Genomic DNA, 144,179 nt, shown 5'->3' with positions numbered 1-144,179 from the left:
TGAATGTTGGATGCAATTGTGAATCAAATATTCGATTGATACACTACTATCTTTTAACATTCTGTTTCATTTTGAAAACTACCATGTAATTAAAGGCAAACAATGTCGTGATTCTAGGAGTTGTATCATTGGCAATTTGTATAAAGTAGAGTTGCGGACTGTGAAAGTCAACACTGTTAAGAGACATTAATTTTGCAAGAGAATACTCTAACTTTGAGTCTGTAACAACACAGTTGTAATATTTCTTTTATTAATGATAAATTGATCTTCTGAGCATATAGTGATTCTTTGATCCCACCACAGCTCTGATTAGGGAGTTGGGTCCACTCTCCTGACGAGGTGCTGTTGGATTAGATTTGTGTTAGGTTTATTTTTGTAATTTTATTATTGTTGTGAATTGTTATTAGTGCGTTGATGTGATTCCTTATTGCTGTTACTCGTATTTGTTGTTACAATTATTACTTGTTGTTACTCTTACTTGCTGTTACAGTATTTCTTGTAGTTACACATTGATGAATTTATAGTTAATGTTCACTGTTGGGTAGGGAAACTATGGCCTACACATACAGTGCACGATATCCTTGAAACAAATGATAGAACCTCAAGTTGACAATTAAATGTGGTTTGGGTGAATTGCATGATTCATACTTGGACACCAACACCTGTCATGGGAAGATGGTTCTCTCCTCAAAACTCCTCTATTTTTTATGATATTGTTAACTCTAAAGCTCAAATATCTAAGAGATACTGTATGGTTTCCTTTTCATGAAAAAGTTGTATCCACATGGTTTCTTTATCCCTAATTTACTCTGGAACATAAACATTTCTAATTCTTCAAATTTATATTTTATGTATATTTCTAATAATATAAAATAATTTAACTTGCCTAAAAAATACATATATCTATAAACAATTTTAGAAATAACAAAATGTAATATACATAAAACTTTTATTCAGTGTAATATTGAATCATAAATATTTTATTTTAATATAAAATTGGAAATCAATCCTCCTAAATGCTTATTAACTTTTAGCGACCATATAAATATTATACACTTAAGCATAAAAAATTCTATAGAATAGAAATACTAATCACATTATTTACCATATTTTCAATTTTAAAAATATGTTTTTATCAAACAAAACCAACTTAAAAAAACTCGAATACTTTTATTATCACTTGAAACATTTTACACTTTTACACATTAATTTTTATACTTTTTAAATCATTTACAATAAGTCTTATATGACCAACAAATTTAGCCATAATCAATTTAACAAACATACGGCATTCACTTTTTCATAGTTAAATATTTTTTAACTATATAAATGTTTTTATGTTCAAAAAATATTATGCATTATAATCATCTATGATCATTATGTTTCTAGAATTATTATTAATTTTAAAATATACATATACAGATTATTAACACCAACATAATCATATTGAAATACACAATCCCTTTGTGCCTTATGAATTTAAATTAATCTTCTTTAAATCTTGTTCACTCAAAATGAAAAAATCATCTAAATTTATACTACACTGATGTCCATAAACAAATTTCAAATATACAAAATCAGTTTGAAAATAAAGTTTTTAACACCTAATCATAAAACAAATTAGACATATATAAAGAGATAAATGTTCAATATTTTTAGGTTTTTTATAACTCTGTAAATTATATATACGATAACTTCATTTATATTAAAATATACAAAAATTATATACTAAAATTTTATATTTGCAAATAAATATTTCAATTAATATAAATAAAGTTTATATATTTTTTTAAGAATAACATCGATTAAATATCCTATAAATTGACGAAAAAATCAAATAAAAATATAATTTACATCTTATTTATAATAATAATAATAACAACAATAAAATATTATAATATAAAATAATAATAAGTATTTTAATTATTAATACAAAATATAAATTAATAACCAAACTTTCTTTTACTAAATTTTCTTCATTTTTAGTTTATCATGGAAATGGAAGTCAACAACTTCTTTCTATTACTTGACATTCTTGTGTCTAAACTTCTTGATGGCTCTCTCTCCTATCAAGTCTAAAAAAACAAATCTCATACTAATAGACACCTTCATGGTCTCATCACCACCTATTCAGAAAGTTGTTATCCTTAAGACCTTAGTGACTCGAGCCATTTGAATTTATAATCCCAAACATTTTGAAAAGAAACATCTCTTCCTGACCAAATTCCTCCAAACCAATGGCTACTCCTCTTCTCAAATCAAAAAATCATTTAACTTAGACTTCCATCCTAAACCCAAAACTAATCCTTCATCTCCCCCCTTAACAAAAATAACTCTCCCTTACATTCAAGGTTTTATAAACCATATTGCCAAAACCGCATGAAAAAAGAATATTCAAACCTATTTCAAACACCACACCACCCTAAGACAACTCTTTAGGTATGCTAAAGAGAAATAAACCCCCTACCTAGCCTTAGAATTTATGAAATCCCTTGTTCTTATGGAAAATCATACATATGATAAACAAGAAGATCCTTTAAGGCTTGCATCAAAGAGCATATGACTGGTAATATCCATAATCGGCTATCCAAATTAGTTATTGTTGAGCACTCTCATAGTACCAAACACATAATCTGCTTTGATATGGCTAGAATTCTTGCATCTATTCCTTTCCACATGTTTTCATTGCTACAACACCCTCCAAAATTTTGGCCTACACCTAAATTTAAGAGCCTACCTTGATCTTGTGTACTTTTGTTGCAAACATTGAGACTCATTGCATGTGTTTCCCCTAAGTGTTTTTCTCCCATTTGCAAGAAAATCAAAGTGTCATCTTTTCGCATGTTAAGTGTCGCACGATGTATATAAGCTTTTTTTGGTGGTTTCAAGGGGTTATCTTTGTATAAATGATTTTTTCTTACTATGTAAACATTTGTCACACTCATTTCCAAAGTTTTAAGCACTGTCGCACAAGTCTTATCACGGTCGTCACAAAGTGTATCTTTGGTGTCGCACTTATCGTCACAAAGTTGTCACACTAAGTGAAGTTTGTTGTTCATGTGTTCTGGATGATCTATGTTGTGTCGTTAAGTGTTCAAAGTGTGTGATCACATTCAAGTATTATCACTGTTCACATCAACTTCATCAATCCCATACTTAGCCAATTTTGGAAAATCACCCGACCAAGCAACCTAGTCTCATTCAACCCTCCGGAAGTGCACATTGCACAGTCTCAGTCCTTATGCTACAACCCTGCCTCTTGGCATTGCACATGTGGAGTTACTATGCTCCAAGACTGTGCACTATGAAATCACAATTCTCAATATCGGCCTCTGACCCAAAAAAATGCATAATTTCTCCCTCTTTCCGAGTTAGTACTGCGCATTACACAATCACAAGGCTCAAGCCCCAACCCTAATTTGCTGAACTGCACAAGTGCAAAATAATTCTTCCTCCTCTACCTTCGAGAACTACGTAGTGGGAAAAATCAGTGCTCAAGCCCTCAGCGTGGCTCCCTAAGATCCCCAACTATGCAATCTATTTTCTCAATCCATCCCGAACTCTGCATTGCATAGTCTCAAGGCTCAAGCCTGACCCTTGATTTCATGAGCTATGTAATTGAGCAGTCAATGAGCCTCTCCCTTTGCCTGCCACCAGGTTCCAACTCAGTTAGTGGATTTTGATGCATCATGTTAGACTAGGGGTTTATCGGACTGATGTTGTCTTTTCATTAGTGAATTGCAGATGCAAGTGCTCTATCACACCATGACAAGACGATGAAGAAAGAGATTGAGAAGGGAACATGCGAGAAGACACCTTTGTATCTGAATATGTATTTGGATCAATGAGAAGAAAGCAAAGGGACACCACTTTGCTATCACTATTCAAGATTCGATATCACTGAAGACTCCTCATCTTTAAGCCATATGGGGGTGGACAGAATAACATTATAAAGAAGACACATAACAAGAAGCAACAAGAATGACTTGACATTTCTATGTGATCATGTAGTCCATGTCATAAGTTTCATGTCATGAGTTACCATATGCGACATCACTTTTATGGATTATGTAAATTCATATTCAAAATATAGTGTAAAGTGGAAGTCCAAAGGACACATACAAAATATGAAGAGTCATGTAAAGTCAAAAAGTCATAGGAATTCAAACAATAATGAGGGCAATCAAAGAGTCACAAGGGAGGTGAAGCATCACCCCACTGGTCATATATACACCCTCATTGTATGAGAAAATGAATTTTCACCTTGGCTCCTCCCGCAAGACATCGGAGAGACAAGCTAGTTCTTTTGGGGAGCAAGTAGTGGCTCCAATGCTCCACTATTGGAGCTAGTGGTGTTCGTTGTATACATGTGTCTTGGAAATTTTACTTAATATATGAAGCTTGATGGCCAACACATTCTTCATGCATGGATTATGAATGTTTGTAAGACTATTCTGTGAATTTTTATGATTCATGTTTGTTTTCACCTATACTAAAGTAGTTGAACTATTTTGGTTATTTTAGTGCTTATCATATTTAAAATGTGTTGTAGTGGTTGCAGTGCCCATCGCATATTTGTGGACTATTCTGTTGGATTTTAGACAAATATCTCTGGTTTTTGTGTGTTTCTACCAGAGTGGTATTATTACTTCTGTCTTAGAGGCTCACTTTCCTTTCCCTATGCAATAGAAGTTTGTTGAAAAACTTACAACTGAACTCTCACGAGGCACACTTACCTACTTTTCGAAGGCACACATGCATTCCTCTCTCTTGTTGATAGTTAGAGCCAAGGAAAATATTTAAGAAAACGGTACTTGGGCTGTATTCTGGATGGGGCTCCTATCGCAAATGGTGTGAGGTCTAATTGGGACCACATATCGAGGAGACCCCTTAAATTTTGGTAGGTCCAACACTGTCAATAGTTTCGGCACTAGAAGGAGGGAAACCATATTTTTACGGTTGATAACCTCACTCACCCTCATCATACTTCTTTTGTTCAAGGAAACAATATTTCCAGCACATCCCCTGCTCATATTCCTGAATTTGACGAATCGTCTTAGCCCAGTCTTGAACAAAATTGTGAAACATCTTACGAGCACATCTGAACCATCTGACCTATAGCCCATAAGTTTGAAAAGGCTTTTGGATTGATCCCTGGAGTACACAATCTTCCTTATTTTCAGAAGAAGAACGCAACCACTCCTACTGGGATAGTGGTTTCGGTAGTCAAAGATCTGGTTCTCCCCACCCTTGAAGAGCTAGCAGAGAATATAGAAATTGCAGAGAAACCATAGTAGCATCCATATTTTAATGGAGGTGATGCAGAAAATGTTGTACTCTCAACTGACACTTTCTTTGGTGTAGAATTCCATAACTATTTTGTTTTGACACCCTTTTTCCTCCATTTTCCCTTTTTCATCATCACTAACAACTTAATAAAGGCAGTATATCATATATTTTGATAAGTTAACAACTCTTACATGTCTTATTTTTCATATTCTTTAGTGTTCCTTATTGTTATATTAAATATTGCATTATTTATGGAATTAACATGATTCTGCAACTATTTTATAAATCTGCAGCTACCTCCATGGTTCACAGGGTTCTGGTGTGCCAATAAAGAAACTAAGCACATGGGTAGTTGAGGATTGATCCCCTCATGGATCTCCTCCTATTCACTCAAGCCAATTCATCGAAGTAATCACACATCAGTGCGGTCAAAGATACAGGTCAAACATGTAGCAACAAAAGTCTTATTGCATCACATTTTCTTGATTTTCTTTCCAAATAGAAAATCGATGAAATAACAATTTTCTTGTCTAGTTTCATATTTGAATTAGGATTAAACAACAAACCTATAGGCGTAGAAGTCTCAAACTGTTGAGCACACTTTTTATATAAATATGTACCCTCTGTAAACGATACTAGGGAGGAAGTAATAGTTAATTGCTGAAGAATTGTGAAACAAACCTTTTTTCTCATATTAATTTGAAGTTACCTTTATGTGATTCGATGCGTATGTGAGTGTAAATTACAGCTACTGGATGCAGAGGGCCCCCACAAAAAGTAAAGGTTTTTAGTTTATTTTCATTTTGTTGCTTTATGATTGTTTTCATTCAATTTTTTTTCGTTATTACTGCATTCTGGTTTAGTTACTTCATTGTTTTCATTATTTTGTATAACTCAATTATCTTGTTTATCATTTCGTATTTTGTTTATGCTTACAGTCGTTCAATATTTTAGTTCTTCAATGATTTTCACTTCATTACAATTAGTATTTTCATGATTTTTAGAATTAAAATTTGTATCACTCTGCAGTTTGTAATTAGATATTTCTTTCATGCTCTTTAGTATATTTTGTAAACAAGCTTTTGAATTTCAATCCTCTATTTCATAGCATCAAGTTGTTTATATAGATTCATAATTTTAGGATGAAAAACTTAAGACATTTTAGATTGATACTCAATTAGATATGATTTGGTAGATTAATCTAATAGTAGCTTAACTCCCATTTATTCTAACATTAGCTTAACTTCCATATATTAATTTGTAGAAATATAAATCTAATAAAAATCTAGATAACAATGAAAATCTCAAAACAAGCATAACCATCATCTTACTAAATGAAAGAATAGGCTTCTATCATTTATAGTGTGCCTGCACTTCACAAGTTTACCAACTCTAGTCGATAATTTATGCTTGCAATTTAAGAACATTAAATTGACCAAACATTTTGGCATTGTTGACGGGGAAGTGTAAATAGAAGCCTTAAAAAAAATCATCAAATAAAAACATGGCATGCATAGGGAAAGAAACTCTAGAGGTAGGTTTGTAGGTCAAGGAAGAAGTTCAATTCCTACATCATCACTCAATCCACCATGACCTCGTAGTGCAACACCACCCACAGAAACTCGAATTCCATCAATAACAGGGAAATATAGTCTTCCTAAAGTCTTAAGGTCTGAATCCAATCTAAAGGTTCACCAACTTCATCAATAGAGATTGTGATAGAAGTAGATCCTACATATCCAAAAATTGGAATAATTTTTCTATCTTCAATTGGAGAACAAATTCTAACTCAAGAGTTGGAAGTTCCTTCCAAAGAAGAAGAGGAAGAAGCTTACTTCAAACCATTAATAGAGGAACCAGAAGAACTAGAAGAACAACTAGATAATTCTATTATAGAACTAGATATCTCTTCTAAGGAATCCATCATGGCTAGAGAAGGAGAAGGATAAGTACATAATGTCAATGGTGAACAACATAGGATTGGAGGATGAGGAGGAGGAAACAAAGGAGGTGGAAGAGGAAGTGGAAGAGGTAAAGGAAGAGGAGATCTAGAACCTTTTGGATTCCCTATCCTTGATGAAGATACAACATTAACAATGAAGAACATCTCACCCTCTATTCTCCTCAATCTTCATGGAATAAGAAGTGAAGACCCATATACATTTCTCTTTGAATTTGAAGTATTATGTAGATCATATGATTCTCTGCATGATGCTAAAAAACTAATTGTTCCCAACCACCTTAAAGGATGCAACATTAAAGTGGTTTATAAGTTTAGAAAAAAAATCTATAAGGACATGGGAACAAATGAAAGATGCATTCTTAAATAAATACAAGGATTGTTGTATGCCCCACAACATCAAAGATGTAGTCTTCAAAATGGTACAAAAAGAAGATGAGAATATTGAAGACTTTGTTGAAAGATTTGTTTATAATATTAAAAGGGAAAAAATGAATAATCTGGATGAGGAAACTTGGAAATATCTCTTACTCAAATCCATTAAAGATGAGTGGATTGATCTTCTCAATATAATGGGAAAAGGAGATATTTCTCAGTTATCATTTGCAAATATTTGTGATCTATGTGTACATATTTCAAGAGGTAAATCAAGAACAGGAAAAAGTTCAAGGGATCCGCTTTGATCAAGAGTAAATAAATTTGCAACCAGGACAGTTAGTAGGGTAGAAATAGGTAGTTTGCTTGATAACTTTAAAACATATATTTTAGGGGGTCTCAGTGAACAAATCGACACCCTTAAAATACAAAACAAGCAGAAAGCCAAAAATGTTGCATTATCCATCTTTTGTCCTAGGTGTAGAAAGAAGCATGCTTTGAGAGAATTTCCTTTAGATTTAAAAAGCATAAAAACCTGTGTTATATGTTTAGAAAATCAAGATACAAAAGAATGTCCCTCTATACCAGGTCTTCATGCCGTGTTTAGTGAAGAAGGAATGCCAAATTAGGTAGACCCCCTTTACTATATTTCCAAAATACCATGGAAAAATCCTCAAACAAATCAAACTCAAGGTTTTAATCCTCAACAATTTGCACAGTCTTCACAAAATAATTGGAATCCACTTATGCCATCGTAGCCTTGGGCTCAAACACCACAATCTTGGAATCAAGGATGGTAAAATCCTTATGGAATATATTCTATATATCAACAATATCTGCCACCTTATCCAAATTTTCCACCACAATACTTCGCTCAAACTAACCAATTACCTCAAGATCAAGCTCAAAATGCAAATCCACAACTTTCTTTGCCATTTTCACAAAGACCAAATCCATTACTCATTCAACCACTCCCAAATCCAAACAATAAAACATCACAACCTGCTTACAACTTAGAAGGACAAAATCCTCAAACTTATATGATAACTCCATTAGATCTAAATAATGTTCAATTAAGGTCTGGTAGAGTATTAGAAAGGAAGAAACCATATGTTGTTATTCAGGAAACAGAAAATAACTATCAAAAAGACAATAATGACTCTGAAGAAGAGATTTACCTTCCTCATAAAGAAAATATTGGAACATAAAAAAATCCCACACATTCTAATTCTACTCCTATTATAGAACAACCTTCAGTATCTATCACAATACCACCTTTTCCTGAAAGGTTGAAAATCGACAAAGGAGTTGAAAAACAAATCATATTGCCTGATTATGATATGTTAGATGAATTGAAAAATGTCTGTATAAAAGTTCCTTTATTACAAGCAATAAAACACATACTAATTTTTGCAAAAGCAATTAAGGAATTGAGTACTAAATGATCAGGAAGAAAAAGAAATCAACTAGTTGGGAAAATTGCAAATATTATGATGGGGAAGAAAAAAATTTAGAAATATTTAGATCCAAGAAGCCCCATTGTAAAAACAAACATCAATGGAACTGAAATACCAAACACTCTGATTGATCTAGGAGCATCCATAAACATAATGAGCAAACAAACTATGGATAAATTGAAGCTTCCTAATCTTCAATACACATTGTTACGATTAGCAGATAGGTCTATAATTAAACCCGATGGTGTGTTAGAAGATATATATGTATCCTTAGATCCTTCAGAATATCCTGTTGATTTCATGATCCTAACACCCAAGAATAATTTAGGAGGACATCCATTAATTTTAGGAAGGCCATGGTTAGCTACAACCGATGCTTTTAATAGTTGTAGATCAGGAGACATGTTTATCTCAGATGGAAGATCGACAAAGAAATTTGCATTGTACCCACCTACAAAAAAAATGATAGAAGTAGAAAATGAAGAATGGATAGATGAAGATAATGATATACAACCAATTTTCACTATTGCACAAATAAATAAGGAAGATCAAATTTTAAATTCAATAGAAAATAATGAACCATCTTTATATTGTGACGATAATCAAAATTTTCAAGAAAAATGTAACATCGAATATCTATCATCTAGACAAATGTCTTTAAATTCTATGGAAAAAATTAGAAATTCTTCAATAGAATTTTTTCCAGGAAAAACTTTGAACATCAACGAAAACCTGGAAGAATTACAGAAAAAGAAACTGGTAGAAATATTGCAAAAACACTCTTCTGCATATGCATGGGAATACACTGATATGAAGGGAATTTATCCTAAAACCTGCATGCATCACATCTATATTGAAGAAAATGCTAGACCAGTTTGACAACCATAAAGAAGAATGAATCCAAACTTGAAAGAAATTGTTAAAATTACAGAAACTGTTATATGTAAATTTCATCTATCGAATATCAGGCAGTCAATGGGTTTCACCCCTAGTAATTGTTCCGAATAAAAATTGAAAATGGAGAGTGTGCATTGATTACAAGGAATTGAATAAAGCAACTTTGAAATATCACTTTCCACTTCCTTTCATTGATCAATTTTTAGATACATTAGCAGGGAAAAAATATTTCTCATTTTTGGATGATTTTAGTGGGTATAATCAGATTCATGTAGCACCTAAGGATCAAGACAAAACCACATTCACCTGTCCATGGGGGACTTATTCTTACCGAGTACTTCCTTTTGGATTATGCAATACTCCAACAACATTCCAAAGAGCAGTACTAGGAATTTTCCCTGATCTTATTCATGATTGTGTGGAAGTATATATGGATGATTTTACATTTTATGGAGATTATTTTGAAGAAGCACTTGAAAATTTAGAAAAAAATTTCATAAGATGCAAAGAAGAAAATATTTCATTAAGTCATGAAATTTTTTTATGATGTTTAATGAAGGAATTATTTTAGGTCACCATATTTCAAGAAATGGAATTAAGGTAGACTCATCTTATCTAAGGTAGAAGTTATTTCCAAATTATCAATCCCAAGTTGTCAACGAGATGTTATGAGTTTTCTTGGTTTTACTAGATATTATAGAATATTCATAGAAGACTTCCCAAAGATTGCATCTCCACTCTTTAAATTACTCACCAAAGACTATGAATTTAGTTGGAACTCTGATTGTCAAAAGGCTTTTGAAACTTTGAAAAAGAAGATCTCTGAAGCACCCATCTTAAAAGGACCTAATTGGGAATTTCCTTTTCATATCCACTGATGCTTCAGATACATATCGAAGAGTTGTGTTAGGACAAAAGGACCTCACTCCTTATGCCATTTATTATACGAGTAAAAAGTTAACTCCTACAGAGCTAAATTATAGTGTAACAAAAAAGGAGGTTTTAGTTGTCATTCATGCCATTAATAAATTTAGACATTACATTACTAGCTATGAAAATTTCATTCATATAGACCATTCTACCATTAGATATTTAATAAATAAACCAATTACTAAGGGTAGAGTAACAAGATGGATATTAATGTTACAAGAATTCAATATCACCATTCTGGACTAACCTGGAAAACAAAACACAATTGTTGCCTTTTTATCTAGAATTCAAAATGATAACAAAGATACACCTATAGAGGATAAGTTTCCTGATGAATATATTTGTGCAGTGTCTACTAAATCACCTTGGTTTATAGATATTTCCAATTATTTAGTTTCAGGAAAGTTACCCTCCTATTTGTTTCTTAGATAAAAGAGAAGAATAATCCAAACAAGTGCATCTTATTCATGGATAAATGAAGAATTATATAAGACAAAACTAAATCTCATAATCCGAAGGTGTGTAATGTTGGAAATAATACTGAGAGGGGGGGTGAATCAGTATTATCAGATTAATAAAACCTTTTGAATTTCCTACTCAGAAACATATACGCGACTTCTGTTAAGTGAACCAGCGTGTACACGCGACTGTGTCTAAAGCAACTAGCGTATATGCAGATATCTTATGATTCAGTTAATCTTATCTTCAGTAAATGCATCAGAACATTATTAAGCAATTTAGGAGTAAACAGGTGCAGTATAACAGAACAGAATCATCACACAAGAGCCACACACATGAACACCATGATATAAGGTGGAAACCCAATGTGGGTGAAAACCACCTGCTGCAATTCGTCTCTTTCTTTCTTTAATGAGAAACTTCTTTTACAATATACTGGTGCAGTCCTTTACCAGTATGCAGGCTACAACCTGCAGAGGGCTACAACCCTCTCTTTCGTTTTCCAACTACTTTTGGAAGGGAGCTACAACCCCCTCAGCTCTTGTACTAGCTGATCCATTTACTAGTACGTAGGTGATGACCCTACAACCTTCAGGGACCACGTTTCATCAATTTTCAGACTGGATCCAAGAGTACAAAGCAAACATTACCGCAATACAATCATCAACTTATACTTGCATCATAATTCATTAAACAACCCAATACCGAATCACTGAAACCCTGTCATCAAGAACACAGAACCCAAACCAGAATCTAGAACTCTGCAACAACCACCAGAATCAGCAACAACCTGAAATATCAACCCTTATCATGCATACGCTACTTCACTGTACCAAAACCGCGTGTATACGCGCTTTCTCCAAAGGCAACCCGCGTGCAGATCTAGAAATGATTACTTCTGCCTTTGCTGTCAGATCCGACCCTTACCAAGCGTCCCGAACAGATAACCAACAATACCAGATCCTCTCACTGCGTCAGCCACACACAATCCATGCTCCTTTGCCTAGTGATCTTCTCCTTATATAGCTTTAGGCCTTGTTCAATACCAAGAGCCAAAACCATAGAAACACAATACCATCAACTTCAATACTAGGGATCGACACGCCCGTCGAGACACAATGGTCCGAAACCATAGGCACAACTTCCAAGGACTAACCGCCATGGACCAAAGGTACGTTTCCACATACACGCGCTTTTGCTGAAGCCAACCTGCGTGTACACGCTGATTCTCCTTGCTGAACCTGCGTATATCTCTTTCTTGTCCTGCTGTACTGAGATCTGTCTTCTAGTTAAGTTGTCATCACCTGTACCAGTCTCTGAGCACCTGTACCAACCTTCTGAGTGAGTTGCCATCAAGGACAACACTTGAATCATAATGCCAACAATCTCCCCCTTTGGACTTGATGGCAACCACCACACCAAGTCACTCTCCCCCTTTGACATCAAGGGCAAAGGTTGGACCAAGATATTCTCTTCCTTGGTATACCTTCTGCTGACCATACTGCTGTCCATACTCCCCCTGAGTATATGCTGAAATCTCCAAATGTGCTCCCCCTTTGTGTATGCCAAAGTGTACCAATCTATCCATCCTGCTCTTGCTGAAATGTGCTGTTCATGCTCCCCTTGACTGTAGGCAAGATCTGTAAAAGATGTTCTACAAGAAGAACAAAGACTTATACATCATAGAAGACCTTCCTATCACCAAAAGACTCAACATACATTCATCACCCAACCTAGTGGGGATATCCCAATATTGACTCATTCACCTAACCATGTGAAGATACATGATAATACATGAACATTTCATCATTCATCCCAGGCATAGTGGGGAAACCAACATAGGCCGTTACATGACCTTGACATCATAAAAGAGATACATGACATAGTGATGAAATATCTAGACCAAGACTTATGAAAGCCACCAACAGCATCATGATCTGTACCATCAGCCTGCAATACCATTCCTAAACAGTAAGATGTATCATTTAGCTTCATAGACTTTATCAACACCTTCTAACCATAATGCTAACAATGCATTATTCGAAGAATATTCTCCCCCTGAGTGTAAGCCAACCATGTCTGAACCATTTCCTGAGTCTGTTCTGCTCCCCCTGAGCCTGAGCCAACCATGACTGAACCTGGGTCTGTTCTGCTGCCCTTTCTTCATATACGCGACTTTGCAGCCTGTAACTCGCGTATATACGCGACTTGTCTTCAGTCTATCAGCGTATGCAGGATGGAATACTGAATTTCATCACTTTCAGATTCCCCTGTGTCTGTTATGTCAGCTGTCTGAGTTATCCCACACCTTTCTGTCTCTGTCTTCTTCAATTCCTGCAACTGTGATGATGTATGGTCCCCTTGTCTTGAATTTTGAAATCTGCTTCTGCATTCCCTTGCTTTATGCCCATAGTTGTTGCATGTATAGCACCTTATATTTTTCATGTTCCTTCTATCACACTCAAATGCTTTGTGTCCATATGCATTACAGGCAAAGCAATACCCTCTGAAATACCTGGGATGAGATGATCTTTCTTGAACCATTCTACTTCTGCATCTGGCTGCAACATGTCCAAGATTATGACATACATAACATTTAACTTTATTCAGCGGAGGAAATAATCGTCTATCACGTTCATAGTTAGGAGTAAAGGATCTTCCTTGAGGAATTTCTTTTCTTGGTTGTTCCTTGAGCATTTCAGATTTCTCATTAGAGTTTCTTGTCTCACCTTGTGAACTAGATTCACCTTCAACATATTCATGAAAACCAAGACCAGTCTTGATAGCAGGAGATCTTTGACTATTAATAATATCATCCAAGACTTTAGAACTATCTTGAAATCGTAAAAGCTTATCCTTTTCTTCTAGTTTACCTTTCAAGATATTTACCTCAACTTGATGTTGTTCTTCCTTTTTCAGATACTGCTTCCTTAGGTCTTCTTCAACTTTTCTCCCTTCTTCTACTTGTCGCTTTAGTTTGATCACTTCATGTTCTTGATCTTCAAGATCTTCTTTTAGAGAGAGGATCTTTGATTCAAGTCTCTGAATAGTTGTGCTTTGATCTTTTGCTATATCCTGCAATTTCTCCCTTACCCTGGTTTCCGTTTCCAATAGTTCTTTTAATTTGGCAGCTTCTTCAGTTTCTGCATTCTTCTCTTCATGTGCCATGAGACTTTTAATATCCTCGCTATCATTGGATGAAGCATTCTTCTTCTTGTGCGCCATGAGACTTCTAATATCTTCACTATCATTAAATGAACTTTTAATATGGGAATAATAGCTTCTACCATCTTGTTCATATATCCTTTCTTTGTTATGAGGACATCTAGCAGCATAGTGACCAACTCTACCACATAGAAAACATTTGAAAGGCAGCTTATCTTTGAACCGTCCAGTTCCACGTTCAAGATTCTTGACAAAATTTACCTCATCTTCTTCCTCTGACACTTCGAATGCGGCCTCTGGTGGTACCTCTAGTCGCATTTCAAAAGCAGTTAGGATCCCGTGAAGCTGTGACATAGTAAGTTTTCGCACATTCTCCTTTTCTTCTACGGCAGATACTTTAGAATCAAATTTAGTAGACAGAGATCTCAAAACCTTTTGAACTAAGACAACTTCCTCAAATTCTTCACCCAGATCCCTCATACAATTCACAATCTCATCCATACGCAGAAAATAATTAGCTACGCTTTCATTACTTCGCATCTTAAGAGTTTCATACCGGATTCTGAGAGTTTGAAGCTTCGCTATTTTTACCAGATCATCTCCTTCGTAGCTTGTAACGATTTTGTCCCATATTTCCTTAGCTGATTTGAGATGCATGATCTTCATAAATTCTGATTGAGTCAAAGTACCCAATAGGACATTAACTACTTTGGCATTGAGCTCATATTGCTTTTTCTCTGCTGGATCTGTAGGAGTTGCTGATGGGAATTTGTATCCTCCTTCTATGAGTCCCCAAACTTCTGCTCCAAGAGACTGTAAATATGCAGTGGTTCTTATCTTCCAGTGAGTAAAATTGTTCCCGTCAAAGACTGGTGGCCTGATGTGTGCCTCTCTTTCTGGATTAGCCATTTTGATGGATCTTTTCCTTCAAGCGATCAAGCTTCCTCTGAAGGACCCGCTCTGATACCAATTGTTGGAAATAATACTGAGAGGGGGGGTGAATCAGTATTATCAGATTAATAAAACCTTTTGAATTTCCTACTCAGAAACATATACGCGACTTCTGTTAAGTGAACCAGCGTGTACACGCGACTGTGTCTAAAGCAACTAGCGTATATGCAGATATCTTATGATTCAGTTAATCTTATCTTCAGTAAATGCATCAGAACATTATTAAGCAATTTAGGAGTAAACAGGTGCAGTATAACAGAACAGAATCATCACACAAGAGCCACACACATGAACACCATGATATAAGGTGGAAACCCAATGTGGGTGAAAACCACCTGCTGCAATTCGTCTCTTTCTTTCTTTAATGAGAAACTTCTTTTACAATATACTGGTGCAGTCCTTTACCAGTATGCAGGCTACAACCTGCAGAGGGCTACAACCCTCTCTTTCGTTTTCCAACTACTTTTGGAAGGGAGCTACAACCCCCTCAGCTCTTGTACTAACTGATCCATTTACTAGTACGTAGGTGCTGACCCTACAACCTTCAGGGACCACGTTTCATCAATTTTCAGACTGGATCCAAGAGTACAAAGCAAACATTACCGCAATACAATCATCAACTTATACTTGCATCATAATTCATTAAACAACCCAATACCGAATCACTGAAACCCTGTCATCAAGAACACAGAACCCAAACCAGAATCTAGAACTCTGCAACAACCACCAGAATCAGCAACAACCTGAAATATCAACCCTTATCATGCATACGCTACTTCACTGTACCAAAACCGCGTGTATACGCGCTTTCTCCAAAGGCAACCCGCGTGCAGATCTAGAAATGATTACTTCTGCCTTTGCTGTCAGATCCGACCCTTACCAAGCGTCCCGAACAGATAACCAACAATACCAGATCCTCTCACTGCGTCAGCCACACACAATCCATGCTCCTTTGCCTAGTGATCTTCTCCTTATATAGCTTTAGGCCTTGTTCAATACCAAGAGCCAAAACCATAGAAACACAATACCATCAACTTCAATACTAGGGATCGACACGCCCGTCGAGACACAATGGTCCGAAACCATAGGCACAACTTCCAAGGACTAACCGCCATGGACCAAAGGTACGTTTCCACATACACGCGCTTTTGCTGAAGCCAACCTGCGTGTACACGCTGATTCTCCTTGCTGAACCTGCGTATATCTCTTTCTTGTCCTGCTGTACTGAGATCTGTCTTCTAGTTAAGTTGTCATCACCTGTACCAGTCTCTGAGCACCTGTACCAACCTTCTGAGTGAGTTGCCATCAAGGACAACACTTGAATCATAATGCCAACATGTAAGAGAAGATGAAATACTTGAAATACTTGAAGCATGCCATGATGAAGCATGTGGGGGTCATTTTTCTGACAAAAGAACTGCTTATAAATTCCTTCTCTTAAGATATTATTGGCCATCCCTTTTTAAGGATGCCAAGGAATTTGTTAAGAGGTGTGATAACTGTCAAAGAATGCGAAACCTATTCCTTCAGACGAAATACCACTACAGCCTCAGGTACTCATCGAACCTTTTAAAAAATGGGCTTTGGATTTTGGTTGACCAATTAATCCATATTAAAAAAAAAAAGATATATTCAAGTATGCACTGATTATGTTACTAAATGGATAGAAGGTAAAGCACTTTCTTTTACTACTAAAAATATTGTAGTTTCATTTCTTTTTGAGGATATTTTTACTCATTTTGGTGTCCCAAGAGAAATTGTAACAGATCAAGAAAAGAAATTTACATCCAGGGTAGTGCAAAATATAGTGGAAGAATATAAAATCAAGCATCGGAAATATACTCCATACCATCCATAAGAAAATGGACAAGTAGAGTCTACCAATAGAGTGACTGAAGAAATTCTCACCAAGACAGTTCACTTGCATAGAAGGGACTGGGCAGAAAAGCTTCTAGAAGCTTTATGGGCCTACCATACCACATGGAGAAACACTACAAGACATACTCCCTATGAACTTGTTTATGGGAAGTAGTTCCTATTTCCAATTGAGTTCTAGATTCAGACCTATAAGACAGCAATCAAGTTGGGACTTGACTTATCAGAAACACAAAAGCAAAGAATGGGACAACTCAATGAGCTTGATGAAATAAGGAAAGATGTTATCTAGAAGACTAGTCTAGTCCAGCAACAGATATCCATATGGCATGATAAATACATCAAAGAAAGAAAATTTCTGCTAGGAGACTGGGCATTACTCTTTGATTCAAAGTTCAAAAATTTCTAAGGAAAGTTTCAAACTCACTAGCTTGGGCCTTATGAGATTGAAAATGTTTTTAATAATGGAGCAGTCAAAATTAGGACTATTGACGAAGAAAAATTTCCTCTCTTAGTGAATAGACATTGACTCAGGATCTATCATAAGCCAATGACAAAGGAGGAATTTGTAAATATTTTCCAGGACAACTCTGATTTGAAGTTGATTAAGAATTCTTCTTCTTCTTCTCCACCTTAAAATTTTCTTTTTCTATAAAATAAATAAATAATAATAATAATAATAATAAATATGTATAAACATGAAAACCAACAATTGTTGACATGTTTATGCAGAGAATTCAAGGTGAAAACCAAGAATTTTTGGCATCTTAAATTTTCTTTGTATTCCATTTTCTAGATTCCCGTTTTATTTTATCCCTTTCTTTTAAAAACAATAGTTATGGAATCATTGATTTTATGCAGCTCTGATGACTTTTGGTAGCCAATTTGACATACACCTCTGATCATACAATTCAAGGAATGATTGACTCCCACCACTGCAAAGTACTTGGAGACAGCGTAAAAGGAAACCAAAGGTTAGAAAGAAAATAAATCAAAGGTATGCACTTCTTTAATTTAATAATAGGGATCAAAACATTACATATATGAATTGTAAGACATAGTACTACCGAAAAATCAAAATCATTATTGCAAAGAGTTGGTTGTGTCATGTCAAATCTTGCATAATCTGCCATTCACTCCTAGTCATCATAATTCATATCCTGGTTCATTGAATCGACTGCGCAAAACATAAGCATGAATGATCTTAACATTTAGATTCTGCCTCATTTCCCTTATACCCTCACTACATATGCTCTCATTATACCATTACTCACACTCTCGGCCTTTCTTCTCTAAAAACCCTACCAAGACATCCTACCCTATCAAACAAAATAGTTTTTAAACAAATAATCTTGGCCATGGGAGTGATAGTCAGAACAGAGCCAACATTTTTTTTTGGAGGAGTATCCATAGACAAAAGAATTATTGCAAAAAGTGCAGTGGCTTGAATTTGTAGAGAAATTCGATGGCTTCCATAAAGAAGTGACCAAATCCTTCGCCAGGGCTTTTGATGGAGTCAAAGTGAAAATAGGGGACATCAAATTCATAGTGAAAAGGTAATTGATAGCCGAAGCCACTAGACTGCCACCGATTGGAGAGAAATGGTTCAAGAATAGAGGTATTGAAACAAAAGACTAGAACGTTTTCCTGAAGAAGCCAAGCATGGACACCACCATTTTCAAGAAGGGCATCCCAAGCATGGCATTGAAAAGTAAGTGGAGGAACCTACTTCTAAAAATCCAAAAATTTGTTACCTACGAAGGAAGGCTTGGGTGTATGTTTTTATATCATATTCGACTGCTAATGAATTTTCTTGAAGAAAATGAGATAAAGCTTTCGTATTTCTTGCTGAATAGTCTTAGAAAGATGTCAGGAAATGTTCAGAGGAGAATTCAGTTAATAGATAATACAATGTATCACCATGGTTTAGTCAAAATACTTTTTGAATTTCATCTCCAAAACATAGGTGATAATTGGGAGAGATTTTTAGTAAGAAATCACTTTCAGGAAGAAACTCATGGGCAACCAAATAGCAGTAAACCTAAGAGGGGAAGGAAAAGGAAAAATTATAAGACACAAGAACAAGAACCACAACAACCACAAAAACTATCATAAGATGACATCCCTCTTACAGAAGTCTTAAATAAAATAAAATAAAAAGAAATGTTAGAAGAAATAAAGCCAAAAAATAAATAAATATTTCACCACAAGAAGAGAAGCCTAAAACAGAAAGAAATAAAACATAGAAGACCCCTGTCATAGGTTTAAGGAGTACCAGACTCAACTCAACAAAAGGACTACCCTCAAAGAGCACAAAGCATGTCAATATATGTTGGAGAGGTAAATCCCCTCTGCTGACAGAGGCGATCCCCACTAGCCCAAAATGGGTCTAACAACAATCAAACAATGCTATCACGCAAGTTCCTAATTACAAATTAAAGGTGGATTATGAGAGCCTACTTGGACTCCAACGCTAGTGTTGTAGAAGAGTTGACACTCTCGTTCCTTTGTTCTGGCCGGTCACAATCCCCACGATCTCTGTGAATGGACACCTGCACATACAAAGAACAACACAAATACAAGCATAAAATCCAATAGATGCAATTATATATCAGTCAGAAAAGATATAACTCAAATATCATTACAATGAACAACAAGAGTGGAACCATAATGATAGTCATCTATTATTGATAATCAACAAAGGAGAATACAACCATAGTTCTAACGTCAAATCCTCCTTTGGCTAGGTGATCAGCTACATATGTCTTGCAAAGCTTGTCGGGATTGGGAACAAGCCTCTCTCTCTTTGATTATGAATGCAAAGAATACTCTTACAGCAATCTCTCAGACTTCTGACAGTATAATTCTCCCTATGCTCAAAAACTCGCTTGTCAAATGCAACAGAACAAGCTTTTATAGATGGAGGAGGAGGACGAGATACAATGAATCAAGACATCCATGGGATTGGCATTATCCTCAAAAATCTATTATGGATAGAGGAAAGGGAGATACGATGAATCTCGACATCCATGAGATTGGCATTATCCTTAAAAGCTTCATGAGTTGAAAGGAAAAAACCTTCGGGCGTGCATTTGTTAAAAATCTTTCCCAAACTCGGTTGGCGTGGGTATAACTCTGAGACAGAGCACCAACTAGCGTGCCCTCTTTGGAGGATTTCCCCCATTGGCGCGGGTAATACACTATGGATCCGCGCTAATGGAAAAAGGGGACTTTTTAAGGATATTCTGCAGGAGATGTCTTCAAGGCATATGAAGTCCATACTTAGGGGAACATAATGCAAGTGTTTTCAAGTTATGTCACTTCTCACAGGTCTCGGAATGAGTCCTCCAAAGTGCGGGAAAGGGGTAATAGGGACAGTGACAAATGGTGACAAATTACTGTGTAACAATATAGAAGTAGAAGAAAACTTAGAGGCAGAAGAAGAAGATTTAGGAAATCCTTCAAGGGTTTCATCTCCAAAGGTTTCATCACCAAGAATTTTATCTCCGAAGGTTTCATCACCAACTATCACATTTCCTCCTCAGAGTCCAAGATGAAGAACACCAAAGATTAACCCAATGCAGCAAGAGATTTACGATTATATTGAGTCCCTGGAGAAAAGGGACACAACAAGAACATCAATTTCAACTCAAGAGGAAGAATAAAGTCATTTTAATGAGGCACAAGAACCTCCATTAGTCAATATACTGAAACAATAATTCTTTGAATTGGAGACATTAAACAGGTACATTAAAAATGAAAATCAAGCCTTGAAAGCACAGAATGAAATCCAAATAGATAAGAGTGACAACCTCCTTTTACATATAACTCTATGGTTTAATAATAAAAATAAACTGAAGAAGAAAAACAAGGATTTACAAAGACAGGTTATAAACTTGACATACAATATCCTCATGAGAAAACCAAGGATGGCAATTACTAGAAAGAAAGTGAAAAAGATGAAGTTAGATGTACTGGCAGAAGTGTCCAATAAAATGCATTAGTTCAAGATAGAAATTTTGTAGTTTGTATGAGGACATACAAAATCTTTAGTGTGGGGGAATGTAGAGTTCCATAATTGGTTTGTTTCAACACCCTTTTTCCTCCATTTTTCCCTTTTTCATCATCACTATCAACTCAATAAAGGTAGTAAATCATAGATTTTGATAAGGTAACAACTCTCACATGTCTTATTTTTCATATTCGTTAATGTTCCTTATTGTTATATTAAGTATTGCATTAGCTACGGAATTAACATGATTCTGCAGTTATTTTATAAATCTGCAGCGACCTCCATGGTTCACGGGGTTCTGATGTGCCAATAAAGAAACTAAGCACATGAGTAGTTGAGGATTGATCCCGTCATGGATCTCCCCCTATTCACTCGAGCCAATTCACTAAAGGAATCACACATTGGCGCGGTCAAAGATACAGGTCAAATATGTAGTAGCAAAAGTCCGAGTGCATCACATTTTCTCGATTTGCCTTCCAAATAACAAATCAACAACATAACGCTTTTCTTGTATAGTTTCATATTTGAATTAGGATTGAAAAATAGACCTGTAGGCATAGAAGTATCAAAATGTTGAGCATGCATTTTATATAAGTATTTACCCTTTGGAAATGATACCAGGGAGGAAGTAATAGTTAATTGCCGAAGAATTGTGAAACAGACCTTTGTTCTTTTAGTAATTTGAAGTTACCTTTCTATGATTCGATGCATATGTGAGTGTGAATTAGATCTACTAGATGCGGAGGGCCTTTGTAGATAGTCAAGGTTTTTAGTTTATTTTCATTTTGTTTCTTTATGATTGTTTTCGTTCAATTGTTTTTGGTTATTATTGCATTCTAGTTTAGTTACTTCATTGTTTTCATTATTTTGTATAACTCAGTTATCTTGTTTATCATTGCGTATTTCTTTTATGCTTACAATCATTCAATAGTTTAGTTCTTCGATGCTTTTTGCTTCATTACAATTAATATTTTCATGCTTTTAAGAATTATAATTTATATCACTTTGCAGTTTGTAATTAGAGATTTCTTTCGTGCTCTTTAAAATCAGAATTGTATTTATTTTGTAGACAAGATTTTGAATTTCAATACTATTTTTCATAGCAGCAAGTTGTTTATACAGATTCATAATTTTAGGATGAATAACTTAAGACATTTTAGAATGATACTTGTTTATATATGATTTGGTAGATTAATCTAACAGTAGCTTAAATCCCATTTATTCTAACAATAGCTTAACGTCCATATATTAATTTGTAGAAATATAACTGTAATAAAAATCTATATAACAATGAAAACCTAAAAAAAAACATAACCATCACCTTACTAAACAAAAGAATATTCTTCTAGCATATATAGTGCACCTACACTTCACAAGTTTACTAACTCTGGTCGATAATTTATGCTTGCAATTTAAGAACATTAAATTTCCCAAACACACGGGTTAGGTGGTGATGAAGAAGAGGAAGAAGATCCATCAGATTCATATGAAGAGGAGGAGCAAAAAGATGAAGATATGGTTGTCTAAGATTTGGATTGGGTGACTTAGGGCCCACTTGCTCTACTGGGTGTGTGGGTGTTTCACACAAGATGCCTAGGCACCCTCACAAAGCAGTGAAAGCGGAGGACCACTTGGAAAACTTCTACATGCATCTGCAAATGCTTAAGGTATGTTACGATGAAGTTGCATGTAGAATTTTCCCTTGTACCTTATACGGCAGATCAGTTGTATGGTATCACATTCTCCCTTCGAACTCAATCCAGAATTGGAAGGGGTTTAAAAAGTTGTTCCTTGAAAAAATTGTCGATGACAAAACCCCTTCCATGTTATTGAAAGAGCTGGGCAATATGAAGATGGAAGAAAGAGAAGGTTAAAGATTTTAATCAGAGGTTAAATCATATATTGAACATATTTCCTACAGATACAAATCCTAATGACTTCATGACTATTGATTATTATACTTCTACCTTGCCAACAAGCATCATGCAGTTCATGAAGAGAATTGTGAAAGCAACTCTTGCAGAAAATTATGAAGAAGCTATTGCAGTTGAAAAGGACTTGCATGAAATTGGAGTCATCGTGGATGATGAATCATTAAAGGACTCCAAAGACACAGGAAAAATGTCACAAGCCTCCTTAAGTAAGGCCAAGGATAAAGAACCGACCAATCTTGAAACCTTGCCTCATACCATCAAGTTTTTATCCAACGAGTTGGCAGAGTTGAAGCAAAGGTCGGGCAAGACCACCATAAGAAGCAAGCCCCCTTAATTCAACCTCCTTAAAAGGGATTCCAACTCCGGCAGCAACAATAATCATCCAGCCAAGTCCGCGCAAATCTCGAACGTCATGTTGAATGTTGAGAGCATGGCAAATTATCAATATTTTTCATTTCATAAAGAATGTCACTTAGAAAAGACATGCCCATAATGGAATCACAACATGAATGCTCTAGTTGCGCATTTCATCAACACAATACTTTTAGATGTGAAGACTGAGCCTACGGAAGAAAAGAAAGAAATTGTTGCAATCGAAGAAACTGCAGGTGTTGGGAACGCAGTGAATACTCTCAGTTGTGTATAAACAATTGAAAATAAAATTTCATGGAAGAGGCACTAAGTGAGCACCCGAATCAAAAGAAAAATGGTCGATATAGCTTGAGAAGCCAAGGTCTGGTTTTTGAACTAGAGTTGACAAGGCAGAAACTGAAAGAACATTTATTAAGTAAGATGACGCAGATTGCCGACTGAATAGCAACTGAATAGAAATTGAACAACAGTCAGCAATTGAACAGCATCGCAATTGAACAGCAATCCGCAATTGAATAGTAGTGGGATTGAACAATACTTCCGGAATTGAACAATAGTTCGCCCACATTGACTTTCTCTACGACGTTGATCTCCTCTGGCTAGATCCAATGGTCACCATTCACCCGATCAACAAACACTAAATCCTTATCTATAGTGGTTTGGGTCCATTCTTGGGATTAATGCTCGATCAACTCACGATCCGATATCTGTGGGATAACAGAGGTCCTCAAGTCCTATGACTTGCGGTACTTCAAATTACACATACGTTAAACACTAGCCTAACCCTTGTTGTTGATGGTGACATCAATTGTTGACTTTGCGATCGACGGATAAGATTGCGTACGAGACTTCAATTCGATCAAGTCTCTTAATGATCTTCCACCCCCACTATTGATACTAATAACTGTGATTAGTGCTAAAACACCCTATTAACAAATAAACACAATGATTAACAATTTAAAGTGCGGAACAAGGAAAATACCCGGATGCACTTCAGAACACAGATTCACAGAGTAAACGAGAGTTTCCACCAGGATCAACACACAGATGCACACTAAAACAAATTCATTCAATATAATAATGGTTACAGAGTCTTGGCCCTCTCGGCTCAATCACAACGAATTAACAGACCTCTGTTTCAATCTAAAAACCCTCACTATCACTCAACTCTCACCTCTCGCTCAATCCTCAATCATCTCAGCTAATCCTTCTACATTACATTTTCTTCTTTTTATGAGTTGAATCCTACTCTAACTGTATGAACAACTCAATCTCTATTTTAAACAATCTAACAATCAAATCTCTATTTTCAAGCTCCATTACACACCTACGCTAACAACTTATCCTTCAATCTAAAATAATAAAATTTCCTAACTATTACAATAATGAATTACAAATCATTTTTGAGAGATCCAACCCTCTCGACTAAAACTGACTTTTGACCACTCAGGTCAGGGAAATTCAACTCTTTTAGCCACAAAATTTGAACAAACCTTTACATTGTTGGCTAAGTCAGGATGCTCCTGCACCATAAGATCACACTGCCTGTTAACTCGACATAGAATACTCAGAGAAAGTCTTGAAACACTTCTACAATGAAGGGTACTTTCGCCAATAGTAAAAACAATTCCATCACTGTGAAAGTGTCAAATCAAGTTACTCCTCTAGACACTTCGATGATTCCCACTACACTTTATTATAATATAGTCGAAGACATGAATAAAATTCATGCTAACATTTCACTCTTCGAGCTTATCAGGATCAGTAGCCCAGGGGAACTGCTTTTCCGCACTCTCGAACAACCTTCCTCAAGTAACTATGTTGGAAATAATACTAAGAGGGGGGTGAATCAGTATTATCAAGTCAATTATTTTTCATTTCATAATCAGATTTGCATACGCTACTTCAGTTAATAAAAACGACATATATACGCAACTACATTTAAGGAAATTCGCGTATAACTTGTAGACTTGTAATTTAATTTATTCTTCAGATGTTGATCATTAATTTGAATGTCAGAACCATATAAACAGTAACTAGGAACAGTAAAACAGAGTAGACAGTCACACACAAGAACACAAGATATAAGGTGGAAACCCAATGTGGGTGAAAACCACCTACTGCAATTCGTCTCTATCTTCTTTCAATTAGAAACTTCTTTTTACAATGTTTTTGTACTGGTGCAGTCTTATACCAGTACACAGGTTGCTACCTGCAGAAGGCTACAACCTTCTCTCATTCCCCAGCTTCTCCTGGAAGGGAGCTACAACCCCCTTAGCTCTTGTACTAGCTAAGGTACTAGTACATAGGTGCTGACCTACAGAAGGCTACAACCTTCTCTTTTCTTCCAGGGACCACGTTTGATAAATTTTCATACTAGATCCACGAATAACATCAATCAAACATCAAGTATACCTACATCAACCAATCTCCTTTGCAGCAAACAAAACTGAATCAAGTAGTCACTTCTCTAAATGTTGTAACCAGAATACAGTAACAGTAACTAGAACCAATCCTGAACCCAGAACACTGCAACAATAAACAAAAGTAGCTAAAACATATTTCATGAGACGTACACTACTTCAATATGCAGAACCTACATGCATACGCTGATGTATTAAGGCCAACCTGCGTATACGCTGTTTTGAATTAATGAACCGGCATGGATACGTGCCTTTGTTGAGCCGAACCTGCGTACATATCTATAAAAGATAATTTACCCTTTTCACTTATTCAAAAATCAGTTATACCCAGATTATTAGATTTATAGATCAATTCATGCACCAAATATAACAGATCAAAATCACACAAAGATACTACTATTCAAGCCTTAAGATCTTGACCCAACAATAGAACTTATCCTTCTCCTTGCACTTAGGTTCCTCCTTGATTCAGATCCAGCTATGCACCATAACCCAATGATCAGTATCCTATATCTTATTCTTTGGAAGATATTCAATGCTTAGGTGAATACCTTTTCCTAATGATCTTCTTCCCCTTTTATAGTCTTAGGCATTACTCAATACCATGGTCCAAAACCATAGAGAATCAATACCATGGACCCAATACCTGGGTTCAACACTTCGGATGAGATACCATGGTCCAAAACCATAGGTCCAAATACCAAGGACTAAATACCATGGACCAAAAGATAAGTTTTCCCTCATGTACGTGCTTTTCCTTGCATGAAAGTGTGTGCATACGTATAAATGCCTTTTGATAATCTATCCCACGTGTATACGCAACTTGGTTAAGAGGAACCTGCGTATTTCTTTTTTTCTTTCATTCTGAGAGCCTAAACTATGATTTGTCATTTCAGTGAGTTGCCATCAAGGACAACACCTATGTCATAGCGCCAAACTTGTATCATAATGCCAACAATCTCCCCCTTTGGACTTGATGACAACCCCAAGTCACTCAAAGTCATTCTCCCCCTTTGTCATCAAGGGAAAAGGGTTATGCTCCCCTTGAGTACATGCTGACATCTCTACTCTGCTGTGCTGTCCATGCTCCCCCTGGCTGTAGGCAGGGTCTGCAAAAGGATGTTCTATAATAAGACACATGATTTTATACATCATAAATGACCTTCCTATCACCAAAGACTCATACATACATCCATCTCCCAACCAAGTGGGGATACACCAAAAGTTTACACATGATAAAACAAGAATATTACATCATCCATCCCAGGCATAGTGGGGAAACCAACATAGGTCGTTACATGACCTTGATAATAAAAGAAATACATGACATAGAGACTAAATATCTAAGACAAGACTATGATAGTCATCAGCAACTAGCAGCATTTGTCAATCATCATTCAGATCGGAAACCATGATCTCCCTCTACACCTGTTCCACCTGAAACAAAAACAGCTATGAATTTGAACCAAGATCTTCTAAGATAATGCCAACAATGCATTATTAGAAGTATATGCTCCTCTTGAACCTATGCAATATGGTCTCTGTTAGACCCATATCAGACTCTTTTCATCCTGAGTCTGTCCCCGCTGTTTTTCTTCAAACCAACATATACGCGATTGTATCCACAGAAACGTGCGTATGTACGCTGATATGCTTCATGAAACTTGCGTACAACCACTGTTTTCTGAAACAAATAATTTCAACAGCAAGATGATGCATCAACTACTCCCAGCTTCTGTCTAAGGTATTCAAATGTTTCCCTAGGCAGTGGTTTGGTGAGTATATCAGCAACTTGTTCTTTGGAGGGGACATACTCCAATTTGACCTTTTGTTCAAGCACTTGTTCCTGGAGAAAATGATATTTGATAGGTATGTGCTTGGTCTTCGAATGCATGACTGGATTCTTTGAAATACTGATTGCACTTGTATTATCACAAAAGATGGATATAGGTGGAGTATAAGTGATTTGAATGTCTTGCAATGTTTGCATCATCCAAAGAAGTTGTGTGCAGCAAGATGCAGCAGCCACATATTCTGCTTCAGCTGTAGGTAATGCAATTGAACTTTGTTTCTTGATGAACCAAGATACTAATCTAGAACCCATAAAGAATGTACCACCACTAGTGATTTTTCTATCATCCATGCTTCCTGCCCAATCTGCATCTGTATATGCATGAAGTGTGAGATCTGTATCTCTAGGATACCATAAGCCATAGTTTTGAGTTCCTTGAAGATACTTAAAAATTATCTTAACTGCTTGAAGATGAGTTTCCTTTGGATTTGCCTAAAATCTTCCAACTATTCCACCTACATGCATGATGTCTGGTTAGGTACCTATTAGATAGAGCAGACTACCAATCATGGATCTATAGGTTGGTTGATGTACCACTGCTGATTCATCATTTGCACTGAGGTTGCATCATGTTACCATCGGGGCACATACTGGTTTCGAATCCTCCATCCCATATTTATTCAAGATTTGCTTGAGGTACTTGGTTTGTGATAGAAAAATACTGTCTTTGTTTTGTTGGACTTGTAAACCAAGAAAATATGTGAGCTCACCAAGCAGGGACATTTCAAATTCTTTTTGCATCACCAAGGCAAAGTTTTGACTCATGTCTTCTTCATTGCTACCAAAGATGATATCATCAACATACACAACAAGTATTAGCAACTTATCATTGTCAATTTTTATATATAGATTGCTATTTGTGGATCCTTTTGTAAAACCTTGTTGATGGAGGTACTTATCCAAATGATAATACCAAGCCCTTGGAGCCTGTTTAAGGCCATAGAGAGCCTTTTTAAGTCTGCATACAAGTTTTGGATCATTTCCAAGGATAAACCCATCTGGTTGCTCAATATACACTTCTTCTTCCAAGTCTCCATTCAGAAAGGTAGATTTCACATCCATTTGATATACTTTGAACTTCTGAAAGCTAGAAAGAGCAAGAAACACTCTTATCACTTCAAGTCTGGCAACTGGTGCAAAATTTTCTTCAAAGTCTATACCTTCTTGTTGAACATACCCTTTGCAAACAAGTCTGGCCTTGTTTCTAATAACATCTCCATTCTCATTCAGCTTGTTTTTGAATATCCATTTTGTCCCTATGACATTCTTATCATTTGGTCTAGGAACCAACTCCCCAAGTGTTATTCTTTTCAATCTGCTCAAGTTCTTCATTCATGGCCTTGACCCAACATTCATCTATGCATGCTTCACTTACATTTTGTGGTTCAATGGAGGAGAGTAATGCTAGATAGCTTGAAGCTTCTGAAATAGTTCTTCTTGTTTGTACACCTACCTCTTTCTGTCCCAAAATTTGAGTCTCTGGATGATTTTTCTGGACGTACCTGGATGGAGTCTTTTCTTCTACCCTTATCTATTCTTCCAGTTCCTCATAGGTTTCTTCTTCATCATTAGTATGATTTGATGTTGAATGATGGTCCTCGTCATCTTTGAAATCTTCGAATTTTACCTGCCTTGGAATGTTTCCTTCTTCATCAACCACTACATCAATACTTTCAACAATTTTTCTAAGTATTTTATTGTAACACTTATATCCTTTTCTTTGGGGAGAGTAACCAAGGAGAATGCCTTCATCTGCTCTAGGTTCAAACTTGCCAAGGTTTTCATCAGTCCTTTTGATGTAACATTTGCTTCCAAAAATTTTGAAGTATTTTACCGTAGAAGTCTTACCATACCAGAGTTCATGAGGAGTTTGAGTGTTGTTCACCCGAACGTTTGTCTTGTTGAGAATAGTAATAGCAGCAAATGCAACTTCACCCCAGAAGGTTGCAGGGGTTCCAGAATCATCAAGCATAGCACGAGCCATTTGTTGAACCGTTCTGTTCATCCTTTCTACTATGCCATTTTGCTGAGGAGTCCTTGGAGTAGAGAATTCCCTTCTTATTCCATGTTATTCACAAAAAATCAAAAAATTCATCCGAGGTAAATTCCCCTCCTCGATCAAATATGAGGCATTTGTTTTTTTGATCTGATTCATTTTCAACCAAGGCTTTGAATGCTTTGAATTTTTCGAAAGCTTCATCTTTATGCTTCAGAAATCCTATCCAACACATCCTAGAAAAGTCGTCAATGAACAATATGAAGTATTCTTCTCCTCGAGGTGACCTTTTCCTGGATGGACCACATACATCTGTATGGACAAGTTCAAGTGGCTTACTTGTTGATCCTTCCTTCTCAGTGAAATTAGTTCTGGTTTGCTTACCAAACTGACATGATTTACATATTGTATTGTCTGGAATTCTAATGTCAGGGATATCACGAACTGCCTAATATTTGCATGCTTTCCTTATCTGAGAGAAGCTTAGAGGCCCCAATCTTTTGTGCCATAGCTAGTGTTCATCATTCTTGCTTAGATAGCATTGTTTATGTCCTCCCTTGAGTATGTATAAATTATTTGGAGTTCTTATGCCTTTGATCACTGTTTCTCCTGTATCAAGCTCACGAACAATACATCCATTTGATCGAAATATTACCTCATTTCCTTGATCACAAATTTGACTGGCACTCAATAGATTATGTTTTAAGCCATTAACATACATAACATTTCCATATTTGACTTTTTCTTTCAAAATAACAGAACCTTTAACTTTTATGAATGCAAGGGTGTCATTTCCAAATGAGACCTTCCTTTCCTTTTCGAAGGCACTATATGGCTGAAGTTTTTCTTTATTGCCTGTCATATGTTTCGAGCATCCACTGTCGATGTACCACCGATTTTCCTGTCCTTCCACATATAAGGCTATGCCACATCTTTCTGGTTGTGGTTCTTTCTTTTTGTATGTTTTGGGACTCAATGAAGCTTGCTCCTTCTAAGTTGTTTGCCGAAACCTACTCCTGCATTCAGAATCTTCATGACCGAAGTTGTTACAAATAGAACATGCTATTTCATTTTCAAGAGAAAAAAAGTTATTGTAGGTTCTTTTCATGATTCCTGTCACACTACTTTGATTTCGTGCTTCTCTGGTCATGATGGTCTTGTAGGCAACACATTGAGCTGCTTTGTGTCCAAAATTATGACAAGAGAAACATTGGCCATTGAAGAAATTCCTGTGATTATCAAACCTTCCATCCAAGTGATTGTAGTTTCCATGGACATTCATTCTTGAGGCAAATTGAGAATGATTTACCTGCGGTTGGTTGTAGCTTTTGTTCATCCTTGAAGTAGATTGTCCCTGATGTACATGGTGATCTCTGTTCATCCTTGAAGTAAATGTACCCTGATTTACCTGGTGATCTGCTTTATGCCTTTGCTATTGATTGTCAACCTGTTCACTTCTCCTTGCTGCATCAAGATAACTTTTGGAGGTGGATGGATTCTATGCTTGAGATGCTTATTCAATATATCCAAGACCTATCTTGATTAGTGGAGAACACTGCACTTTGATAATCTCATCTAAAGTTTCAGATCCTTTAGAAAATCTAAGATTAAGAGCTTTTGTTTTCTCAATATATTTTCTAAGTCCCACAATTTCACATTCTAACTTTTCATTGTGTTTTTCCCTTTTAGCAAGTTGGAATGTCAGAGTATCTATGGTCATACTCTTTTCTTCTGAACAGATTTTAAGTTTAGAAATTTCTTCATAGAGATCATTTTCATCTATAGCATCCAAGAAATCATCATCTTCAAAAGCCATCAAAAGTCTATAATCATTACATTGTTCATCTTCATCACTAATTGAAAATCCATCACCATCTTCATGTGTATAATAGCTCTTCTTACTTACATTTTGTTTTCTGTTCCATCTAACTGGTTCCTTACCTTTATCAAGCTTATCTTTATGAGGACACTTAGCTGCATAGTGATCGACTCTTCCATAAGCAAAGCATTTGAAAGGTAGCTTACCTCTGAATGTTCTAGAACCTCATTGAAGGTTCTTGACAAAGTTTGATTCTTCCTCTCCTTCTAACATATGTCCGGACTCATTGCAATCTCCTTTTCCTGAAGCTTTGAGTGCGGCTTCTCTCCTGTCTGATGGTCCCCCTTTTCTCATTTTGAAAGCAGTTAGGATTTCGTGTAGCTGTGACATGGTAATACTCTGTAGATCCTATTTTTATTCTATGGTAGAGACTTTTGATTCAAACTTAGAAGACAAGAATCTTAGAACCTTTTCAACCAAAGTAACTTCTTTTATCTCTTCACCCAAATTTTTCGTATGATTAAAAATCTCATATATATGTAAGAAATAATTAGCCACACTTTCATCATTGTACATTCTGAGATTTTCATATTGAATTCTGAGAGTTTGTAGTTTTGCACGTTTTACCTGATCGTCTCCTTCATAGCTCAGAACGATCTTGTCCCATATTTCTTTTGTGGTTTTGAGCTACATAACCTTGACAAATTCTGATTGAGATAAACTCCCTAATAGAGTATTGACAGCCTTTGCATTTGTTTCATACTACTTCTTACTAGCCGTATCTGTAGGAGTTGTTGATGGAAATGTGTATCCTTCTTCCACGATATCCCAAACTTCTCTACCAAGAGATTGAAGATAGGCTGTGATTCTTAACTTCCAATAGACAAAGTTGCTCCCATCAAAGATTGGTGGCCTGATCGATGCTTCTTTTTCGTAGTTGCTCATGATGATAGATCTTCCTTCAAGCGATCAAGCTTCTTCTGAAGGACCTGCTATGATACTAATTGTTGGAAATAATACTGAGAGGGGTGCTAAATCAGTATTATCAAGTCAATTATTTTTCATTTCATAATCAGATTTTCATACGCTACTTCAGTTAGTGAAAACGGTGTATATACGCAACTACAGTTAAGGAAATTCGCGTATAACTTGCAAACTTGTAATTTAATTTATTCTTTAGATGTTGATCATTAATATGTGTGTCAAAACCATATAAAAAATAACCTGGAATAGTAAAACAGATCAAACAGTCAAACAAAAGAACACAAGATATAACTTGGAAACCCAATGTGGGTGAAAACCACCTACTGCAATTCGTCTCTATCTTCTTTCAATTAGAAACTTCTTTTTACAATGTTTCTGTACTGGTGCAGTCTTATACCAGTGCGTAGTATGCTACCTGCATAAGGCTACAACCTTCTCTCGTTCTCCAGCTTCTCTTAGAAGGGAGCTACAACCCCCTTAGCTCTTGTACTATCTGAGGTACTAGTACGTAGGTACTGACCTACAGAAGGCTACAACCTTCTCTTTTCTTCCAGGGACCACGTTTCATAAATTTTCAGACTGGATCCATGAATAACATCAATCAAACATCAAGTATATCTGCATCAACCAATCTCCTTTGCACCAAACAAAACTGAATCAAGTAATCACTTCTCTGCATGCTGTAACCAGAATACAGTAATAGTAACCAGGACCAATCCTGAACCCAGAACACTGCAACAATAAATAGAAGTAGCTAAAACATATTTCATGAGACGTACGCTACTTCAATATTCAGAACTTGCATGCATACGCTGATGTATTAAAGCGAACCTGGGTATATGTTGTTTTGAATTAATGAACCCGTGTGTATACGTGCCTTTGCTGAGCCAAACCTGCGTACAGATCTATAAAAGATAATTTAACCTTTTCACTTATTCAAACATCGGTTATACCCAGATTATGAGATTTATAGATCAGGTCATGCGCCAAATAGAATAGATCAAAATCACACAAAGATACTACTATTCAAGCCTTAAGATCTTGACCCAACAATGGAACTTATCCTTCTCCTTGCGCTCAGGTTCCTCCTTGATTCAGATCCAGCTATGCACCATAACCCAATGATCAGTATCCTAGATCTTATTCTTTGGAAGATATTCAATGCTTGAGTGAATACCTTTTCCTAATGATCTCCTTCCCCTTTTATAGTCTTAGGCCTTACTCAATACCATGGTCCAAAACCATAGAGAACCAATACCAAATACCTGGGTTCAACACTTCGGACGAGATACCATGGTCCAAAACCATAGGTCCAAATACCAAGGACTAAATACCATGGACCCAAAAATAAGATTTCCCTCATGTATGCGCTTTTCCTTGCATGAAAATGCGTGCATACGTATACGCACCTTTTAATCATCTTTTTGACATGTATAGCGACTTGGTTAAGAGGAACCTGCGTATCTCTTTTTTTCTTTCATTCTAAGAGCCTGAACTGTGATTTGTCGTTTCAGTGAGTTGCCATCAATGACAACATCTGTGTCATAGCGTCAAACCTATATCATAATGCCAACAAACAATTCTTCTTCGTAGAAGGGATTTGGTAAGTCTTCTAGTACCCTAGAGTTAGTACTTAATGCATTAACATTAGAAGCTAACACACTCTACCCTCCGTTTTTGTTAACATTTGAAATTTTTAATTACAATGTACACAATTTCTTAGTTGATTCTAGTGCATCGGTAAATGTAATGCCACTATATGTAGCTAATAAAATCAATAAAAAATGGGATAAAACAAATGCATAGATCATTTAGCTGGATAAGACTCTTGCATATGTGATTGGTGAACTCATAAATGTTCTTACTCGTCTATCATTTGGCCAATGAGTTAACCAATGTATAAATATAGTAATTTTGTACATTCCAGAAGCATATGGTATATTGTTGAGTAGAGATTGGTCAAGAAAATTACAAGGGTAATTTTTCTACTGACTGGTCACATTTATGGTTTCTGTACAAGGGTAGAAATAACCAAATCTGAGTAGACTCAGAGCCTTACATGAAGCATATTGTCACACCCTTTGAGGGGAAAAATGAACCAGTTGCTTTTGCAAATCTAATCTTTAGTAATTACTTCTTAGAAACTGAATTAGGGTGCTACCTTTCTTAGCCTTCCCTGATCCCACAAGGCAAATAGTTAAAGCTCCTTCCTAGTCCAAATGGTGAAAATGACCTTTGTACAGTATATAGTAGTAGTAGTAGGACAATTGTAGGGTGTAGCTCATGTACATATGATGTTTGAACTTTATTTTTTGATAGTTCCAAGACATAAGAGGGCTATAGAGCTGGTCGTATTTTAGTAGACCCACGATAGAGAAAACACCTGATCTCAAGCTGCTTGAAATTTTAGTGCACTAATAACAAATTGGAATATGAAGCAATCATCCTAGGCTTACAAAAGGCCATTGACCTCAATGTCGGGGTTCTTAAAGTAGTAGGTGACTCAGATATTTTCATGTCATAGGTACGTAATACTATACATGTGTGTTGCCTAATTTGAAAAGTTATCAACAAGAGGTATGACATTTAATTTCTCAATTCTAAGATTTTAACATTATATATTTTTCTAGAATGCGTAACATAATTGTGGATGCATTAGAAAATGTTGTTGCTAGGTTGTTATCGTTTAGCCATAGTTTTTTCTATTAAAATTCTTTACAAACAATCCATCCTTGATAATATCACTGATTTATGTATTTTTAATAATGATTATAAGATACTGCATTTGATGGTCAATGCTGATGTACTCAAAGATGCAACTATTGATGAAGACGAGCACAAAAAAGTGTTGCAAGATGCAGCTCATGCAAACAAGGAGAACACCATTCCGAAGGGCATGGTATCATTAGAAAAGTTGTATGACTTGTGGAATCACTTTAGAGGGTCAATTAATGTAAAAACCCATAATTCAACATTGTTGCATGAACAGATTAATCTTGGAACGAAGAAAGATCTTAAGTTTTTCAATCTCGTACTTGTTGTACACCACAAGAGTGGAAATCCTTCATTCTCTTATTCAAGCATTACTGAGATGTGTTCGCGAGGACATATGACGAGCTCAAAACTTACGACACATGAATAATCTAGCAACGCCATCCCAATCAAGGAAGGGGCCAAGACTTTTCAGCAAAAGTTGTGGAAGTTAGATCCAACAGTTGAGCCCCTATTTAAGAAAGAGTTAAGGAAATTGGTGGGTGCTCAGATCCTATATAAAGTGCGACATTCAACATGGGTGTCAAATATGGTTCCAATAAGAAAGAAGTCCATGGAAATACACTTGTGCGTAGATTTTCAAAATCTTAATCGTACCTCCAACAAAGACAACTACCCTATGTTGTCTATGGAACATATATTGTAGATAGTATCAGGGTTAGAAATGTTCTCTTTTATTAATAGTTATTTTGTATACAATCAGGTTTTGGTCTCAGAGCCTGAAAAACCAAAGAGTAATTTTCAGACAAAGTGGGGCACATTCGCATTTGGAAGGTTGCCATTTGGTCTAGTTAATGTCGGTGTAACCTTTCAATGTGCAATGGACATCACATTTTGCAAACTGATTAGACATAGCATCGTGGTGTCTCTTAATGATTTCGTGTGCTTTCAAAGAAGATATCTGACCACCCACGCCACTAGGAGAAAATCTTTGAGCGATGTCGAAAGTACAAGATATATATTAACCCCAAGAAGAGTATTTTTGCAATGTCTGAGGGAAACCTTTTGGGACATGTTATTGTAAAAAGTGGGACTAAAGTGGACCCTAAAAGGGTCAGATCTATTATGCATATTCACTTCCCAGTGAACAAGAAAATCATGCAGTCCTTCCTAGGGAAAATCAACTTTCTCTGCAAATTCATCTTTGATTACGCTCAAATTGTCAAACCTATGCAGGAGATGGTAAAAAAGGATGCAATATACTAGTGGGAAAAAATGGAAAAGGATGTGTTTTCCTGTATCAAGAAAGAGATCGTAGAAGAACCAACCTTATATAACCCATATTTCAACAAAAAAATTGTTCTCTACACCTTTTCTTCTGACACTTCTATTGCCATCGTATTTATGTTGAAAGATGATCAAAACAATGAGAAACCAATATATTTTATGAGTGCCATCCTACAAGGAAATTAGGTTAATTATCCCTCCATGGATAAACATGCATATGAAGTTATAAGGAGGTAAAGAAATTTTGACCCTATCTCTTGAAGAATCATTGCATTATCTTTGTTCCACACCCAACAATTAGATCATGTTTTTCCAACAAGAGATGGGTGAGAGAAGAGCAAATTGGATGACTGGTCTATAAGAGTATGACTTAGAATTCAAAATAGTTCACACCATCAAGGGCCATGGTCTGTGTATGCTAGCAGCAGAAGCATTGGATGCAAAAGAACATGATCCATCCTGTTGGAAGCAAGAAATCGAGATATATAATGTTGAGTAATCCCCCCTCAAATTCTACCTCTAACTCTTAGTACGCGGATGTGTGCCAGTATCGCAAGCATGACACTTTTCCCTCTCACTTATCCACATGACAAAAGAGGGAAGTCAAATTAAAAGCATTATCTTATCAGTTGGTGCATGGGGTGCTTTTCAGAAAACACCATAATGGAGTATTTCTCAGATGCATGGAAGCACATGATTCAGATAAAGTGTTGTGTGATCTCTATGATGGACCAGTCGGGCGACACTTTGCGAGTGACACAATATCACACACAATTATGTGGGAAAATTTTTAATGGCCCACATTATTCAAAGATTCTCACGTATATGCCTGCAAGTGTTCGGTCTGTCAGAAACGTGTCACCCGAGGAAAGAAGTTTGTTGACTTGATGGGGCCTGACCCAAGTTTAGAGTGTTTAGCTAAAGAAATCCCAAAACTACCGGCCCTTTCAGAAACACTCCACGGAGCGCGGACTAAAGTCTCACCCGAGGTAGTATGGGAGGGTGCTGGAACTAGGTTTCCGCACCCTTGGCATGTCTTGATGAGGTCTGGAAAGCTTCGCGAACTGATCCTACGCGCTGCGCTACTTCCACGCAACCGTCTGTCTAGTGCAACTATCTTCGCACAACTAAGATAATGAGAGCGAATGTTATTTACCCCTTTTTGTGCTATGTATTATTATAAATCTTGAATTAAAGTAAGTAATCCCAATACTTTCATTTATTTAACATAAACAAACATGCACGCAATCATAAACCATAAACAGATGCATAGACCATAGTATAGGAATAGATACAAAATATTTCACAACCAACTTATCTTTATTAATGCTTTTTCCAGCTACAATCCTCTTCTTACCCTGCGTACATAGCTACAGGGGTCTGTGCACACAACTATGGACTCTACTAGCCCTCTGCGCACACAGCTGCAGAGCCTCTACTACTACTACGACTCACGACTCAGACTTACAAACTTAGATTAATTTCAAACATCCATACACTTCCGATCTCTACCAAAAGTTTCCTTCTAAACTTAGAGCATTGCTCTATTTATACATTCCCATGGTCCGCAGGAAACACATTCTAGATTAATTTACAATAATTTAGGGCATACTACCCTTTGACTTGACTCATTACAACTCACGCTCTGTGAACTTCATGGAGCCTTTACATACCAATACCCAAAATTGTGGGCTTTAAACCCCAAAACCGTTATGCGACGGATTCGCTTCAGAATAGGCCCCCAACAAAAACATCGTGACTCGTCCCAAGTCACTTGGTTGGTGTGGTGATCTTTGTGTGAAATTCATCCAGCAATATCTGCACTTTGCTTACATCCACAACGCATTCATCCGCTGTCTGTTGTACCCGCTATGTGCATATCTCTGATGTTTCCTCATCAGGTGCAATTCGTTGCCTAAGTGCATATACGCCCTGCATGTGTGCTATATTTCCCTTGATTTTGGCGGTGATCGTGAATGCTTCCTCGAGCCAAGGCTAAATGCGTTCTTTAAGAATGGCTTATTTTTGACGTGCGGCATCCACCTGGGCTTTTAGAGCCTAGGCCTCCCTCATCTTGGCCAGCTGCTGAGTAAGGGTGACTGTCTGCGCAGTCCCTCAAATATTGTCGTAAGCCTGCTACAACTCCCACGCTTCTGTCTCTAATCGTTGGAGCATTGGGTCTTCCTGCAGTGAAGTGAGGGTGACGAGTGACTGATCTAGAAAGCCAGTACAATCCTATATGGCACGCTCTATGGCTTCCAACCCTACTTGAATGGAAAGGTGTCGCTGCTCCCAGACCTCCGGCGGTGTAGTGGGCTGTGCCTTGAACCTCAGCTCTGTGATCTACAAGTTGAGGTCTAATTGGATCCTCGTTGCTTCCTCCTTCGCCTCGCAGAATCCACTGGCCAATTTGTGGATCCATATACCTACTGGTAAGTCTGCTGCAATCTCAAGCTTAGGGGTGTGGCGACATGCTTCCTCGACAAATTGCTCCAACTACCGAGTCTGTGCTAATACTTCATCACGTTGGAGGCTCAACTGCTCGATGTTGATGCGTTGTTCACTGAGCATTTGTACTACGCATCCTTCCCTAGCGCGGAGCTCTGTCGTTGCTCCATCCTGTAGCTAATATAAGATTTCTCGTGGGATGGCAGTCGAGTTTAATCTAAGCTCGTTTAGATGGCCTACCATGGCTCTATCCTCCACATTATCTATTTTCAGTTCTCCTTCTAGCAGCACGACAGTATTAGCCATTTTGGCTCGCAGCAACTGCTCGATTGTTTTTGTACCCATAGGCTTGTAGGTAGCTACCATTCTGGGTTGTGGGGGTCATACCTGAAGTTCTTGCAGTTGTGTCCTGAGTGCCCCCAACACAGTCTGTTGCTCTGTCATTGCCTCCTAGAGCTCCTCCCTAGTGGCTTTGCAAACTGTATCACCGATGTTGCATAGGTCACCCTCAGTCAGTGTGATAGGCTCCCCAGCTAACTTGGATGCCTTGGTCTTCTTCCTTGGCCCTGTTCATTCTGTCACGCGCGACCATTTTAAGGGTGTAGAGGTGGTGCTTGGGTCCACACATACCGTCATATCATCTGTTCCCGACCCTGTGGTCACGTTCAGACCTCTTTCTTCTTCCATCATAGCAGCCCCTCTGGCTGCTACCTTTTTTGCAGCGGCCTTTGCTACCTCTCAGGATACCCATACTTCCTCAACATGTTGTTTGTTCTGCTTTTGTTGTGCTAGAAACCTAGCAGCAACCTTCTGTCTTTGAATCATCGTCTCATCCTGCACCATTGCATCTAGTGTGCGTCATTCTGGTGGCCAGGTGTCGAGCATTGCGTAAATAGCGTCAGCCATTGCGATGAATGGGAGTGTGGTCCACTTCTGCTCTGGATCCTTCTGTGCCCGGATATACACATGATACATATCCACTTTAAAGTCTGTAAAACTCTTCACATTTTCATAGACCAAGGCGAATAGTCATGTTTGTTTGTTGATCTGTAGTTTTATGCTTGCTTCCATCAGTATCCAAAAAATCTTGGCTTCTCAGATTCTTGTGGCATCCTTTGTTGCCCATAGCGACGCATATTTTGCTGCTTTTGGCCAATCCTAGTCAAGGGGAGGGAATTGACTATCCTCAGGAAACTCACCTGTAACTAATAGGATGGATAAGAACAACCACGTGTAGTGGAAGGTCTTACCCTATTCTTAGGCCTCCTTGCAGTTTGTCAGGAATTCGTCGCAGAGGAACTGCACCCAATTGAACTGTACCCATTCTGAGCATTGTTCGGCTAGTGCGATGACCGTCGCTGGTACCTCATTACCCCGACATTTCCTCATCACTTTCCCTACCAACAGATGGGTAGCAACGCGGACCCCGTTGTCCTGGATACTAGTAATAACATACCCTCTCTGCTTTTCCTCCAACTTATATTTCTTTTCCATGGCCTTCGCAATCATCAGGTTGCCACCAGTGCCAACTATTTCTGCGGGGTCCCTTCCTACATACGTAAGCTATGAGATCCTATGAATGAGCTCTGTTGTGATGGGGATGGGCTCTTCCATCCATAAGTACCCATCACATACTAGGTATAGAAGTTGCCTAATGACAAATATCGTGATTGGGGCCCAATGAAAATGTGGAATTGATAGGAGGTGGAGTAGCCCGACCTCCTCCACCCCATGCAGCCAGGTCTACGGTTGCAGTGTTTTAAGAGCCCCCTCTATTCTTTGTTCCATCAACTCACTAGTTTCCAAATGGGGAACTTCTCTCTATCCGCAAGGTCCCAGTCTTCAAACTTCATACTAGGAATGCGGCCTATAGCCATTCCTTCAAATAGAACCCCCACAGGGAGGGATGGGGTGTTAAGTGTGATTTTAATGACATACAAATCTTTTGGTACCTTTACCCTCCCTTTCCATGGAGGGACATACTTAGGCCGTTTTGCGGCAGAACTTATTGGCTAGATGTTTTCTTCCATCTCTTCCTCTGGTTCCATCTCTTCGACAAAGGTCAGGTGATCCTCTTCCTCATCATCACTCTCAATATCAACTATTTTTCCCTTTTCTTCCATCGACAGTTTTCCAAACCACAGACTTCATAGCAACATATGGACCGGTCCTGCTACCTATGGGTCCTTCTTGGACCTCGGCGTCTGGGGCGATTTATTGATTTCGAGTGCATCCCCTACTAGTGGCGTAGGACTCTGCACGGCTCCCTTGTTTGTGGACATGGTTCAGATCAGGGACTCCTGTATATCCTTCAGCAATGCTTCAAACCACGGACTTGCTCTTATGATTTTCTCATTCATCATATTCATGCCCGCTTGATAACGCAACAACTTTATTTACAAAATGCCACGGTTGTTTGGTGGAGGGCTATCTGTGATTTATAGGCTAGTTTAATTTCAGATTCAACCATCCCCCCATATTTTGGTTCATTTGTTTGGTGGAGATCTATCTGTGATTTATAGGCCCGTTGAATTTCAGATTCGACCGTCCCCCCATATTCTAGCTCATTAATGCTAGAAGGTAGACAAATCATTTCAAATCTAGTTGTGACTTTATGTCTTAGATGCCCACCTCCCACTTCTTTTCGCCTTAACTTGGACGTCTTGTCATGAATAGTGACGCCAACGGTCACTTCCACGTTTATCCATGCGGTAGCATAGCCCCTTCTGCATGACCATAACCCTTGTGACATACCGATCTTGCGTGAACCCCTATTGTCGTGTAGCTCCTCAATATATTGTTTTATAGTCCCACACTCTCTCTCAATTGTCTGGAGCACTGAGACTGTCTCCTCTTCGGCTAGTTAGGTGGTTGCACCCCCTTAGTGCACCACTATCGCGTCTTGGTGAGCAACCCACAACACGGTCTCTATCGTCGCTACTATGTGCACTGTTGGATGTGGCACGCTCTCCCGATTCCCCCCGAAAGTGAGGCACTGCTTTAACCATGGCCTTCAATCACTTACCTTGTGGTCATATCCCTCTACTTCATCCTTAAGTTTGTGCGTATCTGGCTGCGACTCATGAGGTTTTTCATTCAGAAAATCCTCCTTTAGTTCCTTTTCCAGCTATTTAATCTCCACATCCAACATCATATTCTTCATTTGAAGTAGGATCTTGTTCCTTTCTAGTTCACGAAGTTGCACATTCCCTTGCCAAATAGCTTCCTGAATCTCTTCATACTCCTTTTAGCAAGGTCTCATGAGTTCTTCAGTCCAGAATTCGTATGTTGTTCTCTTCACTAATATCGCTACATCCATAGCCCTCTACGACAGTTCTTCAATGGCTCAGTTCCTAACCCATTCTGCAGCCTCGGATTGGACTTCATGATCAGGTTCTTAGATAGCACTGTATATGCCCATCTGACCACTGGGGTGCGCATGTTCCCTTTTCTACATTATATCTGTGGGTCCTTATTCATGTTCCCCCCCTCATACTTGGTAGTGAGATCTTGTTTTTCCTCCAATGCGTCCTGTTTGGGCTGCTATTATAATATTGTTGTGTGCTGGAACAATCCATTCTATATATGTTTGGTTTTCTTACAAACTATTCTACCTTTTCCCACCCCTCCACCTTAGTTTGGATCTATCGAATTGTAAGCACAACCATCTTCTACATTCATGCCAATTTCCGATATTCTTCTGACGTATATGCCCACATCGATCGGGTGTCGCGCGCCACATCCATTCGAGCGAACCGCACTATTTCCATTTGGATACGGTACTTTCAGCTTTGTCTAAGGGTCCATCCATTCTTGGTACCCCATCATCTATTGGCATTTCCCTTACTTCGGTTGTTACGCACCGTAGTGATTGAATCATCATGTTACAATTCAGCGTCATGACTTCGTGCAACCAGTTCTGCCAGCGTTCTATTTCTTCATTTGAATCTGACGTACAGGAACTGTCACATTCCCATGAAATTTTCCCATCTTCAGTCGAGTTCACCCGATCCTAGTCTTGTGTCGTCATCTGGTAAATGCAATATAGCTCATCGTCACTATCATCTTGGCACACAGGTTCAGTGTAGCGCACCCCTTCGACCAGATCGAGCGGAACTACTACGCGTAGGGAATTTTTCTCGAAGACCATTTTCCCCTTCTTCAGGTTGATGACTCCATTCATATCCGTGGCCTAGTTTATTCTTAATAGCGTGGGATGAGGGTTACTATCATCCACAATCTCTATTACCTCAAAGTCAGTCTGCGTGCTCGCACCTTCAATATCCACTGTTACCCCTTGCAATCTTCCCATGGGTAGAATCTTTTGCTGGTTCACCATCCGTAATTGAATAGGAGACCACTATAATGCAAGCTTGCCCATCCGTTCCCATGTCTGTTTTGGTAACACATTCACGTCTGAACCCAAGTCTAAGATCACCTGATCCATTTCGTACTCGCCAATCTGCGCCGTCAGTCTCATTTCCCTCCCGGTGCATAGTGCATGCCTGCCTAATTTTTGGATTATGCGTGGTTCACTTGGTCTTGCACATCGAGAGATCAGCTCTTGTAGTCCTTTAACTGCCTTATTGTCACGTAGTAGCTTCATTCATGTCTCTAAAAAGGTAGTAAGCATAGAAGGATCCATTACTATCTCCGATTGATCCTTACTACCTGAAGTAGAGGCCTCCGTGAAGCTCTTCTTAGCTTCCATAAAGGTTTCCCTTGCGCACTCCAAGCCAGACTCAGGTTCTTTCATAGGAGCCTTGTGATCCCATGTATCTTCCTTAGGCTACTTCCTCTTATCTTCCCTTGTGCTCGCACCACTTCTGAGCATCATATTCACGTTGGGGTCTTCTTCACGCGGTTTTGATCTCATCATTTGGATATTTTGAGTCGGGGTAGGTTGTAGCACCCCTTTCTCTCGCATTTTTGCGATCAACGTCGAGAAATATACCATTTCATGATCAAACTAAACACAATATGGATAGGATATTCTCATTGGGTTGGTACCATCGCAAGCGTAGTGCCCTGGTCCTCCATAATTATAATAGATTAGTTGTCCACACCCTCATTCGGGTCCCATTCCTCCTCGTCCTCGTCTGCATCCTTGGAATCCACTGCGTGCCACTGCTGCGGCTGGATCCTAACCTCACGCCTCAATCTGCATCCTGTAGGTCGGCGTTCAATCCATCAATAATTCATAGCTCTGTTAGTTTCTCTCATCATGGCCTACTGATCTACAGAAATTACAAATTAGTTGTTGCGGAGTCTACGTATACTTCTGCAACAGGTGATAGTTGTCTGTATTATGCTTCCCTCCCACCTGACAGATCGCACACCAGAGCGCAGGTGCCGTGCTTGGCCCCACCTGAACCTCTAGTCTCAATAGCATCGATCCTTCTCCCATCAAATAGTTTGCAAATATAGGACAGTGATCCTTATCGTGACCATGGCCTTTACATTTTATGCACCACACTTCTTCGCATGCTTCCAGCCGGGGTGTCCTATCCTGCTTCAAACTCTACATCTCCAAGAATAGGTTTTGTAGCTACGCATGGATTTGTTGGACTCCCAACCCTGGATCCTATATCAGTGTCTCATGCAACCTCATTTCCATTTCCAATGCTTCCGCCTGGATTGAGAGCTTCTGTTGCGACAGTGCCATCCTCAAGTGTGGTGTCAAAGATGCCACAAACCACACATGGTATTGTGCATCTGTCAGTGTCATATTAGTCTCACAGATCGTACTTTTTAGCCTCTAATCCAGATCCTAGGGGGTTTCACTGGGAAGCATTGTGATGTCCTTAAATCTGATGATCAACTGTGTTTCAGATTTTGACTGGCTAAACTCTCTATTAAATGCGATCTGGATCTCCACTATTCCTGCATTTGGGTGATCGTTTGAGTGCTTGATATACCAAGTCAATGCGCAGTCCTATAGTGTGCTTAAGAATGTGGCCTTTTTAATGTTATCATCCATAACCCCGTGTGCTTCCCATACTCCTCTTACTACAAACCAAAACTGATATGGAACTTCATTCCCTACTCCTCTGAATACAGGCAGCTTGATCGCACTCGCCATGCTAAACTACTAGTTTGGTGGAGGTGGTGTGGGCGAAGATGGAGGTGAATGAGGTGACCTGCGGGGAAGCATTCGTGGGGATGGTAACTGTGGAATTTATTGCCTTTTCAAACTGACCGCGCTCCTTAGAGAAACCCACGCGTGCTCTTCCTTGCTCTCTCATGGAGGCGAAATTAAAGGACTGTTTCCTAACCCTTTGATACCTTCGTAGAATTTTCCTCTCCGTGTCATTCCACTCATTAATGTATTCGCATCACCCGTTTTTCACACAATAGCATCTTAATCCAGGCATTCAAATATTTGATGTACTTACCTCGTGGTCCCTTGAGAAAACATATTTCTACTTCGTTGTAGCCGCCAATTGTTTCTATCACAAATTCAGTGATAAACACTTCTATTATTCAATCCAGCTAATGGTCTATGGCTCGTACGATCTTATCTTTCGAAGCCTTTAGCCTGCGCACCAACTCTGGGGTTCACACTATGGGTTGATCAAGCTTGCACCTTCCCTGGTTGTCTGCTAGCCTCGCGATCCAATCATACAGTTCTGAAGAGAAATATGCAAAGAAGATCTCGTGGATTTCCATATATATGTAGCAATCTAGCCACCTCTTCTCATATATCTACAGGGTTTTGTTTTCCTGAAGCACGAACTTGTGAAGCTTTTGATCCAACCAATCTTCAATTTCCTTCTTCGTAGGGTTCCAGCATTCCGACATCAAACATCCTTTAGGTAGATCCTGGTCCCAACAATGGAACCATTTGTTGGCTTGATGGGGCCTAACCCAGGTTCAGAGTGTTTAGCCAAACAAATCTCGAAACTACCAACCCTTTCGGCAATAGTCCGCGGAGCGCAGACTGAAGTCTCACCCAAGGTAGTACGGGAGTGTGTTGGAACTAGGTTTTCACACCCTTGGGATGTATTAATGAGGTTTGGAAAGCTTTGCGAACCAATCCTACATGCTGCGCTTGTCAGGCGGAAAGAGTCGATTGTGCGGACACAACCAACCTCCCTAGGAGCCTAAGACTCTCTAGTGACAAACAAGACAAACAAGAGCAATCCTTCTCTAAACATGCATTTACTATATGGGAAATCAAGTGTTTAGATCCTACCTGTAATCCAACGCTGTTGTAGCAGTCCAGCTCCACTGATCCGGATGAGCTCCTCCTTCACTTTGAAACCTGCATACACTAACAATCAAACGATTAAATAGCACTTGATAATCTCATAGAATAAAACATATTTAACACATAGACCAAGGAGTACATGAAACAACTCATAAATAACAAGTTATTGAGAAGAATGGACTCATTTGCATTAATAGGTAACAAAAGGAACAAATACAACCTGAGCCTTGGTGTTGTGCAAGTCCCTCCCAGGGTCCATCAAGAGTTCTCCTTTACTTTGACAAAGCTCACCCACTTCCAAATAGAACAAGCAAAGATGGCAATCTCTCCTCACAAGCTTCTAAATGGGAGTCCTAATTCCTGCAGCATTTACCCTTAGAAATGTATAGCTTCCAACCTCCCCTCCTTCTGGCCCAATGCCTGTACTTATAGTGCTCAAGAGGAAGTTAATCAGGTCCACCATCAATGGGATAATCCCCTCTTTGGATGGGATAGCTCCCTTATTGATGGGATAAGTTCCTCTTTGGTAGGAGTGCATGAACCATCTGGAGGCGCTCAATACACGTCGAACAACCTTCTAGAATGATCTAGAAATAACCACAAGTGACTTTTTAAAGATGAAACTTGCACATTTTAACCTTTTCAGGAGGACGCACCTGCACCTTTACATACAGAGCGTCCAAAGACGCAGTTTTTGTGAACATTGGGTGCGTCCCCGCAGGTAAGGTTGAGAGAACCTGCGTCCCCAGAGATAAATACATTTAGAAAGACTTTCTCTCTTTTTGGAGTTTGACATGGAAAGTAGAGGCATAAGACTTGCCTAAGAGGGTAGCATGACTGTTGATAGAGCCATCCTAACTGTGAATAGTCATGGTGACATTTTTTAGTGTAACAGATTGCCCCCTAAAGTGCGAAGCCTGAAATAGATTAGGGTTTTGTATTATCTAGGAAGGGTGAAGCGCTTTATCATTTCAAGGATTATCTCGTGGAGAGCCTGGTCAGAACCTGCAATTTTCAACACAAAATACATGTATAAGATTATATCATCGCTGAGGTAGGCATTCCCATACTCAGATTAAAACTTTAACTAACAGACTAACTACTCTGATACAGGAATGATCTTGCAGTACATCATAATCATAGACTTTTGTAGACACAGTATGGGCACAGCCATCTGTTTATGATTAGTCTACTTAGATAATGAATACAAAACTCCTCGCAGCCTGGATGGTGGAAACTAGATCCAGGGTCTTCATTTCTACTTCTCAAATTGGTACGATTCTAGCCATGCGAATAAATGAGTTGATGTCGAACATGGTAGAAACCACTTGATTACCAGTCGATGATGTAAATTGTTAACAAGCGTGAGAGAGACCACCAGTAATGTCAATGGTTCTCAAAGTACCCAGTACAATCCATGAGATGTAAATGGATGATGTAGAGCATTGGGAAGGTATGTTTTAATAAATAATTTAGTGATGTTTTAAGCAATAGTTGTAATCTTTTATTTATTATAAAGTAGGGAAAATGCAACGAGAACGAGTCTAAAATGATCCAATCACTAACAGTTGTCTTCTCTACGCAGGGAAAGGTAAAAGCAGGAAGGCGCAATGCAAAACGAGGATTTGATGAGAAGATAACGGCTGTCCCGCCAATTCTAAATAAGGTTCAGACCAGGTCGAGTAAATCAAGGAAGATCAGTCCGGAACGAGATGAAGGACTGCCAGTTCGGAAATACAGGCCGAGTAAAGGAAAGCGTTAACAATTTAGCGGATCCCTCAGGATCTTCGATCCTGAGGGATCGCTACGATCAATCGTTTTGTCGACCGATGAACTCCGCCGTTAATTGTATAAAAGGAGGGTAGCATTGGAAACTAGAGATTACTTTTGGGTATCTTTAACTTTCTGTCATGAATTTTATTGTCAGTTGAACTCAGACTATTGAGTCTCTCTGAGACCTAGTTTTGTACTCTCATTGATGCGTTAATATAATATCTTGGTGTTAATTTCTCCGTGCGTCTGAAGTAGTTTACGGCAGTGCGCCATTGGAAGCTTTGGGCCCGGCTCCAACGGACACTGGCTGATTGTACCATTACAATTCTGCTTTGTGTGGTTTGTTTCTCCTAATCTGTTATGGTTGCATGTTGTTTCATATTTATTCATCTGTAGCTTTCCTGTTATAAATCTCTGTAACAAGTTCATATCATACTTTCAGGATTCTTCGCATACTGTTGATCTGAGTTGTTTGCATCAATTACAAAATTCATAAGTAGAATATTTCAGCTACAGGTGATTGGGGTTAATGGATTGTTGGTGACTATTGCAGATCGTGTACATATGATTGACGTTTCCTGTCTTTAATGATTTGCTGTTCCATTTGATATATATATGATTGACGTTTCCTGTCTTTAATAATTTGCTGTTCCATTTGATTAAGCTGCAAACCTGTATAAGTGATTGCTTTCCTTTTTGTATGTAAGTGTGTGCCAAGGATTGGAAGTGTTGACCTCGCAAGACTTAGTTTCTTTACTGCCGTTCCATTTACTGCCGTTCCTTTTATTGTTGTTCCATTTCTGAAGTTGTTGTTTCATTCTGTTTTATTGCTGTTCCTTTCGCTTGCGTTTATTGAAGTGGCATGAGAGGAGGTTCAAGACTGTTGTGAGATACAGCAGACGCTATAATGCTCCCAGATCATGATCCATACTCCTTCATCAGTTTCTAGGGGGATAGGTTACTAATTCCATACCCTCGACCGACGAAGTTGCTGCGTGTGTGATTTCTTTATGCAAAAGTAATTTAGCATTAGCATCCGTTTACTCTTGTATTCTTTAGATCTATACTACGAAGCAGTATCCTGACAAATAGCCTCAAATTAAGATGTCCTTTACAATAACAAAACGCTCCCGGATTGACTTGTAATGTGAGATAACTAGAGGTGAAAAAGACCCTTGTTACAGCTCCACATTTTGGCGCCGTTGCCGGGGAAGGGGCATAGCCATTTGTTTTTTTAACAGGGTAGTGTGTGAACCTGTTAGGGGAGAACTGGATTTTAAAAACGGAAGGTAAGAACCTGCGTGCGGAGCATGTAAAAGCCCTGCTCCACCGTCCGCTTTCCTAGCAGAATTGATTTAGTAATTTAATTGGAGTGCATGACTAAGCAGAAAAAGCCAGAAAAGAATCAAAAGCCTCCATCCAAAACCGAAAAAGCCAAGGGGTCGGCGACCCTTGGACGAAAGACCTTTATAGACGAAATTTACAAGAAAGCCGGATCTCCGCCATCAGTAGGTTATAGGAAAGTAAACTCTAAACAACCTGTTAGTTCCCTTCAGGCCTCAGAATCACCATCTGAAGCCTTTGCGGAGGTGCACAGTCAGACAGAGGAGCAGGACTTTCAAGAATTTGACAATTTGACTCCTGGACCAGTGCACGAAGGAAATTTTAGCAACCTTTGCGAAGGAGAAGGAGAAACAGGGAAAATCGAGGAACCTAGATCTCCTATTGAACCAAACCAGCCTTTAAATAGTCCAGATAAAGGAAGCGCTGCAAAAATCCTCGTTGAGGGAATTCATTCACCTCAGACAGTAGGGGCCATCATTATCCCTGATAAAGGGAGTGCTGTAAAAACAGTTCCTGCTAAGATTACCCCTCCGCAACCAAGGAATACTCTATTGGAAATTCCTGAAGATTACTGGCATATATTTGATTCCATGGCGCAGAATCAGCCAAATACCCAAACCTCTACTTTGCAATATCCCATAGTAGATTCCGCTGCGAATGCACCAATGAAGGCAATTCCGCTTCAACATATCCCGACGTTTCATGGACTCACATCAGAAGACCCTGATGCGTTTCTATTCGAATTTGATGTGTTATGCAGGGGATACGATTACACCACTGATCCCCAGAAGCTAAAACTGTTTCCCTCTACTTTGAAGGGAGCAGCTCTGAGATGGTTCATGGGTTTAGGTGGTGGAGTCATAAACAATTGGGAAGAAATGAAAGCGGCCTTCTTAAAAAAATATCAGGATTATTGTAGATCAAGAGAACTAAAGGATGAAATCTTTCAAATGTCAGCCAGACCAAATGAAACTTTAGAAGAATATGTAGAACGTTTCCAATATAACTTGCAGAGATCTCCATATGCATCGTTACCTCTGCCCGATAACGTGTTGAAAACTGCATTGATTAGAGGTATGAAGGAGCAATGGATTGAAACGTTGAATATTATGGGAAAAGGGGACATTTATCAGGAAAATTTTGCTGACATCATTGATCTGTGTATCAGGAGCTCAAGAGGCAGCACAAGGATAAAACCAGCAGAATATGATCGCTTTACTATAGACAATCGAACATCAACAGAAGGAGTATCACGAGTGGAACTTGGAAATCTGTTAGAGAATTTTAAAACTGATATCATGGGGACATTAACTACACAGCTTGATATTGTGCAGGCTAAACAGAAGCAAGCAGAGGCGGAACAGAATCTGGCAATTTTCTGCCCGCGGTGCAGGAAGAAACATAGCCAGAAAGAATGCCCGCTCGATACAGTTCAAATATGTGCTATTTGTACCAAGGACCATCCGACTGAAAGCTATCCCTCGCTCCCTGGTTTGAAGGCGGTGTACAAAGAAGCAGAAGAGGAACCAGAATCAGCATACTTTATTAACCAGCGTCGTCAATGGCAACCTAGGCAACCTGGTATGTTTCAAGATCCCTCCTCTTCTTTTCAATCTCCGCAATTTAATGCTCAGCAACAGAATATGTGGCAAAATCAGTCTCAGCACCCGTTTTCAAATTGGCCGCCTCAAATGTTTCCTACTCCGAACCCTTGGATGAACCAAGCTGGTTGGCCAAACTTTCCTTATCCTCCGCCATATTGGCCAAATAGTTCATATCCTCCGCAGTGGACCCCTTCCACTTTGCAAAGTTCACCCTGGCAGAGCAACTGGCCAAGATCGACATATCAAACACCAGGATCAATTCCGCTCCCTCAACCAACTCTGCCAGCCTTGCAACAAAATCCCCAGCCCAACCTAAGACCGCAGCTCCCAGCCCAACCCAACCCTAACCCAAATAATCGACCAGTTCAATCTCTTCAAATTATAGAATCTTCCGAGATTGAATCTGCTCTGCAGGAGTGCAATGATCTTCAGTTGAGATCTGGGCGAATAATAGAAACTGAGGGACATAGAACCGCTTATATTGAGAACCAGTTACCGATAGAACAACCGTCACAACAAGAAGAAGTAAGTAAAGACCAGGTTCATCAGCAAGTAATTACATCTTCTCCACCTTTCCCAGAACGACTGGCCATTCCGAGACAAATGCAATATCCGGATTTTGATATTCTGGGAGAACTTCAAAACTTGTATATAAGAATTCCATTCCTTCAGGCTATACAGGATATCCCCATATATGCAAAAACCATAAAAGACCTATGTAGCAGAAAAACAAAAAGAAATATAACCCCTAACCCTAGAGTCCAAGTAGTCGGCACCTTATCCGACCTCTTATCAGGGAAAGAAACACCAATTAAATATGAGGATCCTGGAAACCCAATTGTCATTGTTCAAGTCCGTGGGCAGACCCTGACCAACGTTTTAGTAGATCTAGGGGCTGCGATTAATATCCTGACAACATCAACCTGCCAGAAGCTTGGAATCACATCGGTAGAGCCTACTTCCACTTTACTAGAGCTAGCTGACCGATCAGTAATAAGACCAGAAGGCACCTTGTATGATGTCATGGTTTCAGTGGACTCTTGGGAATACCCGACCGATTTTCTGGTGATTAATCCAAAAACCCGACTAGATGGACATCCGCTAATTCTAGGTAGACCATGGCTCGCTACTGCTGACGCCTACATTGGATGCCGGCAGGGAAACATGACCATAACCAGAGGACCGGATATCAAAAATTTAATCTTGTACCCGCCAGCCCAGCCAAGCATCACACCTCATATATCGCTGACCAATCTGCGCCCTGCCTCATATATTACTGATAATATTAGACCACCATTAACAGTTTAGGAAGCGCTATATTTTAAAGATCAAACAGAAGATGATGCCATCAATAAATTCATTAATCAAACATAATCCACATCGTATACACAATGCTTTATGATAAAAGCGGCATTTGATAACGAATTAGAGGAAGATCCTATAAAAGATGACAATGACCCAAATATACCTGTAACCTCTGTTGCTAACAGCAAAGTAATACAAATTGAACCGGGCAAAACTTTAAACATTAACGCTAATCTGACACCTGAGCAAGAGACCAAACTCATCCAGCTCCTACGAAAGTATCAGGAGGCATTCGCTTGGGACTATCCCGATATGAAGGGGATTGATCCCCAGCTATGTACACATCGTATCTATATCGAGAAAGATGCAAGACCGGTTCGCCAACCACAGAGAAGACTCAATCCCCATTTAAAAGATGTTGTAAAAGATGAGCTGCAGAAATTATTAGACGTTAATTTTATTTATCCTATTTCTGACAGCAAATGGGTCTCCCCACTTGTGGTAGTACCTAAAAAGAACGGGAAATGGAGGATCTGTGTCGATTACAGAGAATTAAACAAAGCTACACAAAAAGATCACTTCCCTCTCCCTTTCATAGATCAGGTATTGGACACCTTAGCAGGCAAGAAATTTTTTTCTTTCTTGGATGGCTTCAGCGGATATAACCAGATTCAGATTGCCCCTGAAGACCAGGACAAGACTACCTTTACTTGCCCCTGGGGAACGTTCGCCTACCGAGTCTTACCCTTTGGATTATGTAATGCTCCGGCCACATTCCAACGGGCTGTTCTTAGCATCTTCGCAGATTTAATTAATGATGGATTGGAAGTCTATATGGATGATTTCACACCATATGGAGATGACTTTGATCCAGCCCTGGACACTCTCGAAAAAGTCCTAGAGCGTTGCATCGCTACCAGGCTTTGCTTGAGTCACGAAAAATGTTACATGATGATGACAGAAGGACTCATTCTGGGACATTACATCTCAGCAGCTGGCATTCAGGTAGACCCGGCTAAAATTCAAATACTCATGCTTATCCCAACCCCCACTAATCAAACAGAGGTACGCAGTTTTCTTGGTTTTTCTGGGTATTATAGACGATTTATACAACATTACTCACGTATTGCCGCACCTCTACATGCATTAACTGGAAATGTTGATTTTTTGTGGACAGAAAAATGTGATCGAGCCTTCACAGAATTAAAGAAGTTGTTATCTACAGCTCCAGTTCTCAGAGGACCTAATTGGAACTTACCATTCCAAATTTCAACCGACGCCTCAGACACAACAATCGGTGCAGTGTTGGGCCAAGAAGAAGAGAAAAGACCATACGCTATCTATTACATCAGAAAAAATTTGGCTCCGGCTGAATTAAATTACACTGTCACCGAAAAAGAATTTTTAGCCGTGATACATGCTATTAATAAATTTAGACACTATATTACAGGCTATCCCGTTATTTTGTATACAGACCATTCTGCTATTAGGTATTTAGCAAATAAGCCTGTTACAAATGGAAGAATAACCAGGTGGTTGATCTTGTTGCAGGAATTCGACATTACAATCAGAGACCGACCAGGGAAGGAGAACCCTGTAGCTGATTTTCTTTCACGAATACCAAAATCAGTTGAAACAGCAGCAGTTGAGGACCAATTCCCAGATGAACACTTATTTGCAGTCGCTGTTCAAACTCCCTGGTACGCTGATGTGGCTAATTATCTTGCAGTAGGTAAGCTTCCAAAACATTTAACTCCCAATGAACGGAAACAGATCGTCGCGAAAAGCAATCGATTTTCGTGGGTTGGGGGCTATCTGTTTCACACAGGCGCAGATATGGAAATCAGAAGATGTATTCGAGAAGACGAAATCTTTGATATCTTGAAAGCCTGCCATGACGGGCCATGTGGAGGACATTTCGCTGAACGAAGGACAACACACAAAGTATTACAAACGGGATATTACTGGCCTACAATCTTCAAAGATGCCAAAAAATTTGTCCAGGCCTGTGATAGTTGTCAGCGTGTAGGACGACCTAGCCCAGCAGACGAAATGCCTTTGCGGCCTCAATTGGTGATCGAACCTTTCGAACGCTGGGCTCTGGACTTTGTCGGACCCATCAACCCCCCATCAAACCAAAAAACCTACATTTTGGTGGCAACTGAATATGTTACCAAATGGGTTGAGGCGGAGGCATTACCCAGAGCTACAGAGGAGTCGGTAATTCAGTTCTTGTTCCATTTGTTTGTACGTTATGGTCTTCCAAGGGAAGTGGTTATAGATGGAGGACCACAATTTGTGGGACATAAATTAGCTACAACACTCAATAACCATCACATCCATCACAAAATTACTACCCCATACCATCCGCAGGCAAATGGGCAAGTCGAAAACAGTGATAAGATAATAGAGTCAATTTTGACAAAAACTGTTGCCTCACACCGCCGCGATTGGGCCGCCCGACTACCGGAGGCACTGTGGGCTTATCAAACCACACGGAGAAGTACCACTGGCTATTCACCATATCACTTAGTGTTTGGAAAGCAACCCATTTTTCCTATCGAATTTGAGATCCAAACCCTGCGAACTGCCCAAGAAGTCGGATTGGATTTAAGTGAAGCACAGAAAAATCGATTACAGCAAATTAATGAGTTGGACGAAACAAGGCTCGCTGCATTACAGAATACAACACTCATCCAGCAGCAGCGAGCCAAATGGCATGATGTGCTCATCAAAAACAAGATATTTCACGAAGGAGACTGGGCTCTGTTATATGATTCTAGATTTCAGGATTTCCCGGGGAAGCTTCAGACTCGATGGTTGGGACCATACGAGATTCAAAAAGTCCATGACAATGGGACCCTTACTTTGATTACAATTGATGGATCTGGATATACATTTAAGGTAAACGGCCACCGAGTTCGTCTGTATCGCAAACCGCTCACTCAGGAATCATTTTGCTAGCAGTTACGCCAAGATACTAACATCAAGATTATGGGAGAGGAAGCAAAAACTTCCTCCCCTATAGATTGGTAAGAAGTTCATTCTTTATTACCACATTTTGTATATAAAATTGTAAATTTTGTATATATGTTTCAAGTGTGTGTTTTGCTGTTCCTTTTCAAAAGGAACAGCACTTGTGTGTTTTGCTGTTCCTTTTCAAAAGGAACAGCACTTGTGTGTTTTGCTGTTCCTTTTCAAAAGGAACAGCACTTGTGTGTTTTGCTGTTCCTTTTCAAAAGGAACAACACTTGTGTGTTTTTCTGTTCCTTTTCAAAAGGAACAGCACTTGTGTGTTTTGTTGTTCCTTTCCAAAAGGAACAACACTTTTGAATTTTTGCTGTTCCTTTTCAAAAGGAACGGCACCCTTGAGTTTTGCTGTTCCTTTCCAAAAGGAACAGCACTTTTTGAATTTTTGCTGTTCCTTTTCAAAAGGAACGGCACCCTTGAGTTTTGCTGTTCCTTTCCAAAAGGAACAGCACTTTTTGAATTTTTGCTGTTCCTTTTCAAAAGGAACGGCACCCTTGAGTTTTGCTGTTCCTTTCCAAAAGGAACAACACTTTTTGAATTTTTGCTGTTCCTTTCCAAAAGGAACAACACTTTTGAATTTTTGCTGTTCCTTTTTAAAAGGAACAGCACTTTTGAATTATTTTTTTTATCCTTTTTTTTAGAAGGAGCAACATTTGTGTGTTTTTTCAATTCTTTTTTTAGCAAGCAGCATTTGAGTGCTTTTGTTATCTTAGGACATTGCATCAAAAAGAACCCTCCCACCCTCCCTTGTAAGAAAGAAATAGTATGCCCTCGTCCTTTCTATAAGAAGAAAACATTGTCCCGAGGCCATAAGTAGCAGCTATATATTTATGCAACAAATATAAAAGGCATGATATATCAAGATCAGCACATCATAAATCGCTATCTATAACAGCCCTAGTATTGATGCAACAAAGGAGGGAACCATACACTCATCATTCTTTCAGCCATAAGTCTCACCTCCTCTGCCCTGTTGGAAAACTTCATCATGTTACGTTCCTACAATTTTCTTTATTACTACTTGGAAATAAGAATAGAAAATTTATATCTTCCTATTGGGATAACAAGACTTCTTCCGCCATTCCCACTCTTAAGGAGGGCTGAACCACCCTTATGTGTAACTATACAAGAGCAAAAGTCCATCTCAAAAGAAAAAAGCAACAGCAGAACCAAAAGAAATTATTTGTCAAATGCAGGATAGGGGGTTTCATTAAAGAACTAGCCTACTATGATCATAAGATTGGAAGCGAAGTGGCATTCCCATCATGGCCACCACACTAGGGATATGGTCCAACAGGTTCATTATATAAACAAACCTTGGAACAGAGGGTCTCATCACGAGCCAGCCTGCCCACGTTTCGCGCCTCTCTGGTGAATGGCGTCATGGTTATCTGGTTACCAAGCCAGCATGATGGCCTGCATGTTGACAAGAATTGCTCTTCAAAACTACACAAAGGACTATGGTTCCGGGGTGAAATAAACAACTCTGCCACGGTTATAAACACCGGTCGGCAGCAGAGCTCTGTTAATGGTATCGGAGTCAAAACATATACACCAATTTGGATCTTATTAAATATTTCTTTCTATCCTCATAATAATTATATCTTACACCTTAATGGATACGTCACATGAACATTTATCATTACCAATTATGGCAAAGGTATTGACTATGACTATCTCAGACTTTCCATGAGTGCTAGACGTCCTATCCTTATGTTCTGCATCACATCACGAAGGCTTATGTTAAACGCGATCTATCCGTCGCATCGATCTCGGTATTTCTCTGTCTAATCTGAAACATGGCAAAACTTTATAAGCTGTTCCATTATGACTCGGTGATGGGATGACCGCCTTCTTCTATTTGACGGCTGAGGCAGCCTATCATTTCGCGCGGGGGGGAGGTGACTTCATTACTCCGCCGGCCACGTGTTAACACATCATTCGGAAATGATATGATACGGAGGTACGATATGCGTTAACGGCATGACAATGCTATTTTTCGAAAAAGTTGTTATTTATGATCAATTATTCATGCATGCTCTGTGTCTTTTCTTTTTGCCGCAATTACGTTCTTTGCATTGCTGTTCCATCTAGACCCTGAAACAGAACCATGGGGGGAAAATCTATCAGAAGCGAGCCGAGCGAGCTCATAGTCTCCGAAGCCGCTTGGAAGATCTTAGAAAAAGCAGGGTGGTTAACTTATTTTGGCTGCCTGCGCAAATCAAACGAAATAGTGGCCATGGAATTCCTGCAGAATTTGCAGGAAGAACACTCAGTGGTAGGTGGGAAGCAGATAGCAGTCACGAAGGAAATAATCGCGGAAGTAACCGGATTACCAGACTTAGGTCCAATATGGACGACAAAGAAAGAAAGACTGCAAAAGATCGTAGAACTCTTCCAAGATGAAGGGCAGGAGCTGACAGTGAAGGGAAAAGGAGTGCTGCCGGCAACACTGGGAGAACCTTGGAGCGAACTGGAAAAGGTAGTACAGAGCTACATCACCTGCAAAGGACGAAAAGATGTGGTAAGGCCGCGTCACCTTAAGCTCTTAGCTGTGTTAAAAGGAAAATGTGTTGTGAATCTCCCTGCATTGTTAAATTCATTGTTGCATGATACCTCTCGGAGCCTGAAAAAGGCACACCATGAAGACGCAGTGGTTAGCCACCACGGGCTGATCTGCCTGATAGTGACATACAGTCTCGCTCGGCAGCAGACTAGCTGGTGGGAACTTATTACAGCAATTGAAGGGGAAGTAGCATCACCATCCCCAAAGACGAAGCACCCCGCTAGCACCTCCGAAACACCTAAAAAACCCAGAGAATCGCCAAAACCTAAGCAACCCTCGGGCACAACCGAGCAAGCAAAGAAACGCATAAAGCTAGGGAAACAAAAATGCACCCCTGAAGCAACTAGACATGCAGAAAAACATAAGGAATTGGCCGCAGAAAGACGTGCTACCTTAAAGCGAAGGTATTCCTCTGGCACAGAAGAACAGGTTGAAAAACGCAGAAAGGTGGAGGTGGAAGAACAGGTGGTCAGCACACCCGAACAGCCCAGGAGGCCTAGAAAGTCAGTTCGGTTGGCAAAGATAAGAGGTAGGCTGGAAAAAATCCAGCCAAACATAGGCCAGCCGATTGAAATAATAGAGGACCCTCCAGCGCCAGAACAAATACCTGGGGAAAACCTGGAACAAACAGAGAATGAAGTAGGAGCTGAAGAAGGAGATAGGGATGACGACTCTGCGGCCGAGACCAGCTATCCAGAGGCAGCTACCGAGCAGCCAATTTGGGAGAAGGAGATGGAACAATTGGGGGGTAGCCATCCACAAAACCCTGTGGAGGAAGAAGAGCTGGCCACCATCTTGGCCAGCCTTAGAGGTTATCCTTCACCCTCCAGTCCGGCAGAGCCTCCCGAAGGACCTTCTGAGGAAGAGACGTGTGACGAATTGCATGATGGGATGGCAGGGGAAGAAAACCCCCCTATCATTGACAAAGAAAATCTGAATACCAATCAGGAACAAGCCGTTCCCAAAACACCAGAAGGAAATCCACCCGCTGATGGCGGGGGGGATGAAAATGTTTGTCGGGAACAGGACGTTCCCCGAATGATAGAAGAAACCCTCGATGAAAGAGGAGCAGAACTGAGGGCCGCCCATGTGCCCACAGCCGAGGCAAAAGAAATTAAGAAGTTGAGAAGAAAGCAGCAGAAATTGCTGAATATTATAGCCCAGCTTCGGCAGAAAATTCGAAGTCTGAAAGCCAGTTTGAGAATAAAGAGGACTGTAAGAAGAAGAAGAAGGACAAATACAGTTGGGTCCTCTCAGAGAGGAAGACAGAGCACCTATAGGCATCTAGTAGGTCGATACTCTGCTAGCAAACCTGCAGCTGTTCCAATTAATACTGAGGAACAAAATGCTGTTCCATCTGGAACAGAGCACCAGAATGTCGTTCCTATTGACATAGAGGAGCAGGCTGATATTCCAAATAGCCCATTAGAACCAACTGCCATTCCAATTAAAACTGAGCCACAAGACGACATCCCAGTTACAGAGGGACCACCGTACCCCTTTATACATGTCAAGAAGGGAGGGGAAAATAGAGCAGTTCACACTGAGACACCACCTTCAGGGAGAATTAAGTGACGAAATGTAAAGGTTCAGGCGAAACTTCCTGCTTCCAGGGAATCATGGGAAAGGGATCCAAAAACCAAGGCCTTGCGCCGCGAGATACGACAGGCCCAACAGGAGGCTGAACAGCTACGGGAACAAATGATCCCTCGAGAGAAATATGAGGAGCTGCAGCAGGAAGTTGAGCAGAGGATTCCTCGAGAAAAATACGAAGAATTGCAGCAGAGGGCTGAGCAGTTAGAGGAACAAAGGATCCCTCTGGAAAAACATGAAGAACTGCAACAGCAGCTGCGAAACATGAGTGAATCGGAGAGTCAGGCTTTTGAAGGATGGCAGAAGGAACAGGAAAAGGTTGCTAAGGTAACACGTCGACTAGATGTTGTTATTAAACAATTGGACACTGTATGTTCGTTGTATGATGATGTTTTGACTTGCAGGGCCCCCGCGAAGAATTATGCTTTATTCCTCCTTGAAAGATACTTAAGATTGAAAATAAAAGCTGTCAGGGCAGGTGCCCCCATTCAGATTAACACTGTTAATGATTTTATTGATTGTTGCAAACATTATGGGGTTAAGGTCCAACGATTATTATGCGAATTTTATTTGCACAATATGGTGCTTGAGCAGGAAACTGATCTAAACCCTGGCCCCTTTGTGGGGGATATACAGCTGAAAGCCTTTGTTTCATTCGGGGTCAACCAGTTAAAATGGCTCAGGGCTTACAATGCCTTTCAGAGGCAGGAGCACAGCCTAGATCTATGGGTCAGGGCTGAGCCTCAAGATCCAGTTCGCCTATGGCAATCACACAAAAGCCTTATGAGAAACCCTGGCGTTATAAAACTACTAGGACCCATGCATGAGGAGTTGATCCGAAATAGCTTAGAATACTTCCTGGTTATTAAAGATTCTGCCTTGGAGGCTGCCAAATTCCGTTATCGGATTTCCACCCCAAGCATCCAGCTCAGGGAGCCCTTCAGATATGAGAACTTTGAGATGGCTGCTGAACGATTGCCTTTTTATGGCCAGTGCATTCTGCAAGCTGGACCATCATGGTTAGGATATCGGTTCCGTAGCCCAATTATCTGGCACCCTGCACCGGGGTACCAGGCCTTGTATGATATGCCTGCAGATCAGTTGCATTATTTCTTTGATAATCTGGTTGCCTATCATGGTTGCAGACCCCCTCATGAAGTACCCTCTCCAGCCTATTCTCTTACTGCTCTCCATGTTAATTATAACGTTTTCATGAGGCCATGAAACAGAGTAAGTCGGGGGGTGTGTAGAGCATTGGGAAGGTATGTTTTAATAAATTATTTAGTGATGTTTTAAGCAATAGTTGTAATCTTTTCTTTATTATAAAGTAGGGAAAATGCAACGAGAACGAGTCTAAAATGATCCAATCACTAACAATTGTCTTCTCTACGCAGGGAAAGGTAAAAGCAGGAAGGCGCAATGCAAAACGAGGATTTGATGAGAAGATAACGGCTGTCCCGCCAATTCTAAATAAGGTTCAGACCAGGTCGAGTAAATCAAGGAAGATCAGTCCGGAACGAGATGAAGGACTGCCAGTTCGGAAATACAGGCCGAGTAAAGGAAAGCGTTAACAATTTAGCGGATCCCTCAGGATATTCGATCCTGAGGGATCGCTACGATCAATCGTTTTGTCGACCGATGAACTCCGCCGTTAATTGTATAAAAGGAGGGTAGCATTGGAAACTAGAGATTACTTTTGGGTATCTTTAACTTTCTGTCATGAATTTTATTGTCAGTTGAACTCAGACTATTGAGTCTCTCTGAGACCTAGTTTTGTACTCTCATTGATGCGTTAATATAATATCTTGGTGTTAATTTCTCCGTGCGTCTGAAGTAGTTTACGGCAGTGCGCCATTGGAAGCTTTGGGCCCGGCTCCAACGGACACTGGCTGATTGTACCATTACAATTCTGCTTTGTGTGGTTTGTTTCTCCTAATCTGTTATGGTTGCATGTTGTTTCATATTTATTCATCTGTAGCTTTCCTGTTATAAATCTCTGTAACAAGTTCATATCATACTTTCAGGATTCTTCGCATACTGTTGATCTGAGTTGTTTGCATCAATTACAGAATTCATAAGTAGAATATTTCAGCTACAGGTGATTGGGGTTAATGGATTGTTGGTGACTATTGCAGATCGTGTACATATGATTGACGTTTCCTGTCTTTAATGATTTGCTGTTCCATTTGATATATATATGATTGACGTTTCCTGTCTTTAATAATTTGCTGTTCCATTTGATTAAGCTGCAAACCTGTATAAGTGATTGCTTTCCTTTTTGTATGTAAGTGTGTGCCAAGGATTGGAAGTGTTGACCTCGCGAGACTTAGTTTCTTTACTGCCGTTCCATTTACTGCCGTTCCTTTTATTGTTGTTCCATTTCTGAAGTTGCTGTTTCATTCTGTTTTATTGTTGTTCCTTTCGCTTGCGTTTATTGAAGTGGCATGAGAGGAGGTTCAAGACTGTTGTGAGATACAGCAGACGCTATAATGCTCCCAGATCATGATCCATACTCCTTCATCAGTTTCTAGGGGGATAGGTTACTAATTCCATACCCTCGACCGATGAAGTTGCTGCGTGTGTGATTTCTTTATGCAAAAGTAATTTAGCATTAGCATCCGTTTACTCTTGTATTCTTTAGATCTATACTACGAAGCATTATCTTGACAAATAGCCTCAAATTAAGATGTCCTTTACAATAACAAAACGCTCCCGGATTGACTTGTAATGTGAGATAACTAGAGGTGAAAAAGACCCTTGTTACAGCTCCACAGATGAGTTGATGTCGAACATTTCACGGAATCCTTTGATCGAAAGTCAATGATGTAAACTGACGTCAAAGGCGAGAAACCTGCCATTGATGCATGCAGACTTCAAGGTACTGACGATTTCTAAGTCATCTCTCTAGATAATGTGCTGATGTCGATAGAAAGCGACTCGTTGCAGGCAAGCCTGCAACACGAAATCATTGTTCAAGTTGAAGAAATGTTGCTGTAAGGACTGACTCAGGGATGGTCAAACGGATGACAAGTATTTTGCAGATGAAAGTTTTGCTTGCAGACCTCTTGAACACATAATGACACGACAGATGGTTTGGTGATAAACGACTCAAAGTTAATTCCCGGAACCCGACTGAAGACTTTCAAAGTGGTTTGATCAACTGTGAGGTAAAGGATTTCCCAACCCAGGTGAATGAAAAGTGTCGTGTTCAAGAGTGGTAATAAAGTTTCTTCTGAGACAAAAGGTAACAAATAGGCTCATTCTTCTCTCTTTTCCCCCACCATTTTTGGCAAGTACCTCTTTATTTTTAACAAGCTTGAGGAGGATAACATATGCTTGATTATAAGCTCATCCTTCGGATGAGTCCAACCTAGTTTTGATTCGAACCCTAGGAAGGAGTGGTTCGTTCCCGTTTGTAATTGAACAGGTCCTTTACTGTGAAATGTTTAACGAGTCCAGTATAGGAGAAACTCGGCGTTTTTCAATTTTAGAGAGTCTGAAAAACTTAAGAAGACTCCAAGTTGAACTTTTTCGTAGATTTGTGTCCCTCAAGCCAGAAAAAGTATAAAATAATACTTGGGGGAACCGCTTGATCTTGCGACCAAGGAGTACTTTCATAATTAGTGTCACTGACCTGAAAAGTAAAAAGCGATCAAAGACACGTCGTTTTATTTCCGTATCGAGTTTGAAACGACAAAAACCCGGCAATCTTTTCCTGATTCTACGGTCAGAAAAGAGCTATAAGGGAACCGTCTTTTAATTCCGTTTTAACGAGTGTAAAAGAAACGCTCGGCAATCTTTTCATTTTTTAGGAGTCAGAAAAGGGCTTAAAAGATGACTCTGATATTTTGGTTCGTGAAAAATGACAATTTTCCCTCTAAGTCCCTTTGTCCTGCACAAAAACAACACATTACTCATACCTGTTTAAGATAGGCAAAAATACATCGAAAAACATCCTTCCATGGTGAAAAATGAACAAATTCATCCAAAAAACCTATAAAAAGACTTTTTACAATATCATTTTTACCATTTTACTGTTGAGGTTGAAAAAAGGGCTTTTGGCAAGAAACTTCCCGTGGTTGCTGCGGAAAATCCGACCGTCAGAATCGAACGCCGTCTCTTCCAGGTATTTTACAACATCCTACTCTTCAATTTCATCCGATTAAAATTGATTTTTAGGTTTTAGTTTTGTTTTTTGGGGGGGTTTAGGTTTCAAAATGCACCCCTCGGTGGATGCAGGTGCCCTTCGGGTGACCTGCGTCCCCCGACTTTTTCCTATACAGGAAAATGGTCGGGGGACACAGCCCACCTTCAGGCCAGCTGCGTCCGGACGCCCTGTGTTGTAAACGCGAGGTGCGTCTTCCGTGAAAGGCGGATTTTAAAACCCCAATCTCCACAAATAACCATTCAAATTTCCCCAAATCAGTTCTAATCATTGTTTCTTGGTGTGTAGGGCACTCACCATGTTGGATTGGAGAGAAAGAGAGCACGAGGACGTTGATTTAGCTGCAATCGAACATCAACCTTCCATTGATGCCCTAAAAGAATGCGGGCTATATAAATACTGGGCCATACCTGGCATGAGGGCTCAGGTGAGATTCTTAGAATGGCTGGTTGAGAGATGGAACGTTCAAGAGCAATGCTTTTACATAGGAGGGCACCAGCTCGAGATAGAGCCCTCTGATGTATACTTTCTCACTGGCTTGCCAAATAGAGGCGAGCAACTCAATCTAGCCGGGACTAGGCCGGGTGGCCAATCCCTTGTTAGTCTCCGGGAAGATTGGTGCACACCTGGTGCACACCATTCGAAAGGCGTGGAGATCAAACACATCTCTCTGCGTGAGCTCAAAGTTATAGCATTCACGGTTACCAGAATTTGCAGCGCAGCCGCTTTACGCATTGCTTCCGGGTCCCAAATGCGGATGGCAATTGACTGTTACCAAGGCACCATTTTCAACTGGTGTGATGCTGTGTCGGCTAATGTGAAGAGCCAACTAACTAAGGCAAAGAACGGACGACTGAAAACTTTTGGATATGGGCCTTTAGTCGTGAGCTTTGCCTTAGAGAGAGTTCCGATGCTGATCCCTCAGCAACTCACTGTTGATATCTTGGGTCCTCGGGAGCCAAAGCTGGTACGATGGGTTGCGGTGATGGCCCGACATCCTGACGAGGGCGCGGCGGTTGTTCGATTTTCTGATAGTTATTTTCACTGGTTGGAGGACCAGGTTTTCTCGATCCAGGACTTTCCGTATGCCGGAGTAGATTTTCGAGGTGATTCGGACATGGTTCTTCCACAGGGAGAACAATGGGATGACAGAGGTACTTTATTTTTCACAAGTTTTCAAATTATGTATTTTTTTTGTTTTTTTTGTTTTTTATATATATCGTCTCAAAACTGACAGTAAAAATTTTCAAAATGTAGATGTTGGTCCACAGCGCCCAGCCAACCTCCGGCCTTTTGAAAGGAGACATCCAGTTGCACCGGTACCGGCCCCACAGGACGCGGCTGCAGAGGTACTAGCTGAGTTGGAGCATGATCTAGAGCGTCTGACGGCGGATATGCCTGAGACTACTATGGATGATATTCCTATCAGGCTTCAGCGCTATGTAGTCGCAGTCCATGGACCATTTAGGAGATTTTTGCGTAAGGTAGCCCGTGCAGTGGTGTCGTATAGGAAGCACCACCAGTGATTGGCTAGTCACTTTGTAGACACATGCGACATTTTTGACTTTTTGTACTTTATCATTTTTGCCGATCATAAGGTGTTTTTCAACCTATGATCGAAGACGATGTATATTTTTTGACACACTCCTATCTATATATATCACTATTACCGGCTTATCTTGTTTAACATATGTGATGAAATGTTTTTAAATTTACTTGCATGATTATCGTAAATGTTTGTCCAACATTCGAGAAGCAATTGCATCTGCTAATGTATTTAAAGACCTTGGAATATGCTGATATTCAATGTAATCAAATTCACGTTCCAAGAGACGCACTCTCAAAAACAACCTTAATAACACAGGATTTCTAATGGCATAAACTCTATTAAGCTGTAATACAACAAGTTCAGAATCTAACCTCACTATCAAACGTCGAATTCCAAATGAAATAGATTCGGATAATAATTCAACCACTGCACTGTATTCTGCAATGTTGTTCGTTGTTTGACCGAGGCTTACCCCATGCATAGAAACTAACTCGTCAGAGGGTGAATAGATAACCCAAGCTGCGGAAGAGATATTCCGTGTACTACGACAAGCACCATCAGCAAATCCAATGTATGTTTGGAGAGGCGTCGACATCTGCAATATCAAGAGTAAAACCAAGATAAGCCAGAATAACGACGAAAAACACACTTGCTAAGCTAAGCACACTGACTAACTAACAAGCATACTAGCTAGAAAGAAAATCTAACCTAACTAAAAATTCTCCATACCCACCATTTAAGCATAATACCTCTTTAGGTAAAGTCCATTTCTGGGTTTACCCAAAGAGTCCCCATCAAAATCAACCAGCTCATAAGCCCCTTTTTCTAGCTTTCGCTTTACAATGTAGGGTCCATGCCACATAGGAACGAATTTTCCAGCACCTAGCTTATCGTTAGCTTGATCATATAATAGGACTAGGTCTCCCTCCGAAAAACTTCGAGGGGTCACATTTCTATCATACTGAGCTTTCATTCGCTTCGCGTGAGTCTCGATTGCCAATGTAGCGTCACGTCGAGTCTCATCTAATTTAGCTAAGTATAATAAACGTTTCTCCTCTTCGGAAGTAGCTGGGAGTAATTCGACAGCCATTTGAAGTGATGGGATTTCGCATTCAATGGGTAACACAGCTTCCAAGCCATAAACTAGCTGGAAAGGAGTGAACCCTGTTGAAGTTTTCACTGAGGTTCGGTATGCCCATAGCGCAAAAAATAACATGTTGTGCCAATTCGACCGATGAATACCAATGGTTCGTCGGATCATGATAACCAGAACTTTGTTGATAGACTCAACCAAACCGTTGGCTTGCGGATAATAAGGAGTAGAGCTATCGTGGCGCAAACCAAGCTGGCTTGTAAGCTCAGTCATCATGATGTTTCGAAAATGGCTCCCATGGTCAGTAATGATTGCTTGTGGGACACCAAACCTAGTTATAATATGATTGAATACGAAAACTGCAGCTGTTTTGCCGCTTGCGTCGAATGTAGGCATCGCCTCGGCCCATTTAGTGAAATAATCAACCGCGAGGATGATATACGCATGCCCCCGGCCGAGTGAGGGTTACAAGTAATAAAGTCGATACCCCATTTGGCGAATGGACCAACGGCAATTATAGGGTGGAGAGGAGCAGGTGGTGCGCGCATCTTTCGATCAAACACTTGGCAGTTGTGGCACTTCCGGACTGCAATGATACAATCTTTAAACATAGATGGCCAGAAGTAACCAGCGCGCAACACCTTCTGAGCTGTGGCATACCCAGACATATGACCGCCACATGCTCCAGAGTGACAATCATTCAAAACCCTCTCAGCCTCTTCGTGAGTTAAACAACGTCGAAAAACTAAGTCTGCCCCCCGGCGATAAAGTGTATCTCCAATAATTTTGTATTGCTGGGATTGAAACCGAATTTTTTGACGTTCCGCCTTTGAAGCTTCAGGCCGAAAGGTTTGGGTTTGGAGATAGATGATTATATCCCCGTACCACGGATCTAAAGTACTGATAAGAAACAAAGATTCGTCCGCAATGGACTCCTCTGCCACAGTCTCTGTGTCAGTACGCGGGAAATCACACATCAATTCCGCAAAAACTAAGGATTTCTTAGACTTGGACTTCTCGAACTCCAAGTCGAACTCTTGCAGGATAACGATCCATTTAGAGTACTTGCCCCCTAGCAGTTGTTTTGTCAAAATGTAAATCATAGGGTTGCAATCCGAAATAACTGTAGTTTTACGGAGAAGAATGTAGTGACGAAAACGCTGGACAGCTTGAACGGCTGCCAGGGCCAATTTCTCCACATGCGAATATTTTAGCTCAGTGGGATTTAAGGTCCTACTGAGATAATATATCACATGTTCCGCTCCGAATTCATCTTCTTGAACTAACACCATTCCAATGGTGGAATGCGAAGCTGCGAGGTATAAGAAGTAGTCCTGGTTGTAGTTGGGAGGATGCAACAACGGTGCATGGGTCAACGCGTGTTTAAGTGCATCAAAAGATTGTTGGGCAATCTCGTCCCAAAAGAATTGAGCATTCTGTTTCAACAACCGTGTAAAACCTTTAGTGACCTCGGCGTAGTTTGGGATGAATCGGCGTAAAAAGTTCGCTTTCCCTTGCAAACTTTGGAGTTGGCGCAAACTCGAAGGAGGCAATTTGATGATAGCTTCGACCTTCGAGGGATCGACGCGAATGCCGGCTTTTGAAACAACAAATCCCAGCAATCGACCTGTTTCTATACAGAAAACACACTTGTGGGGATTCAACCGAATTCGATAATGCCTACACCTCATAAAGATTGCTCGTAAGTGGACAAGGTGATCAGCTCGATGTAAAGAATGAGCAGGCAAATCATCGAGGTACGGTTGCACAATGTGCTTGATGTCATGAAATGCGTAAGACATCACCCGTTGAAAAGTGGCCCCGGCATTCTTAAGCCCAAAAGGTAATTTGCAATAAGCAAATGTCCCCCATGGACAAATGAATGCCGTTTTTGGTTGGTCGGCAGGTAGAATATTGATTTGATTATAGCCTGAAAAACCATCCATAAAGGAAAACATTTCACTTCCGGCACAATCATCAATAATTTGATCGATATAAGGCGTAGGATAGTTGTCTTTTGGACAAGCTCGATTGATATCCCTATAGTCGATACAGATTCTTATTGTTCCTTGTTTCTTGTTGACCGGAACAATATTCGATACCCAATCCGTTAACGGGATCGGATAAATGAAACCTGCTTTCAACAGCTTTTCGACTTCTGCTTTAATCGCAGCCGCTTTTCGAGGGTGAATCTGACGCAACCGTTGCCGGACGGGTTTAGCATCCGGGTAGGTCTTTGTTTCATGAACAACAATGGCAGGATCGATTCCTGGCATTTCCTCGTAAGACCAGGCAAACACATCGCGGAATTCTTGGAATAGGGCCTTGTAAGTTTGGATTTCATCTTCTGTACATGCGGCACCTATATGAATGTTCTCCTCAATTCCGGGCTTCACTGAAATATCAATGGGAATAGTACGAGAAATATTCCCTAAATTCAACTCTGAATCAGAATGTTTCGTTGGATCCTGAGCGTCTTTGACATATTCAGCGGTAAAGATAGATGAAAAATCATTTTCAAAAGCATCATCCTTAGGTAAAAACGAAGATCTGTGATGGAGATCTTCCCATGGTAGATCGTCTACACTTAGGATTTCGCGAAGTTGTTCGTCAGATGACACGACTTCGGGAAACGCTATCCGTTCTAAGGTTGAGGTGAAAAGTGATTCTTCACTGACCACATTCATTTGGTCGATTTCGGTTGAACGCGAGTCGGTAAAAGACATGACAGCTTCATAAGCAATTTCATATGGACTCAAAGGCATAGCATCACCGAATGAGTCTATCTCAGATTCAGATGGGACAATCCAAGGATCATCATAAATAATGTTTTCTGATGTAATCATATGAATTGTTGCAAATGAAGGATCTACGCTGAGTGGAGGGAGAGGAAAAGTTCCCAGTAAACCGGAATCCTTAACTAAACCTACACCAACGTCCCTATAAGGGATTGTCGTCTTACCGACATGCTGGATACTCTCTGAAGAGGCTGGGTCGGATGAAAAGTATGTCAGCTGATCAATAGTCACGATCTTACCGTTATGTGGAAACTTAATTACTCTGAAGACCGATGAAACGACCGCTGTCATAGCATATGACCAACTTCGACCCAAAAGAAGGTTGTAGTCTAGAGGGGCATCAACCACCTCCACATCCAGACTAACGGTTTTACCTTCTACCCCTATAGGCAATTCCTGTAGAATACCAAATGGACGGAACCCACGGCCATCAAAGGCCTTAAGGATGGTGGGGGATTGGTTCAACGAAGGAGAACCAAGAGATCTCCAACATTGAATCGACATAATACACGTAGAGGCTCCCTCATCAATCACAGTCCAATGAATAGGCCTGTTTTTTACTATCACTGGAATTTGGAAAGCCATTTGATGGGGGAGACGTGGTGTACTATTTTCTAGATCGAAGATTATCAGGTTCGGGTCCTGAACATCAACAGCTCTGATAGCCGACAAAAGTAATTTTCGTTGTGCTGGGCATGATTGCAGCACTTCTAATGCCGACATTGCTGAGGGTGAAACAGCTAAGTCCTCAACAATGTTGTAATTCTAGGCTGCTCTCGCATGTGGATTGAAAGCAGACCTTCGAAGTACACCCTTGGCGGGCGGTTTAATTACTAAGTCCGGGTTAGGTTTTTCGATCTGTAGTGGATCGGAACCAGGAGCTGAGGTTGATGGGTTAGAGTGAGAAGATTCTGCTTCTTTACCATCAACAGGATTCTTACTACCATAATCTTGCGATCGAGTCGCAATCCTCACATGAGACATCATCAAAATGGGTTCTTCACTGGCATTTGAGGAAGAACCTATCATCTTATTCTCCTGCTCCGGAAATGGATTTTTTAACACAGCAGGAGTGGGAGAACCTTTGACTATTTTCACAACCTCGGCCCGATGAGGGAAATCTCTCGTAAAATGATCCTCTTCACAAATAAGACAAGGATATCGAGGTTTGCGCTTTTCGTCATTGGTTTCCGACTTTTCCGTTTTCTCCTTCGGAGCCTTGTCTGCTTTAGCCTTCTTCTTTCCTTTCTTCTTTCCGCCGTTTTTTGATTTGGCCGTAGATGACTCTACAGCGTGAATATCGGCGGTAAGTTCAGGAGAAGACTCTCCTGTCGGGGAATCGGGCAAAGTGATAATAGGAGTAGTTGAAGCCTTGGAAGACTTCTTCTTGCTCTTTGTATTCACGATACCAATCATACCATCAGCGGCATGAGATCCCGAAGGAGCAGCAGCGATTTGATTCGACTTTGGAAGATCCGGAATCTTCTCGTGTAACGTACCCGACTGAGTATAAACTAAGTCAAGGTATTGCGCCTGAGCAATGACTTGCTCCTCAGTAACTACTCCGGCCTTAGCTACATCTTCAGTAATCTTCGGTAATAATGATTTAACAAACCATTCAGCTAAGATTTGGTCCGGGATAAAAACTTTCACTAGCCTTCTTCGACGTCTCCACTCATGAATGTGATCAGAAATATACGTGGACGTTGATTGTTTTAGTGAAGTTAATAACTCCGTGCCGTTATCGTATCTGACCGGCAACTGAAAGTGAGTTAAGAACGAGGTAGCTAACTGGCTAAAATTGTAAAAAGAGGCCCGTGGTAACTCAATGTACCACTTGGCCGCGAGACCAATGAGTGTACGCTGGAAAAGACATAAGCGGATCGAATCATCCGAGATAGAATTTGAAGCACACCAGAGGTGGTAAGTCATCACGTGATTGGACGGATCCTCTCCAGACTTACCTTCGAACTTGGGTATATCGCTGGGCAACTTATTTGGCATTGGCGGCCAGAACGGAAGATATTGAATTGGATCGTTCGTTAGGCGCGTCAAGTCTGGTAAATCCAAAGTTGCAATAAACGGTAACTGCCGGTTAGGATCTCTAAAACTCTCGGTCACAATACCGGCCCCAGGAGGAGTATATCCAGGATAACTAGGAACAGGAGTCGCATTTGGGATATTATATCCTCCTGGAAAACCAGGATTAACCGGACCGTACTGGGGTTGTTGAGGTTGTTGATAAGTGTACCCAGGATACGGTTGATACTGGTAAACCGGTTGTTGGACAGCTTGCCCAGGTTGGTACTGTCCCTGGTATGGTTGGTGAACAAATTGAGGTTGAGTAGTGACAACCGTACTTATACCAGGCTGACCTACAGGCATCTGGACCGTGGTTTGAATCGTAGATCCAGACAACGGTAAAGATGTCTGAGGAGTGGTTACAGAGACAGTAGAAACCTGAGCCGTCGATACTCCAGAAGTAAGTATGGTAGATGTGGCGGTAGTTGCAGCAGCCGTTTGAGATGGAGTACTAGGTGCAATTGGCGGCTGAGTAACTACCGAAGTTACAGAAGTTTGAACATTTGACTGGACAGGTTGCGGTTGCTGGGGTGGACCAGAAACTACGGGTTGTCCAGCTTGAGGTACCAACTGTATACTTGGCTGCAACACCTGTTGACCCTGTGACGGATCCCACACTAACATTCCAGGGTATTGACCCATAACAGGTTGAGGATACTGAGATCCATAACCAGATTGAGGATAGGGTTGATAATTGTAAGGTGCAGTTCCCATACCTTGACCATATGATTGACCTTGAGGTGGTTGATAACCTTGACCTGAGTATTGACCTTGAGTTTGATAACCTTGAGGTAAATACGGATACTGGGGTTGACCTTGACCTTGAGGTTGGTACCCTTGAGGTTGATACCCTTGGGGTTGCCATCCTTGAGGTTGCCATCCTTGAGGTTGATATTGATACTGAGGTTGACCTTGGGGTACATATTGAGACTGGGGTTGACCTTGAGGTATGTATTGCCCCATAGGTGCATACTGACCTTGAGGTTGCCCCCCAGACACAAATGATGTACCTTGAGGTTGCCCCCCAGGCATTAACTGAGGCTGCCCCCCAGGCGGTAATTGGCCACCTTGAGGTTGGGAAACGGGAACTGAACCTGACATCATGTAAATGTCTCCTACACCCAATGGTACATTACCACTGTTTCCAACTAATAACCCATGATCAACGGGTTGAGGAGATGCCCCCGCAAAGGTACCAGAAAGAGATTGATACCCAGTTGGAACAGAAGGACCGCCATGTAAGAAAGATTCAGGACCTTGAGAAAACACGAACGACGGACCAGCCATATTTACAGGAGTGTGAATACCTCCAGGTGGAAAAGGAGTACGAGGTGTAGAAAAACCTAGCCCAAAGTTGTCTAAATAATTGGTTAACGAAAGGTACCAAGTAGTACTTCTAGGAGGACTGTAAAAGATAGATTCACGCTCCCTTAGATCAATAGTAAGTTGATCTTCAGGATTAGAGACGCCTATTTCTTCCTCTGGAGCAAGTTCTTCGATAGCAATCAAACCAGTAGGAAGATTTTCGGTGATAATTCTTTCTATTCTCGGTGAATCAGGAACACTAGAAGTCAGAGTAACAGGTTCAGAAATTTCTGGTTCTTCGCCCGTATCACTAGCAGACGAAAAACTACCAACAAGCTCAGAAACTGTAACAGCTTCGGGATTATAACCTGTCTCTAAGCCTTGGTAATCTGAATGGACTACCAAGGAAGATTCCCCTTCTTCAGGTGAACCTACTCTACTGCCACTAGGAGGAGTTACAAGGACCTTTAAACCTTCTAGATTACCTGGGTCGTCTCGAGGAGGTGATCCCCTAAGCCTACGGGATCTTCTCAACAATTCGGCCACAGAAACAACTTCAGGAGACTGGCCCCGAAGTCTACGGGACTGTCTCGGTAATTCCGCCACAGCTAAAAATCTTTTAACTACTACACACGAAATCAAAATAAAATTTCAAATCAAACCACCTAAAGTCTCTAAAGAACCAAACAAATGTGAATCACACGCCTAAAGAATCTAGAGCGTCAAACCAAACACAAACAGTAGCCTTCCAGACCGAAAGCGCTAGTTGGTGATGAAGCCCAACATCGCTGGATTCAGTACAGAAGTGGCGGGTGGAACAGTTACCCCGGCAACCTGCTTAATGAATAGACTGGACCAAGTTCCTCCACTTTAACCGTCTCGAGTGAAGTGAACCCCCTAGAAAATCCAAGTGAGTCTAGCCGACGTCTGCTCCAGGTACAGTGGGACCTTCCCTCCACCGTCACCTCGGTAGAATCCTAAAGATAATGGTCACTAAGGTTACCAACTACAACAAATGCACCTGGGGGAACAGTCTAAACTCCGACAACACGCAAGGGCAGAGTAGCAAGCTCAATCCCCTTGCCGGCTCCTTGACAATAATCCAAGGTTTACCGACAAGTGACCCCTGGCTCCTCGACAATGGTTAATTCGAGGTTTACCGTTTGTAATACGTGCGTGTCTGGCGTCGTTCCCAATGAGGGGGGATTGATCCCCTCACTGGTTCGGACACGAGCTCGTGCTTCTCCTTTAAGAGGAGCTTTCCCAGAGTACAAGTGAGACAATTGGATTTATTCTATCACAAGATAAGCTACTTGTTTGGTTTTGTTGTCTTGGAGAGTTAATTACTCACCTACTCCAAGACACTAGCCTGATCTAAATTGGTGTTTCAGAGCCCTAGTAAATAAAAATTACTACGTCGATTTTACTTTAAGCGTTAATTTTATGGTTTTTCTTAAAGACAAAAGGTAGCGGAAGTGAAACCAATGGTGTGTAGACTCGACTCAAACCACTACAAAGATGCACCTAAGATGATTTACGCTACTTTTCCTTTTTTCAATGAAATTCTTAACTAAGAGAGTTGAGAGAATGCAAATTTTAGAGAAAACAACTTTCTTAATAAAGACAATCAAAGAAACAATTCTCTTTATCTTTTGAAGCATACAAACATGACCACTCTTTACGTGCACGAAAAACTCTTTTTCTTTCAAAACTTTTCAAAGCTACTTGAAACAAAACTTTTCAAAGGAGATGTTTTTTGTATTTTCTCTTTTTAATTAAGCATATAAACCTATCTTAACAAAAAACAATCTCAAAAGCTATAAAATCTATGAAAACTTGGCTCACAAGCAAATCAAAAGGGAAATTAATCTAAGCAATCCTAACAAGGCAAAAGCTCACAAAGATGATTCTAGGTTGTTTTACTTGACCAAAATCAAATCAAGGACCAGCTAATGCAGAATCAAAATCCTAGTCAAAACAAAACTCAAATCTTTTTGTTCTTTTTGTAAAATGGAATTCAAGACTTAAACAACAAGCACTTCGAAATTTGCCCAAAAAGATAACTCAATGGTAAGTTGCTCTCACAGGTAGACTTTAGGACAGGTCTGACTTCTTAGAATGCTGACAAAACCAGAGAGATCTAAGGCTCGACAACTTCTACCGCCAAAGTCACTACAAGACCTACTAAAAAATCAGACCCTAGGGCTTAAACTTCGATGAAATCCACTAAAACACTCAATGCTATCAAAACAAGTTCAGGAGAAGATCTTTGACAAGGGACTAATGAATCTGGGCAGTAAAAACTAAGAAAAAACAAAATCTAAGAGCAAAAATGCAAAAAATGGAATTTTCTCAAATTTTAGCAGGGGACACAGGCGACCCGTTAGCACAGGTGCGGGCCCGTCTGTGCACACAGCGACAGTGCGTCCAGGGACGCACTGTGCAACACTCAGAGGGTGCGTCCTACTGAAAAACTCAAGAAAAACCAAAATGAATCTAATCCTAAGCTAACCCACCCAAAGACAAAGTCACAGAGCCAAAACCAGAAAAATAAACCAATTTTCTCAGAGCAAAGTTCACACAAAGGAAAAGACTTTTCACATCAATGGAGTCCCCAGTGGAGTCGCCAATTTGTCAGGCGGAAAGAGTCGATTGTGCGGACACAACCAACCTCCCTAGGAGCCTAAGACTCTCTAGTGACAAACAAGACAAACAAGAGAAATCCTTCTCTAAACATGCATTTACTATACGGGAAATCAAGTGTTTAGATCCTACCTGTAATCCAACACTGTTGTAGCAGTCCAGCTCCACTGATCCAGATGAGCTCCTCCTTCACTTTGAAACCTGCGTACACTAACAATCAAACGATTAAATAGCACTTGATAATCTCATAGAATAAAACATATTTAACACATAGACCAAGGAGTACATGAAACAACTCATAAATAACAAGTTATTGAGAAGAATGGACTCATTTGCATTAATAGGTAACAAAAGGAACAAATACAACCTGAGCCTTGGTGTTGTGCAAGTCCCTCCCAGGGTCCATCAAGAGTTCTCCTTTACTTTGACAAAGCTCACCCACTTCCAAATAGAACAAGCAAAGATGGCAATCTCTCCTCACAAACTTCTAAATGGGAGTCCTAATTCCTGCAGCATTTACCCTTAGAAATGTATAGCTTCCAACCTCCCCTCCTTCTGGCCCAATGCCTGTACTTATAGTGCTCAAGAGGAAGTTAATCAGGTCCACCATCAATGGGATAATCCCCTCTTTGGATGGGATAGCTCCCTTATTGATGGGATAAGTTCCTCTTTGGTAGGAGTGCATGAACCATCTGGAGGCGCTCAATACACGTCGAACAACCTTCTAGAATGCTCTAGAAATAACCACAAGTGACTTTTTAAAGATGAAACTTGCGCATTTTAACCTTTTCAGGAGGACGCACCTGCACCTTTACATACAGAGCGTCCAAAGACGCAGTTTTTGTGAACATTGGGTGCGTCCCCGCAGGTAAGGTTGAGAGAACCTGCGTCCCCAGAGATAAATACATTTAGAAAGACTTTCTCTCTTTTTGGAGTTTGACATGGAAAGTAGAGGCATAAGACTTGCCTAAGAGGGTAGCATGACTGTTGATAGAGCCATCCTAACTGTGAATAGTCATGGTGACATTTTTTAGTGTAACAGCGCTACTTCCGCGCAGCCGTCTGTCTAGTGCAACTATCTTCGTGGAGCTAATATAATGAGAGTGAATGTTCTTTACCCCTTTCTATGCTAGGTATTATTATAGATCTTGAATTAAATTAAATAAGCCCAATGCTTTCAATTATTTAACATAAACAAACATGCACGCAATCATAAACCATAAACAGATGCATAAACCAGAGTATAGGAACAGATACGCAATATTTCACAACCAACTTATCTTTATTAATGCTTTTTCTAGTTACAATCCACTTCTTGCCCTGCGCACATAGCTACAGGGGTCCGCACACACAGCTGTGGACTCTACTAGGCCTCTGCGCACACAGCTGTAGAGCCTCTACTACTACTACGACTCATGACTCAGACTTACAAACTTATATTACTTTCAGAAACCCATACACTTCCGATCTCTACCAAAAGCTGCCTTCTACACTTAGAGCCTTGCTCTATTTATAAATTCCCATGGTCTACGGACCATGGGTAGGCCGACACATTCTAGATTAATTTACAATATTTTAGGGTGGACTACCCTTTGACTTGACTCATTACAACTCACACTCCGTGCACTTCGCAGAGCCTTTACAATACCAATACCCAAAATTGTGGGCTTTAAACCTCAAAACCGTTACGTGGGGGATCTGCTACCCAACAAAGTTAGCCATCCCATTGCAGCCTATCGCTGTGGAAGAACCATTTCAACAATGGGGCCTAGGTGTTATTAGTGAGATTTTTCCACACTCATCAAAGAAACACCACTATATTCTCACTGCCATAGATTACTTCATGTGGTGGGCAGAAGAAGTTCAACTCAAGCAAGTGAATGATCTGGAAGCGATCAACTTCCTCAAACAGAACATTATTTCTAAGGTTGGCATTTTGAATTCACTTGTGTTTGAAAATGAAACATATTTTTCATTGTTAATATTATATGATTTTTCATTAGAAAATAACATTATATTGAACCACTCTGCTAATTATTATCCACAAGGAAATGGTCTTGCTGATTCCACTAATAGGAACCTCGTCTGCATTATCAAGAAGACCGTTTTCTCTGAACAAAGGAACTAACACTCTGATTTGGTGAATGCCTTATGGGTTGACCGAGTCATGCAAAAACCTTCTATGAATACGTCTCCTTGCTTCCTGGTGTATGGAAAAGAATCCATCCTACCCCCAAATATCTATTTTCCTTCCCTTCAACTTTCACAAGAATCGCAGGGCAATTCTTGCCGATCAGTTCAGAGTAGGATAGACACCCTCTGCAAGCTACAGGAAGAAAGAAAAAAAGAAAAATAAAAAATTGTCTTCATTAGAGTCGTATCAAGAGGTGGTTCGACAAGAAGTATGTAGGGAAAAATGAATTCAATGTGGGTGACCTAGTATTAAAGTGGGACAAAGCCCACGAGGACAAAGGAAAACACACTAAGTTCCAATGCATGTGGATCAGACCATTCACTATCCATGAAAATCTTGGCCAACACACATATCATCTTCAATCTCTAGATAGGAAGATTGTTTCTCTTCTTGTGAATGGTCAAGATTTAAAACAATATTTTGAATAATGATTTGGGGTTGTGCCCTACCCTATGTACATAGGTTCTTTTCTTCTTTGTTTTTTTGTTTGGTCTTACACTTTTTTCCTTCATGTAAATAAGCATCATGTGTGTACATGTTTTATGGTTTCTTTGTGTGTGGCTGAGTTGAAAAGAGTCTTGTGATGCTTCAACATTTGGCTAACCTTTGGTCCTCCTTATTTTTGTTGGTTAAATATTTTTGTCAATGATGTTCTATTGGAAAATATGATTTGTCCGTAAGGAGAGTTTTGTGTCGAACCATGATACTTGTTTCCATTATGGAAACCTTATGCCTGCACTCGGTTCCTTATGTTTCAATGTTTTCACACTTATCCAATCATTAAAGGAGGAGAAGGGGAAAAATCCAAAGAATAAACCTAAATTAGAGGTATCTGTATGCTTCTTTGAAGGAATAACCTCTCCTTCTCTCAATAAGTTGGTATCCCTCTTTTTCCCATAAAATGAATAAGTGCCTATGCACATTCCTATATAAATATATAAATAAAAGTGAAAGAAGAGAAAGGATTCTTGTATAGAGAGGTGAAGAAATCAACTCCATTGGGGTATTATCTAGGCTTTCTGGCAAAATAGAAATGTTTGTGTTCCTATAGTAACTCTGCTGGAGTACTATCAAGGCCTCCTAGCAGTGGAGCAACACCAGAGATGAAAAATTATACCTTCAAAATCTAAAGCTCGCAAACTATAATACCCTTTCCGATTCAAAACATTGTGATATGGCTGATATTATGTTTGTGTTCTACTAAGATGGCACGGAGGGGACCATATTTATTCACGGGGTAAGTGGGGAAGCCAAAGTGATATACATGATGAATTACTACTCCTTGAAGAACTAAGACCCTACACAAAAGAATCAACCAAGACAGAGAAGTTGGAAGTATACTAGTGTGTCGCCAAGTGTTGTCGTTGCTACAACAACCTCCAAAATTTTGGCCTACACCCACATTTCGGAGCCTACCTTAATCTTGCATAATATTGTCACAAACATTGAGACTCATTGCATGTGTTTTCTCTAAGTGTTTTGCTCCCATTTGCAAGAAAGTCAAAGTGTCGTATTTTCACATGTTAAGTGTCTCATAATGTATATAGGTTTTTTTTGGTGGTTTCAAGGGGTTATACTTGTGTAAATTAGTTTTTCTTACTATGTAAACGTTCGTCACACTCCAAAAATTTTAAGCACCGTCACACAAGTGTCATCGCAAAGTGTATCTTTGGTGTCACACTTGTTGTCCCAAATTTGTCACACTAAGAGAAGTTTGTTGTTCATGTGTTCTAGATGATCTATGTTGTTTCATTAATTGTTCTAAGTGGGTGATCATGGTCAAGTCTTATCATTGTTCACATCAGCTTCATCGATCCAACACTTAGAAAAATTCAAGAAAAACTCCTAACCAATAAACGTAGTCTCATCTGACCCTCCTAAACTATGAATTGTGCAGTATCAACCCTCAAGTTGCAACTTTACCTCTTGGCACTATGCGTGCAACTACTACTTCCTAGGACTATGCACTGTGCAGTCACAATGATCAAGCTCAACCTCTAACCCAAAAAGTTGTACAACTTCTCCCTCCTGCCCAGTTAGTACTACGCATTACACAATAACAAGGCTCGTGTTCCAGACCTGAGCTGCTGAACTGTGCAATTGCACAATCATCTATCCTCCTCTGCCTTATGGAATTGCACAGTGGGAAAAATCAATGCTCAAGCCCTCAGCCTAGCTCCATGAACTCCCCAAATATGCAATTTTCTTGCTCAATCCAACCTGAAATGTGCATTGTGCAGTCTCAAGGCTCAAGACTGACCCATGACTGCCTAATCTATGGAATTGCGTAGTCAGTGAGCCTCTCCCCCAGCTTACCACCTAGTTCTGACTCTATTAGTGGATTTTCATGCATCATGTTAGACTATGGGTTTATCGGACTGATGTCAGATTGTCATGAGTGAATTGCATATGCATGTACTCTATCATACCATGACAAGATGATGAAGAAGGAAATGGAGAAGGGGAACATGACAGAAGACACCTCTGTAGTTGAATATGCGAGCATATCAATAAGAAGAAATCAAAGGGACACTAGTTTGCGACCACTGTTCAAGTTTCGATATCACTGAAGACTCCTCATCTTTAAGCCATATGAAGGTGGAAAAAAGGACATTCTAAAGAAGACACATAACAAGAAGCAAGAAGAATGAATTGACATTGTCATGTCATCATGCAATCCATGTCATTAGTGTCATGTCATGTCATGTCATGAGTAACCATATGCCACATCACTTTTGTGGATTATGTAAATTTCTATTCAAAATGTATTGTAAAGTGTACATCCAAAGGAAATGTACAAAATATGAAGAGTCAATTAAATTCAAAAAGTCATAGGAAGTAAAACCGTCATGAGGGAAGTCAAAAGGTCACAAGGGAGGTGAAGCATCACCCCATTGGTTATATATACACCCTAATTGTATGAGAAAAGGACTTTTCACCTTGGCTCCTCTCGCAAGTCATCAAAGAGACAAGCTAGCTATTTTGGGGAGAAAGTACTGGCTCCAACGCTCCACTATTAGAGCTAGTGGTGTTCAGTGTATACATATGCCTTGGGACTTTACTTAATATATTGAGCCTGATGGCCAGCATGTTCTTCATGCATGGATTATGAATGTTTGTAAGATTGTTATGTGAATGTTTATGATTCATGTTTGTTTTCACCTCTACTAAAGTAGTTGAACTATTTTAGTTATTTTAGTGTTTATCATATTGAAAATGTTTTATAGTGGTTTCAATGCCTGTCACATATTTGTGGACTATTCCATTGTATGTTATATGGATATCTCTTGTTTTTGTGTGATTCTACCAAAGTGGTACTATTACCTCTCTCTTAGATGTTCACTTTATTTTCCCTTCATAGTAGAAGAACCTTGATACACCTACGACCGAACACTCACCAGGCACGCTTACTTTCTTTTCAAAGGCACACATGCATTCCTCTCTCTCACTGACAGTTAGAGGCAAGGAGAATCTTTAAGAAAACGGTAACCATGTCATATTTTGGATGGGTCTCCTATCACAAATGGTGTGAGTTATAATTAGGACCACAGATCGGGGAGGCCCCTTGAATGTTGGCAAATCCAGCACTTTCAACACCACACTACCCGTCTCATTAATCGAAAATAACCATAACAATTTTAACCGATAAGATGTATTTAAGCTTAGTCAGTCGTGGCAACTAACTATCCATTGTCTCTCTCATAAAACTTCCTCTTACTCTTCTCCCATCTAACCTATTCCTTTTTCTTCCTACCCTTTTGCTTTTAAAGGGTTCCCTTATTTTCTTCCCTTCTCCCTTTCTTTACCTTGTTGTTTGACCTCTTCCTTTTATTTTTCACTTTTGAATTTTGACCTTGAATAATAATTTATTAATTAATATTTCAATGATCTTATAATTGGAAAATAAAATTATCAATTCCTTTATTCTTACTTTATAATAATAATATCACTAACTACATTTAGAACCATAATAACATTAATTATTAATAATAATAACTAATATTAATATAATAATTCTATTTATACTAAAACATTCATCATCATCATCATCAAATTTATTTTAATAATAATAATTATTATTATTATTTACAATAATATTTATTAATAATAATACTTTTCCTAATAATAATAACAACAACTACTATTGTTTTTTGGAATAATAACATTATTAGTTATTATTTTTTGAATAATAAAAATCTTTCTCAAATAATATTCCCATACTTATTCAATTTAATTTAATGTTTTCCCTAACATTTATCTTCTGACACTCTCCTTATAAATTGGTTAGGTCTCTCTTCCTTTTCATCTATGTTTTTTACTTCTTCTCCCTGACAATGAGTGAAATTTTCACCCGAAATATTGAATGTGTCGATTTCTTATTAGACAATCTCCAAAATATACTTCTACACTTTCTAACCAAAGTGCTACTTACTCATCATAAAGATGCTCATTTTGAATGTTTTGAACCAAACCTTTATCCAGGCCTCATACAATCGAGAAAATAAAAAATAAAAAACCATTTTATGTGCCAATTGATGAGTCCTATCAAGAGGTACATTTTAAATATCAATATGTCATCCTCCATCCTTAAAACTGTCCTTCTCTTACATTAATTCATATTTTTTGTTATATTATGCTTAGTAGGAGCAAAATGTGTTTTTCATAGTATGTGGCCTAGTGTGGTTTAATTGTAGGAAAATGAAGCATTTTTTAGGCTATTACTATGTAGGGGCTTAATGGAGACAACTAGTAGAGAATATAGGGGGTTTTTCCACCTCCTTAACATCCTAAACTCGGCTTGGGATCACCATATCCTCTCTCACTAGTTTGAGCTCATTGGTAGCAGAGTGACTCCTAGTCCAAGTGAAGATCAAGAGGGACAAGATCCACCATTTTCGAGATCAAGGAGGGAACCATTCCTACTTTCAAGAGAGCTTCTTCAGATACCCTTTTTTATAAATAAACTAGAAGGAGATCTCATTAGGATTCAAAGCTTTTGTTCAGCTAGATGTAGCTATTGAGCGTCAATCTTGACATTTTTGTTTTCAATTTTTATGTGATGTATTAGACCTGCACATTTTGATAATGAGAAGTTGGATTTTAAGCTACATCTGAGTTAGTTTTAGAGGGCTAAGACCCTTGAGTTTGGGCCCAAACTAGAGGATTTTTTACCTCTTCTTGTACTTATGTTTCTTCTTGATTCCAAGTAGTTCATAGTATCCTGCATTTCAATAGAGATTAACTTATAAAATCCCGTGGTTGCAGCCTCTACAACACCTCTCTTGTGGGAGAATGAATGGAAGGATTCATACCCACAACCCCAAAGGACTGTGTTTATAATTTCTTGGAAATAGATTAGAGTTAGTTGTCCTATTTTACATTTTTTTTACTATAGCGCAGAAGTCAATTTAGTGACTAGATCAATGGTATTGCATGAATTAGATGCTATTTAAATTCAACTCATATTTTCCATCATAATTTATTTCATTTTTTTAATGATAAATGCATGCATGCATGTGATTGATTGCAAGGCTGGCTGATCTGCAAGGAAGGGCACATTCACCACTTAAAGCCCAAGCTCCTTCATATTTTCATTCCACTTCCAAACTCTAACCAAAAATCTTGTTTTATAATCCATTCTGCCTAGGACACCAAGATCACTCATCCTAGTGCAAGGCAGGACTCTGAGAGGTCCTGAGTCTAGCTAGGGGCTCAAACCAACCTCCCTCCATTTGCTTCAACTCCCATCCACCTCTCCATACCCTCAAGACAATTTTTCCACCTTCAAAAACAACTTGGATGCCCTCCTGTAGCATTACAAGGATTCTTTTAGCATTTTATGCTTCCTGTAGCAGACGCCTATAGAAAATCTATAGCAGAACTTTCTTTCATCAGTTTTGATCCCCACTACAACTTTGACTTAGCATAGATACATAATGATCCCCAAATGTGATTTTATGGTCAAGGAAAGCTCCTAGGCCATACCAACCCTTCCTTTTCTTCACTGCGAAAACATAGTAGAGTTATTTTCTTTATCATGCAAGTAGGTTACTAATTTATGAACAAGTGTGAACTAGGTATATGGTACATGAAGTTTTGAATGGTAGTTTGATGAATTATGCAAGATAAATTAGCTTCCTTTTTTCAAGTAGATGAGATAATTTGATGAATTTTGCAATATAACATAGTTTTCTTTCTACAAGTAGATTAACCTTTGTCCTTTCATGGCTTGGTTAATTATCATTTGCAAGCTGAGACAATGGAATTTATATTTTCATAGCTAGAGGAAATTTCCAATTGTACCTTTATCAACAAGATTTCATTCTAATTCAGTAGGAGGAAGGGTCTCTAAGAACTTTTTGATCTAATGTCATAATTGAGGGTGGCATGAGTGGAATCCTATTTGTTGTGCATATAGAACTGTCACCTCGAACTTTGTACGAACCCCAACTTGATAATTTGAGTTGAGTAGCCCTAGGGAGTTTCAATATTCTTGGTGCAATACCAAGGCTCACCACCTATCTCTTAGACATGAACCACCATATGCACAACTTAATGGTGGTTAAAATAAGTTGTCACTGTTATTTCCTACAAAATGGTGATGGCATTAATATGTTTGATTTTTGATATCAATGTCTCTATTTTGGGGAAGAACACTAAATGTTCTTAAAAACATGTAGAATTACTTATACTAATAATATAACAAGTTTGATTTTCGAAATCTATATTGGTATTTTTTTCCCAAAAGAAACCGTTAAAATGTTTTTATAAATATGTAAAATTATTCAATAGCTATACACCAATGAATTGTTCATACAAAAATTGCATTGTTGTCAATTTTAAATATGAAGATTTCATTCTTCACTCAATGAATTTTATTCATAAAATATTTTATGTTCATTGAATTTATATGTATAAGTTACAACTAGTCCCACGGGCAACTTAATTGGTCATCAAAGTTATGTGAAATTTTTGAAACTGAGAGATTTAAGGTTCAAATCCCCAAGTCGTGACCCGGTTTATGGAGAAGAGGACAATTCGTAGACCCCCAAAGGTTTACTAGTAGCTACATGTCAGGTGAGTTGGTGGATTCGTCTGGGATACAAATATATATATATATATATATATATATATATATAGATATATATATATATATATATATATATATATATATATATATATATATATATATATATATATATATATATAAAAGTTACAAGTAATGTCAAAATGTTCTTGTGAAAAATTGTTAATATTATGATTCAATATCTATGGACAATATTGATAATAACAATGAGTTAATGACATAAATTGAATTTATGTTATTTACATTTCAACTTCTCACGAGGCTAATTCAAGAAGCTTTTTTTCCTAGAAAATCCAACAAATTTTACAAATAACATTATATCGATTTTCAAGTCCTAATTAGCATAATACAATTCGTATATATATGTGAAGAAGAATCACAAAGCCATATAACCATATGCACAACAAATTAACACATAAAAATTAAACTAGCAGAAAAGGCAAAGAGCCATCATGTGGTCTCTCATGCTCATGTAATTCTCATTATCCAAATAATTTAATAATACATTTAAATACATGAGTAAGTGGTCTTAAGATAGTGTGTCTATCTTAGACTCACTTGGTTGAGACAATTTCTCAACTTACACACTAATTTAGGAGAGCTAGTTGGAGAGAATCTCTCATCCAAACTAGACTCCTTAGTTTGAGGAATTCTCGTGATTTTATTTATTTAATTTAATAATTGGATTTATTATTGATTTTTAAGAGAGTGAGGCTAACATTCTCCCCCTCAATGATAAATCCAAAACGAACAAGGAACCATCTTCCAAGTTCTCAAGTTGATCCTTAAAAAGCATTTTCCTGGAAAACCGCCAAAGGTGGATGTTGAAGAAACTACAATATGAAGAGACCATGAGTTAGTTGCATGACTGATTCATCTCTGAATGTCGCTTGAAAACTCCATCATGTGCCAAGCCACAAAGGGATCCAACTGTCCTTTACTTGAAAACAACATTTGGGGTCCACTGACACAATTTGATGAACGCCCACTGGCGTATTTGTTGATGATGATCACCCACTCACTGATGGAGATGCCCACTGGCTGCTTCACTGATGTTGTCAAGAATTTCAGTCTGACAACCACTTGTCAATTTCGTTGACATTTTCCCCCCTTTTTCAGCTGAAAGGAGAGGAAATATTCTCTAAAATATATCTGAACTCCCCCCCTGTAGGTGTAAGAGTATGTCACTGGTGTACTCCCCCATTCAACTGCATGAGAGTACCACCTTCATTTGACTATTGGCTACAATATGTGTGAGTGAATTTGATTGTAAAACTTGTACGATATTCTGGCTGTGGATGACGATTCCCAGGGATCAATCCATGAATAATTTATCTTCAATCTCATTGACTGTCGTTGGTTGCAACATTTCTCTGATGTATGATTTGACTTGCCACAATGGCTACAAGGATGGAGATCAAAACACTGATCTTCCAGATGATTGGTTCTTTGACAATGAGAACATTTTGGTTTGTCTGCAACTTTCTCATTAGCATGAGAGACCACATGATGGCTCTCTGCCTTTTCTGCTAGTTTATTTTTTTGTGTTAATTTGTTGTGCATATGGTTATATGGCTTCATGATTCTCGTTCATATTTCACCGCTTGTTTTGAATTTTCACTTGCAGAGCATAAACTTTCTCAAGAATTCAAAAATTGCCCCCGTCAAGTTTCCCTGGAGCTGTAATTAAAGATTTTGAGGCGTGCTTTGGCCGCTTTTTATAATTTGAACCCGTATTTTCACCCTTAGACAGTGGAAATGCCTGTAAAGACGACGGGCAGCTAGTCTCTTCGAGCTTCCTGGGGGTTGAGTTCGAAAATGTTAGGGTTTCCTTTAAATTCGAAGATGTTAAGATTTCCTTGGGTCGATGTGAGGCAAAATCAGAGGAAACTGCAGGACCGAAACTAAGCTTTGTTTTAGCCTTGGTCGTTATGATTCTGCCAGAGGGAGTTGTCAGAACGAAAGACCCACCATTTCTCTGCACATAGGAACTGCTTTCTAGGGTCTCTTTGGCCATTGAATTTGTAGCACAGGTACCATTTCTGGCGAATTCTATTTTCCATTCGAAAAAATTCCATTCTGGTTTCAAAAATATTGAAAGACCTCGTGCCTTCATATTGAATTTTGATTGATATTGCAGGAAGCATAGTCATTTTTTCTATTGAGAAAATCATACAATTTGGCAAAAAGCTTTATTTAGATTCAGATCCTTTTTTATCCGAAATTTACGAATTGAAAGTAGAGTTTTTATGGAGCTTTTGGAGAGATAAGGTTATGAAAGTTTTTTTTTTAATCATGATAAAGTTATTGGAGTCATAAGGTGCATATTCTGTAAATTTGGAGCGATAAGTGAATTTGCTTGGGTGAAAGTCATCTAAAGTAATATTTTACTTTGAGGTAGCTTAAATTCATTTCAAAGTCAAAGTCAAAATTGTAATTGAGAAGTCACAATGACAAGTGAGAAAAGTGAGGGTTTATGTGAAAGAGAGGTAAAACAAATATTAAAGTTAACTTTGACGCTAGAGTTTGGAATTATCATTGTTTTAGAGTCAGTTTTTGAAGACAATTTGTGCCAAGGAGTTCTCAGTCTGCGCTTGAGACGCCTCCCTAAAGACATTGTCATGATGATGTATCTTGAAGGTTAATAGAAACATATCTTTTTGTGGTGATCATGTCCTAGATCCACCCGAAATTGAATAAGGGGATCATAGGTGCACTCTGTGTCATGCATGTGCTTGCATGATTTGAGTTGAATTTGTAAAACACTCTCTTTATTATGCTTAAACAAAATAACTACATGCACATAAGAAAGTTTACCTATACAAGTCATCGATCAAGCTCCTGCAATCAAAGATCCCATAATCAATTAAGTTCATAAACAAAGTGTCACATCATCGACTTGATAAAAGTAATATTCTGCAACAACATTTCACAACAGGTAATTCATGCCTTCAAGTTAAGGATGCTACAAATCAAGCACTTCAATCCTAACGACATCAGCAACACTTTTGTTTCAATTGGACATAAACCTGTTTTAAACTGAATTGTAAGGGTGCATTCTTGATTGAAACCAACACCCACACTTTGAATTGATAGGGAATCAATTAAACCAGGTGAATACATTAAGTCAAGTAAGTCTTCAACTGAGTAATCAAAATTGAACTTGTCATTTGTCTCTTGGGTGAGTTTTCGACAGTGTTCAACACCCTTCCTTTTTTAATCAGCACATTCAATGAGTACATTCAAGAAAGCACAAAGTGTTAGTAATCAATCAAGCAGGCTCAAGTGAGCAATTTATTCAAGCACGACTTCTACGACAAGCGAGCCTGACTTCAAAGTAAATAAGGAAACATGGCCACACACATTCAGTTGTCCCAAATTATTAACAATTTAATGTTATCATTAGCCGATGACATGGTGCACATCAGCAAAACCACTCTTGCTGACATTCAAGTGCATATTCAACATGCACATGAAACGATTGAGTTCCTTCAACTGGAGTCACAACTGCAGAGAAATGAGTTGCAAGAGAAACGTGTTGCTTCCAAGTCTTTGACCAATCTAGAGACAGCGGATCATTCGACTTCATTCATCCAACCAGCTTCAAGTGTTGAAGTTGTTCCAGTTCAAATTTCTTCCAAACCAATCATCAAGCCATGAAGAATAATCACAAAGCCATATAAACATATGCACAACAAATTAACACACAAAAATTAAACTGGCAGAAAAGGTAGAGAGCCATCATGTGGTCTCTCATGCTCATGTAATTGTCATTATTAAAATAATTTAATAATACATTTAAATACATTATTAAGTGGTCTTACGATAGCACGTCTATCTTAGACTCACTTGGTTGAGACAATTTCTCAACTTACACACTAATTTAGGAGAGCTAGTTGGAGAGAATCTCTCATCCAAACTAGACTCCTTAGTTTGAGGAATTCTAATGATTTTATTTATTTAATTTAATAGTTGGATTTATTATTGATTTTTAAGAGAGTGAGGCTATATATATATATATATATATATATATATATATATATATATATATATATATATATATATATATATATATATATATATATATATATATATATATATATATATATATATATATATATATATATATATATATATATAAAGTGGTAATCTCTACAAAGAATAAAAACTTGAATCAACTAGTTGAACTAAAAAAAGAAAGAAAATTGTGAGGATAGGAAAAATCTAAGTGTTATACAAATAAAGAGAAGTAGTTGTAAATTTAAACTATACAACTGATATTAAGAAAAAGAGTAAGAAATTTCAAAATAAGAAAATCTTTGTTTTATTTTAATCAATATCTAATTTATTTTGTATTTATAATAATTAGAAAATTAAGCAAAATGACTAAACATGACATAGGAAAATTAGGCAATGATAAACTCTATTATTGAAAAGATAATTCCATTCAATGTCACTTCAAGCATAACATTATCCTTCATGCCCATATGAAGTCAAGAATAATGAGTATTTAAAAACTATTCATAATGTTTCCAAGACCACACAAGGACAAACAAATGAATAAAAAAGAAAATGAAAGTGAATAAATAACTTGCACCCACAATAGATCAATGATAAATCCGAGCGCACCACTTTCCATCTACACAAGAATTATATATTATAATATGAACTGATAACTAATACTAAGGTTTTCTTATTTTTTTGTAAATTTCTTCAATAGATTTCTATTAATATCAAAAGATTTTACAGTGAAAGTTGTTCAACATACATCCAAAATCGTGTCCTGGGAGATCATATCTACCAACAGGGATAACCATCAACACAACTTGACAAACAATAGAAAGAAATGACAAGATGAGAGTACCCTACTCTAATACCTGAGAATTGGAAACTAAAACATAAACAATTTCAATCCCCCAATTTCACTAGGGCTTTGGTACTGAGACATGCAAAGCACCAAAAATGAACTACAGTAATACATATATCTGCCCAATAGAAAAACTGACAAAACATCATAATATTTCTTACAAAAACAATTTGTAACCCACATTAGACATTAAAATAGAGTGCATGGTGGACTTATTAGTCCATAATGATAACTGGTGAAATGGAAGAAGAATTAGCCTGAGCAGAGTTCTGAGCTGGAGCATTGATGACTATAGGTACCTCTTGTTTCTAATTGGATTTAGTTTCTCAAATTAGAGACCACATAATTCTCTAACTAATCAATTTTACCACAATATCATCCAAGTTATACTTGATATCCCTCAGTACTCTCTTGAGCTCCTCCTCACCTGCAAACAACTTGTAGTTGTCTACTTGCTTATCTCGAATTACCATGCTTAGTAGAATTTCCAGTTTTTGATTTAAGCTAATAAAATGAATGAAGTGAAGGCTTCTCTTATGAAACTTTCTCAGATCTAGAACCCACTTGAGGCTACTTCCTCCAATCTCCAAATCAGAAAAGTAAACAACATCACCGAAATCCTTGACCTCCAATTAGATAATTTCCTTTCAGACCTCTAGAGCAGTTGCATTGAAAAAAATGGCCACAGATTCCCATCCAAATATCCGTTGATGTCACATAGAGGATGACCCAGGTGTTCCACCCCTACAACTAGGAATTATTTGTCGAAGAGAAATATAGATAGATAACCTACAAATAGAGCAAAACGAGACTCTAGAAGATTGACTAACATACATGGACAAATCAATGGGAGGGTAGGATCCCAGAACAGTACGGTTCATGAACCATAAAGTGAAACAAGAGATAAAATTATGTGGGCTAAAGACGCAAATTAGAATTCCACGATACTACCAGACTGGAACCTAAACTAATTTCCCATAACCCCAATATTTATGAGCATCGAGAACTGAAAGAGCTAGAAAGACTTGAAAGACTAAGATTCTAACAAAGGCATATTCCATGTCAAAACAAAATGGAGAAGGTACCTGGGTAACACACTCCAAAAATCAGAACTAGGCAAATGAACTAAATCCCATCAAGGTTAGATTTTTGAGGTGTCTTCGAGGGTAATACTACCACTAATTCAAATGACAAATTAAAACTTACATTGTGTAGAAAGATCACAAATAGCATTGACACCTATGGAGAAAAAACCAATGAGCGAGGGAAGAGCTGACTAACTTATAATAAAATACAATACAACCAAGTAATTACTAGACCTCTAAGAGGCTAAGACACAACCATACAATGACATCTTGAGGAGAATACAAAAAAAGCAAACCTTTACATTGCCTTGTATAAAATTCTCTTATCCACCATGAAGAAATAAATGATTGTTGATATGCACCAACAACAACAACCAAAACACAGTATTTTTGCCACCCTGGGTCCAAGCCCATGCAAATATAACAAGTCGAGGACGTGAGAGGTTAGGCATGTTGATTGAGGTGAGCAGTAGGAGCGCATCATGGCGAGCTAAGTGTACATTGTAAGCCAATACTTCCCCTTCCCAAAACACTTGAGCATGATAAGCTCATAAATGGAGTTGCCTCGGTTGTTAGGGATTTCTTGGTCAGCAAAATTAGATAAATTTTTGAGGTCTAAAATGGGCCTCCTAAGGAATATTATAAAATAATAAGGGAAATAATAAAATAAGATTAGATTACGTCATCAAATTTTAGAGGGAAAAAAGAAAAAACTGCTTTTTTTACTTGTGTTTTCAACTTATCTACCTATGTTTTTACTCAAATTTCAAGCGAGAGCACTCGTGGGATGCAAAATTTAATTCCTAATCCAAGGAGTACCCACGTTGCATAATTTCAATGGATCTTGCTACATGAAAAATGAGAAATACATGAAACAATGTCATTGAAATCACGCTTTTTCATGTATTTCTCATTTTTCATGTAGAAGGATCCATCGAAAGTATGCAACATGGGAACTCCTTGGATGAGGAATTAGTTTCTGCATCCAAAAATTGCTCCTACTCAAAATTTGAGTAAAATCATACATAGATAAGTTGAAAATATGAGTTGAAAAAATAGTTTTTTTATTTTTTATCTTTTTAATTTTTTACTCCAAAAATGGTGAATCATCCCCCTTGGTTGAAATCATCATCTTGAATCCTATTGGTTCTAATAAAGTTTATTTTGGTTATACATTTTTTTAGGCTCGTTTTAGACCTCAAAATTTCTCTAATTTCAATCTTCCATGAGAGGGCAACCCATCTAAGAATAGATAGAATGAATTTCATTGTGAAGAACACTTTTGTACACAAAACCACATCCTCCCACCTTCTCACATTTAAGTCGATTAGACTTAGGTAGGCGTGGCATGGCTAGGAAACCATGCTATTGCCATGCAAGGGGCATGTGACGTTAGGTGTAGAGAAAGGCTATAATGCCAAGGTTCGTCACCCTATAAACCATACATGATGTTTTCATGTCAATTATAACTTCGATCAATAAAACTGATGTCGGAAAACCACCTTCCCCTTTTACCACCTATTAAAACCCGATGTTCTTGTTATACCTCCTGCCAGGAATCGCTCGTTGTAAAAGCACGTCCATCAGGGAAACTAATACTAAGGTAACTATATGAACAATTTGACCTTAAGTAAAACCAAGCTTAAATTTCAACCCTATTTCCTTTTCTCGCACTTTAAAGAATTTATCCTTGTTATCTATATAAAAAAGTTAAACTCTGTAGAAGAAAATTTGTATCGAAAATGAATATCCAATTTTCCCTTATCTTTTCCTTCCTTTTATAATAATAACTTAAATTGGAACCTTTTCCCTTAGTTTCTTCTTCCTTTTTACAACATCAACTTAGGTAATTAGTAGTTACAAACCACTTTTCTTTCTTTTCAAAATCCTGTTCTTGAAATATTTTTTAATAAAGTGCATAAGGTCAAAGGAAAGGTGTGTGAGCATTTTAAATGAATCAAAAGTCATTGTTGAAGGACATAAGGTGCTTGTGTGCAATAAATTAAAATATGACAAAGATGTGGTTTAGGGGCCCACACATCCAATCAATATAAAATAAAGACATGTGGAGTCGAATGCCATGGTTTTTGAAAACACCTTATGACTTCCAAAGAAACTACCTTGTGTTTTACTAGCTAACAATTAATAACAAATTATCATTCTCAAACATCCTTATTCCTCCCATCAACAAGCATGTGAGTAATGAATACAATAAGTCCTTATCCAATTGTGCAAACCATAACATTGGATAAGTAAATGTTGCCAAAGCATATTAAACCATGTGTTACAATATTGCACAAAATGACTGTTAATAATAAACATCTAGGACAAGATGCAATAAGAAAAAAATAAAGAGAAGAAGAGGTTGCTTGAGATAATGAGGTCTCATGGAATAAGTTTTTTGGATGAAAATCCTCAAAGGTAATGACCATCCTTACTCTATGTCTAAGCATATGTGTAAAAAAATAAATATTATAAGGTGTTCGTAAATCAACAATAATAAGCACATAAGCTAGTATATCATATGCATGTGAAACTATAGGTTATACAACAAAGCCAAAGGGACCTTGATGAGGCATGGTGAGAATGTGTGTGTCCATTAGTTGTTTCCCCTTGTGAAGATAAGCTTATTCTTTAGATTTCACTTTGGGATCAACATATGCATGTGGAGGGGAAAAAGAGTTAGCACTTGAAGAAGCAGTATCAAATGTTTTTGGGGAAACTTACTTAGGAACAAGGGTTTTCCATCCCACATTACTAGCACAAGGTGAATTGAGGTGAGGATCTGTTATAGCACTATTTACCACTCTTGGCAGATCTGATGCTCTGGTTATGGCCTAGGGAAACCCTTCCTTCCAAACTTGGTCCAAAATCTAAAAACTATGTTTTATTTCCTATATGCTACTTTTCCCTATCATAAAAGCATGTACACGTGGGTTAGCATATACCCCAACCTACATACATGTTTTAAAACACCTAAAAATAAAAATTTCCTTAATTTCTGGCGGAGTTCACGGGTTTTACCTGTTACTCACCTCCTATATCTCGTGGCCCAACTATTTCCCAACTGAAAAAACTAATTTAGAGAAGAAAGGAGATATTGATATTATAGTTGATTGATCCCTAATCGAGTCTGATGAAATCCTATGCCACTTGCACTCCCCAAAGATTTAGGAAACCTTTGTTTCCTCTTTTGAGATATCCTTCATCCTTCTTGAGATATCCTTGTGTATGATGATGGAGGAAAATCGCTGAGGTCGGGAAAGGACGAATCTGGAGGACGGTTCTGCTTGGAGTTGGAGGAAGACTTAGGTTGTAGTTTTCCCCTTTCTTGTAGCTTACATCAATAAAGAAATATTAATCGTGTTTATGCATTGATCTATATTGTGATTTGTTTATAAATATTATATTAATGTGTAATTGTTCATTCGTTTATATGATCCAACATATATATCATGAATATGATTACGTTTCTACTGTTGTATATGATTTTCTTGAATAATTTACAGGTTTTAAAGGCATCAGGAGAAGTAGAGGGTTTGCACCCTGTGGGATCTACCCAAAAGTAGGACCCCTAGGTAAGGACGCTTCTTCCCAGTTTAGTAGAATAAGCATTTAGATTGTTTCTCTGAGCATTTATTGTTGATGTTTGCCTTTTGCTCTCTTGGGGTTTTCAACCCAAGACCCTAGGGTGTTCTCCTCTGAAACAGAATTGGTGACTCCACTGGGGATAACATTCTTGTTATTCCTAGTTTGGTTGTTTGTTCTCAATCAGGGTTTGTTTTCTTGATTTCTTGCTTTTACAATGTTATTTAACTTATTAGCTTCCCAGGCATCAAGTCTGATCTTCTGGATCAAGTCTTGATTTTTGCTTTTTCTTAATTGAGCCTTGTATATGCTTTTTTCTTGGGTTACAGTCACATATACACACAAGTTTCCTCAAACAGACTTGCGTATACGCGAGTTTCTTGTGTTAGAAACGTGTGTGCACGCCTCTGTGTCTTTACATAGTCACGTATACAATTTTTTGAATTTTTTTTTCAAATCTTTTTGCCCAGTTAGGTCTGTTGCCTAGTGATTTCTATTGTTTTATGGTCATCCATTGTCTGAAGAACTTTGTTCTATTGCAAGTTTTCTTTTTCAAATCTCCTTCTCAGTGAAAAACATAGTTGGCCTAGGATTGATAAAGTGTTTTGTTTGTGCCTTGGGTTCAAGCCTTTTGTCTAAAGTTCTTAGATGTTCTGGTTTTCCAGAACAAGAAATTGATTTCGATTTCATTTGTAACCCAGATTTCAAGTTGCCTTGCTTTGCTTTTGATTTTGATTGGCCTTGTTGGTTTTCGTGCTTTTTGAGTGTCTTTTTGGAAATTTTGAAAGTTTTTCTTTCTTGGCATTTTGTCGGTTTGTTGAAGTCTTTTACTGTTGTTCTAATTAGTTTGTGCGAGTTTTTAGTCCTTCTTGTTTCAAGTTTCATTTATTATCGAGTTTTATAACTTGCAAGGTATAAGTACTCCTTGTGCATCTTTCTGATATTTCGAATTTAGTAGTGCTTTTTGTGACCTCAAAATTTTCTATAGTTTCCTTAAAAGAAAAACACACAAACATTTCTTTTGCTTTTCTCTTTTCCAAGCTCTTGGCTTTTGGTTTCTTTTGTTTTTCTTTTTGAGAAATTGTGATCTTGTTCAATTTGTTTTGCTTGATTTTGAGGGAAATTTGTTTTTAAAATTTTTTCCCTCTTCATTATCAAGTTGGCTTATTGACTCCATAAATAAGCACATTTTCTTATAGTATGAGTGTTTTTAGGATCTTGCATCATCATTTAAATTTGCATTAGGTTAGTTTACATCATAAGCATTCTTAGTCTTTTTAGATTTTGGGTGTGTGTGGAGTGTTTCAGAAAAGAAAAGAAAAATATTTTTCTTATATAAGTTTTTTTTCATAGAACCCAAGTAGAAATCCCTCTTCATCGAAAGAAAATAACTGCATGCATATATTTAAGTTTATACTGGTTTCTTTTGCATCCTAGACATCATTAGTTTCACTCTCATAATACCCTTCACTTCAAGAAAAAACCTCTAAAATCAAGCAATTTATTAAAATGAACTAGAACTTTTTTTTTTCATTAATGAACACCAACAAGATTAGGTTCATTAGGGCCTTGCAATAAGTGAGTAGAGAGTTAACTCTCCAAGGCCACTCAAATTGTCAAACATAGAAGTTGAATAATGAGCGAAATCTAATATCGTTAGAAAAGCTCCATGACTAGGAGATAAGCACGAGTGAGAGTGAAGACAAGGAAGAGAGATACCCCCTCTCCTACTTGTTGGATCCCACCTCACAACTGGTCCTCCCGGATTTTGATACGAGTTGGTGCCCATAGTTGCATTTCCTAGGAATCTCATAGGTGGTTGCGGAGGGGAATTCCATGGCACCTGAGGTAGACATTGCATCACATTCTTCAGTACTTTTAGAGGGTACCCTTTGCGAAGCTTGGGTGCTTGCAACGACAAAGGCTATTGCCTGGAGGTTAGTGTAACTACTTCTGATACCTTCGCTAGTAGGCCTGTGCCATCATTAGCCCATACTATTTTTGGAAGCTCCTTGATTTTTGCTTTCTTGTATTTTGGTGTCCGGTCCTCATCACCTGAAAAGGAAATACTCGAAAGTAGTTTGATTGACTGCATCTTTAGGGATTTTTATAGAGTTCTCTTTTCTCCTACTTGACCTAGCTTCACAACCTTTTTGAGCCTTTTGTTAGATTTCTTAAAAATAATTCAAAGTGGCTGATCAACCGGTTCGTCAGTCTAGGAGACTTCGTGGGCTTTCACCTACAAGTCCTGAGCCTTCTCCTCGAAGGCATAGGAGAAATTCTACCAGTGATTTTCAATCAGTGGCAGTAGATGCATCGGAGATTGATCCTCTGGTTGGAGTTATTGATTCACAAGATAGACCTGGTACAAGTAGAGAGTTAGAGAGGAACACTCTAGTTCTTTCTATAGTCCTCTTCCAGTTGGAAGACGTTATTGAGGTTGAAGAGCTTCAAGAGCCTCTTTTGGATCCTAATTCTCCTCTTCCTCCCAATCATCCAGATGTTTTATTATACATCAGGACTCCGACCAACGGGCCTTCAAGCCTAGGTTTCTTTCAATCTTTTCCTTCGATGACCACTGCTAGAAGCATGGCATCCACCATGAGTGCTACTAGTATGCAAACTCATGTATCCGTACAAGGAGGAGGAACAATTTCCATACCTTTCGTTACTCCTAGCACTACTATATTTGGCTCTACTTCCATTCCATCTTCGAGTGGAAGTACTCAAGCTTTTGCCTCTGGAATTGGCTTTTTCCCTTTTGGAATGTCGATCAACGCAATTCCTTCAATTCCGTTAAGTATTCCATCACTTGCATCAACACCCATGACTTCCATGGCAATTGGATCAGCTTCTTTTCAAGGTTTCCCTTTTGGGAGTGGTCATATACCACATTCCAACCCATCTTTGGGATCAATACCTTTTCCTGCTATGGGTCAAAGTTATACTCCTTTTCAAGGTTGGACTAACCCTGCGGTTAGTGGGCTTGGAGCCGGGAGTCAATATTATTTCGGCCAATAGGTAAATATGTCGTATTCTTCTATCAGTTCATTCCATAACTTTTCTCCCTATGTTAATGCATGGAACCCTTACCAAGGGCTCTCTGCACCTTTTAACACCTCTCTAGAGGGAAATTTTACAGGCTACAGAAATTTTTCGGCAGGAGTTGGTCAAACTCTAATTTTTTCTGGACCACAAGGAGCTCCTTATGGTTCAGGTGGGTCTAAAAATTACTTTAGGCAACCTGGTGCCTTCACAAATCCAAGGCATTCTTTTCAGAACGTTTGGAATTCCACCCACACCGAGTGGAATCCTCAGGGTCCTCCGCAACTGCCTTTCCTGCCAATGTTAAACTTGCCAGATCTTTCTAAATTAACTAATGATCTGATTAGATATAACCTGATTTGGTCTCCGGTCCCAACCAAACTTCCCTCAGATATACCTAAATTTGAAGGGAAAACTAGTGAATATCTGGGTGACCATGTAACCACTTTCCACTTATGGTGTTTGTCAAACTCCCTGATAGATGATTCAATCAGGTTGAGATTATTCCAATGTACCCTAACTGGAAATGTGGCTAAGCGGTACATTGAAATTCCAGGGGTCATGTTCACTTCTTTCAGTGATTTGGCTACCATCTTTTTGAACCATTTTCAGTTGTATGTCCGCTATGATGCTGGAACTGAGCTTTTGGCTAATTTTCACCAGGATCAGGCAACCCACATTTCGGATCACATCTAGGAATGGAGGAGAAGGAAGAGGCTCATTAAAGCTGATATTCTACAAGAATTCCTTCTCGAATTGTTTCTTAAATATTTACAACCCAAGATCTCTAATGATGTGTCACTCTTCGGTGTGTTCACCAAAGAACGGGCTATTTTTAGGGCCCAATAGTTAGAACTTATATATTCTCAATCTGGGGTTCTTCAAAAAATTCTGTTGGATGCTCCTAGGTCTAAGGTTGATATAGCCAAGCTGAAGCCAAGTCCCCATGCCGATGGGTTAGTCGGATCGATCGATGCTAACACAACTAACCTGCTAAATCAATTGCAACAGTTGTCTTTACAAAATGATTCTGTTATGCAAGTATCACCGTCATCACCTATTCCTTCTCGAACCTACGTCTATAAATTCCGTCCAAACTTCTAACCCCAAAGGAAACCAATAATTCCATGGGAAGAAGAAAGGATGAGATAGGAAAAAGAACCAGGTTGAGAACGACAATGCAAACAAACCCAGCAACGATGACGGAGGGGATAGAAAGGAGTTTAAGAAAAAAGTAAAATTTCCATGCAAGTTATGCAATGGAGATCATTTGACTCATATTTTCCCTAATATCTAAGATTGTCAGTGCTTATTAGTTCAACAGGGGTATTTTAGCTCCCAAGTTGTCCTCACTAACCATTTTCCCCAAGGGTAGCAATTACTTGTTGGTGAAAACTCTAGTACTGGTACCCCCGTAGAGGGCAACTAGGAAGGGGATAATACATCAAATGTCTACATGATTAGTTCACATATCGATGTTACCACAGGCTCACGTGATTATGGGAATCAAAGTCATCTAAGGCTAAGTCTGCTTCCGATGTTTCAAAGCCACTCCATATTGAGAGGCCCTCTGTTGAGCCTATACCTCGGATATCAAAAGGCTCCACAAAATGCTCGACCATTAACCCTAATGCTAGGGAAACCCAGAACTACTCGATTGTAGAATATCTGGCTCATAGTCCTTGTGCTATGTCGGTGTTAGAGGTACTCCAGTCGTGCCCTGCGCAAAGGAGTGCATTACTCACTACAATTAGAGCAGTTGATCCAAAAAATTCTCTTGTGATTACATTTGATATGTCAAACATTAAAAAGAGACTCCCACATAATATGGCTTTCCAGATAAATTCTACATATCAAAAGACCAATATCTTTCGAACTGTTATCGATGAGAGAGCTTCCACATGTGTGATTTCCATGTCATGTTGGAAGGCCATTGAATCGCCCCAAGTTGTTCCTTCACCAACTTTGTTAACAACATTTGATGGTCATTCTCATAGGTTGCATGGGATTATTCCAGCCTTTCCGTCTGTGTTGGAGGAAAGGTGGTAAATATTGAAGTAGAAATAGTCGATGCGAATCTAGATTACAACCTCCTTTTATGAAGGAATTGGATTTATGAGATGGATGCCACAGTATCATCATTATTTCGCATCCTTTGCTTTCCTCATGAAGGGATAATTGTAAAGGTTGATTAGATGGATTATTCTCTGGGTGACTCCCATGCATCTTCTAAGTCTACTATTCCATTAGTGGACAATCCCAAACAACCTATAGAGAATTTAGGAGTTGGAATGTACTCTTCCTTAATGGGTACTTTTGATCTTCCTTCTCCTATAGCTAGAATTAATGCTATTTCATCCTCCAAGGGACCTTATTGAAGGGAGTTCTCTAGAACTCATTATTTTTCGGACCCTTGGCCTTTACCCTCATCTACCACCACATTAGATGAAGGGAAGGTAGGTGGAATGGCATGTCCTATGCCTACAGCAGAAATTTCTTATCATTCTATTGTTAACTCCGTATACTCCAATCCTACTCCTTTTTCACCAGAGGAGCTAGATGGAGATGTGGCTCCAGCCTGGACCCTCGATTCGACTTCTACTCAGGATTTCTTAGATACTTTCTTACCATCTAAAGAAGCAATGATGGGTGTTGATAGACCTTGGGATGATTTGCATCATTGTTCGTATTTCGTCCCTCATTTGTGGGAAGTTGAGTCAAGTTTGTCTAGTCCTTCTACTAGGGATGTTCATGCATTTTTAAACCCTTTGGCCCCAACACAGTTTTCTATCGAAGGTAACATGTTTGTTATCTCACAAACTGTACCAGTGAACATCTCTAGGAATCCCAACATTATTGAAAATTTATTCGTTGGAGTTTATTGTTCCCCTAAAGAAATTCAAATTATACCGATCTCTTCAAAGATTTTTGTGATGTGTTCGCTTGGTCTTATGAGGAAATTCCTGGAATAGATCCATCTATAGTCCAACATGAGATCAAGACGTACAAAAATGCTAAAGCTATTCATAAAAAATTTCGACCAATCAATCCTAGAAAAGCAGCAACTATCAAAGCTAAAGTCGAGAAGTTGCTTAAGGCGGGTTTCATATACCCTGTTCCTTTAACTGAGTGGGTCTCTAATCCAGTCCCCGTAAACAATAAGAAAGGAACGATTTCAGTATGCATTGAATTTAGGGACCTAAATAATGATTGTCTGAAGGACAATTACCCCACGCCCTTTATTGATCAAGTTATTGATGAATGTGTGGGTAATGAGATTTTTTCATTTATGGATGGATTCTCTGGTTATAATCAAAATGCTATTCGATCAAAAGATCAACACAAGAAAAATTTTGTTTGTTCCTGGCATACGTTTGCATACAAAAATATGCCTTTTGGCCTCAAACATGTTGGAGCTACTTTTCAACGGGCATGTCTTACTCTTTTCACAACATCAAGCACATTATCAAAGAATATCTGGATGATTTAGCGGCTCGTTCTCGAAAGAGAATTTATCATCCTAAACATCTTCAGTTGATTTTTGAGTGGTGTCATTTTTATAAAATCTAGTTGAATCCGAATAAGTGCGTTTTTTTTGTCACATCCAATTGGATATTGGGATTCATCGTGTCAACAGAGGGGATTCGTGTAGATCCCTTCAAAGTTGAGGCAATACTTCAGTTGCCTCCCCCATCTTCAATACGTCAAATTCAAAGTCTCCAAGGAAAATAAAATTTCTTGAGGAGATTTATAGCCAATTATGCCGAGATCACAAAAGGATTTAAAGGGGTCCCATTTTTATGGGATGATTTCATGCAACGATCTTTTCATTCTTTGAAAAAAACATTAACCTCTGCTCCATTGTTGAGTCCACCTGATTATAGCAGAGATTTCCTCTTGTATCTTGATGCAGTAGAATCAACCATTGGTATGGTTCTAATTCAGGAAGATGATGACTTATGTGAGCATGTAATTTACTATCTAAGTTGAGGCTTGGTAGGTCCTGAACTGCGCTATTCTCCAATCGAGAAATTAGCTTTGGCAGTTGTCCATGCTGTCCAATGGCTTTGACATTATATTCTGCTTCAAAAAATGTTTGTCTTAGCAGTTGTCAATCCATTTCAGTTTGTTCTCAGTAGGTGAGTGATTGGGGGAAAATATAATAGATGGATTGTCATTTTGCAAGAATTTGACCTCGAATTCATGTCACCTAAATCTAAGAAATCTTTAGTATTTGTAGAGTTGATATTGGAGCTTCCTTGCGAGGAAGAAATCATTCACGAGGAAAATTTTCTTGATGAACATCTATTTCTTATTTCCTCACAAGATCCTTGGTATGGAGATATCATTATATATCTCCAGACTTCGAAGTTTCCACCCGCTTTTTCCAAGGATGAGCGTAGAAAATTGCATCACCTCGCTAAGAATTATGTTATTATAGGTGACACCTTATATCGTCACGAGATTGATTCAATCCTTATACGTTGTTTAAACTTGGAAGAGGTTGAGTCAATACTTAATGATTGCCACAGTGGAGCTTGTGGTGGTCATCTATCTGGGCTTGCTACAGCCCAAAAAGTTTTGTGGGCAGGCTACTTTTGGCCTTCGATCTTCAAAGATTGTATTGAAGTGATCAAGAGATGCCATCCTTGTCAAGTCTATACTCGGAAAATGCGCACACATCTAGCCTTACTTTTCCTTGTTATCATCGTCATTCCTTTCACAAAGTGGGGCATTGATTTTACTACTTGTAAAGTGGGCTGAGGCCATGCCTACTTTCAAGAATGATAGTGAAGCAACGGCCTTATTTCTCCTCAATCAAGTTATTTCCCTGTTTGGTATTCCTAAAGAGATTGTAACTAACCATGGCAGTCATTTCCAAAATCAACTAATGTCTGAATTGGCTCTCAAGTTGGGTTTCCGGCAGGAGCATTCATCTCTATATTATCCTCGGGCCAATGGGCAGGTCGAAGCCATGAACAAAACCCTTAAAACCATCCTCCAAAGGATGATTAACAAAGCTAGATCCAATTGGCACATCATGCTGTATCCAGAACTTTGGGCATACCAAACGTCAGATAAGATTGCCACTAGTTCTACTCCCTTTCAACTGGTTTATGGGTTTGAATCTATTTGTCCTATTGAATGTGAAATTCCTTCCCCTAAATTGGTTGTAAAACTTCTTCCTGAGACTTCTAGTCTCAAAGAGTGCCTTGTTCATTTGGAGCATCTTGATGAGCAACGTCGAGATCTTGCCACAATAAACAAATCCCATAAAAAGAGGGTAAAAACTAAATACAATAAAGCTATCCATCCTAGAAATTTTTTTGAAGGAAACCTTGTCTTGGTCTATGGCCAAGACAAAGATTCCTTGGGGGCAAGCAAGTTTAAGTCTATGTGGTACGGTCCCTTTATTGTCAAGCGAGTTTTGAAAATGGGAGCTTATGAATTGATTGACTTCGAAGGGAACAAGTTGGCGGAGCCCGGAAAGGAGCTCTACCTTAAGAAGTACTTTTCTTAGGCTTCGACCGAGCATTTACTTGTTTGTATATATTGCATGCTTGTACATATCTATCTATCGGTTTTAATGATGTCGATATTTTTTATCTTCTTTGGCAGGTATTGATGGATGATTTGATATATTTAGGTTTCATCGATGGTGCAGTAGACACACCCGGAACATTTTTTCTGTGGCCTGGGTGATTTATTATCCATCTGGCTAGTTGATGGTTTCAAGAGGAGTATGTATCGGTCCTGCTTTGAATAATATTGCTGAATATACTGTTGTCATTAATTTACTATTTGAAGTGATATCTCTTGATATTGATTCGTTAATAGTTTATTTAGATTCACAACTGGTGGTATCTCAAATGAATAACATCTATCGAGTACGAGATCCCTATTTGTATCGCCAATTTATGAGAGTGTGGTTGTTGCAACGATCATTTATTCACATTCCACAATCAGAAAATTCCTTAGCAAATTCTATTGCTAATCAAGCATTGGATTGACATATAAATTATTCATCAAAAAAAAAACATTAAAAATAATCAAAGTATCATCTATATAGATGATCATCATAAAATCATCTGTATATAGAAAGAGTGTTTGTGTCCAAAATAATATACAAAAATCAGGACAAAATGCCCTACAAAATTTGGGCTTATGCCCATCATCATGTCTAATCAAAGAAATACCTGATCATCTATCTAACGATCCTGCTCAAGATAAGAAGCTAGAATGTAAACGACGGCATTGGCCACACACCAAAATAGTCACACCCAGTCCCATGGTAATCCTACCGCGCATCGTTGCATCTCCTTTGGTAAGTCCTCTATGGCCACCATGGGTACTTGGTGAGTCAGTCTCACCAAGTTCCTTTGGACTACATGGAGAACTCTCTTAGTCTCAACTGCAGCCCCTTCAACATCTCTTCCATGACGCCTATGTCGAGGAAATCCATGAGGTCTCACTAGTCCCACATCTGAAACATGATCAATAAAATTTTGTAAGTGTCTTGTCTCATCAAAAAGATTTTTAATTCATTTATATTAAAAATCCAAAAAATCTTAAAATTCAAAAATTAAAAAATCATTTATACCTATGGCACCCCATGCTGCATCTGGTGGCAATACTAGATCCGGATCCCCTCAGAAATCCATTCCGGCGTAGGGGTAGTCGTCGACTACAATGACCTGTTGATCCCACCAAAGGAAAAACTCATCATCAAAAGTTGTCCTAGGGACCTCACCCCCCCCTAAGTGTTTAATCAAGTCAACCCATTTGCCCATCCATAGATATCTTGGGCTACTGATAGTAGATAATACCTTGGGACAAAGCCCAAGTACTTTGTCAAAAAATAACGAGCATAAGATAGTGCCATATTGGAAATTCTTTGTCTGACCCTTCTGAATGGAAGTGAGTTGGTTCTTCATGTTGGTCAATAGAGGTGTACACCAATCAAAGACAGTAGTGAGGCAATCCACTGCTAGGCTCAAGGACACATGTGAAGCATGATGTATAGTAGCAGAACCGTTTACCTTGGCTATGATAAATAGTATGATTTTCAATGATAAACTCTCTATGTTCTTGATTGGAATCTGACTTCCAACCTTTTCGAGGTGGCTAGGATAGTATATGTGGACATAGTCTTCTACATTGAGACTACCTATTGTCCTACCAGTTGACTGTACTCTCTCTCCCCTTCGAGAAAGACCTGTTATGAAATAAATGTCTTCTACCTCAATCCTCAGGGGCATCTAATAAATCATGAATGCATCATCTTCTGCACTCTAATAGTGAATCAACAACTCAAGCAATCGAGTATTCGCCTTCATGTTTGGCATTTTGAATAATTTTAACAAACCACAACCTCTCAAAGCATCTAAGGCGTTTTGATCCTCCATCACTTGGTTATCAATGGCACTATGCTCCCTTTCACACCAGGTAATTGTCATCCTGCCAAAAAATATGTTTCAAATCATTAAATCAATGTTTGAAATTTTTTACTCGCACACACGCGGGTTCGCTTTTTACACAGTCACGTGTAGGGCCCTCGTATATGCAGGTTACCTGTATCCAACCCGCGTGTACATAGAGTTGAAATTTTTAACATAATTTCTTATGGTCAAAATTATGAAAAAACATCTAGAAAGCATAAAAAATGATCAAAAGCATGATTAAAGGGTTACCTAGAAGATTTGAAGCAATTTGAATGGTTGAATTTGACAAAGGAAGTTTGTTTGAGTTTTTCTCCACAACTCCTTGCTCAAAACACAAATGACAAAAATGTGAGTCCAAAAGTCCTTATATAGGTTGAAAAATGAAAATTATTTTTTCTAAAGTTGATTTTTATCTTATGGACTTTTTGACCTTTTGGCTTGGAGTGTCAGGAATGGGTTGTTTTTACAAGATATTTTGGAGAATGTTTTGAGAAATCACTTCGGTCCCATGACTGCAGACCCATCGTGGAAGGTATCACTTTCTTATTGGCATATAGGTTAGGGAATATCACTTTCTGCTACATTTTTCATACTAGCCTCCATACTGCGATATTTTTGCCATAGGGTCAACCCCATCATGTCTTGATTCACAAACCATTTTCACTCGCCAACTTTTAAAATCATGACGTGATGGTAGAGCCAACCTTTACATGGGAATCTTAGTTAGATCCTCGCTAACATATGTTGTCCATGTTGCTAAACTGATTAGGCTTGGGAGTCCTCTTTAGTCCCGCCATGACTTATGCGTTGGAGACTCATTCTTGTTCTTCTTCACTATTTTTTGGCTTTATACCCTAGAGGCTCCTTTGTGTTGAGTTGTACTGTTGCATTGCATATTGACTATTTTCACCTTTTGGCCTTGAGCCGGCTTCACTTGGACTCGTGTTTAAGCCACTTTTTGACCATGTCTTCTACAAAATCAACCTTGCAATCACTTAGCCTCTGCAACTTGATGCACCCTTTCACCCATGGAAAGAACATTCCTTTGAGTGTCATTGACTAGTTTCGCCACCTTGCATTGAGCATAGGAATGTTCCCCTCCCAGGAACTAGAGCATCTACTTTTTCGACACTCGTTCTTTCCACTGTACTATAGCATTATTTTATTCTTTTTCAGGCTTCATAAAAATGAAAAAGACAAAAAAATTATATATCCAAAAAAAGAGCAGGAACAGGACATTATTTTCATATGTGATGGCAGCTAGAGTTAGTTGTGTCACCCTTGAACAAAGCACTCAAAAAGTAAGTCTTTCCTCCATTGGGATGGGATTTAGTTTGACTTAGGAGAGCCTTAACCTAGTTATTGAGTCAGTACTCCTCCGATTGGTTATCTCTTCCAATCATATGGAGAGTTTTCTTATGCCTCCTGCATGACAAACTTATACAAGTTATCATATGCTGCCATGTAGTCATAGTTGAGTTGTGATTTTGTTCAAGGGAAGTAAACTTGAGTCGACCTCTCTGCGGTGTCTCTTGACCTATTTTTCAGTCAGTCATCCCTAGTTGTCAGAGTCATGTTTGTTATCACATCAGCTATTTGGTTCTTTGCTCGTTCTGGTTTGAGAAGGTCGGCATTGAATTCTTACTAGCGGGTCTTGCTCTTATCGACTACGACAAATTTCTCTAAGGGAAAATCTAGAGCTGCACCCTGGTCCTATTTTCGTTATTGATAGGTCACCTTGTGCTTAGCATCGATCAGTATCATGGGTTTTGACTCAGTGGATTTCCTTATGTTCGACATCAGCTTTCATTATCACACATTGGGATTCCTGCAATGCCTTGGTTTCCATTTTACCCTATTGGTGGATTCCTCGCCTCGGTGACAACTTTCATTATTAGTTGGTTCAAAGGGTTTCTATCGTGCGCTAGCTACATCTTGTGTACATCGGAAACGTGCTTCAGTTTGGTTACTACATCTTTATTTGTTCGATTCCTTCCACATTATTGGCCTACGGATTACACTCATGCTAGATTAATGAAGGATTCCATAATGCCTTCCTTCTAGCGGATCTTTTCCCATCGACTTCAGCTCATTGCTCTGGAGAAGAGATCTAGAGTCCATTTCGTAGTACCTTAGGGTTTGCAGTCATCAGTGGCAGATTCCTTCGCTATCGACAGTGGGAAAACATCATCGTCTCCTGATTTATAGATTCTTCCAAGTGTTCGACTACAACTCATTTATTCACACTTATTAGATTGTACTGGATACCTTGGCTCTCATCATCATTATCAGTGAGTAGTCTCACGTTTGTTAACTGTATACATCAATGACCGGTAATCAAACAATTTCTCACATTGTTGACTTTAGATCATTTATTCCCATTGTGTAGAAATGTACCACGATGGTCGGTGAAGACCTCGGGTTTACATCAGCATTTCTTGGTTCATTTGTCAATTTCTCCTGTTCTTGCTAGTTGATACCATCCACTTTATATGTTGCAGTTCCTTACAGCGACATCCTATATGTTGGAACCTGAGTTGCAGTGTAGTACCATTTATTCCACCATTTGACTTGGTACTTTTTGGATAATCTTTATGACTTCATTAATCAGCTTCATACTTTATCATCATTGATCAGTTCTTTATATGTGATATTCAAACATGTACTTATTTGGATATGATCAGATGATCCGTTATGTATTTTCAGTTCCTTTATACTAGTATGCATATTGGATCCGCTTTTGTACTTAACATGCAGACATGCTTTACTATCTCTGAGCATGGGTATGCCTGCCTCAGAAAACAGTTTCTTTCTGATCTCTTTCACTAGCTTGGCAGGCTGAATTCTAGTGAACTCCTCCTCAATCTCGACATGATTCCTTCTATACACTTAATATATTCTGTCCATCATGTACCCCTTCTAACCTCATATATTAGGGGGCATCTGTTATAGCACCATTTACCACTCTTGGTAGATCTGATGCTCTGGTTATGGCCTAGGGAAACCCTTCCTTCCAGACTTGGTCCAAAATCTAAAAAACAGTGTTTTATTTCCTATACACTACTTTGCTCATGATAAAAGCGTGTACACGCGGGTCAGAATATACCCAACCCACATACATGTGTTAAAACACTTAAAAATAATAAATTTCCTTAATTTCGAGAAGAGTTCACGGGTTTTACATGTTACTCCCCTCGTATAGTTCATGGCTCAACTGTTTCCCAATTGAAAAAACTAATTTAGAGAAGAAAGGAGATATTGATATTATAGTTGATTGATCCCTGATCAAGTCTCATGAAATCCCTATGCCTCCTGCACTCCCCAAAGCTTTAGGAAACCCTTGTTTCCTCTTTTCAGATATCCTTAATCTTTCTTGAGATGCCCTTATGTATGATGCTGGAGGAAAACTGCTGAGGTCGGGAAAGGACAAATCCAGAGGATGGTTCCGCTTGGAGCTGGAGGAAGACTCAAGTTGTATTTTTCCACCTTCTTGTAGCTTACAACAATAAAGAAATGTTGTTTTATTCCTCATATTAATCATGTTTATGTATTGATCTATATTTTGATTTGTTTATAAATCTTATATTAATGCACAATTGTTCATTCTTTTATATGATCCAACGTATATATCATGAATATGCTTTAGGTTTCTACTACTATATATGATTTTCTTGAATAATTTATAGATTTTAAAGGCATCAAAAGAAGCAGAGGGTTTTCACCCTACGGGATCTACCCAAACGTAGGACTCCCGGGTAAGGACACTTCTTCCTAGTTCAGTAGAATAAGCATTTAGATTGTTTGTCTAAGAATTTCTTGCTATTGTCTTCCCTCCACTCTATTGGGGTTTTCAACCCAAGACCTTAGGGTGTTCTCACCTGCAACAGAATCCCAACCATCATTGTTAGGTGAAGCTATGAGGGGAATCTCTACATTGTTATGGTGAGGTTGTAGATTAGAAGAAAGAGGCAATAAGGGTGGGTGAATGTCACCTTGACCTAAATACAAATGTCTTATTTGTGCAAGTTGCTTGAATTCATCCAAATTTTTATCTAAATGGATAAAGAATATTATTCATCTTCTTCTTTGATTATTCCAAAAATCATGAACCCTTTAACCCTATCTTCTCTAGGGGCCATGAGGGGCATGGATACAAAAGCTCATCTATCAACAACCACAAAATTAAAATCACAACCCATTCATCAAATTAAAAGAACACAACAACCAAAATTCATTGAGTAAAATTACAATCAAACATAATATTTCATGCAGACACCCATTTTGATCAAGTTGACTAAGTAAGAAACTTGATTAGTGAACACAAGAACTAGGAATTTTTTGGTAAAACGGAGAAAGAGTTACGTCATTATACATAAGCTTCAACTAAAATTAAATCAAATGGGGCCATTATATCTTTAGTAGTGTAGTAATAACTATATATGAAGGAGAGTGACACTAATAATAAAACACATCTATGCCCAATTAGGTGTGCCACAAACCCATTGTCACTTCTTATTAACCCCAATGCATGTATATATCTAAGAATAAAAATGGATCAAAGAATGCATAAGGAAGAAAACATGGAATTGGCTCAAATTCTTTGGGAAGAGGCCAACATTTTGTTTCTCAACTTGTTGTGCATAGGCTTGCAAAGATGCAACGGATTTCTCTACGTAATGATTGTGTTTTAATGCATCTTACAACTCTTACTCATTTTTTTTATGCCGCCTTTATATTTTATCCTATACGTGAACTTCAAATAATGCAAAAATAGTATTATACCTTTGGTAATTCCTTGGAAATGATGCAAAAATGACACGGTATTTAATCACCTTTCCAATTAATAACAAGAAAACCAAGAGTCTCTACATTAAATTTTTCAACCTAGGGTTTTGATTTAGCTTGTGAGCTACCATGCACTATATATGTAGGTCATATTTCACTCTTTCATTGGTATGTGTAGTAGTAGTTTCAAAAATTACTTATATGGGTAATAATATGAAAAACCCCATAGGTTTTAACAAGGTTCTTAAAGTTCTACTTAATCGCACAACCTTAAGAAATGATAGTCACACTTTTCAAGAAGCAAATTGACCACAAGGAAATTGAAAGGAAGTTCACACATACTTAAAAGTAAATCCTTTTTTGTATTGGAAAGGGAAATAACTCTTCCTAAAAAGGAAATTCAAAATAATGCAGGAAAACGATATTCACGCTTGCTAGACAATGAATTCATACTATAGAAAATAAATTCTACCCTTGCCAATGCGATTATGGTATACAACTCAAACAAGTAGATATAATAACTAAGTTAAGCATGATCATTCACTTTGAATAACAAATCTGAGTCTACTCACTAATTAAGTACAAAAAATTCCAATAAAATAATATAATTCCTAAGAAAGACAATGATGTTGATCTACCAAAAAAATGGAGTTTTGTTTGATAAGGAAATGTTAATCCACAACATAATAGACATAAATACACCACGCACAAGTCAATTACAATCATGGTTTAAAAGACATTTTATATATGTTGAGGAAATACAATTTTTATAGTGATAGTCTATAAGAGAAAGGAAATTATTATACCAAACTCAATGAAACCAACTTTTAAATAAAAACTACCATTACTCAATCCAACACAACTATTACTACAACACTTACCTGGTTGGAGTGGGCCCAACCTCCTCACACAAAGTGTTGGAAAAGAGGTACGAAAACTACTAAATCACTTCCCACACACATATCAAGGAAATAACCAAGCTTAAGAAGATTCAAATAAGATAGGACTTTGTAGATCTGACATGAAAATATAATAAAAATACCAAATATGCCCAAGAAATAACACAATACAAGATAAGAAGTACATATCTTTATTAATCAAAACCCTTGAGGTAGGGTAACACCATACAGTTACTCGTTAAGAAAGGATATCACTCCACAAGCCATATGCTTGTCAATACAATAATCCATCACATTTCTCAATGGGTAGTCTCTAGCCTCTATATAGGCTTCATACATACAATACCATGGGTCTCTAAATACCATATATCTAATACAATGGGCTTATCACATTATTCCTAACTACTTGTGGTCCCTTACATGATGCGGATTAACCAATTTATTTATCAAATATGGCCCATCACATTATTACATTATTCCCTTGGGTACCTCCCTCTGTACCCCATAATATCCCCCCTAGGTATACTACATACTTTAATTCCATAACAATGTCTTCAATCTATTCGTCATCCATCTTTCTACTTCTTATACAAGAAAAAGAGGTCTTCTTCTGTAACAATTTCTAAATATCTAAACTAGGGTAAGTAATCTCAACGCTACTAACTTTAAAGTTTTTTATAATAAAATTTTTATAGTTTGAATGATCACAATATTTCTCATCTTTAAATCCATAATATGTAAGGCCTTTTCTAAAGGGTGATTTTTAATTGACTCCTTTAGGATAGGGCCCTATGACTTTTCAGTCCAAGGATTCAAATTTTTCAGTAGTTTACACATGTCGTGAAATCTACAAATAAAATATAAGAGAAATAACTTCAGAATCCCCTGCTATCATGGGATCAAGATTGAACATAGGCTTCTCCATGAAAATCCCAATGTAGAAGGAAGGTGCCCTTTCTTGAGTTAGATTGTGTTTTATGTATTTATGCATATTATACAAAATTCTCTACTATGGATCCAAGAAATGAGTCCCGATTTGAAGAGGGCTTGTACCCTTGGTCATTACTTTGGAGGAGATGGAAGGACTTAGGGTCTTTAGATCTCCCTTTAAACAAAAAAAACTAAGAACATAATAGCATCATTGGTTTATAGTGAATATGAATTTAGTGATGGGGAATCTAGCTACTTATCAACAAAGATTAAGCATTGGAATGAAGCCAAGATCCTTTTGGAACTTGTATGCACTACAATAGAGGATCCATTTAGTCCATCAAAGTAAATATCAATGAAACTAACCTACTTGAAGGAATACAAATAAATATTTGAAGAGTCAATGTCACTAATGTACCACCCTCCTTAGCCTTTCTTGATAAGGGGAGAAGAAATAATTTATTTTTAGGGCCATACAAACGTATGTGGGAATAATAGAATCAATCCCCTGCCCACTCTCCCATCCCTATCCCTAATGAGGATTTGGATAAAGAGGTGCTAATTTTCATGATAGTTTTTGGGGTTTTCTTGAAATCAAAGTGATTAGAAGCAAATGGGAGAATAAGACAAAAATCCAAGAGAAACAAAATGACTTGACCATCAATGTCATCAACACCTAGGGCTAGGATAATCAACCTAAAAGCTCCAAAATATAGATCATATAACAAAGAGCCTTTAAAATTTCACTAAAGATAAATGAATTTTTAAAAAATTCCATTTTTTCACATTATTTATATATGTATATAAATAATCCCAAGGGGGCAGCTCAATTGGTGATTGAAGTAATGTGAAATCTGTGAAAACTAAGAAATCCAAGATTCAACTAATTATGACTTAGTTTACAAAAAAGACAAATCATAAACCCCAAAAATTTATTAATAACTACGTGTTAAACAAGTTATATATATATATATATATATATATATATATATATATATATATATATATATATAATTATAATTTTATTTAAATAATCCTAAAAACATGACTTTTTAGTCCTCTAATTACCCTTAATACCAATAATGTATATGACAAATGCCCCCCCAAAATATGGAAGTGCACTTGGAAAAAGTACTATAAGCGTATGTGATTAGGACATAATTTTTTGTTGAAGTTTGGATTTATATGTTATCTCAAGTTGAAACACTTGTGATGCATGTTTAATGTTCCAATATGTGATTGATCATAGTGTTATATATTATGACTTATATAAAAATTAACATTTAATATGTGATTTATTTTAGTACTATATATTAAGATTTATATAAAAATAAATATTGATTTATTACTATTATTATTTTTAATTTTAATTATAATATAATTTTTAATAAAAAAATATAAAAATAACATAAACTTGTATATGAAAATTGAAAATATATATTTAAAAAAATAATTAATAATATTAATTTAAAATTATTTAAAATTTAAATATTAAATATGAAGAGGATCAAATTTTTAATGTGTAAAATTTTAATCATTAAATTTTATGTTATAGATTAATGATTTCATATTAAAAAAAATTGCATATTGACAAATTTTATCATTATTAATGTTTACTAGATCAAGTTTAACAAAGATCTAAGTTAATTTTTCTTTTTTTTAATAAATGTAATTAATTCTTTATTTTTTATCTAATTTAATTTTGATAAGATGAAATTGGAGAGGGTGTGTGGTTTGTTCATTTGTAATAATTTCCTTTCCATATTAGGTAATAGAGTACCTCATTTCTCTTGATGTAAATAGAGTACCTCATTTCTCTTGATGTAATTATATGATGGGTAGTTTGGTATGGAAATTATGAAATAAATGAATTTCTATTGATATAGAGATTTGAATTTAATATTTTTAAATAAATTTAAATGGATTATAAATTTTAAGGGATTTTAATTATAAAAAAATTTGGTTATACTTTTAAGTTGTCTATCCAAAATAAAATAAAAGAATAATGATATATGATTAACAGATACCCAAATGTCATTTAAATCTAGTTTTGATATGAACTCCAAGATTGTGAAGATTGAGGTTTTGTATTTAGAGTTTAAATATTGATATGATCACTATTTGTGTGTAACTTAAAATATATATCTTTAATTTTTGTAACTTCAAAGTTAATATCAAATTCAAGTTTAGATAGATTTGTGTTAGTTTTCATATTCAATGCACTCAATATATCATTAATATTTAATACATTATATTTAATACATTGTTATATACACATATAAAATTATTAAATCACTTTAATACTATCTTTATCTAAGCTCTAGAAAAATATGAATATTAATATAAATTTTACTTCCAACACATGCATATCCTATTATAGCTAGATAACATGTTATATATAACATATCTGACTACAATTTATGACACCAAAACTATGAATGATATTGATACTAAAGTAGGAGAGGATGATATAATATTAACTTATTAAGTAACCCCAAAACTAATTTCTAAACTGACAACAAAAATTGATATAGTTAATGGCAGTAATTTAATGTTTAAAACAAACCCTTAAAACCCAATAATAAAATGGAATATTGTTATCCCTCCCTTTATAAGCCATACGACTGGGGAAAACATGTATAGTAATCCCTTAAACCAATACACTTCTTAAGAGGCGCATAATTCTTTACAGGCTTAAGGAGGTGAAGAAGTAACCAGTTTTTGTATAAACCATTCCTTCCCCATTGTCATCATTATGGAAACATTTAACATATATAACCATACTCATATATAACCAAAGTAATAATGATTCAATGCGTGTAGAGGCATAGTGAAGGTAAAATTTAATAGAACAAGTGTAGTGTTTCTCTCTAATTTTAGATTTTGATAAGTTTGAGCATTGAAAAATTATCTTAACGCCCATGAAACACCCTTCTCCCAAAAGATTGATGGGGAGAGTTGTTGGGTTGTGTTATATTCTTTCACAACTAGCCCATGTAGTTAACCAGGGGTTTAGAAGGGGAACGAAGCCCTCCCTTTGTTGCGTTGATTGCGTAGCGGGGGGAATCACGGGGGGTTTGAGGGGTGCAGGTAACCCCATTCTATGGGGTCTAGTTTTGGAACCTATGTTAGGTTGGGCGGACACACCTATGGTTTTGTGCATGATTTTCGCACATGTTTTTGGATGCGATGGTTTTCAGTCCATGGTATTGGATGCTTTGGCATGTATAAATGTGTATTATAACATTGAAAGGAACATAATGAAAAATCAAGCTAGTAGTCCCGGTTTTGGGATCCAGGGGAAAATCTCTATGTATATGTGTTTTATGTGTTATGCTCTCGCATTGTTTATTTTCTATGTTTTAGAATTCATATGCAGGTAATTTCTGTATGGGTTTAAAACCTACATTTGGTATCAGAGCAGTTTTGGCTTCAAGGGGACACCTTTGTTGCTGAGGGGTTTCGCTCGAGCTTGTGGTAGACCCTATTCAGTGGGAGATCTACAGGATTGATTCTGGTGGTGAAAGAAGATGGCGAGCAATGGAAAGATAGAGATCGAGAAATTTAATGGTCAGAGTTTTGAGTTGTGGAAACTCAAGATGGAGGATCTGTTGGTGGATAAAAATCAGCGGACCGCGGTAGATCCGGGTACTAAACCAATGGGAGTGTCTGATGAAGAATTGAAGAAGTTGGATCAAAAGGCAAAGAGCACAATATGATTGTGTGTCTCAGATTTAGTATTGTTGAATGTATCAAGGGAAGCTACGGTGAAGGCTTTGTGGGACAAGTTAGGGACTTTGTACCAATCTAAGTCTCTAGTCAATAAACTATTCCTATGTAAAAATTTGTGTAACCTGAGGATGAAAGATGGAGACTTGGTGACAGAGCATCTGAGCGCATTTAATACTGTGGTAAGCCAGTTATCATCTGTTGATATTAAAATTTCAGATGAGGATAAGTGCATCAGTTTGTTTTGTTCTCTATCAGATTCGTGGGATAGTCTGGTTATTGCAATAGGTAGCAATGCAAATGACTTGTAGTTTGATGAAATAGTCTCATCCTTGCTGACGGAGGAGGTGAGATGGAAAAATATGGAGAGCCAAAATGGTGATGCCTTGTCTGTATGAGGACAGTCCCACAGAAACAAAAATAAGTCATCGAGTGGGAGATCTAAATATCCAGGAAAACCTGTAAAGGTGGTGTGCTGGAAATGCGGAAAGGAAGGGCACTACAAAAGGGACTATAAATCTAAAGCTCCTGATAAAGGAAAGGGATCTGATGATGCTCCTTCTGCAGAGGTGAAAACCACCTCAGATGAAGGTGGGGATGTGTACTTGGCTTCTTCAAGTACACATGTAGATCATGAGGCATGGTTGATTGACTCATGTGCATCCTTTCACTTCACTCCCCATAGAGAGTGGTTCTGCGAGTATGATAAATATTATGGTGGTGATGTCTTCTTGGGGGATGACAAGAAGGCTAAAATCATTGGTCGCAGAAAAGTAAAGCTGAAGTTGCAAGATGGAAGGGTTAGAACACTTCTGGGTGTTCTGCATATTCCTACATTGGCCAAAAAACTGAGTTCCGTAAGCAAGCTGGATGATGCAGGTGTAAAAACAGTGTTCGAGAAGGATACCTGCAAGATGGTTCGGGGAGCACTGGTTTTGATGTGGGGAGTTCGGACTGGAACTTTGTACAAGCTACATGGTAGCATTGTTGTTGATGGGTGCAACAATTCTGTGGTTCCTGAAAATGGAGCAGAAGATCTAGTGGTCTCTGGAGAGAAGACCATGCTCTGGCATCAAAGGCTTGGACATATTGGAGAGAAGGGCCTTCAAATACTTCATGGTAAAGGTATGGTAGAAGGTATGAGTAATAGCTCTCTGGATTTTGATTTCTGTGAAAATTGTGTATATGGGAAGCAAAATCGGGTGAGTTTCCCATCTAGTGATAAGAGGGTGAAACATATATTAGAGCTTGTTCATAGTGATGTGTTTGGACTTGTGAAGGTTCCATCGATAGGTAATTCTGTGTACTATGTATCATTTATAGATGACTTCTCAAGGAATAGATGGATATATTTCCTTAAGAAGAAATTTGAAGTCTTTGACAAGTTTAAAGAATTCAAGGCTCTGATGGAAAACCAGATAGAGAAGAAGATAAAGGTGATGAAGACAGATAACGATGGAGAGTTTTGCAGTAAGGAATTTGAAGAATTCTGTAAGAAGTGTGGTATAGCATGGCCGAAGACTACTCACACCTCAGAAAGATGGAGTTGCAAAAAGAATGAACAAGACATTGATGGAAAGGGCAAGAACCATGCTCAGTGGTGCTAGGTTAGGATAGGAATTTTGGGTAGAGGCGGTGGAGACAGCATGTTACCTGGTCAACAGATCACTTTCATCAGTGTTGGAGGATAAGACTCCACAAAAGGTATGGACTGGTAAGAAACCCTCTCTTTAACATCTGAGGGTATTTGGATGTGAAGCATATGTACATGTTCCAAAGGAGAAATGAACCAAGTTGGATAGTAAATCTGAAAAGTGCATCTTTATTGGGTATAAGGATGGTTTAAAGGGTTATAATATTTGGAACCTAGTAACAAGGAAGGTTGTGTACAACCAATATGTGGTGTTCAGACAAGTGAAAGATGTTATTAAACATGAATTCCAACCAAAGGAACCTAAGAAGATAGAGTTTGATCTAAAGGAGGAAGAATCAGACTCTAAAGTAGAGGAGGAATTAGAAGATGAAGAGCCACAAACTCCGGGTGTGAGAAGATCAGTTCAAGAAAGAAGGCAGCCAGAAAGGTATAGTCCATCTGCTTTTTGTTCAAATTTTGCTTTATCTATTACTGATGATGATCCCAGAACTGTGAAGGAAATAGTAGATTCAAAGGATGGAAAACTCTAGAAAGAGGCCATGGTCGATGAAATGGCATCTTTGCACAAAAATGAGGCTTGGGATTTGGTGGAGTTGTCGGCTAGAGGGAAACCCATTGGAAGAAAATGGGTGTTCAAGAAGAAGATAAATGCAGAAGGAAAGGTGGAGAAATACAAAGCTTGGTTGGTAGAAAAAGGTTATTCCTAGGTGACGAGAATTGATTTTGGTCATATTTTTTCTCCTGTTTTCAAGGTAACTTCTGTTAGATTACTTTTATCTATTGCTGTTGCTTTTGATTTTGAGGTAGAAAAAATGGATGTTAAGAAAACATTTCTTCACGGGGATCTAGAAGATGAAATCTACATGAAGCAACCTGAAGGCTTTGCGGTGAAGGGTAAGAAAGAACCGGTATGCAAGTTAAAGAAGTCTTTGTATGGGTTAAAACAGTCACCAAGGATGTGGTATCAAATATTTGATACATTTATACGGGGGCTTGGCTTCACCAGAAGCAAAGTAGATCACTGTGTGTATTTTAAATTAATTGGTGATCGTGTTATTTATCTGGTATTGTATGTGGATGATATGTTGCTGGTTGGAAATGACAAAGAAATTATCCAAGATTTGAAGACCCATTTGTCCTCCAAATTCGACATGAAAGATCTTGGTGCTACAAACTATATTTTGGGCATGGAAATTAAAAGAGATCGGACAAAGAGGAAGCTCTGGTTAAACCAGAGGAAGTATGTCGAGACAATATTGCAGAGGTTTAATATGCAGGATAGTAAACCGGTGAAGGTTCCTATTCCTGTAGGTGTAAAGTTATCTGCTGAATAGTGTCCCAAGACACAAGAAGAGGAAGAGGACATGTCCCATGTTCCATATGCAAGTGTAGTCGGTAGCCTAATGTATGCAATGGTATGTACTAGACCAGACATTGCACATGCAGTGGGAGTATTGAGCAAGTTTCTGTCAAAACCAGGAAAGGAGCATTGGATAGCAGTGAAGCGGGTTTTCAGGTATTTGCATGGCACTAGTGATTATGGTTTCTGCTACCAAGGAAGACCAAGATTGGACAAAGTGTTAGATATTTGTGGCTTTGTTGATGCAGATTGGGCTGGAGATCTAGATCAGAGAAGATCTACAAGTGGGTATGTGTTTAACCTATTTGGAGGTGCAGTCAATTGGATGAGTAAGAAACAATATGTAGTGGCACTATCAACTATAGAGGCATAATACATGGCAGCCACTCATGCAAGAAAGGAAGTAGTTTGGTTCCAGAGATTGTGTTCAAGTGTGGGGTTAGTACAGGGAGCTGTAAGGATAGACTGTGACAACCAAAGTACAATTTTCTTAGCAAAGAACCCTGCATATCATTCAAAGACAAAGCACATTGATGTTTAGTATCACTTTGTGAGGGATATGATAGAAGACAAAAAGGTGTTGTTGGTAAAGGTGGACACTTTGAAGAATACTGCAGATGCATTGACAAAATCTGTGAGCTCTGAGAAGTTCTCTTGGTGTAGAGAAACAATGGGCGTTGCAGGGCTGGATAAATGACTAAGCTCTCTTGTGGCCCCCTGTGGAAAGAAAAAAACAAGTGGGAGAATGTTGGGTTTTGTTATATTCTTTCACAACTAGCCCATGTAGTTAATTGGGGGGTTAGAAGGGGGGCGGAGCCCCCCCTTCGTTGTGCCGATTGCATAGTGGGGGGAGTCACAGGGGGTTTGAGGGGTGCAGGTAACCCCACTCTATGGGGTCCGGGGCAGTGCCCTAGAAAATTTTGGTTTTGGAACCTATGTTAGGTTGGGCGGACCCACCTATGGTTTTGTGCATGATTTTCGCACATGTTTTTGGATGCGATGGTTTTAGGTACAAGGTATTGGATGCTTCGGCATGTATAAATATGTATTATAACATTGAAAGGAACATAATGAAAAATCAAGCTGGTAGTCTTGGTTTTGGGATCCAGGGGAAAATCTTTGTGTATATGTGTTTTATGTGTTATGCTCTCGCATTGTTTATTTTCTGTGTTTTAGAATTCGTATGCAGGTAATTTTTGTACGGGGTTAAAACCTACAAGATTTTTTCCCTGAGGTAGCCATGAGAAGCATAGTTTGTGATTTCCATAATAAAGATTATTTTTAATTACCTTAGTATCCATTGCTCTATGAGAACATTGATTTTTTGGGTAGATTATGAGCTTCATTTATATGGTTTTTAATTTTTTAATTAATTGCTTAATATTAACACCACGTTATACTTATTAATGAATCGTGCTACTTGCTGAAGGAGTTGTGTAGCCCTAGCCAGCAAACACAGCAAGAAGCATGCAATAGCACGCAGCTGCCCCTCAACGCCCTCTTGTTGCTGGGCTTTGAGCACCATAGACACATCAGAGGATGGAGAGCCTGTTTCAGATCAACAACAAGAAAATGAAGGAACAGCAAAATCTTTCACCTCTCTCATTTCTGCAATGGGCCCGACAAAGAACAGACCATTAGTCACTAATTTTGTTAAAAGATTGGAAGACATTCCTGAAATCTCACTCCCTCCCACCCTTCCCTATAAAGCAGCACTTTCTCTGGTAGAGCATGGATTAGTGGGGCAATTTACTGGGTTATGGCCATCGCCCAAAACTGTGCAAAAATGGGTAGAAAGGAACTGGACTGCGTCAATAGATGGGAAAATCTCAATCAGGTTCTGTGGAAGAGGTTACTACACCTTTCACTTTGAAACCAAGGAGGATCGAGATCTGATATTTAGGAATGGACCTTATTTTATGGATACAAGGGGATTGTATCTAAACAGATGGATGCCGGATTTCGATCCAGAAATGGATGTACCCAATGTCGTCCCCATTTGGGTCAGACTGCCACACCTTCCCCTTCACTGTTGGGGAGATGATTCAGTCAAAGCCATAGGAAATGCAGTTGGGAAATATATAGACAGGTGCGAGCCAAAGGAAAATATGCATGCATGCGCCAGAATCTGTGTGGAGGTGGATCTTGGGAAAGGGCTACCATAATCCATCAAAATCAAAATGCACCAGTGGATGCACATACAACAGCTGGATTATGAACAAATCCCCTTCAAATGCAAGGTATGTCACAAATACGGTCATTTTGCAAATAGATGTACAAAAAAAGAAGAAAATCAAAATGAAAAGAGTGAAGATCTGGAAAACAAATGGGAATAGGTTAAAAGAAAGAAGACAATCCACAAACAACCAAATCTCTCTTCCTCGTAGCCCTCCATATCCTCCGATCTCCATCCTCTATCACCAAAAGAAGACAATAATCCTCTTGCTAGCCTTAATCCTTTTGAGCCTCTAGATCCTTCAGCCCCCCATCCCCTGGACCAAGATCCAGATCCCCACAACATACCCCCAACCCCCCTTCATCCCCTCTGGTCTCAAACACTCATACCCCTCCCCCCCCCAGTAGATAGAATCCTAACAAGAAAGCAGTCAAAGGAAGCACCCCCAAATGTAGAATATAAAAAAAAAAAAGCAGGAAGAAAGACAAACAAAGAACTCAGGGATGAAGCAACAGCAAAGGAAATGGCATTAGGAACGTAGCAACCTATGGAAACCTTCTTAGGAAGGAGTACAAGAAACAATGAAAAAAGCCAGCAAAGAGGGAAAGGAGCCATTCATCGCCCAACAAGCAAATAATGATAGTGGTATCCTAGAATTGTAGAGGAATGGGATCATCTGTCAAAGAAAATGCCACAAGAGACATTCTGGCAAAAGAAAACCCAGACATCCTTATGATTCAGGAGACAAAAACAAATAGCCAAGAAACTGAAAATATCAAAAAAAAAATCAGAAATTATGAAGGGGAAGCAATACATGCAACAGGCACGTTAGGAGGTATTTGCACAATATGGAAAAAAAGGGACCTGGGAATTAATAAAATACAAAAAAGATCAGCACTGGATTCAAACGGATCTAATACAAATCAGTACAAAAGAGAAGTACAGTGTCATAAATATATACGCCCCAAATCACTACAAGGAAAAAGAGCAATGTTGGGCCATCATAAAAGAAGCACTAAAAGAAATGCAAGCTAGGAAAATAATACTAGAACGAGATTTAAATTTGGTAAGAAGTATAGAAGAAAAGTTTAGAGGAACATATCACACAGACCCATCCAAGGATGTTCTAGAAGAAATAATGGAACAACACAATTTAATAGACATCCCACCAAGCAACGGGAAATACACTTGGAGCAATAAAAAAGTGAGCAAAAGAAACATGAAAGAAATGTTAGATAGGATTCTGATACAAGAAAACATAGTAGCAGTGTACATCTCCATCAAATCAAAAATTTTACATACCACAGCATCTGACCATAAACCGGTGACAATAGTCATGGGCAAAATGGAAAACCAGCGACAACTCCCATTTAGATGCAGCTCAATTTGGGGCAGCAACACAGAAATCACTGAATTAGTTAAGGAAGCATGGGAGCCAAGAGTTACAGGATCACCACAGTATATTTGGGAAACAAAATTAAAAACTGCAAGAACCAAGCTAAAGGAATGGACAAGAGCAAATGAAATAATAATAAATAAATAAATAAAGATTTATAGTAGAAAATGGACAAAATGCAAATTGAAAAAGAAAGCAAAGAAGAAGGCAAGCAAGATTATCTAAGAGAGAAGGAAATCTTTTGGGAAATATATAGGGAAAACAGGAAAGAAAAAGAAGATGAAAGATTGAAATCTAGAAGTTTGTGGCTCAAGGCAGGGGACAAAAACACATCATTTTTCCACAACACAATGAAGATTAGAAGAGCAAGAAACCAAATAGAAAAAATACAAGTTGAAAGCCAAGAGGTCAAAGGTGCGGAGGAACTAAAAAAAGCAGCCCATCAGCACTTTAAAAACTTACTTTCAACAAACGAAGAAATGGCTGAAAGTGAAGATTTCTTAAAGCACACAAAAAAAAAATTAAAAAGATCAAAATGTAGAAATGTGCAAGGATCCCACAGAAGAAGAGGTAGTGGCGGCCATATGGAGCCTGCATCCGGACAAAGCCCCAGGGCCAGATGGTTTCACAATAGCATTCTACAGATTTCATTGGTATACCATCAGAAAGGATTTCTTAAGAATGGTTAAGAATGTCTTCAAAAAAAAAATAGGAGGCAACACAAAATCCTCCTACCTTGCTCTAATCCCAAAGGAAGCAAACCCCTCCACTTTCAACAGGTTTTGCCCTATCTCTCTTTGCAATTCATCTTATAATATAATAACAAAAATAATTGCAAATAGAATCAAGGAAGTGCTTCCAATAATCATATCTGAAAATCAAGGAGGATTCGTGCCCAACAGGAAAATCATAGATAATGTAATTATTGTACAGGAAGTTGTACACTCTAGTATGCTAAGGCAAGAAAAAGGCCTCATAATCAAACTAGATATGGCAAATGCATTTGACAGGGTCAGCCATCCATATCTAATGGTTGTCCTCCAGAAACTTGGGTTCTCAAGAGAAATAATGGAAGTCATATAAGCATGCATTTCTACTCCATGGATTGCCCCCCTCATAAATGGAAGGCCCAGTAACTTTTTTCAAAGCACAAGAGGCCTTAGGCAAGGATGTCCTCTCTCTCCCTTCCTATATATTATAATGGCGGAAACATTAAGCAGGGCTCTAGAAAAACAAAGAAAGGAAAGAAATATCACAGGGATTAGAATAGAAAAAGGAGTAAAAATAATAAATCACTCACTCTTTGCTGATGACACATTGCTGCAGGGAGGGGCATCAACAATAGTAGCAAGGAGATTCAAAAACGTTCTGGATAATTTCTTACAGGTTTCAAGTGGGCTATTAAACAATACAAAATTTAGGATATATGGATGGAATACGCCTCCCAGAACCATGCAAAGGATCTCACAAATATTAGACATCCATGTATAGGAAAAATGGACACATTTCTTTTACCTAGGACTTCCAATCTCAAAAGAGAACATGAAGGTAGAAATATAGACTAAACAAATTGAAAAAATGAAAAACAAAATACAAAGTTGAGGTATGATGTGGCTGAATATGGCAGGAAGGGTAATATTAATCAAAGCGCTCCTTGCAGCACTACTTATCTACCAATATGCAATAATCATGGCTCCAGCAAGTGCCCACAAACAAATGGAGTTAATCTTAAGAAGCTTTTTGCGGCCAGGGGGGAAGCAAGAAAACAAAAAATTTAGCCTAGTCAGGTGGGAGCAAGTAGTACTACCTTATGAACAAGGAGGCTATCAATACGGATACCTAGGGTCATGAATGCAGCCCTAGGAATGAAAATAGTATGGAGACTAATTATAGGAAAAGGGAGCTGGTGTAAAAACACTCTTATATCAAACATGGATGGCTCCATGAAAAGACTGCTTAATGGAAATATCCCAATAATACAATGTACCCAAGCATGGAAGATGGTAAAAAAAACAATTCCTTTAATGAGTAGATACATCTCTAAAATCCTAAGTAATGGAAAAACAATTTCAATTTGGGAGGACATAATCATGGGAAAAGAACCACTACAGACTCATCTAGAAATTGAAGACATACAAGAGTGGATGAAAGGTAAAGGTTTCAATACTTTACATTCAATCTCTCTATGGAACCAAAAGGAGTGGCAAGACTGGAAAATCTCAGAATTTCGGCAGATCTGGAAGGGTAATGGAGCAAAATCAGGCAACTCCTAAAAGGGGCAATGCCAATACACCATAATGAGGAAGATGATTATCTCTGGGACCAAATCAACAAGACTGGGATTCTTGGAAAATAGCATGGAAATCAGAAAGTCTGCCTAAGATCAAAATGTTCATCTGGACTCTTTTAAAAGGGAGAATATTGACCAGTGAAAACTTAAAAAAAAAGGCTTTCAAGGTCCAACATGATGCCCATTATGCATGTAGGCTGAAGAAAATATACAACATTTATTCCAAGAATGCACTTTTGCCAAAGAATGTTGGCAGCAGCTGATAAGTCCATTGGAAATAAGAATAAATTTTGAAAATCCCTTGCCGGATTTTCTTCAGACCTTTGAGAAGGCCTACCCATACACAACAAAGAAGAAAGTCACAATTCAAAGAATATGGAAGTGCATTCCAGTAGTTCTATGTTGGAAAATTTGGTTGACATGAAACAAGTGCATTTTCAAAAATCAAATTCCAAGGATAGGGAAGACCCTCTCAAAAACGTGGGGATTAACTTCTGAAATCCTCAACGTCAAAGGAACAACACCAATAGATTATAACACTCTTCAACAGGAAGAGCGAGATTGGCTCAGCAAAGCCATAATAAATAATAATGGGCAAAAAGGACAGAGGAAGATAAACTCAGGAAATATATGGAAAATAAGAATGAGTGAAGAGGAACTGGAAAACTGGAGGAAAAATCAGAATAGATATTGTCTATACTTTGATGGGGCCTCAAAGCATAATTCGGGAAAGGTAGGGCCAGGGGGAATAATCCTTGATCGTGATGGGAAAGAAAATGTCACATATGAATGGGGATTGGGACAAATCTCAAATAATAAGGTATAATCATATAACTTGTTGATGGGAATAAGAATAATAAAAAAAAGAGAAATTCAAAATCCTATCATAATAGGAGACTCAGCCATAATAATAGAGGCAATGGCAAGAAACAAAAATCCAAGCAATGAGTTCATGAACAGAATTTTTAGAAGAATCAGGAAGAACTTGGAAGGTTCTGGCGATGTAATCTTCAGACATGTCTTGAGAATTCACAATCAACAGGCAGATTATTTCGCAAACCAAGCAGTGGAAAAAAAATGAAGGGAATGTTCGTGAAAACCAAGAGGAATATCACAACTCTGTTCCATAATAATCAGCAAACAAAAAACCACAAGTATGAAGCTCACCAAAATCAAGGGAAAAATCACAATGATAAAAGCAATAAATCAAAAAACAATAGTCAAAAATCAACAAAGGACACATCACTGCAGTGAAAGCCAGAAAATCACGAGAATGCAAAGGAAAAATCATGAAACTTCAGAATCTCGCATGAGCAACAACAGGCAGGACGATCACAATCCTAGTCACAAGAACCAAGTTGCAATCTATCCCATCAAAGGCAGGTCTCGGGCTGCGCTAAATCACTATAAGAATAGAGGGTGCATTAACAAAAATTGCAGCAGCAATCTCAGCGAAGAAATCTCCATTTCCCATGTTAGCATAGTGTTACTTTTGTTTCAAAGCCCCTCCCTGTCTTCTCTAATAGCCCGCAGCGTTTCCTCTGTTCAGCATGCAGACTTCCCCTTAAGCCCCCACCCTCCTTCTTACCCAGCTCGCTCACCCTGCATCCCTTCACTCCCTCCACTCAGCGATCCATTGCAGCGCAAAGCCTTTCTGAGCACCCTCGCCCTCCATCTGCCCCTCCCATTATCTCAGCCCTCCTCCCTGACTGTTATAACCAGATTTTGGTCATCTTTCAATTCTGTCATTCACAGGGACAGAGCTACAACAGGTAGGAAAGCACAAGACAAAAGGAAAGCGGTCAACATCAACAGAAGAAGAAGTACCTCAGGCAATACAAAATCAAGGAAGCATAGCAAAACAAGGAGCAGTAAGCAGAGCAATAGGAAGAACAAGCAAACAAATCAAATGGAATTCAACCCCATTGAAAAGGCAGCAAGGAATGATGCATGCCCAGCATGCAAAGCGAATAAATTCATGATTCAACGCCTACAAGAGTCACTCAAGGATGTCAGAAACGAAATGAGAATGGAGTATAGCTTCCAGAAAAGAAACATGGCAATGCAAAAAGAAGAAATCATGGCACTAAAAACCAAATGCAAACATCTAGAAGAAGCAGTGGCATATTACAAAAACAACACTATGAGCAATGAAGGAGAGAACTCGGTCAATTATGACAAGAAGAACCAGCCAACTCAGGAGCAATCAGTCTACAAGCCATGAAAAAGTGTCAGAGAATCCATGACATGTAAATTTCTTTTCCTAGTAGGTCAGTTTGTTAGGCAGTACACTAGAATACTCATAAAAATACATGAAGTTTTGAACACAAGCTTAGGAGAAGAGACTGTGTTCCTATCTCATGGCTTAGATGTTTATCATGCTACAGTCGATTGTAATAGGAGCTTGCTCCATCAAAGCTTTTGGTAATATATCAACTACCCAACCTTGTTAAAAAAAAAAAATATTAATGCCATGTTATGAAATGGAGTATATTTACTTTACTATCCTTGTGACGCATTTATTATTAGATAATTAAAATAGATTCGAAACAACTATACATGTGTTCTTATTCTCAGTAAGTAATATCATTAGGTTTATTAGTTAAGGCAAGTTTTTAGCTAATAAATCATTGATTTTTTTTTGTTGTTTTTGTCACAGAATAATTTGAATATTAATATTTTTTGTTGTTTTTTTTATAGAGGTAATATAGTGATAAGGGAGAAAGAGTGATCAAGTATGGATCATTATATTGTTTTTCGTCCATCTTGATGTTTTTAGAGTGCAAAAGGTGGATGACTCATCTCACAAGACTATTTTCACTAATGGAACCTAGTTTGCCAAATTGGACTCTGAAACATTCTAGGAGTAGTTTGAGGCATCAAATAGCATTATTTAGGGATAAAACTTTACCGCTTAACTGTGGCATCGTTTTACTCTATTCTACACATAGAGACCTTTCCAACATAGCAAGAATCACATCAAATAGATTATGTATGCAAAAGCTATGTCATTCAGAAGTTGATCTTCATGGTTAACCACCGTAATTCAAGAGGATACCATGTCAACCCCCATTATTTATGGAAAATGAGCTAGCCACATGATCATGATGAAGAAGACTTTAGAAGAGTCCATGTTGTAACTCTAGTTAAGAGTTGATGTAGTGAAGCTTAACTACTAGGAGGCTATTTGGTTGTGTTATAACCAGGCCACTAAGAGGAAAATGGGTTCCATTCTATCCGAGTGCATTTTTTTCCATAGACGAGAAGAGTAGCCAAAAGGGATAGGGAGAGAGAAAACAAAGAGGATTTGTGCACTGTAGCAATCCATGGGCCACAAGCTTCACTACTTTGTAGTTGCATCCATTTTTCCATTTAGAGAAAGAAATTAGAGCATCCTCACTTTCTAGCTGGGTTTTCTCTCAAAAGGGTTTCATAGTATATATCTTGTGTCAATTGTGGTTTATGAGACTTTTTAATTTTTTGTTCTCTATTTGTTGCATAAATATAATTTTCAGGCAAACATAATACACAATAATTAATGTATCCATAATTCTAAGGAGAAATAAACCCTCGTGGTGTAGATTTCAAATTTTCTAATGCATTTAGTTAGATTTGTTGTGACAAATTGTCTAGTGGAATATCCACTATAGTTTATGGATTAAAGAGTTAGACACCAACCTTGACAATTTATATGTGGATATAGTTTTCTTAGTAAACATCACTTCACAAACTTTCTATTCTATGTTATTCTTCACTACCATTAGAGATGAACTTAGAGGCCAAGCTAGCCTCCATTATTAATGCTAGTCTTATCCGAAGAGACTATTTAGTCAAGATTCCTCTCAACTTCATAAAGTAGTAGTAAAAGAGGAGTTATTTTTCTATGTGGAGATTTGATCTGATAAACTAGGATAATATTGAAGAAATAATGTCAAATTAGGAAAGGAGAAATTCCTTCTCTTTTTACTTAAATATCATACATAGTCTATCTATAGGTCACCACCTCGTCAAATTTGGATTTAGAGGCCAAGATGAAGAAGTTCTAGATTTACCATGACTTACATTAGCTATAATCAGGCCATTAGGAAAATGCTACACTTTGTATTACAATATTGGACATATGTAAGATGATGCGTGTGACATAGTAGTTATGAACAATTGGTTGTATGGAGAAGCCAATTATTAGTTGTGGCTTAAATGGGTGTCATTCATATACCACGTTTAAAATCATGGTATTGGTTTTAAATAGGTTGTGATAATTTCAAGTAGTCTGTTGTGTAAGCTAAAGAATACCCTAAGATCATATATTGAAGATGCATCATGGTTCTATATGGTGTCATATTTGATGGAATATGTGGGCACAAGTGGAAATTTCTCCTCTCTTGTCAAGCTCTAAGCACCAAATTTTAAACTAACACATATGTGTTATGAATATCTTAAAAGTTCAAGAGGGATTATAACGATATATGCAACAAGTTCTTAGCTTTACTCCATGAGAAGATAAATCATGAAGAATGCCCCCATTTTATTAATGCAATTATTCAAGTTTTATAACCAATCATCAATTGATATATTAACCCCAAGTATTTACATTTATTATCCAAATATGTGCCAAACAAGGTAACCCTTAAAGAGATTTCCTATTAGCATTATTACATTGGGTAACTACCATATTACACCAAAATAAATAAATAAAAAATGTTTTCTTTCTTTCCTCCTCATAATTGGCAAATACACATATTTGGATTTTTCAAAAGCTTAAGAAATTTCTTAAGAACATGGAGTTTAACATTTTAACAAGATGACTTTTAGGGTACAATATCCTCTCAATAAAATTAAAGAATATTTTAATATGCATTTTAATTTCACTTGGCCCTTTTTCCTAGAGCGCATTGAAGAAGAATAAGTATATTTCGCTTAAACATTTGTGGAAGTTGGAAGCAAGAAGAGGAACACAACCAATCAAACAAGTAGATTCAAGGGAACTAGGGGCATCACATATGTCTCAATCCACTTGTGGACTAGTGATCATAAAGACATGAACACAACTTACTCAATCACACCTTCAGTACCATAGCCTATAAGGAGTAATGTTGAATTGAGGAAGGTACATGTAGTTGAGGCACTTCATTGTTGACCATACACTAGAGAAGGTGGACAAGGTGCATCTTTAGAGGGTAAAAACACAATTAATTGCAACATAATAAGCATGACAAACTCGATATTAAAAACAACAATAAGGATGAGTAGAACAACAACAATGTGATAGCTCATTGGTGTTTGAAACACAAGATAAATGCAAGTAACATGATAAGGTTGTTCTGTTGGAGGAAGCAAATTTAATCCTAAGATAGGCACTTTGGAAATATTCTTTTGTGAGAAGAAAAAGATGTATATTTACCTCTTGAATCCTTTATATTTAAAATTAGGTTATAAGTTTTAAAGACAATATCACATTAGTGGAAGTAAAACATTAACCAAAAAATGATAGTATAAAATACCAAGGTAGTTGTCATGGAAACTATCACTCTCTCTTTCCATGGGTGCATCATTGATCACATTTTTTTTTTCTCAATCAGTCTACTCCTATTATTTATACAAAAATTGTTACAACAAGGTAGCTGCCTTGAAAATTATTTCCATTAAGTTGGCATTTTACAAAAAAATTCTTGACCTCTGTCTGCAGAAGACCTACAACAGTGCTTTTAACTTCCATAAAACTCAAAATTGACACACAGCTATCCTTCATTAAACATAAACAAGACATTAACTGACAGAGACCTGAAACATACATTAACACCGAGACTCAAAAGGGAGGCGAACTCCTTCTTCATAAGCTGCACAAAACGGAGGCACGGGCTGGTTCATTCATCCTCTGAGGTATACGGTTCCTCAATGACCTGACACCCAAATTGAGCTGAGTCATCAGAGTCGGACAGATGGACCTCTGAGCCTGTAGGCTCTCCTCTTGCTGGCGCGCTCAGACCTGCGTTGGTTTCATAATTCACCACAGAAAGGCCCCCTATGACCTGGCGCTGGTTAACATTCGGATTTGCCGTCCTCTGATCTGCAGGAACCCCAGGATGAGCCGCTCCCGAACCCCGGGAATTCTCACACTTTTCAATCGTAACCGAGACTATGAACAAGGAGTTTGCCAGGGAACACGGGATGCAGAAACGGGCAGTGGGATGAGCATTATGCTCACAGTCATCAATCCTAACTCGCCCTCTTCCCCTGCCTCTGCCACTTCTGGTGGCTGGATAATTGAAGCGACCAAATTCCAACGCATCCGAGGATGGGTCCGAGGTGGGGGTGGACAGCTGATGGGTGGTGTGACTGCAGGAACCGCCTCGGCTACTCCCCATTCTGGGCCTTTCTCGCGGCATTTTGTTATGCAGAGGCTTGACAGAGGAGCGAATGCACAGAGAGGGATGACAAAGAAACGAGTGCTCAGAGAGAAGTGGAGACGGAGCCCAGAAAAGTCCGTGAGTCCCTGGAACCAGAGCCAAGCAAAAGACGAGGATTGAGAAAGCTCTTGAGCCGAGCGAAGGATTGACGAACAGAAACGAATTAACAAAGTGGCTCGAGGAAACACTCAGAGTAGCGACCTTTATGGAGTCAAAGGCCTGCGATGGAACCATGGGAGTGGCAAACATATTGAGAGCCATTGCGCAAATAACCAGGAGACTGAAGGACGGAGTTAATGCAGCCATTAATAGAGGTGTGCGAGACTAGCTCGCCAACCCATAACTATAACCCGTGGCACACTTGGGCTGACACCTGCCCACTCGATGCACCTCCAACGTACCCTTTGGCCTGTCAATCACCTGCATCCAGGAGCGAGTAGTCCTGTTGCACCAGAGAAGTGCATTCATGTTTGAGTTGTTCATCATCTGAGTCTTCGAGAGGACCTGAGAAATATGGGATTTGCTGGTTTACCCCTTGATTGGCCAGTCTATCTGCTACTTTGTTGGCAGTGCATCTAACATGCTTGAAGGTGATGCTTTGGGGATTCCGAAGCCTTTCCTCCAAAAGTTCCAGTCTGTTGAGCAGCCTCCAGCTAGAAGCTATCTTGGCTGCCGATGTACCTGCTTGAATTCTGGTGGCTGCTGTTATTAGGATAAGGGAATCTCCCTCGACCTCTAATTGGAAGAAGTTTTTTTGATCTGCAATGCAAATCCCTTCCCACAGTCCTTCCAATTCAGCAGCGTTTTTGGTGTCTTTGCCAATGGTTCCATAGTAGATATGTAGTACTACACCCACATTGTTCCTGAAGACCCCCCCAAATCCCGTCGGCTCGGGATTGCCCTTGGCTGCCCCATCAAAATTCAATTTGTATGAGTTGATTGCAGGAGGAGACCAAGTGAGAGGAGAGGCATAACTAGTTGGTGGACGAGCTTTGACATGGGCCAAAAAGGACAGGTCCAGATTCCAGGCGTTCATGATGAGACGTTCCTGAGGTGATTCTGGCAGATCCGTGTCTTGCCAGTTTTTGATAGCTAGATTTTCTTGGAGATTTTGTTTCAGAAGAAGCCATAGAGTGTCAATTGGCCTGCTGATGTTGTTAAAAATTCTGCTATTCCTTTCCTTCTAGAGTATCCAATAGAGAAAGCTTGGGATTAGATTCCACAGAGAGTTTAGAAGAGGACTTTGAAAAGGGTGCTTTGGCCATTTTCTGATGGTTTCTGTGATGTCTCCCATCCGTTCTTCCAATCTTCTATTGCATTGTTCAATTTTCTCCCATAATTGAGTAGCTAGAGGACAAGTCTCCATGAGATGCCTAATGGATTCAGAGTTGAGATTGCAATTGGGGCATCTCGATGGGCCAATGAATCCTCTTTTTTGCAGATTTTCCCAAGTGAGGATATGCCTCTTGCTTAAGAGCCATAGAAAGGTGGAGACCTTGGGCCATATTCCTGGTTGCCAGACCCTTTCCCATATCTAATCCTTGTCTGTCTGGGAATCTGAGTAGCGAAGCTGGTAAGATTCCTTGGTGGTAAACATTCCCCTTAGCATATGTCCCCAACGCAGTTTGTCCTGCTGGTTTGAATATTTGATTCTTCTGTGATTTAACTCCTGATCGATCTCGGTATAGGTTTCCCCTTGCCAATTGGCCTGCCAGGTGCTAGCGGGTTTCCAAAGTTGAAAATCTTGGAGCGTCTGCTGCTGCCAGAATTGATGAACATGGGTGAGATTTGCTTGCTGCATAGAAACCTGCCAGATTGGCTTGTGGAACAGAGCGGCTAGTTTTGGGAGTTGTTGCCAAGAGTCCTCCCAGAACCTAGCTATGGTACCTGAATGAATTTCCCAGAAGCTATGCTCTTGAATAAAGGCACTATGAAGCTTTGCGGCATTCCAAATCAAAGAGCCTGGGGTTGTAGTGCTAATTCTTATGAGGTCACTCCATTGACTTCCTGGGGCATATTTTGCTTGCCATAGCCGCGCCCAGGGTATTTGTGGTTTGGAGATCCAATTCCACCATATACGAGCTCCCATTGTGTTGTTGCTTTGGAGAGGATCCCTTAATCCGAGCCCACCCTCTGATTTTGGCTGGCAGACCTCCTTCCATTTGACAAGAGCCCATTTCCTGTTGAGACCAGAAGATCCCCACAGAAAATTTCTCTGAAGATTGCGGATTGCTTTGAGGACCCATTTTGGCACTGCCAGGATAGAAAATAGATACAATGGCATGGCCTGGAGAACAGATTTGATCAAGATGAGTCTGTTGGCCATATTGAGAGAGCGGAAAGTCCAGTACGAGAGCCTTGAATCCAATTTGTCTAAAAGAGTCCTCCAGGAAGCGTGCTTAATGGCAGAGTCCAACAAAGGCGCCCCAGGTATTTTGATGGAAGCACTGCTGTAGAGAATCCTAGAATATGAGCGATGTTCCTTTGAGTGGTAGCAGGGGTATTAAAAAAGAAGAGTTGGGATTTGGAGGCATTGATAGAGGTACCAGAGGCTTCAAAGAAGAGAGAGATCAGATTTTTGAAGGCTTTAGCCTCTTGGGAGGAGGGGTGGCCAAATAGCATAGTATCGTCTACAAACTGTTGGTGGGATAAGGGATGAAGACCATGGAGAGAAATGCCTTTTAGAGCTTGAGAGGAGACGGCAGAGTGGAGCAAACAACTGAGCCCTTCTGCCATGAGGACAAAAAGGAAGGGGGATAGGGGATCCCCTTGTCGAATACCATGAGAGGGGCGGAAGGGCGATGAGGGGGAACCATTGAGCAAGACTGAGAAACAGGGAGAGGAGATGAGATTCATGATCCATCTTGTCCAAGTGGAATTGAAGCCAAATTCCAATAACATCTGATGAATATAGTTCCAGCTGAGTTTTTCAAAAGCTTTAGAGAGATCCAGCTTTAGAATCATACATGGTTTTTTCAGAAGCTTCAGAGAGTGGATTACTTCATTTGAAAGAATGATGTCGTCCATTATCTGACGCCCATCTACATATCCAGTCTACTCCAGCGAGATGAGAAGAGGGAGGATAGGTTTGAGCCTGTTCGCCAGTACTTTGGAGATGAGCTTGTAGATGACGTTGCTTAATGCAATCGGCCTGTATTTTTCCGGCGTATTTGGTTCATCCCCTTTAGGTACTAGCGCTAAGAAAGTGGCATTTAGGGAGGGTAGAATCTAGTGCATAGATCTTGATTCCTCCACTAATTCCCATACCTCTGTCTTGATGAGCTCCCAAAACTCGTGAAAGAAATTGGCAGTGAAACCATCAGGACCAGGTGCCTTGCCATCCTTGAGTTGGGCCATCGCAGCTTCTACTTCCTGTAGTGAAATAGATTGGAGCAGTTTATTGTTATGATTTTCCGTTATGATTTTAGGAATGTGCTGCGTGATGGTTCTAATCGCTTGATCTCTGCTTCCTGGAGGCTCCCTAAGAATTTCCTGAAAGTAATATTTAAATTCCTTTTCCATGTCTTCATGCACTTCTAATCTTTCCCCTTGTTGATTGTTGATGAATGCAATGTTGTTGTGCATTCTTCTTTGGATGGCAGATCTATGGAAGAATTTTGTATTCTTCTCCCCTTCCTTGAGCCACCGGATTCTGGACTTTTGACGCCATAGGATTTCTTCTTACTGCCTGCAAGCCTCAATTTTAGTCCAAAGGGTCTGCTCCTGATGCGCCTGCTCTTCTGTCCTACCCTCCAAGATGATAGTCTGTTGTAGTGAGCTCATTTGTTGTTCCAACTGTTTGCGATTCTCAAAAATGTTGCCAAACTGAGTGCGGTTCCAAACTTTGAGAACTTGTTTTAGGTTTTTTAATTTCTGTTGGAATTGGAACATTTTGGCTCCTTCAGGTGGGATAAAGGATTTCCAGGCCTCACTAACCACTGCCTTGAAGTTAGGATTTGAGAACCAGAAGGCTTCAAATCGAAAAGGTCTGTTGCATCTTGTACCTGGCCGTGACCATTGTAACATAATGGGCCAGTGATCTGATCCTCCTTGGGGCAATATGGAAGCATGAAAGTCCCCTCCCAGGTGTATGGCATTGTCCGAGATGAGGAACCGATCTAGCCTGGAAGCGATATGCTGAGTACCCCTACGCTTATTGGTCCAGGTATATACTCCATTGGAAGTCTGAATATCCATTAATTGATTACTTTGAATAAATTCTTTGAGGCCGATACTATCACCTTCTAACCTTGTTCTGCGGCCGTGTTTCTCCTCCATCATCGTTATAATGTTGAAATCGCCGCCACCAATCCAGAGGGGGAACTGCCTGTTATAATTGGGAATGGTGAGAGTATCCAATAGTTCCAAGTTTTACTGTAAATTTTGCGGAAAATATACATTTGAGAGATGCCCATGAATGTTTGTGCCGATGAGATGGAAGGACGCTTGGATGAGGAAATGGGTGGCATGAAAGTCTTGTAGAGTGAGAACCTGTGGGTTCCACATGATAGCCAGTCCTCCGGAAGCCCCAGAGGCATCTACTGAAACTGAGCAGCTGCCTGACCAAACCTCATTGAGGATTCTTTCTATAGCAATGTTATTACTTTTCATTTCTTGAAGAAAAACTAATGATGGTTTTTCTTGCTGGATCAAGTTTTTTAACGTTCTGTGTTTTGAGGGGCTATTGAGCCCTCTCACATTCCAAGAGATGAGCTTCATGAGGAACAGTGGGGTTTGGGTTTGCAGAACTTTGTCAACTTAGGGAATCGCCCGGATTCCATAAGTATTTCTCCTATGATAATGGTCCTTTGCAAGTCTGTTTTGCGCCCTCTTTTCTTTGTTTCTTTTAGAATTTCTTTTCCATCCCAGGGGCTTCCTGCTTGTATACCTAGACTTTTATTGTGTTGAGCTTTGGTTAGAACTCCTTCCAGCCTGTCGATTTTCCATGGGGGTATTGAGTTGTATTCTCTTTGCTTGCAAGCTGTTTCCAATTTGAGGATATCCAGACCATCCAAACTGACATTCTCTAGATCCTCATCCATAATTGTGGGGGTACTCTGATCTTCCATGGATGCGTTATCATGCAGACTGAGGGCTAGAGCAGCATCTAGCTCCATTGCAGAGGACTGCTGGCCTGACTCTGGAACAGTTTTCTCCGAGGTAGAGGGATGTAAGCCAGTACCTGGAACAGGTTTTTCCGAGTCAGAGGAAATTAGTAGGCTGGATGGATCGGATGCGGAGGATGGCCGAGAAGCTTTGATAATCTGGGAGGATGAGGGTGGGGAGGGGATCTCCTGAGGATCAGAGCTTTGATTCTCTGAGGGATCAAGAGAGGAGAGTAAAATGAATCTGTTCTGGGAATCAGGCTTTTTGGGGCTTTCTGGGACTGCAGGATTTTTCTTTGCATGCCTCCGGCGATTAGGGACTTTAATGAATCCTTCAGAGTCTTTGCTAGATTCATTAGCAGAGGTTTTGGGCTGGGTATTCAGAGGACAATCTCGGAAGAGATGGCCATGTTCATGGCATTTCCGACAACGAAAAGGGATATGCTCGTAATCTAATGGTTGGATCCATTCAAAATCATCATGAAAGAGACTTACCGAGTCTGCAAGAGCTTTGGTCAAGTGCATCTGGACACAGATCCTGGCGTATGAGGTGTATCTACGGGTTTTGGTTTCCTCAGCAACTTTGATGAAAACCCCCAATCTGTTGCCGATGTCCACTAGCGTTTCCTCTTTCCAGTATTCCACAGGAAGGGAGTACATACGTATCCATACTGGAGCCCAACTAAAATCTTCCTTATCTGGGTTAAACCTAGCTTTCCAGTCACGAAGGTATAGACCTGAGGAGTTAAAGAAGTATGGGCCGCCTTCAAATATGCGAGATTTGTCCTCCACACAGTGGAAAATGGCCGTGAAGAAGCCTTTGGGGCCAAGCTGCAGAGTGACTTGTCCTTTGGGCTTCCATTTTGAAGCGATCCAGCCCTGCAAAGCCTTTTCAGTTGGCCAAAATCCTAGGAATTTGCCTATGAGCACGTGGTCCTGCATAAATTGGATTTCGCTGTTGATTCGATGACTGGGGAGGTCGACTTTGATTCGTTCTGTAGCTTTTGGGATGCATGTTGCCGAGGTCACCTTTGGCTGTGACGATGGAGACTTTTGGTTCATGCCTTTGTCTTTGTCATCCGCTTCACGCGCTGCCGAGGGGTCAGCTTCATTATTGACTAGTTTGGATCCCTGATCTGTTTCTGGGAAACCGCCAGGAGGGGACAGAGGTACTACAGGCTTGAAAATTTTAGAGGCAGAAGCGTTGAAAGGAGGGGGGGAGGATCCCACCCCTCCCGAAGGTGCATCCATGGGAAGGAGGTCAGAAGATGCGTTGTGGTGCGAGCTTGGAAAACCACGAGTGTGTAGGGATTAGGGTTGTCTCGTACTAAGCAGAGCGAGGCATTCGCAGAGCTAACCTATCTTTCATGCAAAGTATTACTCGCATCATTGATCACATTGATTGAGAGGTCTAATGTAAATTTGTAAGAGATGCATAAAGAGATACATGCCAAATATGGGGATATCACCAATCTCTAGGAAGATATATAATACCACCATAGATAATACAATGTCATTTGTTAAAGTTGTTACCTCATCAAGATATATTCTATTGACGTATTATACTTGCATGCTTTCAACAGTTTAATAATACAATACCAAGATCCGATTCATAAAAAATTAGTTTGACTTCCACAATAACAATTCCAATTAAGGAAATATATTACATGAAATAGTATGTATGATTCTTGATGAAGTTATGTTGATGCGGGATATGTTTGAGGTAGTTGAGTTATAGACTAACTTTATTTTGAATAGTTTTGTATACAAATGGAGAGGTGAATTTTTTTAGCATATTAGTTGGCATATGCCATGATTTGTTAGAATTGCAAGCAACGAGAAACATGATACTACTTCCTTATGCCTAGAAAGAGACATTGTCTTCCTGGAGGAATTACAGGATAAAGTGGTTCAATATCTTGAGCTGAACAATATTACAACCCAATACATCAAAGCCTTTAATAAAACTATAACCCAAGAGTATATTGTGAATCCTATATAATGAAATGAGTAGATAAACATGGTAGTTGTATAAACATGGTAGTTGTGTAAATGTAAGAATTTTGAAGAAATATTTTCATGCCTAATAACCATATTCAATAATTTCTTTACTCGAGATGTAGCCATTTTTGGTTAATAAAAAAATCATATCAAACTCTTATGAGGTTAAAATACCAAAAGATAAAGTCTTAAAAGAACAAAAATCTTGCAAATCCAAGAGTATGGAGGTAGATATAAGATCAAAAGTCATTTCTTTTAAGGTAAATATGACAAGGGAGAAGGAATAATGGGTTTTAATGATTTTTTTTGTAAGCATAGTTACAAGGAGAGTTTTGTTATCTAATTATATCAATAAAGTTTGGATAAATGTTTATGATTTTTTTTTTCATGTATGTTTTTTTGTGTAGAGAGATGCTCTCCAACTCAATATGGAAGAGATGTTGTCTTTTCATGTTGTGTAAATATTTTGACTTGATCAAATTACACAAAAATAATAATAATTATTATTATTAATTAATCATAGTCATAATAATTATAATTAATAATTAAACAAGCCTAACTTCTTCTTAACTCTTAATTTACCAAGTGCCAAGAGGGATCAAATATCTTGAGGTCCAAACCTCTTATTGGAGTGAAAAGAGATTTAATAACCCTTGGTAAATCAAAAATTAAGATGGATCTAGGTCGATCCGATTTATTATAAAAATATCTTAATGAATTATTTTCTTATTCATATTTTAATTATTATTCATATTTTAAAATATAAAAAGAATTAATATATTTATGGTGAATTTATAATTATAATTTATTTAAAATAATATATAGATAAAATTATCACTTATTATTATTTTTAAATGATGTAATATTTTATTTTAATAATAATGATTTACTTAATTTCTAATATTAAATTATTTTTATTATTTTTAATAATATAATCTTGTTTTAAACACTTACTCTGCGGCTCTGCGGCTCTAATGAATTTTCTTCCATAGATCTGCGGATTTTTATATGGGTTCTCCTGCGGCTCTGCGGCTCTAATGAATTTTCTTCCATAGATCTACGGCTCTATCTCTCTTCTGCGGTTCCAAAGTCAACTGGAAATAATTATTGCTAGGAAATTCTGCGGATTTTTATATGGGTTCTCCTGCGGCTCTAATGAATTTTCTTCCATAGATCTGCGGCTCTATCTCTCTTCTGCGGATCTACTGGAAATAATTATTGCGAGGAAATTCTGCGGATTTTTATATGGGTTCCAAAGTCAACTGGAAATAATTATTGCGAGGAAATTCTGCGGATTTTTATATGGGTTCTCCTGCTCTATTAGTCTCGGTTCTTCTGCGGCTCTATTAGTCTCGGTTCTCCTCTTCTGCGGTTCTCCTCGTATAGATCTGCGGCTCTATCTCTCTTCTACGGATCTATCTTCTGCGGATCTACCTTTCTTCGGTGGTGGATCTCTCTTCTGCGGATCTACCTTTTTTCGGTGGTGGATCTCTCTCCTGCGGATCTACCTTTCTTCGGTGGTGGATCTATCTTCTGCGGATCTCAGAAGTCTCGGTTCTCCTTTTCTGCGGCTGCGTTCTACGAGCAAGTAAAATATGGCTCCGAGCTTCGCAAAAATAACTGGTGGCTCATCCGCCTCTGAAGGGCAATCTCCTGCCCATATCGTGAGTGAAGCCCCAGCTCCCACTATCCAAGTGGTCCAGGACTCACTCGATGAAGCTTTGAAGTTCTCCGAAAGTGCCCTAATTTGCCGGTTCAATGGCTTTTGGCCGCGGCTCATAGCACTCCACAATTGGATCTCGGAGGTATGGAAGCCTATCATTTCTGATGAAATTAATATCTACCCCTGTGCTAGAGGTTTCTTTATAGTAGATTTTGAAAATCCTGAAAGCAGACAATGTATTCTAGACTCCGGCCCTTGGTTTTGGGAAAAATCAGGCCTATTCATGAAGCCATGGAACCCATCATTCGATCCCTCTACAGCAGTGATAACCTCAGCACCAGTTTGGGTGAGATTGCCAAGCCTACCCTTGCATCTCTGGAATCTCTCCTCGCTAAAAGCCATCGGAAATGCAATTGGGAAATTTTACTGCAGGTGCCCAGAAACAGAGGAATATGCCAGAACCACCTATGCACGCATCTGTGTGGAAATGGATTTCAGCGCCGGATTCCCAGCTGAAATAAACCTAACAAGTAAAGACTATGTGTGGAACCAGAAGCTTGATTATGAAAGTGTCCTCTTCAGATGCCGATCGTGCTTTGAGACGGGGCATCTAGCCAAAAATTGCCCAAAAGCCTCCGAGAAAAATTTTGCTAGAAAAAACCACCACAGATCTACATGGTGGGAAGGAGCACAAAAAGAACACTACACTATCATCAAAGAAGAAGAATATTCTAGAGAAAATGAGTCACAAGAAATCAAGGAAGAAGGAAGCAACTCTCAAAACAAGCAAGGAGAAAGCCCGCCCCAACAAATCAACAGTTATGAGGATTTGAATACCGCAGAAAATAAATCTTCATCTCCGACTATTTTCAAAAGAACGAACACAATAGATCGCGAAGCTAAGACACCAATATTCCAAGAACCAGAAGAGATGAAGGAGGTGCAAGACAAAGGAAGTTGGAAGACCGTAGAGAAAAGAAAGAAAGCTACAACACCAATCTCGCCAAGAAAGACGAGGAGCCAGACAAGTAAAAATTAAGAAAATTGTAGGTCCGATAGACCAATTTGGTCTGAGTGGACGTTAACCATCATCATCATCATCATCATCATCAAAATAAAACCCAAAATACATATAAATCCGTAGAATCGAATCTAAAAAACAAGTTGAAATATCGATGTAAAAAGATTGAAAATCCCAAACAAAAATTTTGTGTGTTCCAATAAATTTTATTTATTGAGTAAAATTAAAACTCACGCCAATACTTTCTAATTTAAGAGATATCTTATCATTCATTTATATTTATATGTTTATATATATATATATATATATATATATATATATATATAAGTTTTTTCAAATGATTTTTATTACTATAAAATGATTACACTGTGCATAGGTGATTGTTTAAGTCACAAAAACAACCTTGGAAGATAGAAATTTCATTGAGGTGTACCTTATAACCTATTGAGACATAAGTTGATTTGAAAATCACTCGTGAATGATCTTAGTTAATTAATGAAGGTATTACAGACCCATGTGCTGGGGTGTGCCTATGTTATTTTAAGCAACGAATCGATAAGATTGCAAAATACACAGGCACTTGGAATAGTAAGAGAAACACAGTAAGCAAATACAAAAAACACAACAAATTTAATAAGGAGTTCACCCAATCCTCCTGGGCTATGTCTCCTGGTCCAGCCTTCAGTGGTGGCCTTTTCTATTGTGTCTTAAAGCAGAGATTTTACAATAAGGAGCTCAATTTGAGTCTCACTTAACAGAGAATGATCAGTAGGATTGTACTTGGATCCCCCAAGTCTCTAGAGTACACAGACTCCCCTTACTGAATCTCGACCTCGACTGGTCTCAGTGGTATGAGTCCAATTTGGTACTCAATACCTGACAGGTCTACATAAAGGAGTTTCTTGAACCTCTCAAGCCTTCTCTCAAGTTCATAGACTCTCGAACTCTCTCTGTTCTGTCTGCTCGACACTGCCTTTGCTCTGCAAGTCAGCTCGGCTTCTCTACTCCCTACAATTCACTTCTTTTTCTCTACTTTTGTCCCCTTTTCTCTTTGTCTGTGCATGGATTAAAGCCCATCAGCGCCCTGACTATTCGTTTCCTCTTCTCAGCTCTCTGGATCGCCTGCCTCTGCCCGCTGGAATTCCCCTGCTCTACGTCATCATCGCTGTGTAACGCTACACGGAGAGGTGGCCACTTGTCCCTTATGAACTGAGTGTCAGTTTTCTTTAAACGGTCGTTATTTCCATTGCTCTAGGATTTGCTCGAGAAACTGATTCTTCTGCCAGCTCATCGGTCATGTGAGACCCCAAATCTTTATGTGCCTCAGCCTATTTCCCCATCGAATCCGATCATCCATCGGGTTAATTCTCTGCCATTGATCTGGAGCCTCTAGATCCTAAGGTCTCCATCTATATCATGCGAGTAAGTTGCTCGACCGTTAATCACACGATGTAAGTAGTTTTCTCTCTCATCCGCTGGACACGCGTCGCCCGGTGTGTGGTATCACGCTGAACTTGGCCAAACCTGCTTACTGCTCGAAGTGCGCATGATATCCTGCCAGTTTTGGGCGCGGGACCCGCCTTCAGATGATTTTCACACAGTTTCCTGTTTTCCTCGTGACCGAGCACTTGGGGCTTTCCTTCATTGAGAGTTTTGCCCTGCGATATTCGCATATCATAAACTGCCTTTGTTTCTGGATCTGGGCTTCTGATTGCCAATTTGCATCCATGCGCAGTCTCCATGGACCAACGGTTAGCGCATTTTGACCGAGGGTCCTCATTGTTCCGTGCTGGCCACAAATTGCCATTGTCCAGAGGTCATTTTTGATAAGCTCATTATTCGTAATATTTTGAAGCCTGACATAGTTTGAAACATTCATGGAAATGTTTAAGGATCTAATTCAGATCACGGCCTTCCCACTAAAAAAGCTTTTGGACCACCAAAAGTTGGTTTTCAAGCATCGATTAAGCGAGGGTATAATTGTCTCACTTGTCCAATCTCTATCCATTTTTCACTGCTTAGCTTTGAACCCTTGAGTCCAATCCTGAGGTACTCAACATCTCCCCTACGCATCGTCCTCACCTTCCTGTCTAGAACTATGTCTTCCTGCAATTCATTGAGATATTCAGGTAACAGATCATGAATAGAAGACAATTGACTCTGCTCTTTGGGATCTTCAATTAATGAAGGTTCAAATAGTCTAAAGCTGTCTGCATTAACAACTGAGTAGATGTGCATGTAAGGTGGTAAATCAAGGTGAAAAGCATTCTCACCAATTTTCTCAAGTATCTTGAAAGGTCCATACCTTATTGGCTTTAGTTTCTTACCTTCACCTTGCATTCTATCTTTGCTGATATACAGCTAGACTTGATCACCATCTTGGAAACTATGCTCCATCCGATGCTTTTCATGCCTTGCCTTGTATTTATCTTGGCTCTTTTCTAGTTGTTCCTGTATTGACTGGTGAATCTCTTAGATTTGTTCAATGAACTTGGTTGCCTTGTCCACATCACTGTGTCCATCAACTGCTATGTCTTTACCAAAGACAAAATCCAAGGGAGACCTTGGTGTGAAACCAAAACAGGTCTCAAAAGGAGATCTCTATGTAGAAGAATGTTTTGCTCGGTTGTAAGCAGGCTGCACATAACACAAATGTTCATCCCAAAGTTTGGGATGCTTGCTGCAATAGCCTCTGAGCAACTAAATCACTGTCTTGTTGACTACTTCTGTCTGGCCATCTGTCTGTGGATGAAAGGCTGTGCCTTTCTTCAGTTTGGTGTCCATCAGTTCCCACAAACTCGACCAAAACTTCCCAACAAATCAGGTGTCTCGATCAGATAAAATGGAAGTGGGTAATCCAAAATGAACGCATACATGCTGAAAGAACAACTTTGCAGTTTGTTCAGCTATAATTTGTTTATTATAAGGTATCAAAATACACATTTTGTTGAACCTATCCACAACAACATATAAATAGTCATGACCTTTCCTAGATTTAGGCAGTCCTCCAACAAAGTCCATGGTAACACTTTCCCGAGAATGAGAAGGAACTGGCAGTGGAGTGTACAAGCCTAGTTTTCTATTGCTGGGCTTGCTTTTAGCACACATGGTACACCCTCTTACATATCTAGAAATTTTCTCATTCATTTTTGGCCAATAACAAAATCTTTGCAGCTGTGCAACCGTTTTACTTACACCAAAGTGACCTGATATTAGAGAAGTGTGTGCTTCCCGAATTATCTTTACTCTTTCAGTTTGCAGAATGCATAGCTTCTCACAATGATACAAGAGTTGGTCCTTAATGTGATAATCCAATTCTTCTACTCATTTGCCTTGACTTAAAATTTCATATACATATTTGAAATCTATATCTTGAGTATATTGTTCAATGTAGCTCTCATGCAGTATTGAATTATGCTTAAGTATAGTGGATGCATTTATAATAGGTCTAGACAAAATATCTGCAACTTTATTGTGTATGCCTTTTTTATATCTGATGACTAAATGAAACTGTTGTAGAAAACCCATCCACCTATAGTGTCTTGATTGCTACAACTTAGTTTGGGAATGTAGATATTAAAGTGGTTGATGATCAATATGTATGACTGTCTCTTTTCCCATTAAGTAATGTTTCCACTTTTTCACACTTTGTACTAATGCATACAATTCTTTATCATATGTTGGATAGTTAACAACTGCAGAATTAAATGTCTCAGAATGATAACATATGGGTTTACCGTATTGTATCAACACGGCTCCCATGGCATAGTCATTGGCATCCATTTGGATCTCAAATGGTCTTTGAAGATCAAGCAGTGCTAGTACTGGTGTTGTACTAATCTTTTCTTTCAAGGTGTCGAAGGCTTTCTGTTGTTTGCCTCCCCACTAAAACACCTTGTTCAATCCTGTTAAAGCATGTAAGGGAGCTGCAATTAAGGAAATGTTAGAAATGAACTTTCTCCAATATTGTGATGCTCCTAAGAAGCTTCTAACTTCTGTAGCAGATTTGGGTTTAGGCCAATTTACAATGACTGCCACCTTAGAGGGATCTATCTTCAATTCACCACCCCCTACTATATGACCCAGATAATTCAAAGATGTTTTGCCAAATTCACATTTTGAGAGTTTAACATAAAGTTTTTCTCTTTTCAAAACATCTACTGTCTACTTAACATGCTTTAAATGTTCTTCCCACATT

Source organism: Pinus tabuliformis, chromosome 8 (genome assembly GCF_031772625.1).
Source record: "Pinus tabuliformis cultivar Carrire ecotype Pingquan chromosome 8, CPIR1, whole genome shotgun sequence".
NCBI lineage: Eukaryota > Viridiplantae > Streptophyta > Pinopsida > Pinales > Pinaceae > Pinus > Pinus tabuliformis.
Note: the sequence above shows the minus strand (reverse complement) of the source record.